Source organism: Colossoma macropomum, unplaced genomic scaffold (genome assembly GCF_904425465.1).
Source record: "Colossoma macropomum unplaced genomic scaffold, Colossoma_macropomum, whole genome shotgun sequence".
Classification (NCBI taxonomy): Eukaryota; Metazoa; Chordata; class Actinopteri; order Characiformes; family Serrasalmidae; genus Colossoma; species Colossoma macropomum.
In genome coordinates, this window is record NW_023494795.1 from 20467213 (window position 1) to 20585668 (window position 118456).

The 118456-nt window shown below is 39.0% G+C and overlaps 6 protein-coding genes across 11 annotated transcripts; 4 read left to right on the forward strand and 2 right to left on the reverse strand.

The window, feature by feature from the left end:
- Positions 1-13925: 13925 nt before the first annotated feature.
- Positions 13926-16473, forward strand: LOC118815582 (galectin-5). Its single transcript, XM_036581805.1, has 4 exons — positions 13926-14287; positions 15163-15251; positions 15373-15544; positions 15793-16473. Exons 1-4 carry the CDS (start codon positions 13970-13972, stop codon positions 15949-15951), a joined length of 738 nt encoding a protein of 245 aa, XP_036437698.1. The 5' UTR covers positions 13926-13969; the 3' UTR covers positions 15952-16473.
- Positions 16474-16581: 108 nt separating this feature from the next.
- Positions 16582-44736, reverse strand: LOC118815573 (mitogen-activated protein kinase-binding protein 1-like). Its single transcript, XM_036581786.1, has 29 exons — positions 44586-44736; positions 41293-41384; positions 40387-40449; positions 39857-39914; positions 37207-37377; positions 35938-36075; positions 34920-35102; positions 33556-33716; positions 32785-32974; positions 31985-32122; positions 31593-31777; positions 31357-31448; positions 30312-30437; positions 29510-29580; positions 28614-28735; positions 28434-28509; positions 28240-28351; positions 28063-28126; positions 27873-27983; positions 27043-27209; positions 26921-26961; positions 26469-26696; positions 23499-23733; positions 22416-22559; positions 22251-22314; positions 21122-21411; positions 18901-19743; positions 18624-18712; positions 16582-17382 (listed from the first exon to the last, which is right to left on the reverse strand). Exons 1-29 carry the CDS (start codon positions 44688-44690, stop codon positions 17164-17166), a joined length of 4578 nt encoding a protein of 1525 aa, XP_036437679.1. The 5' UTR covers positions 44691-44736; the 3' UTR covers positions 16582-17163.
- Positions 44737-45892: 1156 nt separating this feature from the next.
- magl (MAX dimerization protein MGA-like) lies at positions 45893-68996 on the reverse strand. 4 transcript variants are annotated; one of them, XM_036581785.1, is made up of 27 exons: positions 68853-68996; positions 63520-64542; positions 62739-63366; positions 62521-62620; positions 59836-59943; positions 59571-59705; positions 59318-59425; positions 58619-59187; positions 58269-58506; positions 57950-58122; positions 57652-57795; positions 57008-57056; positions 56303-56665; positions 55961-56145; positions 55534-55858; positions 54794-55099; positions 52496-54573; positions 52253-52359; positions 51941-51989; positions 51595-51777; positions 51228-51339; positions 49580-49810; positions 49066-49296; positions 48581-48670; positions 48280-48372; positions 47231-47314; positions 45893-47071 (listed from the first exon to the last, which is right to left on the reverse strand). In XM_036581785.1, the coding sequence occupies exons 2-27, from the start codon at positions 64506-64508 to the stop codon at positions 46533-46535; spliced, it is 8217 nt and encodes a 2738-aa protein (XP_036437678.1). In that variant the 5' UTR covers positions 64509-64542; positions 68853-68996; the 3' UTR covers positions 45893-46532. The 4 variants fall into 4 exon arrangements, with proteins under 4 accessions (XP_036437678.1, XP_036437677.1, XP_036437675.1 ...); XM_036581784.1 differs by having other exon boundaries at positions 48581-48667; positions 56294-56665; XM_036581782.1 differs by having other exon boundaries at positions 45895-47071; positions 56294-56665.
- Positions 68997-72564: 3568 nt separating this feature from the next.
- On the forward strand, positions 72565-73461 carry LOC118816107. The gene has a single exon (XM_036582616.1). The coding sequence runs from the start codon at positions 72565-72567 to the stop codon at positions 73459-73461; it is 897 nt and encodes a 298-aa protein (XP_036438509.1).
- Positions 73462-76125: 2664 nt separating this feature from the next.
- On the forward strand, positions 76126-104723 carry LOC118815574 (bromo adjacent homology domain-containing 1 protein). Of its 3 annotated transcripts, none has more exons than XM_036581788.1 (7): positions 76126-76699; positions 93146-94870; positions 96517-96872; positions 96950-97109; positions 98463-98542; positions 99313-99404; positions 100211-104723. In XM_036581788.1, exons 2-7 carry the CDS (start codon positions 93166-93168, stop codon positions 100395-100397), a joined length of 2580 nt encoding a protein of 859 aa, XP_036437681.1. In that variant the 5' UTR covers positions 76126-76699; positions 93146-93165; the 3' UTR covers positions 100398-104723. The 3 variants fall into 3 exon arrangements, with proteins under 3 accessions (XP_036437681.1, XP_036437683.1, XP_036437680.1); XM_036581790.1 differs by lacking the exon at positions 76126-76699 and adding an exon at positions 76716-77108; XM_036581787.1 differs by lacking the exon at positions 76126-76699 and adding an exon at positions 87550-87678.
- A 5883-nt stretch (positions 104724-110606) lies between these two features.
- LOC118816108 (echinoderm microtubule-associated protein-like 1) lies at positions 110607-116771 on the forward strand. Its single transcript, XM_036582617.1, has 6 exons — positions 110607-110748; positions 113108-113290; positions 114649-114781; positions 114936-115028; positions 116220-116246; positions 116600-116771. The coding sequence occupies exons 1-6, from the start codon at positions 110607-110609 to the stop codon at positions 116769-116771; spliced, it is 750 nt and encodes a 249-aa protein (XP_036438510.1).
- Positions 116772-118456: the final 1685 nt, after the last annotated feature.

The following is a 118456-nucleotide window of genomic DNA, read 5'->3' on the forward strand; positions in this document are numbered from 1 at the left end:
AACATAGGATTAAGAGCAGAAAACAGAGGAGTTGTTTAATTGAAGTTTCCCATGCAATGAATGAACACTCCCACACTTCATTAGCTGCTAAAACGTCCCTAGAAATGTTTCATCGGTTGGCTGTTGACTCTGTAATTTTCAAGCTTGGTGAAACAGCATGTGATTCGTCTAACAGGTCTCAGCTGCTAAGCAGCACTAGAGTCCACTGCTCATCATACTGCCCACTGAAACATCACAGAAAGATCACTTTAACTTAAAAGCTATTTCCAGGTCAAGTTTTGGTTACAAAAAATTCTTTAAATTCTTTAAACAGTCAAAGGAAAATTATCTAATCAGTATTGTTGTCTTAGTGGTATGTAGGTAGATATACCCAAGCAAGCTCTCCCATTGGTTAGGATTTCAGGAGGCCTCACACGTCCAATTAAACATAATTAGGTTAAGTGACCGTGCAATCAAACAATCACGCTTTGATTTACAATGGGTGGGACCGACTTAGTAAGAAAAAACACCATTTTAGGCCACAGGTCACTGACTGTGAGTATGAGCAGTCTCGTCAGGATTCAGTCAGTTTCAGTTGTCAGTTGTAAGAAATGGAAAACAGCTGCAGTTCAATGTCAGGGCTCTTTACTGAAGGAGTCGCTGTACAACTGCTACATACAAGGCTAAATATATGGTAATACAACTGTTACAAGCTTCAAATAAAACTTGTAATGTATTTTACAAGTTTCAAATGTCTGTGATCCATGTGAATCGCTGTTAGCTTAGTGCTAACATACTACTAGAATCCCATTGGGATACTAGCAGAAATTAGCATCATAGTTTTGTTAATTGTCAGAATTTTGACATGTATGGCTGGAAAAAGGTTTAGCTGTGACAGGGACAAGATGCATTCATTTAAATAAGTACAAGCTAGATTTTGTCATTCTTCAGCTTGTTTCTATAAAAGTAACTCTTTAGTTAATAAGTGGAATCATTCCTTATAGGTTCTTTACAGAACCCACTCTGCTTTGATGGTTCTGTCAGCTGTTGGGTTTTGCTCCCAGTGCAGCATACAGGCCACTGTAGGGCTGGATAAGGGAGCAGTGTTCTGGCCAGCAGCTTTTCATGCCTCATTCACGACCAGCAATGAATTTCATGTCGAAAGAGGAGACAGAAATGCTGCAACTGTGAGCCAGTTATTCAATCAAGTCTTTTCACAACAACCCAACACATGACACCAGTTTAGAGCATAATATGCATGAGTTACAAACATCTAGGCCTACCACAGTGGCTCAATGTCACACAGAAACATGAGACCTGCTTATTACTTACTATTATTATTATTGGCAGTAGTACTAGCAGTAGCAGTATTTTTATTGTTACTATTTTTATTAGTGTACCATAGTTGCTCAGATAGTGTGACACAGAAATATCAGACCTGCTGGTTATTGTTGCTGCTCTTGTTGCTGTTCTTATTATTATGTTGTTGTTGTATCATAGTTACTCAAACAGCATCACATTAGACTTGCATATTATTGTTGCTGTTCTTGTTGCTATCGTTCCTACCATTATTGTTGTAGCAGTATCATAGTTACATGAACAGTGCCACATACAAACATTAGATCTGCTATTATTGTTGTGGTTCTTGATGCTATTGTTGTTGTTATTGTTTATTATTATTATTGTTAATATTATTACTACTGTACCAGAGTGGCTCAAACAGTGTCAAACAGAAACAACAGACGTACTTATTGTTGTTGTGCTATTACTCTTGCTGTTGTTTTGAATGATGATGTCATTATCATTCTTATTTCATCATTGCAGCTTCCATGCAATCAGCAAACAAACAAACAAACAAAACAAGAGAGGGTCAGGCGCAAATGGCATATCTAACCATAGGCAAAAATCTAGCCAATTATATAAGTAATGCGATTACTATCCACATAAGTCTACAACCTTATCTTACTAAGAAAGAGCTGAGGCCACAGTGAGCGCTGATTTCCCTTGTTAATGCCTGCAAATCTCGTGCGAGCCTGAGCACAGAAACTTGGGGGAGCTTTTAGCACCTGCAGCAACAACTAGCCACGTTCGAGTCAAACCTGACCGTGTCCGTGCAGCTAGCCAGCGAGATTCAAATGACAGGGCTGGAGACAGCGCTCACCGCCCAGCCGGAGCGCTGGCCTTGTCTGCAAATCTCCGTTTCTTTCCTTCACTGAGGCTGCACTGCTGTAACTGTAGCCTGTCATGATCAAATCGAGTGCGACTGCGGCGCGTGTCGAAAAGCGGAAGCCTTTTTCAACACCAAGGACAGCGGTCCACTCCTGACCATAACACTGACCGTAACACTGAGCCCCAGTCGGCGTGTTTATGAGCTACTCGCCTGCTGGAAAAAGAAGCAGAAGAAAAAGCAGAACGCGCTGACAGCCCCGTTTAAGTGGGTGACTGGGACGAGGTGAACTCGGCTTCCTATTCGCCAGCTTCTTGTGCGAATTTTCCCGTTCCACCTTAAATGCTGCAGCAGTTACATTGTGGCGCCTGAGGCTCCAGAAGGTAACTGCTGCACCATTTAAGGTGGAACAGAAACATTCGAACAAGAAGCTGGCGAATAGGAAGCCGACTTCAGCCTCGTGTGATTGGGCGCGAGCTGAACGGTTACGGCGTTTCAGGGCTTGTTACCGTGCAGCGCGTGCACTAAGCAGCATCTAATCACAGCGCGGGCCCTCTCGCGGGGCTACAGGCTCAGTGTGTCCTACCTGCTCCCTTTGATGGCCGTCCTCACATGTCCCGCTGCCCGCGCGCTGCTGTACGGAGGATGGAGCGTTACGTGCTCGCGTGCGCCATGTTCCACTTCTCCTCTCTCTCTCTCTCTCTCTCTCTCTCTCTCTCTCTCTGTCTCTCTCTCACTCTGTCTTCTGCGCTCCGCTAACGGAGGCTGTAGCGCGCTACACTACATCCGGGCCGTTGCGGTGCGCGAGGGCTTATACGTGCTCCGGGGCGAATAGCAAAAGAGCGCGAGCACCTGATCCGTCGTGCACGCCGGGAGGAGAGCTTTAGGAATGAACGGCGCGCGCTCGCGCCCCCTCCCTGCCTCCTTGCCCCTCACACCGAAGCCGCAAGGAACCGCGAGCTGCAGGCCAGGACGGCCTCGTCCAGCGCGCGCGCGGCAGGTGTGGCCGGTGAGAGCGGTACGCCCACGCCCCTCGCGAGAGAGGAAGGAAGAGGCATGCACACGCTGAGGACCAGGAGGAAAAGGAGGAGGAGGGCGCGCTCATTAGAGGTCACTTATTGGACAGCGGCGTGTACAGTGAAACACTAGAAGCGCCACTAATGGTCAGTCTGTCTGAATCACTGACCAGGATGAAAAAAGCAATCTGTGCGTCAGAGGTGGAGCGTTAAGTGAAGAGCACGTGATTGTGCGGTGATGATGATGATGATGGTGATGATGATGCATGTGCAGTTCTCGCGATGTGAATCTCTTGGTCATGTTGAACGAGTGACGTGGGCGCTTGGAACGGAGCAGTGACGTTATCGTTTGCTATTGATGTTGGTCTATCTATAAATATCGATATAAGCCAAAGGATGCAAGCAGGTGTCAAGAGAGAACTGTCCAGGACATTGGAGGGGCCTAAGCGACATCCTACTTGACCCCTTCATTATATAAAGAAATGCTAAAATAAACACAAGAGAACAATAATTAACAATAATTATATGCAGCCGCATGCAAAAGTTTCAAATTTCATATTTTGTTGATTTTCTAAGTGAAAATAAGTTGAACACATCCTCTACAGAGAACACACTCCTGCACATATGAATGCACAATTACAGTTTATTTGTTAGATGTAACATTTCAAAACAAAACATGAATTGTGGCCTGTGCAAAAGTTACGGCACATTTTATATTTTTGTTTTAAGTCATCAATTATGTCTTCATATCTCCTTACTTGCAGGACCCTCTATGGCTTGGGGGCCCTATAGTGTTTTACTAGCAACATTCTGACAACATAAAGGCAGATCAACAAAAATCTGGACCATGTATGTGCTTTTTCTATGAGGTGAGTAGTTTAATTATTGGTAAACTACCAAATTCAGCTTCTCTATGAAGTAAAACAATCTAGTTACCCTCAGTGCTGTCAGTGTGTAGCAGTTCTCGTCCATTATGTTGATGGAGTGCTTATCAATATAACCACTGAGGGGCACTAGACACAAATCTGTCAAAAGCATCTGCATTGTTTGCCGAGGGTGTGTGTCTGTTTCTGTGTCACACATTAGTGACGCCTGCTTTGACTGATCAGACCAATCCTAGTGAAAGCTATGACCCCTAATTGATTTCATTTCTTTCATCCACTCCATTTAGCATAGATTTAGAGGGGAAAGCAAGAGGCGGATCTTTTAGGCTTCAGATAAATATAACATAGCTTGCATATGTGAGGTGCATTGTAATGTCTTTGAATGGAGGTGAGTAGTAGCAGTGGTGTAACTACTGTGGGGGCCATGGGGACAATTGCACTGGAGCCCATGGTGCAGGTGGGCCATTGTGAAACTTTTATTGGACCCCTCATATAGATACTGGCACAATTGCAAACCTATTCACAGAAAGATCATGTCCCACCAGTTGTTAGCTTCTATCAAAACAACAAGGTTCACATTAGATGCTAGTGGGTGGAGTAGCATGCTTTAAGAGCATATTATTTGACACAGTAGTGAGTAAACAAGCCAATTACAGTAACTCATATATATATATATATATATATATATATATATATATATATATATATATATATATATATATATAATGTTTGTAGGGGAGGTATTTATTGATTTATTGATTTATTTATGGCCCATAATATGCCACTTATGCCACTTAATTGTAGGTAATGGCTACACTGGTTTGGGTGCTCAAGGTGTGCTCAGTGATGAAGGAGGTGAAGGAGGGTTGACTCTAATAGTGCAATCACAAACAGTTAGTAGGTAGTGAAAATTAGGCAGTGCAGAACAGGAAAGAATGCTTATCATTATAAAAATCAAACAGGTCATTAGCAGTTTGGATGAAGGATGTCAGACTCGGCTATTATCTGTTCATATACATTTTCTATGCTTATAAAAGTGCTTTTATTCCCATTTACATAGTAAATCAGTTAAAGGGGTGGAACTGACTCTGTCCCCATGACAACAGCTCCCTGTCTATCCTGATTTCCTCCAAGACTGGGTTAAACCAGTGCACTCTGGGAAGGGCTTCCAGCGTTTGCTATGAAGCAGCACTTTGGACTTTTGCCAGGCATTTTTTCTTCTACAGAGACAGCATGGCTTATCAGCATTGGACTAATGCAGGCGCTTTGTAGTTGGCAACCCTCCCCCCTTCCCACAATCCTCTTGTGTCTGCCTGACAGCATCCCTCCTCATGCTGCCTGGCAACGGGAGCTGATTGGCCGGAAAAGGGATGGGTTTAATACACTGATAGCATTACCAGCACAGCTCTGATACCTCAAGACTACTTTCAGCTCTCAAATGAGCATTTTAATTCAACCCTGTTGCCTTTCACTTGAGACATGAGAGATTGAGAGTATGTTGACTTTGTTTGAGAAATGCTTCTCTTATTTTAATTTTTTCTGCTCATCCTCAGCCAACTGAAAGTCAAGTGACCGCTGGTTCCTGCGCCACTGCTCCGCTGCAACTCTTTATCAGTTCTGGAAATTGTGCACTTGCCTAACACTTACACTTATTGTGCATAAATAAGTTCCTTTCTTGCTCATGTTAACATGTCTATGTTACTAGTCCAGTAGATTTAATTCTCAGACTCTTTATTTGTAATTCTCATAACTCTAATTGTGATGTTGCTATCAGGTGATGACCAGCAGAGGATTAATTCACCCTCTTTCATTTTTCCTTTTTTCTGATTTCTTATCTGTGTTTTTCCTCCTCATATTCTTAGGGAGTTTATGAGATATATTTTTGAAAGATGGGCCTAAATAATAGAGGACCTAAAATCGAGCCTTGGGGTACACCACTAGTGAGGGGCACAGGTCTATCTATCTATCTATCTATTTATCTATCTATCTATCTATCTATCTACAATTATATGCAAAAGTTTGGGCACCCCTAGTCAAATGATGTTTTGATGATGTTATAAGTGAAAATAAGTGCATACTATCTACATAGACGCCACTCCTGCATTTGAATGCACAATTACAGTTTATTTGCTAAATTTAACATATTGGAGAAAAAAGTAAAACATTAAATGTGGCCTATACAAAAGTTATGGCACATTTTATATGTTATGTTTTTTTCCCAATATGTTAAACTGGGCAGTAGAATTAGCAGAAAAGTGCCTTAAGTTGACGTTGTATTAACTTATTTTCACTTAGTCTATCTATCTATCTATCTATCATCTATCTATCTATCTATCTATCTAATTACACTTTGTGTTTCACTTTTATGCTTTATATACTTTTAGTTGTGTACACTGGTCATAAATTGACTTCTTGCGATTTACTGTCAGTGTCTTTATAGCATCTTTAACTGAGGAAAAAGTCTCTCCTGTCCCCTCATATCACTTCAGGGAAACCCTTTTTTGCCTCTTGCAGTCAAATTAAATTATGCAAAAGAGTGGAGTGGTATGCTGTTAAGGTTGATTCAGTGTGTTTGATGTACGGCCAAGCTGTGGCCAGACAATCCATAACACACGTGCCTTTACTGCTGCCAGTGTGGATCAGACAGCAGGTAGTTGGGGTTCAGTTTCTGCTTGGCTCCACGGTGTTGGCCCCTGTTTTCTCCTGATATTACTGCTGCCTGCTGGGAAGGCTACAGGAGACGCAAGGCCTGTCAGTTCGCGTGACGTCAGCTGGCACAGATAAGACCCGAAAATAGCAGCTCCCTTTCTCCTCACAGCTGCATTCAACACAACAAACACCCTCACCTCTATGATTCACTGAGCGAGGACAAACACAGCCCACAATGCCATTTACACTAGCATTTAAAAAGTTCAGGACAATGTTTAATGGCAAGGGAGCCTGAAAAACTACACTACATTTAGCACTTGTATGAGAGAAGACTCAAGTTAAGCCTTATGGCCTACACTTCAATTCTTCACTCTCATTACTACATAACTAGGTTTCTTAGCAGTTACCAAATAATTCAAAGCATTTACTGAACAATAAGCTTCCATTGTAAGGTGTGATCTCTTTTGCTCTTGCAGAGACACAAGGAACTGAAATGTCCAATGCATTTATCCATAATGTTCACATACTTCTGACCTCTTTAATATGTTGGATATAATGTGTTAGATTAGGGCCATAACATGGTCACTTGAATAATAAAGCTGTGGTTAAGTTATATTGTATGTAAATAGAGTCATTCATGCACACATTTGTAAACCTATATTACTGTTTATGTTTCTTGTGGGCATCTTAAAAGTTCTGTGAATTTACTAATGTAACCTGCACAGCTGTTTGCTACTACAGTAACTGCATTTTTCTTCAGGATTAATAAAGTTTTCTTTCTTTCTTTTTCTTATAGTACTGTGCACACGTTACACCTCCCTTCATTTATTGAATTTTAAAGGTAAAATGCTCATTAACTACAAGTTATTTGTTTTTCAGGATATGTTTCATAAGGAAAGACAAAGACAAAGGAAAGTAAGCCAAAAAAAAACAGGACTTTCCAAAACTGGGGTTTAAAACTCTCACCATCAGATAAACTGCACTTAAAGCTTTCTTCTTTGAGAGAGAGGAGAAAATCAAGCTGCACTTTTGCTTCAGATCTGAACAGATCCTTCCACTGAGAGAAGACAACTCAACCCTGTGGGTCTGAGAGGATGTGTAGCTGTCCAGAAGTCATTATTGAGAAAAGGAAATAGACCAAAAAACAAGAAAGCTTGCAAATCAAACAAAGATGCTGCTGGTGTTCTCAGAACAATGGACTGTCCACCCCAGAGTCCAGACCTCAACATCACTAAATGGTCGGTGTAGTGTAGTGGGTAACACCTCTGCCTTCTACGCTGGGTAAGCTTCCTACACTATACCAATAAGAATTCTTGGGCAGGACTCCTAATGCTACCTACCTACTACTAACTGTGTAAAATGATCAAATTGTAAGTCCCCTTTATTTAAAATAGTGGGGCAGGTTCTGTGCATGGCTCATGATGAGTGTTCTGCATATAACATTAGCTTTCATTAGCTACAGGCTACAGTGATGAGCATCAGTGTTGATATTTTATTATTATTATTATTTCATACACCTACACACTGACAAGTGCATGCATGTGCGAGCACACACTTAACAGCATAGTATGTCAGGCCACAGCTGGCACGCTGTTCTCCTGCAGGGTGCCTTTGTATGCTTATGGAGCTGTGATAGATAAGCAATCACCCCCACTCATTCTGCATTGTGCATAGAAAACAACTATTCAGCTGTCTAACAGCTAACTGGTAACTAAGTGATGGCATCCATATGCTCTTCTATCTCTCCCCTCATGACACCAATTGCTTCCAGCTATATGGACAAGCATATGGAGAAAATTCAGTCTATGTAACATACTCTTGTCTATTTTTTAGATAACGGAATGTCATACGGAGTCCGAAACTGCATAAGCAAGTCTAACGAAAAGTTTAACAACTTGCTTCAGTTTGATAAAGCATGTGATGATTGAGGCCTGCAGTTCACAGCTGTAAGCTTAAACTACGTGTTAGCTACATTAACCTCATAAATTCAGTGGAAAACTAAAGAAGTAAACTTTGGACACAAAACATGTCTTGGCTGATAGATTTGGTGTGTGGGGTCAGCTGAGTGAATAAAATTTTGGTTAAACCATTGCTTTAGGAAAAGCAGTCTTTCAAGTAGTCTCATCTACATGGCCTTGCTACTTCCCCTTGAGTGCTCCCCAACAGCACCTTAAGGGCCTTTCCTTTTTTCTATTATTAGTAAAGTTTATTGCACAAGCCCTCACAGTGTGGACTTCAGCATCACATGATGCATTTCACTTTTTAAGCTTACCAAATGTGGCAGACAAAACAGTTTTAAAGCCACAGCAAAAAAAAAAAAACAACTTAAAAATAATATTTCAAAACTGTAACGTTTAATTTGCTACAGTCACACTGGGTGTAAGGTGGCAAATTACTCCATGTGTTATAGATAACAACTCCGCTAGACAGCTAGTTAGAAAGCTAAAGCCTACACAGTTGGCAGTATAGCAATAAGCTGATAGCCAGACAAAGCAAGTATTCACAAAAGTTCATGTTCAAACTTCTCGAAAAAAAAAAAGAATCATCAAAGTCATTGTCCCCTCCACCTCCCTGTGCTGTGAGTGGGCACTTGTGTGATGTGTGACTTGTGTGACGAGTGTGATTCACAGTTTGAAAAGGTATGTTGACCATGGTGGCTACAGTTGGCCACGGTTTAAAATATAAAATTTAAAAGTAAAGGCAGAATCTTTCAGAAATATTTATTTATGCATTCCCATGTTATTCTGTGTTTGATGTTATAAAAAATGTCCCCGTACTTCATCAGATCCAGTTTCTTTAACGTCATAGTTGGAGACTGAATTTGAAGGAGATGCTAAAGTGAAGGGAAGTTGAAGGACAATAAGAGAAGGAAAGAAGAACACTTGTGTTTGTGCTGCCCACTGTTTGTTTGTTTTGTAGCCATGGTCACTATGACTTAGTTTGCTGAATGCTGGACTTACAACTCCTCCAAAATCATGTGATGGTGATGAATTCATTAGAACTCTCTTCAGAAATGATACGCAAACACGCCAGCATGCCACTGGTTTGAACTGGACACTAGATTGTGCTAAAATGACATCTCTAATATTTATAGATGTCATAACCTACAAGCTACATAATTGGCGACAAGGTAAATACAAAATTATGCCAATGTGGCTTGAGCAGATGATCAATGGCCTTAATTATTGTATGAAATGATGAACTTGATTCAATGAATGACCCTGACCTTCAGTATGTTATAGTGTGAGGTTCAGCCTTGCTTAGATTGTGCCCAGCTCTAAACAGTGGATCCAAACAGTGGGCTTTTACAGATGAGCAGTGTTACACAACAGCTCAGTTGAGCCATCCACTATAATTGCATTACTGCACTCCTGACTTGTCAAGTCAGTGTATGTTTTCAAGCAGTTAGTAACAGTCTCATGACTGCTGACAGCAACACACTGTCACACTGATCATGCCATGGTGAGAAAGGAGGATCACAGGCGAAAGGGAAAATAATGTGTATGCGACATTGTAATACTCCATTTGTAATATTCCAATTCCTTTGAAACTGAGAAACTCCATTGTGCCTAAAGTGTTTTTCTAAAACAGCTTACCCATTATCATTTCCATTATATGAAGAAGTGTGAGGACACCTGACGATCACACTCATATAAGCTTATTGGACATCCCATTCCAAAGCTATGGGCATTAATGTGTAGTTGGCCCTCAGCCTCCACTCTTCTAGGAAGGCTTTCCGCAAGATTTTGGAGTGTCTGTGGGAATTTGAGTCCATTCCATCTAAAGAGTGTGAGGTGAGGCACTGATGTTGGATAGGAAGGCCTGGCTCACAATCAATGTTCCAATTCATCCCAAAGGTGTTCACTGAGGTTGAGGTCAGGGCTCTGTGCAGGCCACTGGAGTTCCAACACACCAAAATCTTCAAACTATATCAAGCTGACCTGTTGTTGCTCATGGAAGTCACCAAACTCTTCAAGATGACCAATTCTATTACAAGTGTTTGTCTATTGAGTTTGCATGACTATGTGCTAGATTTATACACCTGTTAGCAATGGGTGTGGCTAAGACACCTGAATTGGCCATATAGTGTGCATGTTGCTTATCATACAAGCTACTTTTCTTCGGTCTGCATAGGGCAACATTTTCCTGCATTATTCAAGTGTTATTCCATATAAAATTACACTGGTTTCTATGGCAACTTGGGATGTGCATCTATGAATGCACTGATAGTTCTTTCAGAAGAAAAGGAAGTCTGTTTGTCCACACAGCTGCATTCCTGCCCCACCCGCTCTAATCCGCAGACAGACGGACACGGACAGCAAATAACTCAGCCTCTGGGTTCTCGCGCGACCGTCACTGAAAATCAATGCAGATAGACCATTCTGTTGATGGTGCTATAAACCAGTATAACCTTAAAGAGGGACCCCACAGATTTTTCATTTCTACATTACTGCTGAGATGGAAACAAAGTCAGTCAGAGAGGTTTGATGTGAAATGGTTCATTGTGGAGAAACAGTAAAAAAACAGACTCTGATTTGTTTACAGTGGTGATAGGAGAAATCAGAGGTCACAATGTTTACAATGCAAATATAACAATTTTATTTACCATCTAAAACCACCAGTGAACCTTCAAGTGTCTTTTGAGCTTTTATATGCAATGTTGATGATGGAACTATTTCAACATCTCCACCAAGAATTAGTTTAAAAAAATATGTTTAAGGCTAAAAGGCTTTTTGGAAAACTATCTTAAAACAATATCTTCATTTTGCATGCTAATGATGACGTTGGCACCATTAGTATATTTGTAAACATTTCATGTACATTCTCAGAAATAAAGGCCCAAAACTGTCACTGCGGTACATCTCAGTACCTTCAGTCAGGGAACATAATTGTACCATAAGGCATAGGAATTATATTTTCTAAGGTGTATTGACTCCACACACCCCATCTCGTCTTCAGGTTTTTTATTTTATTGTTCTGTTTTAAACATTAGGTTGTGAAAAGATGGAAATATGTACTTTTCCACTGTGAAAAAAATGATTTAAGGTACACAAACCTTAAAACCACTGTTTTGTATCTTTGAGGGCACATTTACCTTATTTGGGCTTGATTACTAAAAAATGTACTTGCACAGAATCTTTATTTCTAACAGTGTAATACCTTTCTCTAAAGGAGCTTTTAGATGCAATGACCATTTCAGATGTCTGGTTCTTGTCACTGCCTCTGAAAGCTTTCCTAGAATGGAGCATTTTACAACAAACTACTGTAAACGACTTTGTTTACATCTTAACAATTTAATTGTGCAGAATTTTAGAAAAGCTGGTAGAATTCCCCCTTTAGGCTGGTGCAGTGAGGAGCCCCACATCCACAGTCTGTTATATTCCTCGAACTGACACACAGCCTGTGGGCCAAAAATGTTTAGACAGCCATTCTCTGCACTGCATTTGTATGACCCTTGTGTCAGAATGATGTGTCCAGATCGATGAACAGAGCTGTATTAGATTCTAAAGAACTTATAAAGCAGTGCAATGTTGTGAATAAAGCTCTAATAAATTGAACATTCAGAATATCCTTGAAAACAGATGATAAAATCTTGAAGTTCATTTGACTATAATGATAGTATCATATTTACAGTAGCTCTAACTATAATAACTGTGTATAAAACAACAGAATTAATGACCATAACAAACGATTCTAACCTTTTGAACAGTAGTGTAGATAAAACCATACAGAGCAGAATATTTAACTGTAACATTTATCTGTTCTTAACTGTTTTTTAAATATAGACAACTAAATTATTTTATAAACACAAACTGGACTCACACAAGCACAAACAGACCCCCTATTTAATGAATGTTGTGCTATCTATGGAGTGTTGTTTAGCTGTAATGAGGTGGAATGTGACATTTCTTTACTTGGGTGTGGTTTTCCCAGAAGTTTTGAAAACTAGCAAAGTGGGAGTGGTCAGAAACAAAAAGGGCATATATACGGAGTTGTTTCTTTCAGGTCCTCTCTGAGGTCATCTGCAGTTGTGTATCCCAGTCTGCTTTGCACTTATACAGGTATGGTATTGCTTATTTCATCATAATTTTTCTGTAAACATGTTTGATAATTCTGTCATATTTTACAAATATTTTTTTTAACACTTGCGTCCGCAGAATGTCTATTTTTAATAAAAACTTTTCTTCTGAGTAGAAATAATAAAGTTAGAGACAAAAACTAAGAATTAAGCAGCGCAGTAGCTTGTAGCTTTTCACACTGTACCTTTTTAAAATGTACATAATCTAGATTATATGTGTTCACATGTGAAACAGTGTAGCAGGTCCTACTAAGCCTCACTGAAACAAAATTTCAAGATTTTAAATGATGTCTTAAAGGAGAACCATAAGTGAGTTTACTAGATTTTCAAATACAGTTTTATTTGTTGTAGGCAGGTCTGCACTAGAACTAGTCATATTAACACTACTTCAGCATCAGAGAATTTAATTTGAATAGAAATGAAGAAAACTGGTGAATAAGTGATTGGGACTGAATGTAATTACTACTGATGGGGTTCACAGTAATGAGGAATATTATTTCAACTATGCATTTGTGGTCAATAGAGGGCTTTTGATACTCCCAGAGGAGCATTTTATAATAGTCCATATGAAAATGTCCCCATGAACAATTTTAAATTTCTGATTGTAGAACGCTGGATCGCTTTATGAGATACAAAGCTCATCATAAACCAGACTGTCAAGACCAATAGCTTCTGACTTAAATCAGTTGTGTGAAACATAGAGCCCTCTTGTGGCTACATCAGTAAATGGATTTACCTTCTTTGAGTCATGAAGATAATCATAATATTATTGTGTAAGTGTAATATTCATTTAAATGTGTTCTTTCACATTAATCAAAGGGTATTGGAGTGATATACACATCATTGGATGTATACTATATATGGATAATAAATACACATATTTTCTTCCCATTCAGCATGCTGCTAAAACAGTATAGCCTGTTTTGGTTAAAATTATGTTGTGCATAGAGATGTCAGTATGTAGTTCAAAGCATATTCAAAAATCTTTGGCTACTCCATGTTAAATCCATAAACTAACCCCACTGTGTTCCCTCACCCACAGTTCTCAGACAGAATGAGTTGTCCATCGTCTGGTCAGCAGGGTAACAGTATATGGCCTTGCCAGGGCACTCAGCAACCAGGAGCACCAGCGTGGCCAGGCCAACCCTGCCAACCGTGCTGGCCCTCTCAGCCCAACCAGCCTACCTGGCCTGGAATGCAACCATGTGCACCGAACTGGCCGCCAAACCAACCAGGACCACCAAGCCAGCAGGGCTGGCCTGCTCCTCCAACAACTCAACCTAGCCAACCAAGCCAACCTAGTCAACCCAGCCTACCTGCCCCAGCAACCCAGCCAAGCCAGCCAAGCCAACCAAGCCATCCCATCCAGCCCAGCTGGCCTGCACAGCTCCCTGCCCCAACAGGGTACCTTCCCACCCATCCAGGGTGGCCTGGGCAGCCTGGATGGCCCGGTCAAGGCCCAACTGGAGGCCAGCAGCAGCCATGGCCACCAGTTCCATCTACAGGCCCTGTGGTAAGATAGCAAACCTTAGGTTGGATATATCATCTATTTCCACTAGAACATAGAGCTGCAGTCACCAACCATCTTCCTGGAGATCTACCTTCCTGCAGGGATTACCTCCAAACCATATCTAACGCAGCTCCTTCAGCTATTCAATCAATTATTCTGATGGCAACGAATAAATGGATCAGGGGTTGATCAGGAACTAAAGTCTGCAGGGAGGTAGATCTCCAGGAGCATGGTGGGTGACCTCTGATGTAGAGCATTGCAAAACGTTTTGGTAGTAGGGCTGGGTGGTATGACGATATGATATTATCATGATAAAATACATACAATTTGCTTTTCTGAGCATGTTGTAGATACTGTTAATACTTGACATCAGTGTGAATTAGAAAGTGTAACATTTTCCTTTACATACATTCCATTGGTTAATATTTTTCCCCACCCTCTGACAATCAAAAACCAGATGTTTTAGAGATGGGCAAGTATCATTGTGAGTACATTGAGGGAAAATTATGATAAAACAAAAATTTTGTCATCATCAGTATTTAATAGTATTTAATATGACCATAAACTAATATGGCAACTTTTATTTTAAAGACTTGCAGACCAACTGCACATTTCCTTAAAAAGCAATCCATACAGAGGTCCCATGTGGCATAGTTGTTCTATTGTCAGGAGTTCAGAGTATAACTGGTCCTGTAAAACATGCATGTTTTTATGATGCATGATCTGTTCCAAATCTCAGAAAAACTACACATTATGATGCATATTGCCTACTGTGAAAAATATAATATTATATTTCCGCCATATCACTCACCCTGATCTTCTGGCATACCACTAAAGAGAATCTAACCCCAAACTGTTTCCATTTGTCTTGATTTCAGTCTATGCCCTTCAACATGAATTTCCCCAGAGGCATATATGACAAGCTGATGCTTACAATAAGGGGGCAGGTTAAGCCTGATGCTAAAATGTGAGTAAACATAAGGCCTGAGTCTTAAGGCACAATTAACTTGGAATCAATTTTGCAGTAGCAGTTGGCTCTCCTCAACACCAGAGCATTCATTTGGTCTTTATTTTTGGACACGTACCAGGTTCACAGTGAATTTCCTGCGTGGTAATGACATCGCCTTGCACATCAACCCTCGCTTCAATGAAAGGGGTAAACAGGTTCTTGTCCGCAACCACAAGCTGGGAGAAAAATGGGGGATTGAAGAAAGGAACCTTCTAGGACCATTTCCATTTGTTGCAGGACAACATTTTGAGGTAAGAGACAAAAGTTGGCTTTTCTTCATATTTCAAAATGTTTCAGATATGGTGTCTTGGAAAGACCATTTGACCCTGTATTTGTACAAATCACGGCATTAGCCCAAAAAAAAATAAAAAAACTATCGAGCCTTGAGCTCTTAAGTAACTGACTAATGCAGTATAACTCCAGTTCAATGTTAAGTTGAATGTAGGGATGAGCTCTCCACATAACTACAGGCTTACAAGGCTTTCCTCTTCCTCTATAGATGAAGATCCTCTGCACAATCAATGAATTCAAGGTGGTGGTCAATAACACGCCCCTCTTTGAATTCAAGCACCGCATCAGAGAGGTTAACCAAATCGACCGTATCAACATCCTGCACGACGTCAGTCTAACTTCAGTCAACGTGGACACACTGCCCTGAGCATCAGATACCGCTTGCTTTACCAGCCCCTCTGCATTTGCCTTCTGCACTGGGCTGCAAGACAAGAGTCAGAACTCCACTGTTTCCCCTGTTGTCAATTAATACTGTACAGTTAAACAGTTAACCTCTGAATTTATGTTCCAATACAGCAAATTTTCACTATAGAGTTTTTTTTTTTAAAATCGACAAAACCCTTTGCTACAGATACTCCAACATTCCAGAGCTTATAACCCTAATGCTCTCCCTGTTTCAACTGAACATTGCTCTGGTTGAATTTTTATACACATTCACCTTACAAAATGTGTTTTTCTTCATGTATTTCCACATATAGTGTAAAATATTGTGAGATTTTTTTCTCTCAGGTGAGCTATAATCTATAAAAAGTTATGTAATTTTATAATATACAAAGCACGTATTATCCATGGAAAACGTTTGTGAAGTACTAATCTTACTTAACATGTGAAATGACTACAAGCTGAAGTTCAAATGAGACTTTTCATTTCATTAAAACTGAATTTCTTATGTCTTCATTTTGTTTTATTAATAAGAACATAATACGACCAGCAGTTGAAAACCATGGTACAGAAATCACAAGTAACCAAAACAGACAAACTCAAAAAAACATTCAAGGCCTGACACACTCACAGATTCACTAACTTAATTACATCCTACGGGAAGACACTTTAAAACTTTATTAAATAAAAATACAAATCCAGCTTGTATCTGAAGACATATACATGTACATAATGGACAAAAAAAAACATGCAACAATCTGTATTTTGGGAGAAGTCTCTAATATTGTAAAACACTAAGGGTTGGTTTCCCAGACATGGAATAAGTCTAGTCCTGGATTACATGTAGAATCTCCAATCAGAATGCTTTGCAGTCCAGGACTAGGCTTAAATTTCTGTGTAGCACACCAACCCATTCAGTGGTTCAGGAAAATGGAGGATTAAAAGTGATCAAAGAAAAACATGTGTTTGTTCTTTCTCCTCTAGGCTGTCTGAAAGTCCTTAAGAGAGCAAAGAAAAAACAAATATTAAAACCACAAAAATGAGGGTATATAATGTTCAGATCCACAATCTATGCAGCTCTGTCTGACTTTTTCACTGCCTCTCAGATCCTCTTTCTGGTAGAAGAGCGAGTCTCCAAGTCCAAGCCTAAATATCTTTATGCCTATGCAATCAGTAGTCCTGTCCGGTAGGCGCGAGGTTAGATTTTGTGGTCGAGTCTCTTCTCCACAGACTGTAGCAGAAGCTGAGAGTACTGCTCTAGCAGGGCCAGGGTCCGCTCCCCCCCTTCAGCTGTTGCCACCCCAGGTGCTGGCCTGGGAATGGCCTCAAGCTCAGAGCGCACCAGTAGCAGAGCTTCAGTCAGCACACGCTCCATCTCCTGACGCTCTGTAGATGCCTCTCCACTGCAGGAGCTCACCTGCGACCACACGCACAGACAAACATTAAAGCTAGGTTCCAATCAAAGTTTTTTTGCCAGTCCTGATTAGAATCCTTTAATATTGCGTATCTGACGATCTTGAGTTGTTTCATATTTGTGTACTACAGAAAATAGAGCTGCACGCTACATAGTTCGAGTGCTTTAAATGAGTAAAAACAATCCAATTTAGGAATACTAGGTTTATGCTTATGTCAATTATATTAAAGTGCTACAACTCAGCTCAGTTTTTCATTTAAGTACGTGCATAAAGGGACACATACATTTAGCTTTTTTAGACGTTTTTTTAAATGTCCTTTTTAAAGCATCTTGAACTATGGCATGTACAAAAAAGCTGAGCAGGCCTATTTGACTGAGTCACCCATTACCATGTTCTCCACAACTGGGCAAGTGCATGTGTGGTGTATGCCAAGAGAATGGTAAAGGCCTGAATGCTTTGTTATGCTGGGAGGGCATTATACTGCCATGATATGAGCCCATTTGTCCCTTTAGAGGGAAGGGTCACTGCAAAAAAATACAAAGTTATTCTGACTGATCACACATATCCTATGATGAACCATTCTACACTGATGGGAGTGGTCTTTCCAAGATGACACTACCCCTCTCTACAGGGCATGAGGGGTCACTGATTGGTTTTGATGGGTATGGAAATGAGGTACATTATATACTATGGTCCTAACAGTCACCAGATCTCAAACCTGTTGAACATGTGAGATTTTGGGACAAGGCATTCTCCAGCACCACCATCAATACACAACCAAATATCTTTTGAAAGAATGGAGCTCCATCTTTTCAGTGCAGTTTCAGAGACTTAGTATCTATGCCAAGGAATACTGAAGCTTTTCTGTCAGCTCACAGTGGGCCTACATCCTACTAAGATACTTTTCCCCCCTTTAATTTGTCACCCCTCTCTATTACAATTGCCTTCCGGCTGGTCTTTTTTCCCACTTTAGAAAACAGACAATTAGACTGATTATTAGCTTCAGAAAATATCCCAAACTAAACTAACTAAGGTGTCTATAAGTGACTCAAACGGACAACAGTGGCATAAACATAATGGAATAAAACAGCCTTAACAAAAACTAAAACAGGCCAAGACCGAAAGTACAGTTTGTGCAACAGTCAGTCCTACTCCATTACAAACAGAGATTGAGGGCAGTGACATTTGTGTCATATTTAGAAACACAATGGTATTGAATTCGGTGTAGAGCATAATATCTTACCATTCTATAGAGCTGGGTGGCCTTCTTCATGTTGTTGCACAGATCAGCAGCAGCCTGCCTGCAGGTATCCAAGTTTACTGCAGGCTCTGCTGGAGAAAAGAAAAACAGAAAATCCTTGGCAAATTGGTCACACTGACTGACAGCATGTACCACCGACCTAGAAAAAGCTATTTAAAGATAGATATCTAGATCTGGGTTAAACCAGTTGGAACATTGGTATGGGGTATCACTGCATCCTCTGTGGATTTTAGGTACATATTATAAGCTGAGAACTCACCCGTCAGACAGCAATGGTTCATACATGAATGGACAGAGTGTGGAGAAGTGAAGCAGAGAGGCCAGAGAGCAGCAGAACAGTGATGAAGAGGAAGATGAAAGGGCACAGACGCCAGGACGATAGAGGACGAACGTCGGCGGAGCAAACCTTGATCAGTCTGGCTCTCGGATGACATGGTGAAAGCTTGGACAGCCAGCAGGGGGCGCTCATGTTGTGGGTTGTGGGAGCCAGCCTCAGGGTCCAGACCAGCTTTCAAAGGCACAGAATGAGAGGCAAAGTGATCCACCTGATCTTTTGCAAAGCCAGCTCCCATATGGTGGTGTTCAGTTCCATCAAAAGAGTCTTTTTGAATAGCAGCAGTTTCTGAAACGCCTGTAGGAGTGGATCTGCTGGAATGGTCTGAGACAGGGTTACTGCTCCGTCCAAAAATACGTGCCTTGCTGCTTTTAGGAGGTGGAGTCTGAGAGCCACCATGGGTTTGGTTGCATAGGCCAGGAAGGGAAGCAGAAGGAGATGGCAGAAGAGGTGAAAAAGATGGACTGGTAGGTGAAGTTGAAGGCCCTGACCATGGCAAAGTCTCGCCACTGGGCATGCCTATGTGGAGGCCATCTCCGATGGATGTAGTTCGGCTGACCTTGGCTATGAAACTGGTGGTGGGGTTCATATACGAGCGAGCTTTGAGATGACGGCTGGTGTTAGGACTCTCCCAGGGCTGAGGAGAGGAGGACCCTGTGGAGGATGGGTGATGCAGATGCACTCTGGAATCATTTCTCTCCATGGTGAGCTGAGGCAGGGGCGGCCGAGACTCACGCTTCAAACGGGACGGTGTCATGGACTTGCGATCTTCAAAAGAAAGACGGAAAAGGTTAACAGCTATCTTCAAATGTACATGAGCTAAAAGCACACTAAACTAGAAGAGGAATGTCCATGAGCAAACTAAATTTACTTGACCAAGGTGTGGCTATGAAATCCCAGGTGGTTGTTAAGATGTTGCTATGTTAGCTCAGGTGGTTGTTAAGATGTCGCTAGGCCATTACTATGAAATTCCAGGTGGCTGCTAATGTGTTGCAAAGCTGTTGCTAGAGAATCCCAGGTGGTTGCTCAAGTTTTGCAAGGCCATGTCCAAAATGACTAATTTAGGCTATATTCAATTACAAGCATTACTGCTCAGTCTTAAGTGTGGAAGTGAGCCATAATGGTCATTAGTTTGAACACCCCTTTGCCCTGAAAGGTCCGCATGCATCCCTTTCTCTGAATCAATATTTCAGTGCCAGTAGGCCTGAGTGCTGGAACACACCAACAAGACAAGAAAGAACTAGCAACAACTAAGATCTACTGATGACTGCTATCTGACAACTTAGTTTCCTCTCATCTCCTGTGAAAATGTGCACTTGTACACAATGAAAGACCACAGCTGACAGCCAACGAGCATGAACATGCTAAAAACTGTGTGAAAGGGACAAATGTCTATAGTAGGACTGGGCATGTATGTTGCAGTTTGAGTTTTACAAAAGTAAGAATATATTGTCTGCCTTACAGACATCAAATTTCTGTGTTTAAGCTAAACAGGGCTTGGGACAAGGTGGCTACTTAAAAGTAATGTTTGTACAATAAACAGTGACATTAAATGTGCACTTGGCATGTTCATAATTATATGACAAAGTAAAAAAGCCCATGAAATGACTAACTCATTGATTTTATGCTAGTTACACTTTATTTGGATCTCTTCTGCGTCTGTGTTTATTCATTAAACAATTTCTTGTCGAGAATACGACACGCAAATGCTGCTTTATAAATATTTGGATGTTTGAATAGCAAAAATAGATAAACTGCCTATCCTTAGTGATAAAACACTGCAATTGGTGTCGAAAAATTGAGTTATTCTCTGTGCATGCCCTCTTGTGAGTGCCGTTTACTTGCTTTGCTCTCATGTGTGTCTGTCCTTGTGCGCTGCTTTTCAGCTTTCTAATGGCAGACACCAATTCAACATGCTCAGCAGACGAAAACTGAGAGCGAACTACAGCCAATAGCATGGGGCACACTGTACAAACTACAGCCAACAGTCGGCCACCAACACTCACCATGGCCTAAAGGATTCTGACGGCCGACAGTCAGCTTTGTGTGTCAGGGCCCTAATATGTACGTGTCAAGTGTGTAGCTACATGAACATGGCCTTAATTAAGTGATTTTAGACATAAGCATCAACATTAGTGAAACTTACTCTCTGCTGTTAGATTTTGTGCCGACACAGATTTCAGAAGCACTGCTGATTTCTTGCCCATCGGACTGGCCACCCTGCCAGGATGAGCCTCAGCAGCCTTCCTCCTCTGTGGCTTTGAGCACAGCTGTAGACACGGCTCTAGAGGGTTCGTCGCCGCTTTCTCTTCCAAACCTGTTCCCTGACCCGTCCCCTCATGCAGGGGCCGTACTGTGGACACCAGGGGCTTAACTTCAGCACTGGGACCTCTGTCAATTTTCCTGCTAGTCTTGGAGAGGAATGGGGAGGACTTTCTACCAAAAAAAACAAAAAAAAAACAAACAAACCACACACACACACACACACACACACACACACACACACACCACACAACATGTACAGAATTAGAACTCAACTGATAAATAGATTGGTTGCCCTAAAGTTTTCTTGGCATCTCCGATAGCAGCATCACTGAGATTCAAACTCTCAAGCATTCTCCTATACAATTCAATAAAGTAGAACGAAACAATTAAACAAACCCTTAAACAGACCTTGTGCCACTAGGGAACACAACATGAGCCATTTTTATTTAATACTGACCCCAATACATGCTGAACTGCCATCTTATTGCATATTTTTGTATATATGCCTGTAGATAGTTTTTTGTATATATGCTACTTTTTATATTGTATCACCCTTATTATTATACCCTGTTTTGTGTGACTGCTAAATGCCTGTACTGGCAACAAAAAAAAAACATCATCATGGTCAAAATAACCAAAATGTTAAATGTATACAAGCCCAACATTTAGCATGAAAATAAAAAGCCTAGGAAGAGAACTGATAAACAAAATAAAAATGGGTAGCTCCACACCCCATACTGCATGTACATTATTTGTTAAGTTGAGTTACTGCACTTAACTGGAACTTGAAAATATAAATTTTAAATATATCATAAAATCTATATCAGCCCTATCAGACCTTTTAACCCTTTAAAAATCTGTATCAGTCACACAATTTTCATAATGGTTGAGAATATTTTAGAGTAGCCTAGAATCACACACATAGGCAAAGTAATCAGGTGTTTAAAGTTTGCATAAGTAAATAAAAGACCTTTTTATTATCATCATAACATTAAGTTACTATATTATACCTGCTTGTGGAGCCTTGGGCGAGAAAGCGTGCTGAAATGCTGCCTTGGGGTCTGGGGTTGTTCCCTGTTTGAGAGCACAATTCAGCAAAACAGATCAATATTAAAAATACAAAGAATTTACTGCTGCATCATAAAACCCAACATGTAGACTGAAAGGGTCGCTACCCATGTTCACAGCGTCAGCGAGCGTCTCAAAGTGCTCCCTGAGGAAGCTCTCTCGTACAGGGCTCTCTCGCTTGTGGAACTTTCGTCTGGTCTCCTCCTCCTGAGTATAATGCTCTTCATCAGTACTGACAGTATCTGGGTCATCTGAGATCAATGCAGAGAGAAAGACATTTGATAGAGAGATACAGAGAGAAACCAAAAGCTGGACTGGTGCACCAAACACACTTTGAGGAGGTGAAATATGATGGAATCTTAAAGGATCAGTAATGTGGATCAAACAAATTCTTTCCATCAGATTTTAAGTACTGTGCAAAAAAGCCATGAGGCTGCCAAAACATTTGTTTTAAACCACTTATTTCAGCAGTAAGCATGCTTCTACCAGTAAAACCACTACATAACATTATAATACACACAAAAACAAATACAGTAAAAACATTATTTTGTTCTTTTAAAAAGCTATTAAAATGTCATGGTGAGAAAAAAAAAAAAACTTCTAGAAGAACATGGGTTTGGTTCCCGACTTCTCTGTGCACTAAGAAATCATTTAGATTCCATCAGCAGCGCGCTTAATTTGATTTAATGAAGAATTGTTTAGATAAACCAGGCGTTGAATGGTAACTAAATACTAACTGTGTTGAGAAGAGGTCTGGAAATTGTTAAGCCCACATACTGATAGACATAAAATCTGCATAATGCATTTATTCTAAAGTTACTGTTCTTTGTTAAACAAATGCTTATTGCAGATAAATGGATTTATATATTTATTCTGTTTTTTGTGAAAGTAAACATCCACAGAGAGTTTGTAGTTCTGTATTTTAGCATACCATTGTCAACATATAGCCACTCTTTTCTGTTTTTATTCTGTTTGCGTCATTTGAAAATGCAAACCGCCCTTTACACTACAGTCCACTTAATGATGAATGGGCCAACAGAAATGGACCAGAAAGGATTTTTTTTCCTTCTCCTACATAGTTAACACTATGAAAAGTCATGTAACGACTTCAGTGTGTTCAAGCCACAGGTTTAAATTCACATATTTTCCTGTCACTACTACATGTGTTTTATTTACAGTGTGGATCTGACCTGCATGGTCCTGCTCTGGGCTGGATCCTCCACTGCCATAGCCCATGGAGCTGCCGCTGTCTGGGCTGTGGCTGTCCGGGCACTGGGCCTCCTCACCCTGCACCTGGTAGGCTCCAGGCAGGCTGTCCATGCTGGGGCACTGCTCCGGGTACAGCACCACACCCTCGGATTCAGGAGATGAGGCAGGAGCCAGCCAGGCAGAATGAGGACGAGCACGTCGTTTCTTACCCCGCTGCTGCTGCTGGATTAATGTGAAAGTGAATGACAAGACACTAGCACAGAAACAGTCTTTAGGAGTTGCTGCAGGAAGTTTCTTTGCCTCAGTCACCAGAGAACTCATAAGTGCACTACAGTGACTGCTGCATACTGGTGCTTTCAAAGTGCACTATTGTGAGTTTTGCACATTTACAGTCATTATTATGCTATACTTCTACATCTCTTATGTCATTATTAGTAATGTCTTCTAATGTCTTCTGTAACAAACAGGGACGTGGAAAGGTGTTTGAAAAGTGGTGCTGATATTTTAAGAAAAATATGTGCGCCAGTGCGCCAAAAAAATACTTTTTTTTTAATTTATTTGAATTGTCTGGATAATTTACATGGATTAAAATGAGTCAATGTGCTATAATGTGGCGAGAAACGACAGCTCTACATACATAACTGACACAGCAACCACTGATGCACATCCTACATGTTTTGACTCTGGACACTGAAACCAACTTGTGTTTTAGTAATGTTGTCAAAGCAGCTGACAGCTGGTGAGGAAAATGAGTGGCTTTCCTGTAAACTGCACCTTCAACTTAAACCGTCTTGTTCTTGTTCAAATTCCCCACCTTTTTTTTTCCCCCCACCTTAAATTGTGCAGCAGTTACATTCTGATGCCTTGGCCAACTGAGGCATTCACAAACCATTTAAGGTGGAACTTATTATCAAAAATATTACAAGTTGTTGATAAACATCAATTTTAAATACTCTTTGGCCATTTCTGCTGTATTTTTAGCTATTTTCATTATTTTATGTAGTGATATTAACTTCTCCCTACAACAGTCAGAGTTACTGAATATCATTACAACCATGTTTTCATTTAATAATAAAAATGGATGTAGTTTATATTCATTTGACTTTAGGTGATCATTCTGAATAAGTTTTAGAAAAAAGAAACATAGAATAAGAAAATATTTGACTAAGACTATAATAATAGTAATAATAATAATAATAATAATAATAATAATAATAATGTTTTAGGCTATATATTATTTAATGTTACATTTTACAAGGTAAATTATAAATATCATGTAGGAGTGTGTATATATATAATTCATAATATTGAACATACAATTAACTACAAACAATTTTTGTTTATTGCTTTAAAACTTAAATCTGGTCTCAGTTGTATCTCGATCTCAGCAACTCCTGGTCTTGACTCGGACCCTAAGCAACCCAGTCTCTGTCTTGACTCGGACACGGCTGTAGCAGTCTTTACTACAATATAACCACACACAGGTCTTTGCTATGCTCAAGTTATTTTTAAGTTCTGTACTTTTATTATTTTATTCATTTAAGCAGTTGCAGTTAAATAGTCTGTAAAAACATTTCTGAAATCTGGGAATGCTGTAGGCCCCTCAGCACACCCATGTCGAGTCCCTGTTGGCAAGCACTACTGCCTTTTAATTTACTGTTTACCATGTTGTCTACACACACACACACACACACACAGCGCTGTTCTGAATGCAAATAAACCCGAAGTTCTCACTAATAAATGATTCAGTATATATTAAAAAAAAAAAAAGGTACTCTGTAAATGTACTTGCTCTGTACATTTTGATAGACTGTGTGTGCATCTATGCTGTATTAAACAGGTCATTAAAGAAATAAAGTGAACAGGTTTCATGCTTCAAAAGCAGTAACTATAGATGTCACAATTGGAAACTACTGGCCCATACGGATTTACTATTTTTCTATAAAAACAAACTACTAACTTAGTTATTTTAATTGAAGCACAGTGTGATATTTCAGGATAGGTTATTCCTTAGTTATGGATGCAAATTTCAGAAAATTCTCTTAATCAATAATTGTCCATCACTGGCTGGCAATTGTAATTAACAAGCTTAAAAATTAAAACACACAACACCATCAAAATATCAATTATTAAACAGAAACCTCCAGATCTAAAAGCTGTCTGGCCAAGCTTTGTCCATAGCCTTTGCCCATATATGCACACTTATGAGTGCACATATCAACTTAATTCAGTATTAATGCACTGAGGTACCAAAAGTGCTCCTTTTAGGGACCATGAAACGTAGCATTACAGGTCAGTAGTGACGCAAGATCCATATTAAATACACCATACTGAAAGTTCTATATTCTGAAGGCCTAAAGTTATATCTACTATTAATTTCTAGCCAGAGTTAAAATGAACCTAAATGCCATGACCAGGGCTAGCTCTGGCTCACTGTACATCAATAGCTCTCAAAAGCTGTGCTTAATGTTTCAGTAGGCCATTTTGAATGTGTACAACTCAAAAGCGTTCCTCAACTTGAATAATAAACCTGCCTTTTTCAAATACTAACTGTTGTTTATTGGAAATGAAATACAATGAAATGAACTTTTTTTAGCACTGGTCAAACAATTGTTTATTTGTTAGTCAACAGTTAATTGGTTATTCACTTATATCCATAATCAGATTCATTCTTTGTTGTCCCTCTAAAATCTGATCCAGCATTTTCTACTAATAGCAAACCTGGCAGTGATACCTGGCATACACCCCTTATGTTATTATGTTTTTTTTTTTTACTGACTTTCTTACATAAACTATTAGCAGGTTAATGCTCAGTAACTACACCTTAAAGAAAAGGAAGACAAATGTCTTCAAAAACAATCCAAATTTGTTTACAGCCCAGCTTGGTACACTGGACGTACTCTTAAATCTAGCAGTGCAATGTAGCGCAAACATTAGTGTAGTGCACTCACTGTGTCCTCCTGTAGGCTGGTGGTGCTGCCGCCGGCCGGCTGGCTGCAGAGCTGACTGGTGGAGCTGCTTTTCGGGGAGCCGGGTCTGGAGAAGGAATCAAGCTGCCGTAGCTCTAGCATAGACTTCACCATCAGCTCCAGAGAGCCCATCCTGCAGGACCACCGCCTCCGCGGCCGTGGTGCCTCGGGCAAAGAGGGCTCAGGCGCACAGGAACCTGTAGATGACTCCTGGAATTGGATTACAACAAACAGCAGCAAGAAAGGTCAAATGAAATGTTAACTGATATGTTGTAATTGAGCACACGTTCAGTCCTGATCGTGTTTTACAAGCATAAATGAATTTACACCAAGTCTGCTCTTAGTTCTAGTTAAGAGCAGATAAACAAAAACATTCAGCTGGAGATTTCAAAAACTGACGTTTCACACAAGTATAAATGCAAAATGTTTCTGACCTTAACAGAGGAGTCCCAATCATTCCCCTCATCAGAAGCACCTGAAAACATAGTAAATCATCACTAATGCTTTTAATCCCAATTTAGGTCTTTGTTATATCTGAAGACAGCAAGCATGTTACCTTGATCCTCTTCTAATGACATATGATGGTTGATTTCATGATCATCTGAAGACTGGTTGTCATCAAATCTTTCATCTTCATCGTCTTCCTCATCTTCCTCACTTCCAGAGGAGCAGGTCAGTATAGACGGGGCACTGTGCATCTCCAGACTGCTTGCAGAAGTGCTTCTGAGGAAAGAACACCAAATTCATGAGCCACAACATTGTTATTTAGGCTATTAACCCTTGTAAAACTGGAGTTATGTCCAGTAATAATTAAAACAGTTATTTTATATTGTTTCTTCACTCATATCTCTTGAAAATAGAGAAACAGTACTGCAAGCGTGGACTCTTTCACTCAATACTGCATACATGTTTGTAGGTAAAAGAATATTTTTTGCAAATTTCCATTTGATGCAGCATTACTGCTGTGAGTACATTTAATATGAGCTGATAATTGTATATTTACATTTTGGATTTTAATTTTATATGGTGATATTTTTGCTGAAATCGATAAAACTGTGGGTTGTCAACATCAGCCTAAATTACAGGCCTACAAATACATGGTATATGGTATGTATGGATGGTATAAAATTGAAGTTGAATGCAAATGCAATTATCATGCTTATCATTATCTTGACAGCCTACAGCTGCATAATTGCAGGTGGGATCCACGTCAATGTCAGAGTGCGCTCATTCCTCACCATGTGGTGTGTAATAATAGTAACAGTTTTGTGCAGAACTACAGTAATAACCTGACAGTAATAATTTCAGTAATAATTTTTAATTCCTCTAAAGGTTAATCCATAAATGATAAAGCAATATAACACTCCAAGAACGTTTTTGATGTACCTGTACACAGAGTTTGTAAAGGCTGGGTCACTCTGACAGTGTTTGAGCTGTTCCAAACGCTCCCTCATGTTAATGGTCAGTTCGGGTGCAAGACGCCACACAAAGATACAACTGCAACATACATAGCAAGTGAGGCTGGGACACACATGAAGCAGCAGATCAATTAAATACACTAAAGAACAAAACCTACCTGTCTCCTGAGACTGAGATCAGATGCCTGCAGTCACTGGTAAACTTAATACCTGTGATGATTTCTACAAAGAGACATCGGGGAAAACACATTACTCATACTCATTTCCTTTCAACATACTGACCTAGAATGATAACAGCCTAAGCAACACCAGCACAATATAAGTGAAGTCTTTACCTGAATGCCCGAACATGGCAGCCAGACACTCTCCAGTCTGGAAGTCAAACAGGCTGAGGTTCTTATCCGAGCAGCTGGTGGCCACATACAGACCGGATGGGTCCATTTGGACCTGTACAAAAAGATCCATCCGGTAAAATCTACAGATATACACCCAGTATGAAGTTTAATTTGACTACTAAAGCTCAGCCTACCCTAAGAAGACTGCCATCTTCAGCCTGAGAGCCTTTAAAAGATTTTTTTTGTTTCCCACTGCTTATGTTGAACACTCTGTCAGAGGAGAGAAATCACAATGTTTAGAAGTTATTAATACATTATTAACAGAAAGAAGAGGTTTTATATGAAGGGTATATAAATTAAGCATGCATACATACCTGACGCTGCGGTCTTGACAGCCTACAGCCGCGTACTTGCAAGTGGGATCCACATCCATATCATAAAGAGTGCTCTTTCTCACCACATGGTGGGTGCGTTTAAATTTGACCCCTCGGAAAGTCTTGATATTTGGAGAACAGGTGATCAACAATCTCCATTCACAATTACAGAAGACAACAGAAGAGAAACTGCGTTCCTGCTCTGTGTTTCAATAGAAAAACCCACCTTGCACTTCCACTCAGTAACCACTTTGAGGTCTACCTACCTAAGAGGGCCACTATGTAGATGTACAATCACAGACTGTAGTCCACCTGTTTACAGGCATTGTTTGCCAGCCACCATCTTCCCCTTTAACCTCTGGTCAGTTTCTGACCACAGGACCAGTGTTGGTCAGATTAGTGCGGTGGACCTTTTTCAACACAGCAGTGACGCTGGTATGGTTTTGGTTTGTGGCACTTGTATGAGTACACACATCAGTGTCTGTTTATCTTGAGTGGTCCACCACCCAAACATATCCAAGAGCAATTATGTGATCACAACTGTCCACTGATGAAAGGCTAAAAAGATCACTAATGCAAATTGTGCATTCCAGCAGATGGACTGTTGTCTTTAACTGTACACCAGCAAGAGCGACCTAAAAGGTCAGGGTTTCTAATAAAGTGGGCAGTGAATATCCTTCATCTGACATTCTTTTACACTCCTTAAACAGCCCTTACTTATGATTAGTGTTGATATGTAACAAATGGGAATCACTTCCACTCAAGGTTTCGACCTGAAAGACATCTGAATCTGTAACTGAAGGCCTGTCGATACTAGCAAGGAGTAACTGATCACCCAACAGTCCCCAGAACAGCCAGATGGTCTTCAGAATGCAAATAAAGCAGAGCTAACTCACCCTGTGGGCAGTGCGGAAGTACAAACTCTTATCAGCTCCGCAGCTGATCATCCTCACCTTCCCCTCATTGGCTGTAGGGTTCAGTCACCATGCAGAGCAGAGAGAGGGCACAAACAGCTCGTTAGTAGATCATGAGCACTAATGTTTCAGAAGAATTCCAAACCACAGGAAGATCTACTTAAGTATAAATAATGCACCCTAATCTCACAACGTCTAAGAGAGCACAAAAAGGAAAAATATAGCAGTAGGTTTAGGAGTTAGCCTAATAAAAATGTGCTGGTATAAACTGCACATTTACACATGTATTGACAAGCACCGATTATATACAAGATAACACAATATTCAACAGGCATGATATTGTTATCGTGAACTGATACATACTCAATGTAATGCTGGCACCATTGTAGTCAGACGTTGCAGTTTCACAAGATTTTTTTTTTTTAGATACGCAGAGCAGCTCTGGTTTTACAATGTCTCTATGTTGTAATATTGTAATTCCATATTTTATTTGATGTTCACACAGCTATTTTAATGTGCCATTGTTCTAAGCAGCTTACGGTAATGGTTGCATTACTGTGAGCTGCTGTTCTTTCATACACAATGCATGAATATACAGCCACCAACATATTACTGCTATGAAAAATGAGTATGTACTACATGTATGTACATCTATCATCTTATACATGCAGGTGTTTTTAATCATAACAATCTAATTATAAAATTGTAAACCGTGATAAAATTTATCTCGATTTAAAAAAAATATCAGAACATGTCTAATCAAATATGAAATAAAATCTCTCACCAGTGAAACGGACAGATGTGATGGAAGAGGAGTGCTCATCCAGGGTCTGCAGAAGCCTGTAATCTTCCTCAACATCCAGCACATGAATCAGCCGATCTCGACCCGCTGTTGCCAGCAGCTTCATTCCTGACAGAACACACAAACGCCTGGTTTGCTAGTCATCCTAACGACACTGCATACAAAATTGTCAAGAAACACTGCACCGTGCTGAGCTCACACAGCTTTATTTTACACAACGTCAGGACATTGTGTCACACGTAGGGTCTATGTGTAATGGGAACTACTTTAAGTAGCTTCAACTCAAATTAAATTCTGTTTTTTTTCAACATTTCTGCATAATTCAATTGTTGAGATGCATAAAGTTATTCAGAGTGTTCTGATGTGAAATGGTTTGCTGTGGAGAGACTTCACCACTTCACCTGGTTGTGGTGATAACCTAAGTTAATAATGTCTACAAGACAAATTTAGCCATTTTGTTTTTATTAAACCTACACATATTTCATGAACTGTAATATGCAAAACTGATGAAAGTACAATTGTGGTAAACAGGGAAAAAAAAAAAGCTAATTTTTTGGGGGGGGACCATTTTGCCTGATAACACTAGGTATGTACCCCTCTGCCATTCTTTGGATTTGGGGGGAAAATGTTTTAGGCCCAAACCTTCTCAAAACAATCATAAAAATGTCTCACATTCATAACCATTGGTACGTATTAACTTTCCATGAGCTTTCCACGCCGTAGGCATCTGGTTCCTATCACCACCACTGTAAACAATTCTGACTAAGTTTCTCTAAAATTGAGGATTTTAACTAAACTATTAAATTACGCAATCATTTTGAAAAACCAATGTAATTCCCATTTAACTTTCATAACCAAAAAGAAATGGTTTGGCTTTTTAGTCAAAGAGATAAACATGTACCTTCTGAAAAGCACTTCTTCAAAATCCTGTAGGTTAGTCCTGTTTTGGCCTGACTTTTTCCTACAAAGCTACACAACCTACAGAATTGTCCTAAATGTACCAAAGCAGAAGCAGACATGCACTCACCCGTCTCAGGTTTTGAGTACTCCAGGCACAGGATCTCTGAGTCGTGGGCCTCTACTTTAAGAATCTCCTCCATATTGCTGAGATCATGAACTCTTCAAGACACAAAATTTGAGCTTTAATGAGAATGTGACAGAAGAAGACTAAACAATGATCAAATAAAACTCAATTCAATGAGCAACAATGACTCCCTATAAAGATTTGTTTTACAATGTCCAGAAAGTTGATGTATGCACTACCTCAGTGTGCCGGTCCGGTCTCCAGAGGCCAGGTGTTTGCCATCCGGACTCACACAGATGGTTTTGATGCCTGTCCGACTCTCTGCAGTCTGACCCTCGGACTTCTCTGCACCATTAGTTGAAGTTCCCTCTGTATCCAGCAAGGCTGCTGTATTGTTGTCTATATAAATGACCTTCTGAAGATCCTATAAAGTGATTGAGAATTGAACATGAGAATTTTCATTAATTGATCCAGTCCCGACTTTCCACAAGACCACTAAAAAAAAAGGGCACATGGCTCCAAAAAATCATTGGCTCAGAGCTACAGCACCATCTTCTGGACAGACTCAGCTTTAAATGAACACATTCTGGAACGAGTACAACAGGCATCACTAACCAAACAGTAGACTCACACTGCTGAGAACATTGCCGTTGGTTGGGATGTGTGCCTCTGTGCTCCACATGCGAACCGTGTTGTCTGCAGAGCAGCTGAAGAATAATCCTGAAGAATCAAGCCCAGTTGGTGGTCCGTCTTTAGATTTAGGGTATATCTGGAGAATAGTGTTGACATATTTCACATATTATACAAATACAAGATGACAACCTATGCTCCAGTATAGAAACACAAAATCACAATCGATGCTCTACTAGCTACCAGACTGCAAAGTAATGTGGGTAGGTGAAGGGTAACAGTTCAAAAAGCCAGAGCTAAACCTTCTCTGAAGCACACCTGCCAAAACATGTGATAACCTAGCTTTTCAGATTGATGTTAAACAAGTATGTTTTTTTTTTCCTCTGTTTGCTTAATATGTTAAATATTAAGCTGTTTAGAAGCACTACACTGGCATATACCTCATTCAGTTTATCCCCTTCTTATGATGTCAACACCCGCCTGCACTCAAACCTTTCAGGTGTGTAAACGCTTCAGCCAAAATAATTTCAATATGTGGTTTTAAAGTTTGTGAAAAACCTACTTTTCACACTAAGGAAAACACTTTGATGAACATGAAGCTGAGGGCTGCAAATATACCCAAGCTTTAGTGCACAACTAAATAAGTTACAAATGATCTATTAGGAAACGGAAAAGTAACATTTAAAATTAAACATTCCTTAAAAAATAAATATATCCAAAAAGAGGTGTTTCCAAAATGTTGACAGGCAGTGCACCTAGTCATCCTCTGCTTTTAGCTTTCTGTTTAGATTTAGTATTTACCTGCAAGTCCCACACACATGCAGAGTGGTAGAGGGCAGAGTGCATCTTGCCCACTCTCTGCAAGTCTCGCACATCCCACACATACAGGCTGTGATCATTATACACGCAAGACAGCCAGAGGTTAACAGGGTCATACGTCACTGCCACAGAGTCTGGGTAGTGCTCATCTGGCTTGTTGGAGAAAAGGTGACTGAAAAATAAAGAAGAATAGAGAGACTTCACTGGGACTTAATTGGAATACTTGAAACAAGTAAAAGAACTGTGTAGTCACATATAGCCTACTGGATAAACTGTAGATTAAGGCTGCAGTGAAAACCCAGTTCAGAGGCACTGACCTGAAAAAGTGATGGTTACACAACCACATTTAGTATTAACAGCTCAACTGAATACAGATCCTAAACACAGTCTGGGGTTTGAATTATAAAACAAAGGCTTTAAAAGAACAGCTTAACAAAGATGCTGGCATTAAGACACCTTCCTCATTCAATCTCTCATAAATCCACTTAGCAAAGAGAGCCAAACGACCTCTAAACTTTGTTCTGTGAACATCAAAACAAAGGAAAAGCAATATGTTTTCTACAAGAAAATAAAGGTTGCTGGAGAAATAGTTTAAAGAGTGATTTCTCCCCCCACAACAGCACAAAAAACAAAAAAAACAAAAGCGTAATGATTGTTTTTGTTATGCATGTTCAGAGAGCGGAGAAAACAGTGTAAATTTCAACAATATCAATCTACTGTAAGTTTGTAAGATCAGGCTCTAGATGGACCCACCTGGCCTGAGTGACTGCAGCCACATCTGTGCCCAGGTGATGTGGACGTGGCAGGGTGCAGATGAAGTGCAGGTCAGCAGGGCTAAAGACCCGTACTGTCCCGTCAGCACACGCACAGAATATCAGGTCCTCAGTCACAGACAGGGCACGTGCTGTACTCGTCTACAGGGGTCCCAGATTCAAAGGAGAAGGGAAAAAAAAATAAAATAAATAATAATAATAATAATAATAATAATAATAATAATAATAATAATAATAATTATATAACAATAAGCAAAGAAAATGTTAAAAGAAAATGGCCTGGATATCCTCAAAAACATAACCTCACCAACAGGGCAGATTTTCTAAAAGTAACAATTATCAATGGTCCACTGACATGATGTGCCGTTGTGACTGCGGCCCAATAAGTGAGAAATTCAAGAAAATAAATAATTACTTATAGAAACATGTTCTTAAGTTCCATGCAGAGTGCACCTGGAAATGAGTTTGATACTGTAAAAATCCCTGTTTAGAATTCATATCCTGGTGATTTGGGAACTGTACGATTTTGAACTTGGTGAGCACAACCTCTTAGCTACATGCAGTGAATCAAAATTGTGACCTTTCTGCAACGGCGCGTATACTCACTGTCCTTTTTATCAGCTCCACTTATCGTGTAAGAGCACTTTGTAGTTTTACAACTACAGACTGTAGTCCATCTGTTTCTCTGTATACTTTGTTAGCCCCCTTAACCCTGTTCTTCAATGGTCAAGAACCCCATAGGACCACTACAGAGCAGGTATAATGTGGGTGGTGGATCATTCTCAGCACTGCAGTGACACCGACATAGTCGTGGTGTGTTAGTGTGTGCTGCACTGGTATGAGTGGATCAGACACAGCAGTGCTCACTGTCCACTCTATTAGACTCTATACATATACATACACATGCACACGCGCACACACACACACGCACACGCACATAGAGTGGTTTCGGTTTTGACCTCATTTAGCACTAAAGAAGGAAAGGAGCTTAAGGAGCTTGTCACCTGGACACCACATTGCTAAACATTTTGTCTAACCCTAATCTCACTGCGGTCTCTATATATGCATAGCAGAATCAGCACAGTAACTGTGCCAAGTAGAACGAAGAGCGGTTGTCACAGGTACACAGCGTGAGAACTCCAGACAAGCAGACCCAACAATCCTGGCCAACCTGACTGTGTTAAGCTGATACTGAATGTAGAAGCAATGGAATCTGAATTAGGCCACTACTCACATCAGTGTTACCTCTCCTGGTAGAAAAGGCTGAACTAAGCTACATACATTACACATGCCGAGTTATTTATCTCGAGTGGAAACAGAAATGGTTCACTGGCATGCACTCACCCGTAAGTCTACCCATTTATCCAGCATCCTCTTCTCATTGAACTCACAGAGCAGCCCGGAAGAAGTAATGCAGAAGGTGCTCTCAGACTTCTCGCCTTGGCCACAAGCTACATCACAGAAGAAGTTGTTTCGTAGTTCTCCCAAGAGGCCAGAACGGCCGAGCAAAGGAACAGGGGCTGAAAGCTGTTGTGAAGTTGAAAGGTTGAAAAAAGTTGGCAAAAAGCATGATACATCAAGGCAAGACACTGTATTCATTTACATTAAGCAGATATTCTTTTTGGTCATCTTCTCATACTATAGCATAATCACCTTTGAAAGCACTGCAGCTGGGCAGATATTTCTCGAGAATCACCCTGAAAACTGTTTTGTACCATAAAAGCACCATAAAGTAACTTTGAGTGTTACTTTTCACCCGTGTTTTTAAGAATTACTCTCTTGGTGCCTGTAATAAAGCACCATATAACCAATACTTAGCAAGATCTAGCTAGGCTAAGGTGCAGCTACCAAACAGGGTTTTAGTCTTAACACAGTGTTACAACCAAGCCTTACAAAGTAAACAATGAGAGCAGTTCAGATACAAATTTAAAACATTTTTTGGATGTTTTTATGCACTGAATCTTTAGAATCAGACTCTAGACGGCATGTAAACAAAATATTTAGGTGAAAATAAGTTAACACATCCTCTACAGAGAACACACTTCTGCACATTTTAAAGCATTCTGTGCAGAAGCTATGGTGAATTTTATATTTTAAATTGTTTCAACATGTTAAACTCAACTAATAAATGGAAATTGTGCATTAAAATTTCCAGAAAATGCCATATTTAAGCATGTTCCCCTGCAGACAAAGTGGTAATATAATTTATGTGAAAATAAGTTTTATTATATATAAAAAATTATGCACAGAGTGGTTTACATCCAATTACACAAAACATTCACACTATAATATTTCAGACCAAAACAGCTGGTACAGTTGTAATCCAAACAAATGCAGACATAGTTCCTCAGTAAAAGTGCACCTTGTTAGAGTTGCAGGGTTCCAGATACCAGAACCTGACATGTCTGTTTCCAGCTGTCACAAAGTAGGAGCTGTCTTCAGAAAAAGACACCGCCGTCACTTTACTGGACACTTTGTTAGCAGCCACCAACGTGTTTTTCTGTGAGAGCAATGCAAAAAAGAGCCTTTCACTCATCTTTATTAAATTCATCATCATCATCATCATCATCTCTGCGGCTCCCCATTGATTAGCAGATGTTGATGGAATACTCAAGGGTTTTTCCAACCTCCATCTGCCACATCTGAATCACACCTTCATTTATTATGAATAATAACTTTGATGCACATCCCTCTGCTGAACTGAAAAACCACTGACTTGAAACTTGCTTTCAAGTCATCTGTGCTCAATCAGGCAAAAGCCTGTGAAAACCTGAAGTATTATCACAACTTCATCCTTCTGGAAAACTACTGTCATCTTGAAAGAACAAATATACAGATTAACAGCTAAATTTACAAATCCCTGTAATTAGCAAATTCATGAAAGTGTCCTACAAAAATCTGCATTCTGAATAAACGTTAATATGCATAATTCAGCAACTGTCCCAGTGTCTTATTATACAAGCATTTCAAGTCAACAATTTTCCATTCATTATAGGAAACAGGGAAGCCTACAGGTGAGACAGATAGATGTCAGTTTAAAATAAAGGCTGGATTTCCTTGTGAGGGGAATGAGACCAATTTTTACAAAACAAATTCTGCACAATTCAATCACTGGGATGTAATCAAAGTCACTCAGAGTGGTCTGATGTGAAACGATTAATTTAGAGAAACCTACAAACTCAGATTTCTTTACAGTGGTGGTGATAGGAACGAGGAACATCTACAACATACACATTTTATTTACTATCCAAAATGAACAGTGAGCCTACATGTGTTGTAAGACTTGGTATGTAATGTTGATGATGGTACAATAGTGGGAAAATAAAAATTATCATAATAATACATACAATAAATACTTTCTCTGGGCACTAATTTACCTTATAGCCCATTCACCATAAACTGATTTTAAAAAGTATGTTTTAGATCAAAACTCTACCATCACTGTGAACAATTCTGACTTGGCAAGTTTTTTCTAGAGCATTTCACACCACACCACTCAGAATGATTCACATCCTACCCATTTAATCATGAAGAAACTTTGGGGAAAATAAATAAATAAATAAATAAAAATAAATAAATAATCAGTGGAATTTCCCTTTAAGAGTAAGCAGCTAGTCATTATTCAGTTTACCTTCCAGGCCCACACATTGACGCTCATGTCGTGCTGGTAGCCCACACTGACAATGTATTTGCTGTTGGGGGAGAAGGCCACACAAGCCACACCATACTTGTGCTCCTGCAGTTCTGCCACCTGGGACCCCTGAGCCACATCCCACACCCGCACTGCAGGCAAGTGACCACTCTGAGAAGAAAGGGAAACAGACGCATACACTATTTACTGCAAGAAAAAAGCATCTCAAAAATACTCACATTTAATAAGAGGCTAATATTGCTCATTCCTGCTGCTTTTGAATGAGCTTTTTGAAATTATTAACTAGTCTAGCAGACATGCTACATCCACAAGCCGTTTTAGAATGTTTCATAAGCAGCTATTAAGTAAATGACTTGAGTGAATGCTTGAGCAAGAAGCTCAGTGTGGATTATAAACAACATTAGTCAGGCTTGGCAAAAACAAGATTACTTGCTTAGAATTAACGGGGAACTTAATAAGCTATTAGTTAAGTTATGTAGTATCTGTAGTGCAGCACTGCATACCACAGCCTCACTGATTTGACAGAATTCACAAATAAGTATTGGTTTTGTATTTTCACTGATCAGAGTTCTTCCACTAAATGCCCACCGCAAAGAACTTGTAGGTTTACAAAACACACTTCCACCTTCAAGATACATCACCAGAAGAGGTTTTCCTGGCTTTAACGCAGGGAATCCCACTCTAGAGACTACTGTAGCCCTGTAGTAAGAGACGAGCAGGCATGTTTACAACAGACTTAGCAACTCCGGACGTTGATTAAGCTTGGAATCGTACTAAAATGCAGTGCCAATGGTGAATTTCAATTAGTGAATTGGCCCTAAAAGTGCCTAATCATATTGTCAGTTTTAGGGCACCTGATTGTTTAAAAGTTTCAACCACCATTTGAAAGTTTGGAATGACTGTTTCCAGAACAGTACAATAACTACAATAACAATACAGACTGGCTGCAGATACATTTATAAAATTATCTTAATATAGTGCTGATACTCTGATATTCTACGTTTTAAAACTTCATACTTTAAAAAAAAATCCTAGGAATTATTATTTTTTTTATTATTTTACCAAACGAAAACATGAAGTATGCTGATATGCTATGACTTCATGCTTTTAAAATAATTCATAGGAATCTGTAAAAATGAAGATGTGTCCAGAATGATGAACAGAATTGTGGATGATTCTATAATGACAGTGAAAGGTGTAGGAGGTATAATAAAATTAACATCTAGAAAGCTCTCATATAATCTGATGGTACGTTGAGACAGATAACTTCTTGTTGGTCCCCAACAACTTGAAATACTGAATAATATTAAATACTGAAATACTGAAGATTTAAGAGCACTTCCTAACTAATCATATGATCAATTTATTCCAAACGTTTTAACAATAACGTATGTGAAGAAATAAGTTCTAAACATTGCATAAGGCTGACACTGACACTGACACTGACACACACAAATATACATACATACACCGATCAGGCATAACATTATGACCACCTCCTTGGTTCTACGCTCATTGTCCATTTTATCAGCTCCACTTACTATATAGGTGCACTTTGTAGTTCTACAATTACAGACTGCAGTCTATCTGTTTCTCTGCATACAGCTTTGTTAGCCCCTCTTTTACCCTGTTCTTCAGTGGTCAGGACCCCCATGAACCCTCACAGAGCAGGTACTATTTGGGTGGTGGAGCATTCTCAGCACTGCATTTACACTTTTTTTGTTTACTGAGAAACAGCTACATTTACATATGAAAGGTATTATACAAGTTTTATTAGTAGAGTCTGCAGGGCTTTATGTTAATTTTATTTCTTCTTCATTTTCTTTTTAATGTGAAAGAACTTCACACGCACACAGACATCATGAGAACAGCGTCCCTTTCAATACCATAACAGTGGTCAAAGTCAATACCACGTTCTACAGCACAAAACAAGATTAGGCTGTTGATAAGATTATCCACCAGCCTAAAGTATTCAGGTTCCTCTGTCTGAAGTAGTCTCATCATCTCTGCTATCTACCCTGATACGATCACTCACACAGAGACATGCTTTAGCTGGGGTCGCAAAGCATGAATGGAAGGAATTAATCATAAAATGCTGGAGTAAACGTGAGGAGTGAGGATAAAACGCTAACGCTAAAGCAAGTCAAGCACATCCCCATGCGTCAGCTCCAGAGTAAACTCTCTGGGACTCTGTCTCTTGCTGCCATGGCAACCCCAGCATGCAGAGCAACGACTCTAGAGGAAGTCTTTAATCGGCTGGTAATAGATGGAGAGGATTAGTCTAATGTGCTTCAGAGATCAGCGTGCAGACATGGCTCTCATAGGCTGAACCGTTCTCTACAACCCTAACCCAAAAACCCAAACGGCGCTATGGCCTGCCAGGCGGAGCCGAGAGTGGACGCTTTGGAACCGTGTCATTACATACCGTATTTGGAGCATTAGCAACGTACAGTGTTTTAAACATGCATGAAGGCCAGAATATCTAGCGTTTTATCAAGTGCCAGAAAAATAATATCATTATCATGAGCTTATCTCACAAAATCTTAACATTTGCCAAATTTCATGCATGGTCACAACATTACAGTGATTAGACGCTGCTACTGATTCAACTGTGAAGATGATATGTTACCTCTCCTGTGACAAGATATTTGCCATCTGAAGAAAAGGCTAAAGTAGTGATAGTTTTCCTGTAGAAAGAGAGAACAGTCAGATATGTGACATCTTGAGAACGTGTAAAACCGACTGCAACTTTTGTTCATAATTCTTAACAGCTTTAGAAGAAACAACAATAAAGACAGAAGAAGCAGAACCAGCAGAAGGAAAAGCAAAACAGCAGCAGCAACAAAGACAATAGAAGAAGAAAAAGAAGAAAGAAGAAGACAGAAGGAGAATGAAGACAAGGAGGAAAGTGAAGGACAATGAAGAACGAAAAAAGAATGAAGGGAGAAATAAGAAACAAGAATTAAAAAGAACAAACAGAGACAAGAGATGAATGAATAAAAAAGATACAAGAAAAAAAAAGAAATTAACAGAAAATGAAAGAAGAAAGAATGAAGGAAGAAAGAAAAAAAAACATAAGTAAGAAGAAACTAAAAGTTGCTTTTTTTTTTTACAAAACCCATAAACAGAAAACATCACAATGATAATGAAGCTCATCACCTGGACGTGTTAATTATGTGTTGCTGTCTGTTCTTCTTGGGGTTCAGTAGCACAACCACACACCTGAAACGACCACACAACACAGCACACAGAGTTAGGGCGGCTGCAGCTCCAGGTGCTTGCATAACAGGCTTGACACTGAACTGAACACAGAACATGCTCAAAATCCCTCAAAGATTTTCATGGCAAAGAAAACCATGGTCACTTGGTAACATGCAAAAATATTGCAATATCTCAAAGACCCAGAACCTGCATACTTCTGGAGGATATAGAGCAGACACTGACCACAGCAGATGAGCCTGTTGTGTGGTGCTTGTACATTTTGTCTGGCTAAAAGTTAATTCTAACACTATCATAAATACACTGGTTTTCAAAACACTACTGTAAGTACTAACACCAGGGGAAAAAAACAACCGCTTAAAGGAATTCTGTAATTATTCTTAATGACCTGCTTACACCTCACAAGACTGAGACTGATTTGAAAACAGCTTACACAGCACTAGTTAGGAAACGACTGAGCCTATGCTGAGATTCTTGCACACAGTTCATTTAGCAGGGATGAGATTAAGGGCTGCACTGTTGTGTCAATACAGCACAAAACATTCTAAGACAGCAAAGCTTTTCAGTTCTAAACCGTACCATTTCCTTCAGTGTTCTCATTAGGGCTGCAACAAAACAACTGCAGCAAGCCTTCTCAGTAAGGCTAAACCCTAAACCCTTACTGAGAAGGCTTGCTGTAGTTGTTTTGTTGTAAATGCTCACAAAATAGCAGGTCACCTTCTGAAATATACTGAAAAATAGCATCACCCTAAATGTTCTCATGAAGGCCAACTTGAAATTAGGTTCAGACTGTGATCACATCACACTGGGTTCCTCTTGTTAGTTGCTTACATGAACGTTACTCACCCAGCTGGATAGGCAACTGTACCCGAGCAAGGGTCACACGTCAATCCGCTACCTCCTGAAGTTGTGATACCAAGTACTCTCTCTAGAGTCACCTGTAACACCAGAGACTTTAAGACAATGTTTTAGAACATAAACAATGAAGGAAAGAAAAACATACATACTTTGTTAACACTCCAGAAAGCCACAAGAAATATCATTTTTTTTAGTATTTATTGTGTCCACTTTACTTTTACTACAGCATCCATTCTTATCAGGTGACTTGCTTTCAAAGAAATCTGTACAGATATTTTTCTACACCTCCAAAGTTCAGTCTTAGAAGTTGGTTGCTTTTTTCCTCATTCTCACAATCCAAGTAATCCCAAACACATTCAATTATGTTGAGGTCTGGACTCTAAGGTGGTCAGTCCAGTGTTCTGAGAAGACCAGCAGCTTCTGGCTTTAATTTGCAAACTTTCTTCCTTTTTGTCCATTTCTTTTTCTCATTAACAGCTTCCTGACAGACTTCTATCCTTTCAAACCCAGAATGTTGAGTTGTCATCTCACAGTGGAAGGATGAACAGAAACACTTGTGTATTTAGATCTGAAGTAACAGTGGAGTTTGATTGTCATGTCTTGCATGATTGTTAGTAGCCCCTTTTCTGTATATCTTTTAATCATTTGGAACTCCAGTGTTGGAGATGCCTTACTTTTCATTGACTTTCCTTTCCTTATGCAAGTGGCTTATCTTACATCTAATCTCCTCAGAAATATCTCGTGAAAATGAATAACTATTTCTTAACAGTCGTTTGACTAGAAATTTAATAAATGAAAGGTGGTCTCTCACATTTGCATAGTGCTGTACTTTGGAATATAAAAGACACTATAAGACACCTGAAAATCATAATTTCAGTCATTAACGTTCATCAATCACACCTAATTCATTGATACCTCGACTGTGGTTCTTTATACATGCAGTGATCAACTTACTCAGATACTGAGTGACCATGCAGTCGAAGTTAAAAAAAGGATTTAGCAATTATAGCTAATTTGACAAGCTACATGGGCAGACACTAAGGCAAAACACCACTTTTGTCCTACATATAGGACCTTTAATATTTACCTGAATTGTATTAAATCTTACAAAAACAAGCGACAAAATATAGAAATAAGGTCATGCTTGAGATGTCTTAATGACATTGTTTTCCTTTTTGTATTTTGATCGAGGTACAGAGAACTCTAAACTAAAAATCTTCATTACTCTCGAAGGAACAAATACAAAGTCAACACTGAGAGGCCTTAACTCACTGAGGGACAGCTGAGTTTATCATCAGTCAGGAATCAATGACGCTGATTGACTCTTCTGCGAGTGTTTTGCAAAAACATGTTACCTAATACTTTAATTTTAGATTTTAAATTGTGTAAAATTACATCAAATGCACTGTTGGACTATTTTTTAAAGTCACTGACATGGGTGACTTTAACATGGGTATATTTTAAGTCTGGTTACTTTCATCACTCAGTCTTAGATCTGCCAAAACATGTTCTTTACCTAACAATTGTTTGTTAACAGTGAGATTCAAAATTCTTATATGAAGTAAGAAATGTGCCCTTATCTGTGAAGACACCTTTCACGCTTCAAGAAATGTTAACCAGCCTAGCAAAATCCAACACTGAGTCACTATAAAGTTGACAAAATTGACAAAACATCAAAATTAAAAAAGTACTTGGGGGCTAAAAAGATGATCAAGGTATCTTTACTGTCCAGGTAAATTTTAGCTTCGCCCAGCGTAAACACAATGCAATAGCTTTTTTTCTTTTTTGTACTTTTTAAAAGTCTGGAAACAAAACAGAGGATATGGAGTCAATGCGATTTAAAAATATACATAAATAAAATAGAATACATCTTAATTACATTCGCTTACTAAAGGTACTGTAGACAGACTCTTAAGGATACCACCTCAATGACAGCAGTTGTGCTCTGAACAGTTTCTTCTAGGAGTGGATGTGCTTTCCTTGATTTTTCCTAATCTGTAGCTCATAGTCTCACTAAATATGCTGGCAGAGCTAACATAGCATGTGGATCCATATGGCTACCAGGTCAGGCAAAATCAAGAAAAGTTTATAGTAAAGGAAGTTTTATTAAACCACTGAGACAGAGCCCTGGCTGAGCATTTAGGAAACAACAGCATTGAAAAACACATCTTATACTACACTATACTATACAATACACCCTTAAATGGTTCTTTAAGGGTTATATATAGTACCTGGACAACTCAGAGACATTTGAGTGTTATTTGCTTGTTCAAATGGTCCTTCTCTTTAACAAAAAGCAAGCTGTCCTGTAAAGAAGTTTTTTAACATTGTTCAAGTAAAGAGAATACTACACTCTACTACACTAAAGAATGTATTCCTAATGTTGGTCTACTATTCTGACATTCTGTTTGGTGAGCTTATATGTGGTTTTAGAGAAAAGACTCTTAGCAACCATTCTGTCTAGACACCTACAGCTTCCCAGAGGAAAGAAATATTCTAAATGAGATCTCCTCTTAATCTCATCTACTTCTCCTTGACACGGTTAAGTCCTGTTTGAAATCAGAGTGAGACTTGAGTCATTCTCTGCTGTGAAATTTGGCTCCTGAAAAAATAACCTTCTTTTCTCACCTTGATCAAAGTACTGTGACTCATATGGATTATATGTTATGGATTAAATGTTTTGGATTATAAAGTATTAACTCTTTCGTGTCTGACTTTTCTCCCCCCAGGCTCGGTTGAATACGTCCAGAAGAGTGTAAGATCTCACCGTTCTCTCTACTCTAGACAACAGAACTCTTTCAGCCCTCTCTCAGCATAGAAAGAGAACTCCTGCTTTCTTCATTTATCACCAGAACTTCTTACAATGAAATGCTGAAGATGTTAATCCCCTCATTTCTCTTAAGAGGGAGAGGTTAGGAGAAAGAATTCAGAAATAAGTGATCCTCCATTAATACAATATAAGCTTTATTTCTTTGAGACAATCTTAAGAAAGACATTTTTCTCTAGGTTTAGTGAGAACAGACTAGAGTCTCTCCGCAGAAAACAATGTGAGAATGGCTCTGGTTTGATGCTCACAATTACAGTCACAGATCTACTGCTGAGGAAAGTTTCCTGCTGTTTGAAGGCCATCCTGAAACCTACACATGCATATCCATCAGCTTTCAAAAGTTTAATTTTCACTTGCTTACATTTCTTATACACAATGCCCCACTTATCAAACCCACCAGTGACCATGAATAAAGATCTGTTAGGTGAACAGGAACGTTGGACAGGAACTCTACCTTGTTACACAGGTTTTCTTTGACGGCACGCTTGTTCCTCTTGAGCTGGACGGACGGCGAGCGAAGCAGATTTTTAATTCTACTTTTGATGGTCAAGCCCTCCATGGTCACCAATCACAGCACGAAAAGGACGTTTTTAAACGAACCCTCTGTATGCGCAGCCGAGCTCATATGACTCGTACAATCCAGCATTAAAGTTTCCAGCGTCAAACTAAAGCATTAACATTCCGAACCAATGCTTTGCCAGTTACACGAATTCTCTACAATAATTAATGTTTCTAAGGGAGTTCAGGATGAGAAAAGCCCATGGCTGGAAAAGTTGCAGCCTCTACTTCCATCAGCTGATTTGCATTGATCCGCTGTGCTCTTTCTACGTGTGTTCTAGCGCCTACCGAAGGAAGGGGGCGGGGCGAGGCTCAATCTGATTGGATCAAACTTTACTGACGTTTAACGTTCATTAGTCTAGACTAGACACGCGCCAACTTCCTGATTAGCACAATTTCACTTTTTGCATTGAGGACAATTAGTCTGATGATCTTCCTTCCACTCTACACAATATGTCCAAAAGCATCCAGAACATAACCTCACCAATGCTTTTGTGGCTGACTGCAATCAAATCCTCACAGCAATGTTCAAACATCTGCCCCCTATCCAACAAATAAGGGGCAAAAACCCTCTCAATACCCCACATTTCACTAGAAATGCTGGATAACCAAGTGCCTACAAACTTATAGCGTACAAAGAGCAGCACTGTTGTAAAATTCGTAAATTTACACATTTACAGCCACTTTCAAAACAACTCCCACTATTATTCTGACTGCAGCCAGTTTTGAGTCTTTATTTGTGCTCATGGCCATAACATTCATGTGCATTTCCCAGAATGGACTAATCGACACAAAGCTATTATCAAGGTCATCTGAATGGACACAATGTAAGCAGTTTAATTTGGGACAGACTGCTCCTCACAACTCACAGGCTTCATTCACATACACAGCTGGCCTTCACATTTTCATGTACAATGCAGTCAGATGAACCATGCAGTCTTTCATTCAGCTTTAACAGTCCATTTCTTGATCAACTCCACTGAGTTCAGGAGAACAATTTCATCATTTCAGGTTGCATGCATTTTCTCAAACACAGGGAAGTCTACTTAACATCCACGCATTCTATTACTGAAATAAAATGCTGCCCAACAACTCCTGTTATGTTATTTAAAAAATAATAATAATAAACTGAAAAAGTTGATCTACTTAATGAACAACAAACCAGGTATCACAGAATAATGTTCATTCTTTGAAAAAACTGGCATGTTTTTTATGAAATTGTTAATTTTCCACATTTATTTTCCTTTGCATGCTTTATTGAAGACAGCAATTGTTTTTTCAAAGTCATGAGACATGACTTCTGAAGATGGTTTCATTTATCCTGACAAAGGTTAAGTATATTAGAAAATCAACACAATAAACATGATTGAAAAATCTATATACACAGTGTGAAGTTGGACTAATCTACTCCCTGAAATCCCTATTAGCAAATACAAATCTATGAACAATGCATCACATAATAAAGAACATACAAAACTAAGCTGCTTATTAATAACATTAACCCAATATGGGATTCATGGAACTATTACCACATGATAACACATTCATACATTAATTTAATGTTTTGTTCAAATACTGTTTGTATTCTTGAAGAAATCCTCAGCTCAGGCACAGGTAAACATTCGCAGCGTCCTCCAGACGGGACAAAATAAACAGTACATTACTGATGGACTAGGTACAGCCATCAAATGAGAGGTATAGATCCTTTTATCCTTATCTTTGGATTTGTGAGCAGGTACAAATACAGGATTTTGAGAACAGTTTATTTCAATCCCTCTTTAGCCTCAGAAATGCATCAAAAAGTACATCAGGCATATATTTACGAACAAGGATGAGTTGCAGCTTAGGAAAGTTCATATGCCACTGTACTTCTTCTAAGTAACCCTCTACCTTTTTTTCTTTGGGGTACTCCTTGTTGACATTCTGTTGGCAGCAGGAGATCTGTTCCTAAGCATCTGGGCCCTAGGGCATCAGGGTTAGATAAGGCATCTTCTATGATCACATCACGTTTTGCCCTCTTTTTCCTCAATTTCACCAAACCTGCAGCGAGCGGTTTGTCTTTTTCTGACTCAGTCACAGTAATATTTTGGATGCAGTTCTCAATGACTGGTGGGGATGAACTTGGGATCTCCTCGTTTGATTCCTCAGACCCTAAAGATTTCTCAGTTTCTTTGCAGATCTTTAAGGAGTCACCCATTTCCGTTCCTGCCTCTTCATTTTGCACATCTAAGGTAACATCCATTGAGTGTACTGCAGCCTTTGAGGCTTGAGGGGAACTTGGTAGAGGAGTCTTTTCAAGACCTGTAAGCTGAAGCTTTTCAACAGTATCAGCCATTCCAAAGGACTGTAATACAATCTTCGGCAAAGTGAATGGTCCCGTTGCTGCAAAGACCAACATTTCAGAAGGCATATTAATATGCTATGTTCACATCATCGCATTATACTTGAATGATCAAAACTATGATGCTTGTCAAAAATGGTTTGAGTGCTTATGAGTGCCTCTTTTATTGAGTATTACTATTAGAACTTTAGATGTGTTACCTGTTTGACTGAGTGCAGTTTTTGAGCTTGGTACTGATGGAAGGACTAATGCTCTCTGATTAAGTTGTGGCACTGTATTCAGCCCTGCAAAAACAGAAAGCGTACAAGTCAGTCTAAGATTAGCCATGTTTCAAAGTGCAGACACATTTCCACCACAAAGTAGTTTAAACAAGAAACAATCTATAATGCTCTTGATAAGATTTTCTCACAGATTCTGAGTAGGCTAGCTTATTAGCTACTTTCCAGATTAACAGAATTCTACTAATTAAAAAAAAATGATGCATATTTTAATAGCTAAAACGTCAACATAGTAATTCAGAGGGATTTCATGTAAAATGCTCCATTCTAGAGAAACGCACAGAGTCAGAATTGTTCACAGTGGTGGGTGAGAGGAACCAGCTGTCCAAAGAGTTTACTGCTACTAAAAGCTCCCTCACAGAAGAGATTACATAAAATGGCTTCAAATACGGTGCCTAATGCCTGAGACATTGTTTATGATGGGTCTGAAATAAAGTTTTTGGGCTAAAATGTATTTTTAAAAGTCCAGTCACGGTGAAGGGTGCTGAAAGGCAAAATAGCCCCCAAAGAAAACTTTTACCCCAGTAGATTTACCATTATCAGTTTTACCTATTGGACCTCAGAATACACATGTAGGTTAACTGGTGGTTTTGAATAGCAAATAAAATGGCTATATTTGAGTTATAGACATCATAACCCCTGGTTCCTATCACCACCACAGTAAAGAAACCTGACTCAGCAAGATTCACATTCATATCAAAACACTTATGTATCTATGATTATTTATGTATCAACAATTGATTTATGCAGAAATTTTGAAAAGTCAGCCCCTTTAAGGCTGCTGATCTGTTAAAAAACATGAAAGTGGTTTGATCACACTAGTCTACCTTTCCCCATATTGATCATAGGATAATCATTATAATAGAAAACACCCAAAAGAATATTAGCTCTACTGGAATGACCTAATAAAGCAAAAGTAAGGCAATTTTACACATCTCAGAAATTCCTGAACAAACACTAAGTGCACGTACCTGATGGCTGGAGGTCTGCTGAGAGATTTCTATTGTTCGGTACTGGAGGTAGACTAGTGGGGTTCTGTGCCACAAGCTTCAAGATTATGTTCTCTAAAGCAGCAATTTTGCAAAGAAAAATGTATCAACCAAAATTGCTTTATTAGCAATACATAATGAATAATGAACAGATAAAAGTTTACATATGTAACTGACAGCTCAGTCAATTACTAAAATTATAATTGCAGCACTACAGTTAATTTACCAGAGGAAAAAAAACTGACTTGTACAACTAAGTTATACAACTAAGCACTACTAGTACCTGATTTAACTGAGAGCAAGGGTCCGACCACATGGATGCCCAGCGATACAGGATTTGACATGCAAGTGTTTGAACTCTCATCCGCAGCTGCTGTAAAATTCCATAAACCATATATTATAAGCACATTCACATACACTACAGTCTCTTAGATTCCTAGCATCCAATGGGCAGCTCAAAAGCACACACACATACACTATATGCATAGCCTAGACACACTGTTTTTAGGTATGGCCAACTGCAGAAGATGAAGGCCAAGTTCAAAAACTGAATGTGCTTTTATAATCTTATTACAGATCATTAGCCCCATCAGTGTTTCCAGATCAATAACAGTTTGAAGCAGAATGTCTTAAATAACTTGAGCGTTCTATAAGATTTAAGGTTCAGTTATGACTGAGCATAATTCTAAATGCATCTTTATTCAATGACCTTTGCCAGCATCAGAAACCACAAGCTGTAATAAAATGTCTTCTTTATAAAATACCAACCAGTAGTAATGGACGGCTGCTCACAGGATTTCTTGGATCTTTTTCGTACATAATTAACAGATTTCCACAGTCCAAGACGAGGTGGGAGTTGGTTGCCTTCACTGTCTATGCGTCGGGGATTTATTTGGGGAGTCGAATCCTTAGCTGGTATCGGGTTTTGGACATCAAGCCACTTTTCCTGCTCACAGTCTTCCATGACGTCTGTCCTAAAAACTTTTCTTCTCTTCCTTGCTGAATTAGAATAATTCAGTAAGAATCACGTGGCCCCAAGGATCTTTTATATCAGGCTTTTACATCAATATCCCAGCAGCCATATGGCATGACATCAAAAACAGTGGCAACACAAAAGAGTATGAAGTGTAGTTGTTTGAAAGATTATTAGTTGTATCAGAGTTTCTAGATAACAGTTTGAGCAACATTTACAGATAAGTCTTTATTCAAATTCACCTTAGAGCATTATTAGCTATACTGCAATATTTCTTAATCTATACGGTCTCTTTCATACAGTACTAACCTGAGGGAGTTACAGAAGGCTGCACAGAGGATTTCTTAGCTCTTTGACGCAAGTAATTATTAGATTTCCACTGTCCAAGACGAGGTGGGAGCTGATTGCCTTCACCGTCTAGCCGTCGGGCATTTATTTGAGGACTTGTCACTGAAGCTGGCACTGGGTTTTGGATGTCAGGACATTTTTCCTGCTCACACTTCTCTTTGAAATTAATTTTGACCATTTCCTCTGTCTTTCCTGTTGATACGGTAAGAGGTCAGTTAGGTTTCTAAGCCACCCAATTAACTAAGGCATTGTTTTAAGAGAAATTTGATTGTCAGCACTGACACTGCCATCTGTAACTGGCTTCATGTGTTTCAAAGGAACGTATGCATCAGCTCTGGCTAATAGCTATTGTGCAACAGCAGAGAGGCTTGCATGACTGTAAAATGAAGTCTAAACACAGCCCCACTCATGTCTTTGTGTTAATTTGATTATTAAACATCAAAGTTAGCAATGAAATACAGGATACAAAAAAAGGTAACTATTACATTACAGTTACAGAAAAAAGGCAGTAAACAGACGACAGATGCATTATAGAAACAGGGTGATTACTTACTAGGATAACATTAAAACCACTCCTGCACACCAAGTGTGATTTTAAAATTTCCAAATATATAAATACATTATTTTATTTACATTATATTTTTTTGCAGGTGACAAACAGACTCCACATACACCGATCAGGCATAACATTATGAGCACCTCCTTGTTTCTATGCTCATTGTCCATTTTATCAGCTCCACTTACTATATAGGTGCACTTTGTTTCTACACAGTGCTGAGAATGCTCCACCACCCAAATAGTACCTGCTCTGTGAGGGTTCATGGGGGTCCTGACCACTGAAGAACAGGGTAAAAGAGGGCTAACAAAGTATGCAGAGAAACAGATGGACTGCAGTCTGTAATTGTAGAACTACAAAGTGCACCTATATAGTAAGTGGAGCTGATAAAATGGACAATGAGCGTGGAAACAAGGAGGTGCTCATAATGTTATGCCTGATCGGTGTATCTCTGCTGTCTTTGTAGCTAGTATAGCGGCAAACTAAGCTGACTGGACGAGTGTGCAGCAACTTTTAACACATGTCAAAACGTGTAGTTTGTCCTGTGCTTTGTCAGGAATGGTGCTGGAAAGCACCCTACCCGATGACACCCTTCGCTTTTTTATTGAGGAGCAAAGCATAACTTTGTCAACTGAACAAAGTGGCATTCTTACGTCAGTTTTTTGTTGCATGGCACAAACAACAAACAGTAAAATCCAAAAACAGTGTGCATAGTTTTCATTTATGAAACAGTGCAGTGTTTTTGTTTGCCTCATTTAAAGATGTCTTGTTGAAATGCATTTTAGATGATCTTTATTTAATTATGACTTTCAAACAAGTAGCCAAAAAAATAATAGACAGTAATCAGGTTATATTAATATAGTAATCCTTTGGATTAGGTTTAACCAGATTACATGTAATCAAATAACAGTTAATCAATAATCTAAAATACATTTTTAAAGTAACCCTCTCCATCCTTTCAGTTTCCCAGGAGCTGAAAGGCTTACCCCGGAAATAGTGGCAACACAGCAAAAAATACTGACTTCACAAGGAAGAAAATGCTACGTATCTTACCAGATAGCTGTGCTATTGTATTGATATAGGCAGACTGTCGCTGAAGTAATGCCTTTTTCCTCTCCTCCAAAGTTCGGTTCCGGTCCTCCAGAGCACGAATCATGAGCCGGGCCTGCAAAAAGCCATTTTTTTTTTATCTTTTCTCATCTTAAACCCATCACCCACGATATAACTTTTCATGTTCTCAATGCAGGGAGGTAAAAAGCAAAAATAAATAAATAAAAATTAATAATCAGAAGGGTTTAGAGAATAACAGCATACTATGCCAAATGTATACAAAACTGATAACTGCACAGTATATTACTAGTAATAAAATATGCCTTACATTATTATTATGATAAAACAAGAATACAGACACATTACCAACCTGGATGAGGATATCATGTTTGCACATCTTCATTTGCTCCTCAACATTCAGTGCTGTTTTCAGTGAAGCAAAGGACTGTCGCATTTCACCTCGGCGCATGCGTTCCTTCTCAGTATGAGTTAGACGCTTTGCTAGCTCATTTCCTGGCTCCATTTTGTCAAAAGCGTCTGTTCTATGATTAAGCTGTGGAAAAATTGTTACATTTGTTGTAACATTTTCTACAATGCCTGCTATCCAGGAAACGTTACACATCTAAAGACTGGAAATAAGCGAGGATGTAAGGGGACACTTTCACAGTCCATAATGATACAAATGTCATATAGCACTGTTTTATGAGTAACCTTACCTGTTTTCTGAACTTATCTGCTCTCTTTGCTTTCCTTTGTTTTGATTTCCTGTGTGGATATTGTATAGTGACAATTTAGAGAAAAAAATAATTATAAAGCACTATAATATTATGAGGGGAAAAAAATAATCATTTGTTTAGTCATATATATTTAGTGTTTTTTTGCCAAAAAAAAATAAAAAAAAATTACCATGCTTGTTTATTTATATATATATATAAATATATATATATACACACACACACACACACACACACACACACACACACACACACATATATACACACACACACACGTTCCGTTTTTTGTCTAACCTGTATTGCCTGACTTCAGCTTTCATCTTGCTGATAATCCTCTTTTCTTGATTTTCTTCAAATGACTCAATGTCGACAGCATCATCTTCCTTACTAGAAGTGCCGACCTAGATTAAAAAAAGAAACTTTTAAACTTCACCTTCTTGTTTCTCTCTTTCCCCCCCAACATGCAGGCCAGGTCAACTTGATGGCAGGCAAGAAAGTTGTCATCATTTTAATTATTCAGCGAATGTGGTAACTTACACTTTCTTCTGTTTCACTGTTACTGGTAGATTCTGAGTCATCACTGGAATCTTCATCATCACTACTGGAGTCCTCCTCCTCATCGTCATCATTATCATCACTTGAACCCTCACTGCTGTCTGAATCAGAATCATTACCTGGATCTCCATCATCACTTAAGTGCACCTGAGTGACATCCTCCTCTTCATCAACACATAGCCCTTGGTCTGCCTTCTGAAACTGGAGCCACTTGTTTTTCAAAAGCTTTTGCTTCTCAGGTACATCTTCCTCCTCTACCTGTTTAGCAGTTCTGGGTATCCCACTATAATTGACTAACTGTTTACCGAATTTAAGGACTGTATTATTTGGAGAAAATGATTTTTGCATAATAGGAAGAAGACACAAACCACTTAGATCAGTGTTCTTTGAGGCTGTGTTTGGCAGATGTTCCACCGGTGGAGCAGATATTGCTGGTGTCTGACCCTCCAATAAAGGGCATGGGACATCACCATCAATGTCTATGTAATTATCATCATCAGCTTCATCATGTTCTACAGCACTAGTGTTGGAGGATGTGGAGAATAATGATTCTGTCTGTTTCTGTCCAGACAATTCCTGATGATGGATAACATTTGAACTATAAGAGTTCAAATTTTGTTTATTGTGGTCAGGGTGGTTGGATACTGTTGCTGTTGGACTCTTATTGGTTGCTTGTTTATTAACTGGTATAATATTATTTGGGCCAGAGTTTCCAGGCACAATGCCTTGTTCTTGAATGTCCAAGTGGTTGGAAAGTGTATGAACCTGTGTTATACTTTCGGTGTCTTCTGTTTTACTGATAATCAAAGAACTGTTTTCTGGGACAAGACCTTGTTCACAGACATTAGGTTGGTTAGCAACAGAGACCTTCTCTGTGGGTTCTTCACAGGGTTCTGTTTGAATGAGAGAACCATTTACTTGAAGCAGAACTTTCTTGTCGTTGCAGCAGGTAGGGGACAATGTTTGTGTTGGTTTATTATTGGGCTCTTTTTTCATTACAATTGAGGAACCATCTTGTTCATGTTTCATTCTGTGGTTGGAGTCATCATGGACTAGTTCTTTGTCTTTTGCAACAAGAGTAGAAATCATGTGTTTTTGTTCAACACTAGAACTAGACTGCGAAGTCTCAGAGACATCCTGGAGAGCTCTTGTGGTCTTAATATTCTTGGCCTTCATGCCCGCTGGGCTTTTAACAGAGGTGTCAGCATTATTATTCAGCTGTTTACTGAAATCTTCTTTCTCCTCCTCATCAGTTGAATCTTCCTCTATCCACAGTACTCGCTCTGCTCCTTTGGGTGGCCAGTCATCCATATCCTCGTGTTCCGATTCACAATCATCCTCACTTTTGAGTACCATCTCAGCTCCTTTAGGTACCCAATCATACTTGCCAGAAGCTGTTTTACTACTGGTTTCTACCAAATCCAAGGTTTTCTCCGTAAGCTTGTCTTCACCAACACCTTCTGAAGTCGGGACACTCTTGCCATGGTTTAAGCCTGCTGCATCTGTTGAGTTAGTGTTTGAGGTTTCTGGAATGAGTTTCTTTATATTGCTTTCTGAGGCCTGGCATCTCTGTTCAGTCCTGGGGGAGCAACTCTCTGACATCACTTTCTCCCTGCATTCATCTTTCTGTGGCAATTCAACAGGAAGAGATGTAGGTGTGGTGGAATCTGCAGGCACAGCTGATACACTAGGGCCTAGTGGAAGTTTTATGAGCGTAAACCCTCCAGGGAGTACCAAAGCAGCAGGGGCAGCAACAAGCTGATCAGGAGGTTTAGCACCCTGCTGTGATCCTACAGCTTTACCTTCAGCACTAGGAGGGCATATCCGGAAGGAGAATGTTCCCGTTTTACCTGAAAAACTAGACTGTAAATTAAAAGCTGGGGTTCCACTGGCAATATTCATGCCACTACTTCCTGAAAGGGAGAAGATTTTAGGTGCAATGATTGGGAAAGGCCTAAGCAATGGTTTTGATTGAGAAATAGCGCTCAAAGGCTTCTGCACAGATGTGGCATCTTTAGGCAGGCATGTGTTAGTAGTTTGAATAACCTGTGGAGTGCTACCTGTGGAGACATTGAAGAGGGAGAAAAAAAGGTATATACGGTTTTACAAACACAGAAATAAAGAGTAAAAGAACTTAGTATCAGCTTCTAAACACTTTGTACATTGATGACTGAATGATATTAATAATTAATGCAATTCAAACACAGGATGGCCCAATAACTTTTTTCTTAATTCTGCACTTGCGTCAGTTATGCTAAATGGAAAAAAAAGCTTGCTGACCTTCACTGTTTAAACAGGGTTGCGGCTGACCAGTAGGCCCTGGGGCAATGGGCACTAGCTGGATTACTTGGCCATTGTACTGACAGAAGAAGTTTGACCCTGACACTCCTGGTAAATGCTGCAGGACCACTTGCTGCCCGGGTGGGAGAGCAGCAGTTGTGGTAGTTTCTGAAGGTGTACCTGCAGAGCTGGAAGGTGGAACTGGCACATTAACCAACTTGGTGCCAGCAGACAAAAGAGGAGTTGTATCAGGTGACTGACCAGTAGAGATTATAGAGACATCTTCCTTCAGAGATGTGCTCTGCTCTAAAAACAAGAGAAGCATGCTGCTGTTAATTCCTCCAGCATGCTCACATACAGTCCTGCACATGTCCTATAGAATTATCAAGCTGAGAACAGGTCACCTGTAACAGCTATGCAAGTGGCATATTTCACATTTCTGGGTAAGCCTACATGGATTACAGTGTCGTCTTAGTGTCCAGCCCTGTAATACAGTAAACCGATTCCACTGACCCTAGCCTAGCAGCGGCAATCAGTTTATTTCCTTCAAAAAGGATCAACAATATTTACAGAACGCTACCAAGTGAGGACACACTTTAAAAGATTTATGACTATCAAAATCTCTGGGAAAAAATGGAGTAAGTGCTGACAAACTTAACAATCCACAGTTTAATAAAACACTACCAGAACTATAAAATTTGATTTTTTTTCAAAGCAGAGGTCAAAATCATTCAACTTACCTACGAGCTTTGAAAGGGCGGTCAAGGGAGTTAGCTTTGATCTTGTCCTTTTGGAAACTGCTTTAGTCTTGGGGGCAATGGCTGGAAGGGGTCTGGAAGACGTTGGGGGGGTTGTCTTTGAAATATTTATCACTTTGGGTACAGTACTGGGCTCAGCAGGGGCTTGGGCAAGACAAGGTTTGGGTACATCAGCTAGGACCTTAGGATGATCTGGAGGTTTAGGCCGTAGTCTGCCAGTGACAAAAGCTGCAAAGCGGTTGGCAGGGTGTAATGCTCCCATCTGGCCTAATAACAATTTTGCTTGATTGTACATTTTGCCATTTACCTGTAATACACACACATAGTGATGTGACTGTTTTGATCTACAGTGACAAAACTAAATCAAGAAGACTTTAACAACAACATGGACTCTTAACTCAGAGTTTACCTTTATTAGCCCATGAGCAGGACCTCCTGGTTTCTTTTTGGCAGCTTTGAGATATCCAGCAGGAAGGGCATGAGTGAGCAAGGGGAAAATCTTTGATGTTTTCTTGCAGGGTGGCTTATTTGGCTTGTCAGTCAATGGGCTGCTCTTTCTCTGGGGAACCATGTGTGCTGATACAACACAATTTCCTGTGTGAGAGATCAATTGCATTGATATTTATTCAAAAACAGACCAGGCTGAACATATGTATGTTATGAAGTCGACTGTATTAAAAAAAAAAAAAAAACCTGTAGTAATATATTTCAACGGATCCTACACTGTTAGCAGCATTGTTACCTTTCTTACTTTTTGTTTCCCTGGCTTTTGAAACTTTAGTTTTCAACATTCTCGTCGCCACCGGTTGTAGGTCACTGGTTGCCTTTCTTTCCTCAGTCCGGGAGACGCACACCTTATATGTGACTGTAGAACACGTCTCTCCTCTTTTGAGTGTGGTGGAGAGAAGCTGAACTTTGTACATGCCAACACAGAAAGGCTCAGAAAAGAGGTTATTGCTCATGCGCCAGAACAGCGAACTCAGCACCAAGTTCCGATGAGGCTCCCAGTTACACTCAGACAGAATTTCCAGCAGTTTGGTGGGCTCTGGAGCATCTGTTTTCACTGCAGAGGGTGCACCTTTTGGACGTTCTCCAGCTCCTGTAGTACTTTTTTCTAAATAGGGATAAATGTAAAGAATTGAAGTCTTAACCTTTTTCCTTTACGTTTACAGCAGTTATTACAGACCAGTACATCTATAAAGCATATCACCCTTGAGTCACACCAGGCACACACGGCATGTTACAGAATTAATTTTGTTAAACCGTGAAGCTACTTCATAAACATTGCATCTCCTCTCTAAAGGGAACAAGAATGGAGTTCTCCTCTGAGCATCATATAATTCAAAACTTTACCCAGGATTATTTGCTTTACCCAAGATTATATATAAATTGCACTTAGTAAGTGTTTGTATAATATATGAAATAATGCAATAACTTCAAGATCATAAATGCCAACCTGCTCTTTTTTGAGAGGTGGGTGGGACACCAGCTTCAAAACAATGATCCTGGAAGAAAGAAAGAACAGCATATCACAAAAGGTACTACAAAACATAAAGGTATAAAAAGTAGGGTAAGTATCAGTCCATTATAACTTTGATTTATTAGTTTGTGTTGCCAGAAACATCTTGTAATCAAATATTACAAAGCACACAGAAACAGCATGGTCACCAGCCAAATAGGACATGCAATGTCCTAAAATATACTTGCTTTATGTGGGACAATCAAACATGAGATGTCAGCATATTCCAAAACATCCACCCCCATAAACACATAGAAATGGAGTTTTAAAATCTCTACCCTGGAGGACCTTTTCAAATAGCTCAGTTTTCATGTGGACGGGAGGCCAAAACACACAAAACACACTAATAAATAAATAAATTAATCAATAAATAAATTAATTAATCAATTAAACTTTTTTCCAAATATATTTGCATATGCATTAACAAGCAAGTCTGTGTGCAAACATCAAGCCATCTAACTGATCAGATTCACTGCCAAGAATTTCAGATTTCCATTATCGATGATGTTGATTAGTTGTTGCAGCCCTAATGGAGCATTACAAAATACATTTGAGTAGTGTCCCCATGTTATGCTACTTACATGTTTCTCAGCATCCTGCATCACTTTTTTGTAGGGTAACATGTGCACCTGAGGAGGTGGATTGCTGTTGTACTCTCTTACACGGGCACATGTCATCTTGCTTTCAAAATACAGGTACACAGGATCTTTGTCCTCTTCCTGCATCTATAACCAAACAGAGCAGGCAACATTGACATATATATATATAGCAATTTAAGCTTTTAGGAAGTGCATGATTGCTGTAGTTGTCAAGCTAACATTCACTACAATTCTACAATTACATAACATAATATACTTCAGCATATCACAAATTATTCACCTGAGGAGTTGGACGTGGAACATAGGTGCGCATACGAGGCACTTTTTTAAAGGAAGGTGCTGGCTCTGGGATAAATAAAGGCTCCGAGTCATTTTCTTCCGTCCTCAACTTCCATAAGGTGGTGACACTTGTAGCAGGTGGTGGTCTATCCCTCTTCTCTGGGTCTGCGATTGCTTTATTGCAGTGCATAGTACAACATGTAAAGCCATGGTTAGGATTTTTAATTATTTAGTAACTTAACACAGACTCGCACTGACTGGACATTTTTAAGGACTTAATGTATCAATTCAAAGCACAGTTCTGTGTCAAGGATACTTACGAAAGGCCATCAGTGCTCTCTTCCTGCCTCGCTGAATGTTAGTCACTTTTGGAGGGTGGATTAGAAGAACTTTGTGCTTGAAACAGTTGCAGTCAAACATGCACTGTTCTCGTCGGCAGTGGGTGGGCCCTCGAATCTTCCTCTGCAGGCTATCACAGATGCAGCCCAACCGACAGAAGTCCTCAGAACATTCATCTTTATGATGGAGTGTGCTGAATTTAGTCCTCTTCACAGATTTCTGGAGATATTATTATTAAAAAAAAAAAACAAACACAACACAAAGGTTCTGCTGACTGCTTGTTAAAAACACTGTAACCCATGTTGTGATAACCAGCAATAATATTCCATACCTGAGAAGTGACCAATGAACTGAGAGCAAAGTTGGCTCTCTCAGTGGTGATGTGTGTACGAACTTTTCCATTAAAGAACGCCTCTTCCTCCAAGTCCCGGAGCATGAAACGCATCTGCATTTTAGCAGGTGTCATGCCATAGCTCCACCGCAGCTGAGGCCTGTTTGGTTGGTTCTTTCTGCCAAGTCTAGGAAGTGGTCCAGTGGAACTGATGGCTTGATCGCTTTGAAATGAATGTGCAAAATTACTGCTTTTTGCTTTATTTTCAAAAGTACTATAGGAGGATCCTTCTGAACAAAACGGCACTGAGTTTTTTGGAGACCTCCCAAGAAGAGGTTTGGACTGGATGTTTGCATGGCTGGAATAAACCTTGTTTAGTGATGTGGATCGGGTCTTAAGTAGACTATCCAGAGTGACCACATAACTGCTGCTCTTAGAAGGCAGCTGGTATGATACAGGGGTTGAAGAGCTCTTGGAAAAGACAGCAACACGATCACTGATCTGCTGGGCCTCATTTTCAAGGTACTCATCCAGCATGTCACTGCAGAATGCAGAATGGTTTCTCAGACCTATTTGGAAACAGAACATTTAAACACGAACCTATTCACTTGCAGCTATTTTTGTGCAACTATTGTAATACTGCATAACAAATGAAGATTGAAATATATCTGTAAGGTTTCAGCAAGGGTAACCACTTACCTTCAGGAGCACTCTGTACTCTATTGGTGCTAAACTTATCTCTCCAGCCTTTTATTTTTGTGAGGTCATTTGTTTTTCCAGTTCGAGACACAAAAGAACCTGCTCCATCTGCACAAAAAACAGCCTGCCGTTTTAACTTTTTTTTTCTAAAATCTAAGCCAACTACAAATTAACACCCTTAAACGAACAGTCATTTATTCAACAATGCACTCAATCTACAATTGTACAGTGAAAACTAGTATTTTTTACTCACCATGGGAAGGTGTGATGACTTCAGGGTTCATTTGATCCAAACTATTATGAACAGGTGGTGGGAAAGGCAAGCGCACACCAAGGTACTGTAAGTCTATAGCTGCTGTTGGATCCAGAAGACTTAGCTTCATACCAACTATTACAAACCCACAAAAACAAATACTTAAACCATCAACCTTCAGAAATAAACAAACATCATTAATTAAGCAAATAACTACATCTACAGAATCAGTTCTCATGTCATCAGGTGGACATTCTCTACATACCTTCCTGTAGAAGTGGGTGAATGACTTGTCTGTGCTTCTGCTGTTTCAGATGAAGCAGTAATGTGCTCTCCAACTTAGTAATTCTCTCCTCCACAGAAAGACTGACATCTAAATCAGTATAACGCAGAACACAGAAAAGGAGGCATCAGAATGGGCACATGTTAGGCCTGTTCACTTTTTTGTGTAACACATTCAAGTGCAGAATTCATAAAGCCACGATATATGCGCTAAATGACAACTGAAAAACCTACATTCACATTTAAACAGGAAACTTACACAATCGTAAGTTACCATAAATGCTACTTGTTAATTCTGATGTCATGTCACCTTAAAAAGTGTAATGAATACTTATGCCTATTGGAATAAACGTTTATAAAAATGTTTATATAGGTTTGTGTCAGTTGTCATGAAAGGTTTATGTAGGCATTATGCAGTCTTGGGAATACCGCCTTTCAGTAGTCAGATTGTTTTTAAGGTGCAAGCAGGCTAAAAATATTCAGCAGCATAAAAAAGTTCAGTACAGACAGTGCCAACATCTGATAAGGAGAGAGACAGACTAGGAAATCTCTTTTCATCATTGTTTTTGTCCCTAACTAATTTTAGCTATCACATAACAGGACTACCTGTGAATAGGTGCTTGTATCCTTGCCATATTCATGTCAGTACATACGTTTGTAAAATAATGAACAATACACACTCATATCATACATGGTATGCGCTGATCGGCCACTTCATTAAGTACACCCCCCTTTTACCACTACTTGCCAACTTTATTAGGTCCACTTTGTAGTTTCTACAATAACAGACTGTAGTCCATCTGTTTCTCTACATACTTCATTAGCTTCCCTTTCTGTTTTCCAATGGTCAGGACCCCCACAGGACCACCACAGAGCAGGTATCATTTGTGGATCATTCTCAGCACTGCAGTGACACTGATATGGTGGTGTGTTAGTGAGTTGTGTTGGTACGAGTGGATTAGACACAGCAGTGCTACTGGAGTTATTAAACACCATAGTGTCACTGCTGGACTGAGAATAGTCCAAAAACCCAAAATATCCAGCCAACAGTGTCCTGTGTCTGCTCATGAAGGATTAGAGGATGACCAACACAAACTGTGCAGCAAGGTGGACCAGCAGGGTAGGGGTGTGTAATAAAGTAGTCAATTAGTGGACACAGTGCTTAAAAACTCCAACAGCGCTGCTGTGTCTGATCCATTTGTACCAACGCAACACACACTAACACACCACCACCACATCAGTGTCACTGTAATTCTGAGGATGATGCACCACCCAAATAATACCTGCTCTGTTGTGGTCCTGACCACTGAAAAACAGGGTAAAAGGGGGGGTAATAAAGCAGGCAGAGAAAAAGATGGACTACAGTCTGTAATTGTAGAACTACAAAGTGCAAGTATATGGTAAATAGAACTGATAAAATGGACAAAGAATGCAGAAACTAGGAGGTGTACCTGATGAAGTGGCCGGTCGGTGTATATGTCCTTTGTTAAGATCTCCACCAGGAATCCTTTTTATGGCAAATGTGGGCAAATTTATTGCACTGTACACCTTTAGTCACTAAGGTCCAACTGTGTAGGAATCTGAGAGTCACTGCATCATATATGCATAGTTTTTAGGCAGACCAGTTCTTCTTATAAAAAGGAGGCCCACTGGTCACACAAAGACAAGAACCTACCGTCCAAAAATTACACTTAAAAGTCTGTGAAACTATATCACTGTATTAAAAAAGGCCAAACTATTATAAAACCATATTTTATTGACTGGGATGACCACTCTGTAAATGATGGGCTGCCCACATCAGTACTGGCTCCACTTTTGAATGAGTCGCACAGCAAAGAGCTGCAAACAGCTGTGCTAACAATCTCACTAGCAGGCAACAGCTCAGGATGCAAAAGAGAAATGCAAACACAAGTGGAGATTTGCTTCTATGTGTTTTGCGTATGTATTCTCTAGGGCTGCAATGACTGTTTATATAATAAATTAATTGAATATTAGTTGTTGGATTAATCAACTAATCTTACTATGGTCCCATTTACCTAGCATTAGCATGAGTATTGTGGGATTTGATCACAAGTAGTCAGTGCTAAGTACAGCACTCAACAAAGCTTTGAAAAATACACTCTTTTATTGTGATTTCGATATTGATCTTTCAGCCCCACTGGAGATGCATTTGACATGGAATTGCCAGGTGCAAAGGGCTACATGTCTTGCTGTCCTCTTATGATCAGATTACTCAGGACAGCTGTTAATATTAAGCGTGAACAGGGTTTATTATGCCTTCTGCAGTTCCTCTCCCTTTGCCTTTGTGGTTTCACCTGTGTGATTTTCTTTACTGACCCCCAACGCTTTCTGTAGCGCATCGTAATATTTTGTCAGAATGACTGCATCCTTCAAATGATCCTTCAATTACAGCACAGAACCTTTAAAACGTTTCTAGAGATATGCTAACAACACATGCCAATATTTTTCATAATCAATACTGTTGATTAACAGTTACGTGTTGCAGTCCTAGTATTCTTTAAAACCACTAAAACAGACGATGTCATCAGACAAGGTTAATGATTAACCTTAAGGTTCATCTAAGGTTAATTAACATTATATGTAAACAACAAAATTAAGAGCACTTGCTTGAAATACTCAAAGGACAAAAGGACATCAGTGTACATACCTTCAACGACATGAGTATCTGACTGACTTTGATTTTCAGACAGCGGAGGCAGTGATGTTTCTACAGGCTTCATGTTCTGAACGTGAATATCCAAGGCTTCCTTTAAAATAAGGAATGAAGACACAATTTATCACTTCAAAGTTTTGCGCCGAAAAAGTACTGGCCAAACAAGTATTAAGCTTCTTGACACTGTTAAAATCACAGTTACACTGCCATACCTTTGCAGCAAAAGACACAAACAGCACTCCTTCTACGTCTTCAAGGTCTGGTTGCAAGGACACATCAGGAGGAGGGATTACTCCCTCTGGAGGGGGTTTTGAATACCTTACATTAGACCACCATTTAGACCTGGCTTTCCTAGCCCTCCGAAAAGGCTTACGCCTAAAATGGGCAGTTGTGTTACGTCTGTTGACTTGGCTAGTTTTAAGCAAACATGGTTTGGGTAAGGCAGAAAGCTTCAGTTTCATTCTCCCCTGAGACTGAGAAACCTGAGCAGATATTGCTGCTTCTGTAGGTAATTTGCCATGTGCATAGCTAAGCTGCGAATTAACTGCATCCTTAGAGACAACATTTGAGCTTGCAGTAGATCCATTAACGGTTCGTGAGGGTTCTTGTATGGATGCAGTTACACTTGGTTCAACATCCAAAGGTGCTAGGTGCTCATCCAGTGCAGGTTTTGTCAAAGATTGCTGGACAACTTCCTTGCCACTGTTGTTCTCATTGGAATTCACATCCTCTTTGCACAAAGCAACACCATTCAGGCAACCTGAGACTGCATTCTTCATTTTTATCAACGTCCCCGCTCTTTCTTTAGGAGGTGATGATCCTGGAGAAAGACTTTTTCTGCTGAAAGGTAAAAAAAACAGTAAAGTTAAAGTCAAAGCTACAGCTAAACTAAAAAAAATCCAATCTGCACACACAATAATTTATATAATTTTTTTTGTTACTTTACCAGGTGTGCTTTATTGACCAAACACTTAAATGCCCAGATTATCATACCTGTGGTCTTTAATGCAGGGTGAGATTGCGTCCTTTAATACACTCTCTTTTCTGTTTTGTTCACTGGAATAACTGGCCAAATTCAGACCAGAATGCTGTGTCTGTGGGCCTCCAGGAGAGCAAAGGCCGAGTTTGTCCTGAAGCAGACGAATGCTCTGGCTGTCTTTACGGAAGGCCATGGCAAAAGGGTTACAGTCTATTTTAAGCTGGGTGATCTGTGGGTTCTGGTAGCTTGTGACTGCATAGAACTCTGTTTTAGGGAAGGTAAACGTCTGAACATTTGGACTGTCAAGTGCAATAGACTCTTTTGAGTCTCGATCTACAGGAACAACATGAAGTCGTGGTTGGTAACGGTGCATTGGGTGCAAAAACACACAGCCATCTTGGTCCGTGGAAATACTGGTTAGCTTCACCTTGTAAAAGGACACTGGGCTCTCCATCCATTGATGACCAAAGGCTGGGGACTCTGGGTGAACACAAACCCTGGCAAGCACATGTGGCTCACCCATTGCAGCAGGTTCCCAAGTCTTTCCATTCCATTTGTGAGTAAAGGCATCTAACGGCCTAATATCCATAACCAGTGCGTACTTCCTCTCTGGATCTAATCCATTCAGTCTGAAGCGGCAGCAGGGAAACATGCGCCTGCCTTGCTTAGTGAGAATCATCTCTGTGCCCAAGCAGTGAAATCGACTCCAAACAGATTCATTTTCCAGAGTCGCTTTAATATTAGTGCTTGTATAATTGCTCTTTGTAGAGCTTTTGGTGGATTTCACAAGAGATAAGGCAACAGGATGGCTTGTCTGCTTGCTTACTGAAAGAGTGTGGTTGTTGCTACAATCATCAACTTCGCCTGGCTTCAGAAAGACAGAAACTGAGGGTGGAGTGGAAGCTGTACAGGCCATTTCGAGGGGTCTCTCTGCGGTGGCATCAACCTCCATGGTGAAAGCAAAATTAGGCATAGGTTGCTCCTGTAGGGCTGTCTGGTTCATTTACCCTGGATGCATTCCTTGTATTCTGAACATCCTATTAAACAGAGGCACAGAAGGCAAACAATATAAATCAGCCAAGGCGCATAAACAAAATTACAGATACTGACAGTTTTACAGTCTATTTAAAGGGGAATTCCACTGATTTTTCTAAATTTCTGTCTAATTAAATGGTTAAGATAGAGTAATTCAGAGTTATCCATTCTAGAGAAACTTCTCAAGTCAGAACTGCCCACAACAGTGATAATGAGAACCAGACATCCTTAGTGTTTAATGCCTCTAAAAGCTACATCACAGAGAAGCAAAATAGTTATGTATACATTGTGAGACATTGTACAGTAGTTTTGAGAAGCTTTTGGTCTAAAACGTACTTTTAAATCCATTACTGGTGGATAGGTATCTGCAGGGTAAGGTATAATAATTTTTTTTCCAAATATTGAAAAAAGTTTTCCCCCAAATTTATTTAACCATTATTTAACATTAAATATAAAAACTCAAAAAACATGTGTAGGTTCACTGGTCATTTAGAAAATAAAATGGCAATATCTGAGTTGTAGACATTGCAGTCCCTGGCTCCTATCACCACCTTTGTACAGAAATCTGAGACAAAATAATTCTCTACACTGCGCCATTTCAAATCAAATCACTTTGACTTTGTCAACAACTAAATTATGGGTGTAGGGGACTATGATCGGTGAGTAAGGATGTCAAGGCAAACCGGCAGGCTAAGCATTTAGCAAAGCTTAACCCTAGCATCCCCCCTCCCAGTAACTGATACAGTAACACTGAAAAAATTGGGCACCCCAGTCAAAATTTTTATTACTGTAAATAGTAAAGTGAGTAGAAGTTAACTGATCTCAAAAAGCAAGAAGTTAGAAATGAAACATTCTTTTCAATAGAACCAAGACAGATGTACTATTCTTTTTGTACAATTTTACAGTGAAAAAAGGAAATGAGCACCATGTAAAAAATTTGGGCACCACAAGAGATTAGAGGTCACATTCATTTTAGGTCTCAGACCTTAAGTTGTTAGGGCTATAGCTTGTTCAGAATCATTAGGAAAGGCCAGGTAAAGCAAATTTCAAAGCTTTATAAATACTCAGACTCCTCAAACCTTGTCCCAACAATCAGCAGCCATGGGCTTCTCTAAGCAGCTGATTTTATCAGTTCATAATGTAATTAAGAATGGGCAGTTAACAGGAATGGTGGGGGTCAAGCTGAGGTCTGGAAGACCAAGAAAACTCTCCAAGAAAACTCTCCAAGAGAACTGCTCGTTGGACTGCTAGAAAGGCATATCAAAACCCCTGTTAGACTGCAAAAGATCTTCAGAAAGATCTGCAGACTCTGACGTGGTGGTGCACTGTTCTATTGTGCAGCAGTTCCACAAATATGACCTTTGTGAAAGAGTCATCAGAAGAAATCCATTCTTACGTCTTCACCACAAAATTAAGCATGATAACTTTCCAAAAGAACATCTAAAAAAGCCTAATAAACTTTGGAAACACGTTCTATGGACTAATGAAGTTAAGACTGTTTTTTGGTCACAATGAGCAAAGGTATGCTTAGAGAAAAAAAGGGTGCAGAATTTCATAAAAACAACACCTCTTCCTACTCCCAGAATGGGAGCAGATCAAAATGTTTTGGGCTTGTGCCACAATCAATGGCACAGGGAACATTTCACTGGTAGAGGGAAGAATGGATTAAATTAAATACCAGCAAATTCTGAAAGCAAACGTAACACCTTCTGCAAAAAGCTGAAGATGAAAAGAGGATGGCTTCTACAACAGGATAATGATCCTAAACACACCTCAAAATCCACTATGGACTACCTCAAGCTGTAGGTTTTGTCATGGCCCTCACAGTCCCCCGACATAAAGATCCTCAAAAATCTGTGGATTAGTCCTTAAGAATCATGCATGCAATATGGCAGAAGAATCTCTCAGAACTAGAAGCCTTTTACAAAGAAGAATGAGTGACAATGCTTCAAACAATCCAAACTAGCTACAAAAAGCATTTACAGGTTGTGATTCTTGCCAAAGGGGGTGCTACTGACCATGCAGGGTGCTCAAACTTTTGCTCTGGGCCTGTTTCCTGTTTTTATGTCAAAACTGTAAAAGATGGAAATAAAACAGTAATCTTGCTTAAAATATTAAAGAAGTGTGTCATCCTTAACTTTGTGCCTTTTGGATATGATGTCATCTTTTACTTGCTCAACTATTCACATTAACAAATTTTGACCAGGGGTGCACAAACTTTTGCATGCCACTTTATACAAGTACTAATAAATAGTAATAAAATATGATGCACATAGATCCAAGAGATCATTCTCAAATCCAGAGGTGCACTAAAACAAACTATGTGAAAGAAACTTACAAATTAGTCCAGTACGACCAATACTGCCAATATGCTGATTTACTAATTAAAACATGTTTAAGATCAATCAACATGTTTTTGGCTCTGCATAGAAATCCTCTGTAAATCTGCAGTCTACTTCAGACACTTAAGATCTAGTAATCTCCACATTCATACTGAAATCAAATAAAATCAAAATCAGTGTCAGGAGATATAAAAACTTAAATATCAAACACATGCGGCAGCACAATTTTCATACAAGTGCTTAGCTTTTTGAATTTACTCGCAGGTTGTTTATTAAAGTCAAGGGTAAATGTTACTCAAATAGTACTGCATCTATGGCAGACAGTATATCTAGACATGTACAAGGTCAGGGAATAGTCATTCCATGAATTAGCAGACGCTTTTATTTTTATTTTACATCAAAACTTATCTGATGGTAACACGCCATACTTTACACATAATCCACAATTACTTTCACAATACACACAATTTCCAGCATAATCTAGTGATAATCCTGACTACTTTTCTCATTTTTTTCATGTGCATTTTGGCCACAACCCCAGCACTTTGAGCACTTTCTTTAATAAGTGGTGAAGCATTATAGGAAGTGTAAAATTTCTTTACCCACTTTCACTTATTTTTAAGTGAAGCTAACATTATGTGTAGCACCTAAACAATAACTACCTTTTTATATGCCTCATTTAGTTCTGAGCAATACTGATAAAAGTGGATATCACAGTATTCCCCAAATATATCATGACATCACACAACGTACAAGTTAATAATGCTAATGAAAGGGTGACACCTGCGACTGTGCTACAAGAAAGTCTTAAAAACCTGTCATAGCGCGTTTGTTTATTCTCTTAAAATGACGCAGAAGTGCTGTAAATATTAACCAGACAGCAAGCACAATTTCAGAAAGAAGAAACATACTCTGTTTATGAATTTGAATATGAATGATTCTGAACTGATCTTTCAAAACAATCTGAAGCACCTAATAATGACGTACATTGTCATAACTGTCAGGTCCTGGATCAAATAGTAAAAGTACAGAACATATAATTAAAAATTAATTATAATTAAAAAAACTAAAAACAAACCAACTGGCAGCAGAAACACTACTATTTCACAGGCATCATACATCATACATATAATGCTTATTACAGAACAAACGTTAAAATATATACTCTAAAGCAATTATCACGGTATGTAGGAAAAACGATCCAGCACTTTAATCAAGTCCTTTACAACTTTCAGCAGACATTTCAACATAAAACAGAACCTTAATGTTAAATAGTGTTATCTAAATACACAGACCAATGTAAAAAGACTTGTTTCAAGCATTATCAGCGCTATAACACAGTAAACGATCACAATAATGACGTACAAATGCAAACACGAAGACGACAAACGCGTAAAACCGTGTTAGCTACAAAACTTAAACGATAATTTCAAATACTCCACTACCGACCACTTCAGACAGACATTAACCTTTAAGTTTTCTTACGTACCACAAAATGTGAACAGATAAAACTTGAAAAACTGCTGAGTTAGCCGAGTTAGCCAGCTGGCTAGCTGTTTTTATGCTTCGCTAACGAAAACAGCAGCTGAAACTCTCACCAAAACGCTCCACTTTAATGCTGAGGGCGGTTAAATTCGTTTACAGTTAGCAGCACTTACACTTTGCTCTCAGTCGCAGCGAAGCGGCTTTGGAAATAACAGCACGGCGTTACCAGGTGAGCCGCACACGGCTAAGGCAACTTCGACGGAGAACACAAACTCTCCAATGGAGGCCTGTGCAGGCGGCGGGTGCGTGGTGGCTGCTGTGGAACAGCCAGGGCGCATGCACACAAACACGCCTGGAAAAGCGGGAGTCTGTCCGTCCCGCGCTTTGAGCGCCCCTCAAATCGCCCGCCAACATGCAAAACTCGCGCCAAACAAAAGTCGATCTAACAAACAACCCAGGCGGAGCAGCAGCTGTTGCCCACTTGCCTTTAATCGTCAGTAAAAGAGATCGGAAGAAACCGCGCTCCTTAAGATTCTCCGTCTCGCGTTCACTTCAGTCTCTCTCGGTCGACCTACAGCGTGCTTCATATCAGCCACAGCTCTCTCTCACACACACACTCCCTCACACATACACACACATCCGTGCTCCGCGAGGGTGTGACGTAAGAGTAACCATGGCGGCACCCAGGACCGCGCAGGCTCCCAGAGGTGGAGAGGTGTTTCTTCATAAATCGATTAATATGTACAGAAAACTCTGAATGAACAGTCCGATCGGACAGTCAACCAGCGTAGACTGTTTATTTTATTGCATTATTCGTGATGAACAGCCCGTCACTGTTGTAAATCAGGGTGGGTTCCACATGTAGATGCTCATATAGTCAACTTCATATTCAACTCTTTGCAGAAAATAGAAAGACCTGTCATATGTGTCATATACAGTCCCTAATCCTAACCTGCATATATGCTTTCCCTACTATAATTTGCTATAAACACATGACTTGTAAATGACATAATGTTGTTAACGGCAAAGGCACAAGTCACTGTCGACTGCAGGATGGTAAAATGAGAAACAGGAATGCTTGTAAGTTACATAATGAGGTATTTTCCCATATTTAATATTAACCCACCTCTTGTGTGCTGAATTATGAAAAACGTAAACAAATTGCAGCTGCTGAGTGACTGTGACACGGAAGTCATGCCCAAGCGCGCTGCAGTGCATGCTGGATGAATGCTAAGCTAGGCTAATCTAAACTTAACTAGATGCTGCAGTTTTACATGACAAGTAGCATTTAAAACATCCCACACTCTAGGAATTGATTAATTTCCAGTAGTAATTCATGTTATATCGTTGACGTTACATGATGGGGGCTAATTCATTAATCATGTTGTCTTGTATGAACCTCAGCTGGACCACATTCATTAGCCTAGCGTGCTAAATACACGAACAGTCCAAGCCAGCTAGTTTATTCAGATGGTAGAAAAACGTCTGTCAGATATTTAAACTGCTTGCTCGTAAGTAATTTCCATTGGTCTTTGGGCCATATAATGCTTATATTTATTGGAAGCAGAAGTTGCATCTGTATATTTTTTTGCAAGGGATCCCCAATAGCCTGTATAAAGCTAAAGTCAGACTAAAGGTCTTGAGTGAAAACAAAAAACGATATCAGCATAACTCTTTCACTCTGTACCCTAAGACGATGAACATTTCATCACACTAGTTAAGGTTAAACTAAACATGGGCGTAACACAACGTCCACTGATAAACAAAAACATCAACAAAAAAAATGAAACTAAACAAGGCTAAAGAGAGGCGCACGGCATTCTGGGAGTCCTCAACATGCTCCTCTCTGCTCTCCCAGTTGGCCCAAAGTCGTAAGTCTGGTGGCAGTGCCACAAAAAAGTAAATAAGTAAGTAAGTAAATAAATAAATAAATATTGGCATACCGCACTTCATGTATCAATTGTAAAAGTTAAAAATTCATCAAAAGAATTATGGGAATATAAAAGTGTAACATTGGAGAAAATAGATCTTAAAACTCTTTTGGACTGCATGGCTGTTGTTATTACTCACCATCAGACACAGCTTTGCCCCCTTTCATAACCTCAGCGTACTTTCATGTGTTCATTTCATTCATGCTCTACTGCAATATATTAGTAGTTGAGAGCTAGCTTGCATTATATAGTCTAGTTTTACCAGTGAATGTAGAGCAAGATAGCAGAAACAGCACACAGCAAGGAGCACGTAGCTTTTCTTCACTGCAGCGTTAACGCTAGATCAGGGGTGTCAAACTCAACAAGTATGGGCCATACAGATTTTTTCATTAATGTTGTGCTGTAACCCAAATTGGCCATTGTTCGTTCAAAATATGCAAAAACTTCAACAGTAAAATATAGACACTTGTAGTAAACCTTGAAATATTCCATGAATACTTGAAAAATTCAAAATTTAAATGCCCACAGGAGCTCAGTCTTTTAACCCTACTTATCTACTTGAGCTAGGCACCTGGTATCATTTCTTTGCTGCAAGTTCATTAAGACTTGAGCTCAATTTCTGAGCTGCTGAGCTGAGGTTATGTGTTTATATTAGTTGAACTGCAGCTGAAATGCAGCTAGTGTGTTTGGTGATATGACAGGTGTAGAATTGCATGGAATTGTGTAGAATTGAGGTGTAACCGCTGCCCCATAGATCATTGTTGGGGTAGGAGAGTCGGAGCACACATTACGTTGCAGTGCATGCTGGGGACTGTAGTGCAGCGCATTGTGAAATGGGCTAATATTAATAGAAAATTAAAACTTTTGCGGGCCGGACAGGATTATGTCATGGGCCTGATCTGGTCCGTGGGCCTTGTGTTTGGCACATGGGCGCTAAATGCTGGAACATTGATGTAAGCATTTGATTGCATTCAACCACAAAAGCATTAGTTAGATCATGTACTGATGTTGGATGATTAGTTCTGGATCACTAACTTGACTCCAACTCATCCCAAAAGTATTGGATGGAGCTCCATTACTCTGGAGAGCACAGTTCCACTGCTCCACAACCCAATCCTGGCGGGTTTAATCACCTGCAGCTGAGGCTCAGCAGTGGGCATGGTGGCCTTAGGCTCATGTGCGGCTGCTCCAGGGAATCTCATTCTATTGACAGTGCTTTTCTATGGGGGTTGTACAAGCTGTGCGTGTGCAATTGAATGCCTGTATCAGCAATGGGTGCACCTTAAAGTAGCTGAATTGATTAATTAGAATGGGTATTTTCAATAAGTTTGGAAATATATCACTGTTGTCGGGAACAAAACATCGTATCTCCAAAGTAGAAACTTTATAGGAGAAGGAAAAAACATACTTTACTTCAAATTTAAGTCAATAGAGCCAGACTTTTTTCCAAGTAATTTTGGTCCATTTATCATGAAATTTACACATAATGTAAAGGGCAACAGGCATTTTCAAATTATGCCAAAAACTGAAAAATGACAAAAATGGAAATACGAGGTTTTATTCGGACACCAGCAATATAGTGTTCCTTCTCAGACGTAGTGACCTTCCACTAAAATGAGAGTACCATTTTAGTGGTATAGGCAACATTTACTTAGTTTGCATTATATTTATTCAAGTTCAAGTCTATTTTCCAAAGCAATACTCAATTTTCTAGCATTTTTTTTAGTTAAGTTGAGTTAGCGCCTTCATCCTGCACAGCTTTTTTTTATTTATTGCTTATTTATACCTTATTCCAGAGGATTCAGAAAGGCAATTCGGTTTCAGTCTATCGACACTGTACAATCCAAACATGACGATTGATATGAACAATGTCCATCACAAGATCTCAGTTAATCTCAGTACACAAGACTGATATATCAATCATCTACTCTGTGCTTAATAAGGAATGCTAAGCCTCATGGAAAAATAAAGACATCAAGTTCCTTGCTTAAGTTAAGATGACAAAGCTCTAAGGCATCAATTACATGGCTCCCAGTCCTCTAGGTTCTACAGCTTTTCCTCAAGCCCCAATTAAACAGTGAGCAGCCAGTAAGGTTTTGAAAGCCTCCTGACATCAGAGATCTTTGATTCATTGAGGCAGAAAGTAGAGGAGGCAGAAGAACTAATTGCACTGCATCACACAGTACATCATAGGGTATGGATTGACAGCAACTACAACCTAGTCATTTTGTGAGGTAAACTGATGGAGCAGTCTGTCTTTGGGCTAATGGTGTTGAGGATCATCATTTCTATCATTGGTGTAGTGGGAAATACAGTCTTGATCATATCAATCCTCCATATGACTCGACTGAAGACATTTGAAGTGTTCTTGCTTGGACTGGCCTTGTCAAACCTTGAGGAGATTATAATTGTGGACATCTATGATGTGATTGTGCTTCGCTCTGCTCACAGCTTCGGTTTTTGGTCCTGCAGTGCACTGAAATTCATGACCATCTTTGGAGAAGTAGCTAGCATCCTTTTCACGGTGCTTATCAGCATTTTTCGCTATCAAAAGCTGCACAACGCTGCCATTCGGGTGATCACACCTATCTTTATGGACAGCATGAAGATAGCCATTGGATTCAGTGTAGGGTGTGTTTTGGTTGCTGTTCTCTCAAGTGTGCCAACTTACATTGTAAACTTTGATACCTTGCCGGACATGAACAACTCCACTACCGAAGACTGCCCAGCAGATTTCTTCCACTGTCCAAAAGGCAACTGTCCCACTTTCAACAATATATACAAGCATCTATTTCTTTTCCTCTATCACCTTTTGCCGCTTGTCATCGTTACAGGGACAAGTTCCCTAATTATCAAGATTTTGACAGTCCAGCAGAAAGTGGCGGAATTACATCATGATTCGGAACCAGCTGCCATCGCTGCCCACCATCATCATGAGAACTCAGTGTTCCATCGAAGCACCGTTGGCATCCTGGCTGCAATGGCAGCCTTCCAGGTATACTGCAGTTTATATCTGATTCTTCACCTGATGTTTAATCCGTATGACTTTCCTGCATGGTCTGAGCTGGAGTTCTTCATTACAACATTCTACACAGCTATCATTCCCTATGTCTATGGTATGGGACATAACTTTTTCACTGTGAAACATTTTATGAGGCATTAGCCCATCCAGTTTTTCAGCTTAAAGAATTATTCCACACATTTTTTTTTAATATTCCTGCATAATTATATAGTAAAGATGTAAACAAAGTCATGGTTTGATGAGAAATGCTCTGTTCTAGAGAAACTTACAAGTCAGAATTGTTCACAGCGGTGGTGATAGGAACCAAATGTCAGAAGCATTGAATGCCTCTAAAAGCTCCCTCACAGAAAGTTTTTACATGAAATAGTTGCAATAATGCTGCCTGATGCCTTAAACATTGTTTATGATTGGAGATAAGCTTTAGGCCTAAAGCATACTTAAAATCCATTTACAGAAGAGAGGTACATGCAGGGTGTTGTAAGGCAAAATATTCTCCAAAAGAAAACTTTTTTTCATATTTACCATAATTTTGCCATCAACATTACATATGACAATTCAAACTTGTGTGGGTTCACTGATGATTTTGTATAGTACATAAAAGGGTCCTCGTTCCTGTCACCTCCACTGTAAAGAAATTTGAGTCAGTAAGTTTCTCTACAATGAACCGTTTCACATCAAAACACTTGGAATGACTTTGTAAACCGAGTTATGCAGAAATGTTTAAACATTGACCTTTAAAGTAAGGACAATTATGCATTTAACATATATCATAATTTGTTAATTGGTTCATGTTTCACATGAAAAAATAAATAACTTGTGAGTTAACTGAAAATTACTGTTATTATACTGTTATTATATTTCAGTGTATTCAAATCACAGTACACTTATGCATAAGTCCTTTAATTTTAATTTTTATAAATAGAAAAGCTAATTTTGTATGATTAATAGGAAATATCTTCAATTTCAGTGCTGCAAAAGAATTAGGTTATTTCAGCAACATTCACTGATGAAATGAGTAAGAAGCATACTTTTGTGAGCTTCCTCAACAAGTACTTATTGTTGTAATACAAAGTAGTTCTGTAAATGAGTTCTTAATTATTAAATTAGCATTTTTGTATTAAGTCCCTCCTTAGCACTTTTATTAATGCATATAGCTCAGAATTTACCACGTAAACCCCCCCACCACCTTTTTAATAATTACTCCACCACTCTACAGATCAGTTCTACTCAAGTGTCTTTATATGTATCAGTGGTGTCAACAGTAAAAGTAAACAGGATGAAATGAATGAGTGTGATTTTGTTATATTCCTTTTTAGGAATATTTGGAACGCAAATATATAAATATAGTCAAGTGAATCAAGTTATAGAAGCCCCAAAAGCTGATGTAACAAGAATGAAGATATACATGTACTTGCTTTTTGCTGTTGCAGTCATGTCCTTGTCTGAACTGTGCAACGCTTGCTGAACACTGTGACTCACTGAATAAATTTCTCTGAATTCAGCTTCTGGCTCTGTGCTTGGCATTTTCTCATCCCAACAGAAGAAAATGGCCCCCATCTCTCACAGCACCAACATTAAGATCTTAAAGACGCTTATTCACCACATACAAAATAACATGAACATTTTCCTACATTCTTAGATTCCTGGATCTTTTATTTATTCTGCTTAACTAAATATTGATATAATGCCCATTGTTTACAGTCGCACATCATGGCAGGGCTGATTTCACATTCCAAATGGTTTATAGCTGATGGGTCGTTTGTTAGCAGAAGATACTTTGCACAAACACTAGCTCTAAACAAGGGTAGGTTTTAGGTTCAGAGTGGTTTGGATACGTTGCCTTATGGGCACCTCTAGCAGGCGAGCTTAAAGATGCACATGCAGCAAAATCTTCAGTGCTGCATTAACCTTTTAAATGCCCAATGCCCACTGATGGGCCCAAAGTTTGTTACACGCTTCTAAAACCTAAAAATAGCTTAACCATTTTGCACTAAAGTCCCTGTAGTTACTGAATAATAAGCCCTAGTATGTAATAAGCCCTGCATTTTAAGAGTAACTGTCCTGTATACACACTGTCGATGTTAATTACACACAACACCACTTTTATTAACCTAGCCAATGTTTATCAAAGCAGTTAAGGCCAGTCTTTCTAAATAACTATGGTATATGTGAGAATGTATCAGTTCCTACACCTTTAAAATGGTTCTTCATGGGTTCTTTAGTAAATCCAGTGGTTACAAATAGAACTATGACATCTCAAGAAAAAATGTTATGTTTAAGGGGTTCTTTTGCATGGTTTATTGGTTCTACTCTATGATGGAAAATCTGTTGTATAGGGTTCTACATAGCACCAAAAATTGTTACAAGTCATAGAACCCATTTTGGTAAGACTATATTTAAAAAACAGCTTTTAAACATTGTCAAAAAAATGTATGGAAATGTCCTGTTTTTCACCTTTCATTCCAAGATGACGCATATTGGCCGGGTTAAGAAGAGTCATCATATGTACAAAAAAATAATTCAGTTTGTCCAAAGGGAAACATTGTGACACCGGTCCTGTGGTCAGACGCTGACCACTGATAAAGAGCTGTAGAGGACAGTAGAACACAATGAAAAGACTGTGCATGGAAGAGAGAGAGAGCAGTAAGTGGAGGTAATAAGGCTATTAAGAACAGGGCGTATAGACATCAATAATTTGTGTTAGTATTTATTTATTTATTTACTCATTTATTTATTTATTTATTTGTGGAATGCAATCGTGTCCCTTTAAGGAACCATTTTTCCCACATGTGATCGGACAGAGTGGGGATGATGCCGTTATGTAAAGTACTGTGTAGAATACAGGGTCTGGTTCCGGTCTCAAACAAAACACGCAAAGTGCACCGTTTGCAGGACAGACAGAGCTCAGAGTTACTCCCGCTGCGAGAGGAGGGCGAGCTGCGGCCTGGCTGCTCCCCTGTAGGTCAGGTAACTTGGGCGAAGGTATGGCTACTTGCCGCCTAACGGTTTGTTCTAGCTAACTCAACGTTGCCGAAGGGCTGTGGATCTCCCCCGATTTCCACCAAGGCGCAAAACGAAGTTACTGCTTCGTTTCAAACGCGAACAACTGAACGGTTGCGAGGATCCTCCAGCGAAGCGCCGAGCATACCGAGAGGCGGCAGTGGATTGTGGAGCTGTTTTGCTGCCTGGCTGAGTGATTGTTTGGTTTGGAGGCGGTTCAGCTCAGCTCAGCTCAGCTCCACGCGGAAGACACCAGAGAGCAGCAGCCGAGCCAACGCATCGTTCACCTCAGTGGGAAGCTGCATGCTAGCTGATTAGCACTGGGCTCACTTTAACCATGCAGTCGCTCAGGATTTGTGGGATTTGAAGGCACTCGCGGGTAAGCGTCACATCGTTAAGGATTTACTTTATGTCCGCTGTGTTGTGGTAGCGAGCAGTTTCTTCAGTTTAAAGTCCTTGTTTTGGACACAAGACAGTTTAAAACCTGTCCTAACTTTACCTGTTTAGAAAGGGGGCACGGAGCGAGTCGCATTGTGGTAATGAATTGATGTTAGCGGTCTGACACCAGTCTTACGGATGGTGGGCGAGTGCTCGGTCATGGATCATGACATGTCATTAGCTCGTTAGCATCTTGTGCGCGTGCGTGTGTGTGTGTGAGCGCGAGACAGAGAGGGAGAGAGTGGATGAATGAATGAATGAGTAAATGTGAGAATGACAAACCGCTGTGTAGTGTGAAAAAAGCAATCCGCGTTTTATCATCTCGAGAGAATCTGTGCAGGAGTGTTTGGGTGAGTTTTCATGCCACATGCTTTGCACACAATCGCGTAGGACATGTGCTGTGCACACGGCACGTCATTAAGACAGGGGGCTCAGGGAGGGGGTTCACTGGAAAATCAAGGAAAACAACCACACGTAGCCAAAGCTTTTCAGAGTTAGGCTGACTGCACCAGAGGTTTGTGTAGTGTGTGGATCTGAGTCGTAAGTAACCTAAACTCCTGCTGTGCTACTGCTGCAGGTGCAAGTTATGTATGCACGGAGGCTAGGAGCTCGGTGGTGACGTCATTACTGGTCAACAGCATGTGGAGGTTTAAAGGGGCGTTGCGACCTAAGATGAGATTTTAATGTGCTCTATTGCGCAGCATTATATCCCTTTTACGTTTTTTTTCCAGTGTTCTTTCACTACAGTACCCAGCATGCATTACGCATATACAGCATACAACTATTGGGAATCCCTGTGGTGTCAATTAACGCTGCCAGCCTACCTATAGGCTATACAACCGTGCTAGGCCCCCAAAAATCCACCCCAAAGCAACTGCATTTTTTCAGCTCTTCCTTCACCCTTTAAGATACATCATCAGAAGAGGACGTGCTAGCCTTTGAACTTGTAAATCTCACTCTAGAGACCACCACAGCATTGATGTTAGAGGCATATAAGCATATTTACCACAGATGCAGCAATGGGTAATGTTTTTATTTTGGTCAGAGTGTGCCTTTAAACAGGCCAAAACATCTACAAAGCAGTCGTCAGCTACACACATTTTTAGGCGTTGACAGATCAAAATGTGAAATTGTTATGTGTATGCATGGCAGAATTTCATTTGGGCAGTTTTAAATAGCCCTATTATATGTTTAAAAGTATATAGCTTAATTAGATATATAGTATTTATAATAATTGTAAATAAAATGTTAAATAAATAAATACATTTTACCCACTTCCTAAAACGAAAACACAAGAGGAGAGGCGTAGAATGTAAACAGTGTGAAAGACTGCATTGACATTTAAACCTGCTAAAAAGCACTCTTTTTGTTTTTAACAAATTAAAGTAGTATTTCACAGGTCATACCCATCCCAAGTGAATCGTGTGCCAGTTCATCATGAATCATGAATAGATAAATGAAGAATATGAAACTCATTGCAAGGAAAATCTCCCTTGACCAAAATATAGTTTTTCACTTCCCTGTTATGAGATATTTAAACATATTTGAAAACTACCTGATTCTGTGGAGACAAGGCTACATTTTACTTTGTTGATGACACATGAGAAGTATTCCGAGAGTCGACTTTTACTGGAAATAAAATGAAGAGCTCTCTTTCTTGTGTGTTTAAATGATTGTTATAAAATTGAGGTATTTGTCGTGAGACCGGATTAGGAATACAAATGTTGCCCTACTGAAGCAACAACTACTGGATACTGATTGATTTCAGGCTAGACAGATATGTACTACTTCATGTTCAGCACTAGATATTTGTCTCTTTCTGCCATTAGCAGAACCAATTGACTTTCAGGGACAACTTCATACAGAACATACAGAAAGTGGATATTAAGTTCTGATGTCGTTTGAATCTTGAAGAAAATAAATATCCAAAATATCACTTCCGGTTGAGGAACGTTGCCCAGTTTGGCTAGTCCTACAAATAGTGTCATTGCTCTTGTCAAAAATGTCAAATTCCTGCAGTGTCCTTCCTACATATGGCACATACAAATGTGGCTGGTTACTTTGATGCAATATCATATACAGAGTAACTAGTTCTCAAAAGTCAGTCACCTCAAAAACATCAGTGACCTGGTAAAAATGAAGTTCTGCATTTTGGCGAGGGGTAAAGCTTATCTTGCTGTGACGCAGCAGGAAGAATTTGCAAATATCTGCGTCTGCCACAAATTAATTTAGCTTCATGTTTTGTCTTGTTGGGATACTGATGACCACTGGTGTAGTTCTCAGTCTAGTAAGGCAGTAGATAAGGTTGCAGTGTGAGTTTTAACCAGTGGACAGCAGTAGATATTCGCCTCTACAGTCATTACGAATTGCTACATACTAACTAGGTCTGCGTGGACATAAAAGTTGTGGTTTGTTAAAGGTATTGGATATGGTGATGTTGATATTAGAAGTCATAAATTCTGTTTTTCTTACAGGATATGCAGCAAGTATAGACTTATTTGCTTTGTAAACCTCCCCTAAATCAAATAGCAGATGTTTTTGTGCATTGTAAGGCTGTTAGAAAACAGTCAGCATTCCCAGAATAGCCTTTCTGTATAGGCTACAAAGACTAATAAATGATTTTTTCCCCTATATTTCCTATATAGACCTACAAAAAAAATACATATGCATATTTTTGTTTTATGTATGGGCATACAAAAATGAAAAAAATATATTGATTAATTAGAAAGCTGTTTATGGTGATGCAGTTTTGTTGTGACAGTAGCTATCACTGCACTCTCTCTTCAAGCAACTCTGGAATTGAATATAATAGTCACATTTAGAGCGTTTGAGCTGTGCACATGTGTGTGTGTTTTATATGCTTTGTCATGTTGGATCTAATGCCATGTTCCTGCCAATTTAACTACATCGCTGTTGCTGTGCCCGTGGCACAATTTCATCCATGCTGTTATCGCAGTCCTTAATAACATGTTTATCACAATAACGATAAAAATAAAGTTTCATGTAGCGCTGATAATAACCATTGAAATTATGAATGTGTACTTTCGTTGTCAATACCAATAATATTAATATTTTAGCTCAATACTTGCCCAATACTACCACCAAGAATTACACTATATATGTCCAAATGTTTATAGATACCTGCTTATCCAATGTTTCTTTTGAAGTCTAGGGTATTAGTAAGGAATTTGTCCCTATTTGCCACAGCCTACTCTTCTGGGAAGGCTTTACACTAGATGTTGGAACATTGCTGTGAAGATTTGATTGTATTCAGCCTCAAGAGCATTAGTGAGGTCAGGTACTGAAGTTGGATGATTAGTTTTGGATAACAATTGACAATCCAGCTCATCCCAAAGTTATTGGATCGAGCTCTGTCACTCCTGGAGAGCATGCAGTTCCACTGCTCCACAGCTCAATGCCAGGGAGATTTATACCCCTCTGACCAACACTTGTGTTTTGAGGGGTGCTAATTACACAATTAGGGGTACAAATTAGGGGGACACTTATATGGTGGACTTAGACTCATGTACAGCTGCTCCAGAGGGTCCCATTTTATTGGTAGCGCTTTTCTGTGACTTTCCAACTCAAAGCCAGTTTAGTGGGTTACTAAGTGAGGGACGTGATCATAATGCATTTTATTTTTAGTCAACTTTATTTATTTATTTTTTTTGACTGCTCACCAAGCAAAAGTTTGACTTTTCACTTGCCCATTATGTTGTTTAGCACATTTCAACGTAAAGAGGGTCGTTAAGCAAGGGTCTAAAGTTCATAATGACAGTCCTGTAAGATCACATGTTGTTCAATGTTTTTCGACATGTAACTCCACAATTGCAGTAGCATGTAGCCTACAGTACACAAAGCCATTGACTTTTTCTCTACATAAAAGACTCTTCTTTTATTGCTGATGATAATTTTTAACACAACCTTGGCTAAAATTATTTGGCCACACCCACCTTGTTTTGGGGACAATAACTTGCTTTATGTTTTGTTTCCCAGCTCACTTTTCTGTCTATAGATAATGTAATGTGATATATTACAAGTAGCAGTGAAAGATTGAGTGGCTGGGCATAACCAGATGGCATTAATGTACTATTCTTGTGTTTTCTCTGCAGTGAATGCAGGTGTTTGAGTCTGTTAATCCCACTTTGTGCATTTTCTGTCTCGTTAAATTAACTCTGTAATTTATTTCATAATGAATTTTGTTTTTAGTCATTGAAAATGTGGTGATAAAGATTTCTGGCCAGAAGTCATTATTCTGAGAAATCTTTTTCACATTGTAGTAGTGATGTTATTGTGTCATTGCTGATAATGCCTGTTAGATATGGTTGTAATGATAAATGGATGTACTAAAAAAAGCAGGCTTAGGTCAGTGGTTTACCCTCATCGTAAGTGACCTAAAAGCATTTATGTCACGAAAATAATGAGTTTAGTTTGCTAACATGTTCACCAAATAAGTGTGAACATGCTCAAACATGTTCTGGGGTGCGTGAGCTGCTATTATGCTTAGTTTCACCATTAATTTACTTTGATGTTAATTGAGTTAAAACCCTGGAAACTTTATTAAGTAAATATATTCAAACTGCATCATAGTGTAATGGATTAACTGAGTGGTCCAGCCAGTATCATAATAATTATGCAGCTAGAACAGAAGTGTTCTAGAGCAAAGTGGACATTACAGACTCAGCTGTAGATGGTTGGTTGGGTCTGTCTCACTGGACAGGCATACACAGCAACCTCCAGTGTGTTAAAGATATTATTTTAATGATCTGCAATGGACAGATGGACCAAGAAGCTCTAGTTTCAGGCAGGTACATTCCTCTGAGCTGAACAATTTCAGCAGGTCAAATTTAAAAAAATCTTCAAAAGAGATAGTGACCAAACAGGGCATTTCAAAAAGTCCTTAGCATCTGTAAGAATAGAATGGAACTAGTTATGATTTAGGGCAGAGGTGACTACATTCATGTCCCAGACTAGAAGAATAGACTTCTTCTTTTTTTAGAGGTGCAGAAGTATAAAAATATAGTAAACCTGCTGAAGCTCCATCACAGATGACTGAGCAAGAGGTTCATCTTTCTCACAAAAGACTTTCAGAGAAATAGTCCTGAGCGTCATTATTGATGATTTAGAGTATCGTAAGGAAAAGCGAAAGCTCTGTGCTGAAGGCTGATCTTGTACCGCTGCGTAGATCACTTTTACATTGGATACATACTAATTAATTTCATTATTAACACACTGTGAACCAGGGCTCTTAGCAGAACTGAGAAGAATTAAGGTAATCTGTTTCTTTGATATATTTAAGTTCATAAAATCAAAAGGCAGACATTTGTAGGACTTACAGGGGTTATTTACACATATGTATTTTAATTGCTTAATCCTTGCAGTGTTAAAGAAGAGGACACAAATATTTCAAATAGATGACACTGAAAATATTTATTCTTATCACTTGTTGTAAGTAAGTCAAAGATATTAATATATAATCTATTACATAATATATTACATCAGTGGCTCAAATATGTTGCCTCAGAAGACAGATGTCATAATTGAACAAAACTGCTGGCTCAAAACATTTAAACAAAATTAACTTATGTGCTTCACTGCAAATCCTGAAGACAGTTCTATATGAACATGGAAATGAGGACAGTAATTATTAGGCTACTCCATAAGCAATGAAAATTTAGCTTCAAAATGATCTGAATCACCCATTTAGGGGGAGTTTATTAGGTTTGCACACTTGTGCCAGTCTAGTTAGAAGAGGCTGGCCTCAACTGATTATCTACTAGGGGTGCGGGAAAAACTCGATTCTTAGATGCATCGCAATGCGGACGTGAACGATTCTGAATCGATTCACAAATGTCAAAAATCAATTTTCTAAATATTTAATTTATAACGTAATGTTGACAGAACGCAAAAGGCGGAACTGGAAGTGCGGAAGTGCAGCGCCCGGACAGGCTGTGGCGGCACATAACAAAAACACAACTGGGTGAGCGAGAAATCCGACCAGCTCCCTCTGCATTAAAGCCAGGTCAGGTCAGGAGTCACAACACAAATGATAAGAAGAGACATTTTGCCTTTCAACAAAGTCAAACCACCTTGGGAGCCACAACATTTAATGTCCAGTATGTGTTAATGTCGTAGTATGGGCTAAAAATATAAACGAGAGCGCAGATTTACTTTGCTCTGCTTTAAGCTTTAGCTATAGCCGCTTTCCTCCCATCTCCGCCAGAAAACTTTTCTTCAAAACTAGAAGAGTTTCTTGTAGAATGTCTCAGCATCCGGCTGTTTTACGAGGCTGAAGTCGCTTCTCATTCACCAGCTTCTCGCTCTAATTTTCCCGTTTCACCTTAAATTCTGCCTTAGGCGCTGAATGTAACTGCTGCACCATTTAAGGTGGAATGGGAAAATTCGAAAGAGAAGCGAGTTCATTTTCGCAACTTTTTTTAACTCTCGTTGCAGATTTAACCAGCCGCGCTGCTTATAAATGCGAATAAGTCCTCCAAATGTTCGTCTTAATCTCTGTTTTTTCGTTCGCTACTGGCGAGGCCAGACCTCGGGGCTATGTGACCTGCTGTCTGCTGTCTGTTCTCAGTCGTTGAGAACCAGGACTTTTGTGCTATGCTGCACACTTTGGAGCCAAGATTCAGCGTCCACTCTCGAAAATACCCCCCCACTCTCTACAACAAGACCAAAACCAAAGTTATAAGATCACTAAAGAAAATGGGAAGGATGGCTGTAACGTGCTGTGTGGACACCCATTACCACTGGATCTTATTTCAGGGTAACAGCGCATTTTATCGCAGATGAGTGGCAGCAGTGTCTCTGAATGAGAGCCTTCTAGTCCATTTGGTTTATTAATAAAAGATATTTTAGATATTTAAAGCAAAGTATTTGTAAAGATCCATAATGCATTTACATTATGGATCATTACAAATACTTTGCTTTAAAACTACCAAGTCCTCAGACAGTAGGAAGATAGAAATCCTGTACAGAGAAAAAATATGCATTGAGATGCATCAATAATCGTTTTATAATCGCATCGCAGCCCTCTGAATCGTAATCGAATCGAATCGTGAGGTGCCTAAAGATTCCCACCCCTATTATCTACCTTTTTTACATCAATACAGGCTGAGCTGGTAAATTTAATGACAAATCACCATCATAGTTACTTGTAAAATGCATCTAAACCTTACATGTAGCATGAAGAGAACATGTTGTAACCTAAGCTTTATGTGAAACCAATGGAAAGAAAAAAAAACAGAAACCAAAAAAACCCTACGAGTGCTGGGAGGCCACACCTTGTCTACTAAATCAAACACCAGTTTCCTGAACTTAAAAAGTACACTGTAAAACCTAATGAGTTCAGTGAACTTAAATGGTTTAAGGAAACCGATTGCTTTAAACCATTTAAGTGTAAGTAACTCAAATCTGATGAGTTAGGCAAACTCAAATGGTTTAAGGAAATTAAACCTTTTGCCTTAAATTGCCTTAAACAATTTAAGTTCAGGTTACTCAAATCATTTGACCATAAGTGATCCCCTGACCTAGGTATGAACAACACATTTGTTTATTGTTGTCTAAACCTAAGTGAATTGAGTGAATCACTCCTTTGATCTTAAAATGATTGAGTATTTTGGACTTATATAATAATGGTAGTAACTCAATACAATTAAGTAATTCTAACTTATATTTACTGCCTTTACACAACTCTCGCCACTCAAGTTCAGCTAACTCAGTTTCTTCCATTAAAAGCTAAACTAGGCTTTAATTTTAACAAATTTATACTGAATGGCAGAACATTTTTGACAAGAATGCCTTAAACAGTACAATACTGCTCTGGACAATCTCGCCCAATGCTGACAATACAGCCAAAAATGCAGAATTGAACTGAAGTGTTCATAACCACCCTCACCAGGTGGGGTTATGGCAGCTCAGCATACTCAACACTGATCTACAGTCAATACTGACTGAGATTAGATGAGCTCCCAAAAATTAAGAAAATAAGTAAGTGCACAAGGGAAGGTGGGCTGGGGAGAATGGCTACACAGAGATGGTAGGTTAAACAAGGTGGAAAGACACACCCAATATGCATACCACCAAGAGCCAATAGGAATGACGCAAGTTTTACTCAAGGTTGCATTGACCAAGCTCTTATCAAGTAAAGCTGAGAAGTCTTAACAAACTAAACTAAACTGCAAGAGGTTGATTCAATTCAAAGATCCCATTTGAGTGTCCATAGTTGTCAAAAGTTACATGAAAAGCATGAGATGTCCAAATGATTCGAATGTAAACCCCACCCTGTCTGTACCCACCTGTAAAGTCGACTTAAATAAATATAGTGAACATAAAACAATTGAATAAAGTTACCTTAACTCAAAATATGCTAACAAATAATTTTACCCAAAATGACTGAGTTACTATCTCAACAGTTCATTTTTGAGTAGGTTTAAATTCGTCTGATTAAGTTACAACTTTCTGTGGTATTTATGTTGTGTTAACTTAGGCAAAATACTCTTCAGTCTGTAGGACTTATGCACACTAATTGATCTCTTTACCTAAGTAACTAAGGATTATACAAGAAATAGTATGTGTTACTAGATTTGCATTAGTAAGTGTAACAGATGAGTAAACCTAAAAAGATTAAGTTACTGCAGTTGTTACATTTTACAGTGTAAGAACTTGTTGAACATATTTTATATTTCTGTATGTGTAACTGTTAGATATATCTTAGGTTTTCTTCGCTCAGTGAATGTCAACTTTGAGGTTTACAGTGGTGCATTGTGAGACAGTGTTCAGCTGCCCTTATTAGAAGCCCAAAATAAGCCCAAATAAGAGTGTGAAAATGTAGATGTTTAAATGAGCATCTGTTGTAATTTGTGTGAACATCTAGCGAGTTGTATTTATGCATTTTGCACTGTGCTGTATTTTCAGTATGCATATGCCATTGTAAATGTACTCTGACTTTTTGCATACACTTCTTGGATGTTAAGAGATAATAATCCAGAACTGTGTAGGGGCACATCAGGTAATAATGATCATGAGACATGCACGTCAGGCAACAGGCAATTCAGTTTCTCCCTAAAATGCATTAAGCATGTTTAATTATTATATTTCCTATTTGTAGTGACAGTGCGTCCTTTTGCTCATTTAGAAAGAAAAATGAGCATCAAACTGAAACTGTAACAAAACTGTTTAGCTCAAGCGGTGGAGCTAACTTTGCCCAGATGTCCCATATAATAATACTTCAACTAATACTTCAACACAAACTTTTCAGTTGTATGCAAATGTTTGGCCAAATTACATATTTTGTTGATTTTTGAAGTGAAAAGAAGTAAGTGCAACCTCGATTCCACCAGCAAATTCTAGAAGTATATGTGTCATAGTCAGTCAACAGGACAGTGATCCCAAACTGCTTTAAGAAATAAAGCTGCCTTTGGAATGACTCTCTCGGTCCCCGGACTTGAACTTTGTTTGGACATCTGTGTATAGATACTGTACATGCAAGACATCAGAAGAATATTACAGAACTAGAAGTGTTCTGCAAGAAAGAGTGGATGACAATTTCTAATACAAGAACAGAAAGATTACAAGAATAGACTGACTTAGGGTGTCCAAATTTTTGAACTAGCCACAAGTTCTCTTTTTTTTAAAGTCAAATATAAAGGAACTGTGCATCACCATTTGCAGATTTTTTTTATATTTTGCTGCAGAGGTTACGTTTACCTCTTTCGACTTAAAAAAAATCAACCAAATATATAATTTGACTTGGGGTGCCCAAACTATTCCATACAACTGTATATGGTATTTCCCCCATATACATGTATAAATTGTTATATTTAAACAATTTGTCGAAAGCTGTAAAATTAAGAATTTTTTTATGATAAACAGATGATTTCATAATAACTATATCATCAAGATATCATATATTGTGTATCATGAAGAATGAACTCAAAATTAATATCTAAATTGCTGTTCATAATAGCTGTTTGGTTTACATTTTGTTATACATTTCAAACCGGGATGAATCTATGTAGAAATTTTGGGTCAGTGCTGATATCTGAGATTTTTCATGTACATATATGCTGATACTGATACATAAACATTTTGTTATCACCTACTTTCTGCCCTTCAAGAGTGCAGTAAATAAATTATTGAAGTATTGGCCAAATCCAAACATTTGTCTGATTTTTTAGCAGTTATATGGCAAAGCTGATATCATTGCAATACCATTGTGCATCCCTAATTTCCATGGTTTAAAAATGATATTCTCAAATCTAAACATTAGTCTGATCATACATTGTAAAGAGATGCAGCTTAATAACACTTTATAACCCTTAACAGGCTGTTTAGGGTTCTTTTTCAAAGACACCATTTTTTTCTCAGGTGTGGTCAGAAACAGTGGGTTCTTAGGACAGATCTGGGGCTGAATTCATGAAAGTATTGTAAGAAAGAAAATCTTAAATGTGTTTCTTTTTTAAGCTTCATTCTTAAGAAGAAAGTTAGGAAAAAATTTGTATTATTCAAAAACTTCTTAAGAATTCTCTTATTTTAAGTTTTTTTTTTTCCCTAAAATTGCTTGTTAAAACATTCTTATGAACTTCTTAGTGTTTGTCTTAATAACCTTCGCAAGTCTTTGTTCTTAGGAAAGCTTTCCTGACTCTGAAGTTATAAAGGCTGGCGTTCATTATTTACAAATAGCCACCGCTTGGAAACAACAACTGGCCCTCTGCTGATTGGTCAGCGGCGGTGTCGAGCTCCGCGCCGGCGCCTCGCGATTGGCGGAGATGAAGTTGTGAGCAAATCGGCGAAGCAGGAAGAGGAGAGCGCCCCCCCCCCACACACACTGAGCTCAGCGCGAGCGGAGTCTCTGCCATTTAACTAATAAATCCAGCTCTTTCGACGGCCGCCTGGATTGTGTTTCTCATTGTGAGTATGGCTGGGCTGTGTGTTTTTCTAAAAGGCGATGTAAAACAGTGCTCGCTGTTTTTGGTGCCAGCTGAAGGCGCGACCCTCTCCAGGACGAATTCGTTTTCTCTTCTGGCAGAATCCTGTGCTGTGAGTGAGGGCGGATTTAGCTGCATCGTGGGCTGGCTGGATGTAGTTGCAGAGCGCGAGAGGGCGAAACGCCACTCGGTTTGAGGTGTGTATGTGTGTCGGGCTGTGGCCGCGGCCGAAGTGCTGTTTTTCCTGCAGCAGCAGCCTCTCTCTGCACCGACCACATCGCAGGCTGTTATTTCTCTGATGTAGGCTGACGTCAAGCCAACTGTGTCAGCCCGAGGTGTCGAGGCACAGCACAGCGCAGTAGCGCGACTGAAACGCAGCCTCCCCCGCCTCCCAGTCAGGAAAACTTAGTTTTAACGCTTAAGCGTACAGCCGCTCGATGCTCGTAGTGGTCCCGTAGAAAGTATGTATGATATCCAGCCCTCGTCACGCGCTGCGTGCCCCCCGCTCCGCTTTGTTGCTCGGCTCTAAACTTCCTGAGGGTCCCGTTTTCTCGTCGGAGTCTTTGTAGGATGCGGCCAGCTCTGTAGCGGACGAGCGGAGCCCCCCATGGCCGCTGCTTGGGTCAGGTGCAGCTGGACTGGAAGCTGAGCCACAGCGCCTGGAGACACGGCGCCATATAGTAGCTAACAGCTATCAGCAAACAGGAGAGGAAAGGCTCATATCAAATACCAGCATACGGTTCCGTGAGATGAGGCACATTAGTTATCATGTAATGTGCAGCTTATAATGAGTGAATAAATGTGTAATTAGTGCATTCATAATCTTCTTAAGGGATGAAAGATGTTTTATAAAGAAGTAGGAGTCTTCAAGTGGCAGTGCATGGAGGTGTTGTGGCTCACTGTAGCTTGTTCATCAGTACATGATGTTCTGCTGTGTCTTCCCTCCAATTAACTGTCTGACTGATTGACTGATTTCTGTATAAATAAGTCAGTGAGATGTAAACAAGCTCCTTCAGGGCAGTTTGATGTCAGTGTGCGCCTTTCTGGAGAAACTTACCGACTCTGATTTCTTCACAGTGGTGTTCATTGGAACCAGGTGTTGCAGTGTCTACAACTTAGATAAAAGCATTCAGTTTGCTGTTCAAAATGACCCGTGTGCCTACACATGTCTTCTGAGTTCTATATGTCATCGATGGTTGTAAAGCAGTTGAAAATCTGTTTTCCTTGGGTACTGTTTTTCCCTACAATGCCTTTCTCTGCCATGCATGTATTTAAAATGTGCTTTAGCTGGATACATAAACGCTTCAGATGTCTGGTTCCTGTCGCCACAGCTGTGAACTTAGCTGACTTGATAAGTTTGTCTTGAGGGGAGTATGTCAATTCAAACCTCTATGAATGACTCTGTTTACATCATAACAATAAAGTAAGCAATACTTTCCATTTGGAAATTCCCCTTTAAATATGCTGTAACTGATGACTTTTGCCATCTTTATCATATTCAACTTAAAGCCTTAAACTTTGTTGTATTTTTTAACACGTTCATAGCATTTCATGAAAGGTCCTTGAACACTGTGGCTCAGATAAAGTGTACCGTGGAAGAGTCTGAGAGGCCAGTGTTTTTTGAAAGACTTGTTTGTTGAGCTCAGTCTCATATAATGTTTAGGCACTTTTAAGGGAAATCTGTCTTGCTGCTTAAATGACATTATGCCATTACAATTTTTATATGCAGTATTCTTTAAAGCTGAAATGCAGCATTGCATCCAGAGAGAGCTGTTGTGACTGTTAACCCCTTAAAATCACAGGCTTATTACATACTAAGGCTTATTATTCAGTAACTACAGGGACTTTAGTGCAAACTGGTTAAGCTATTCTCGGGTTATAGGAGTGTGTAATAAAACCTTGGGCCTGTTTAGGGGTTAAACCTTAACAAACATAAACCCAAATGCTTGAGCTACATAACAATATGACTGTTTATTAGTGACACAGTGACAGAGCAGATTTTCTTTACAGGGTTTGGCAGCCATACAAACTATAAATGAACATTGTATAGAGTTTGATCTATAACTTCCATATTCAAAGAGTTTGACAAAGACACGTCATCTTTGTTCCTGTGTCACTAAAGACAAACATTAGAGTATTTCTTTTTTTAAAGATTTATATATTTCAGTTGTAATAGATTGTGCTGTGTACTCTTCTAGATATCGCTGATTGTGCTGTTTTATGTATCTGAAAGAGATTTAACTAAACCTGTGTTTATTAAGTTATTTACTCTTGTAATTACTCAAGCAGTTGAGTGTTTCATGGTGAGTTAGTATACAAATAGTCAGCTAGAGAGGAAAATGGTAGATCTGTTAAAATTAGACTGATAGAATATACAGGAAAATGTGACTGGAGGGCAGGACTGAACTCTCTTTAAAGAGCAATGCACAGTTGCCACTGTAGGTCCACTAACACTGTATGGAAGCTTGATCATGATGTCATTGATCGTTAGTACAGTGGTTTTTACAGGCATGGAATGTTAGTCAGTGACATTTAATACAGGTGTATGCAAAAGTTTGAACACCTCTGGTCAATGACTTTTTTTGGAACAAATGTAAATATTAGTGCAAAGTTTCAATCTATTTACTGAGTTTAACATACAGAAAAAAAGATTTTGCACAGGCCGCTTTTTAGGTTTTAATTTTTTCCACTATGTTAAAGTAAATAAACAGTAATTGTGTATTATTTGTGGATTAGACGTCCGTTCTCTGTAGAGAATATGTTAACTTCATTAACATTTCAGTTAAAAAATCAACAGAACCTGGATTTTGAGCAGGGGTGCCCAAACTGTTGCATACTACTTTATTTCAAGCATGTACTGGCTTTAAATGACTTTATTGATTGAAAATTGATATAACCACCACTGAATAAGTTATTTTGAGGAAAACGAAAACACTAAGGACTCAAAGGTTTGCAGAGTCTGTACTATATTTGTAACAGTCAATACAACTCTTGCATGAAGCTGAGAGGGTTCATAAGTCATACGAAATGCTATGAATAGAGCTGGATGATCTGCAAAGAAAGTTAGCTTCCATCCAAACATACAGTTGGAAGAGAAAAGCAGCTGTAAATTTGGAGATATTTGGCATTTATCCTGCAGTTCGCATTCATGAAAAGCAGAAACATGTGTTACTGGATATCCCATTAGTTAAGCATGGCAGTACTTTCACTAGTATAAAAGCTGACCAGTCTGCAGGCATGTATTAATGTAACATAATTCAAACATACATGACTCAAAGGGCCAGATTTACTGAATGTTTGCAGTGGCACTAATGCATGTTGTGCTCGAAAAAGCACTCACAGCTGATTTAGCAATATCTGCTCAGAAGCCTTTTTGTGTGTGCACACGAGGTCACCACGGACCTGCAGGTGTTAGCATGCTAGACTTAATGAATATGCATTTTAGGGCGTGGCATTGTTGAGGTGTAAAGATAGGGGAGGAGACTATCCACAACACTGAGCAACCCAGAAAAAGTAGGTGCAATTACTTAAAAAAGAGCCACTGCACTGAAGGAACGAGAGAAGACATGATATGAAAAGCATGCTTCTCTTTTTATCTCTTCACTTCTAAAAAGTGTATAATTATATGCACTTCTATTATATAATTGTTTTCTTGCTTGTTTGCTTGTCAGTTTTCTTGTATTGTTTCTTTCACTTTCACTTTGGACTGAGCATCATGTTTACATATAAAAAAAAGTATGAACATGGAAAAAATTGTTTAGTTTTTGGAATATTCAAATATATAAATAAATGAAAGATAAAAACATTCCCATGTATATTTAATGACAAATATTTAAAGCGTTCATATCATGGAAAATCTTAATTGTCCAAACTACTTGAAATGAAAGCTTTTAAAATTTAAAAATGAAAGTGTATAAATATAAGAATGTACAAGTATTGTTAAAGTTTCAAATAATACTGTACTGTCCCTAGTCCATACAGTAAATATGTATCAACTGAGCTGCAAAACAGCCCATATTAAGGTAGTTGTTCTTGTGATGTAACAAACATAAACACATTTACATATATCTGCCTATTTAGTCTACAGCAGTTTAGCCCCACCTACTCGTGTTGAATTTATGAGGAGTGTTTTAGCCCAGACTGCTTTTCAATTGAGGCACAATACAAGCAAGCCAATCATAACGTAGATCATTTACATATATAGTCTTAAAGGCACAATAACAAAACAGGCAGTATAGTTCTCAGAGATAAAGAGAGGTTGGAAAAAGATGTTGTTTTTGATACATAAAACTATACAAACATCATTAGTGGGCCTCTGGGTAAACATAGAATACAAGAAAATTGTAGGATTTGGGCTCTTTAGTTGTCTTCATTTTCTTCATAGTGATGTCCCAAACTGCTCCTCTTTTAGAAAAAGAGACTCGATTCCTCCGTCCAGGTCTTTTAGAGAGAATTTCTCCTTTCTGTCTGTTTTCGTCTGTCTTTAGCTGGTCAAAGTGCAGTCTGAGTGAATCTTTGTTTCACTGTCTCTACAATTCAAATTAGCCAGTTTGCAGGTGACGTCTTTTAAATGGCAGCTCATAATAAGTCAGGTGTAAATTAGAGCTCTCTGAATTTTAGCATGTGCTGCATGTTTTGCGCACTCCTTAGTAAATCGGGCCTCGGGTGTCAGTGGAGGTAGGCCTGTGATCATGAAATTTTAGCTGATGATAATTGTTGTATAAATAATTGCATTTAGTGATTTGGTTATTTTATGCAACTAATAAAGTACAAGTGTAGCAGCTAAATTGGATTATTCTGTTGGATTAGATCTCTTGCTTTACTAGCTAGTTACTTTGCAGCTAACAAGAGATGAAGCATCTACAGTTATATTGCTTACATTTTTCCTTGAAACTGAAAATTTGAGCGAAGAACACTTGCTCTACAAGCATACAATGCTAAAATTAGCATTAGTTATACTACAAGCACAAAGCTACAAGTTAGAACTCTTAAGTTAGTAAAAAAAAGTTACGTATATTTAAGAAAGAAGTGATTTCTTTTACATTTATTTGACTAAACCATCTAATAAAAACGGCTCACGTTATGCTTGTTGCGATATGATGACTGTGAAATCTAATGAGTGGAAAATAATTGCAGTCAGATAAAATAATTGTGTTTATTTTAAATAATTGTGATCAGGTGACTGTGTAATAATTGTGACAGGCCTAAGGTAATAGTAAGAAGTAGTTAGTCAAAAGAGCCAATCCCTTTCCAGGATGGTGATCAAGTGTGTATTACTAAATAAACAGAATAGTCTCTTATATGTGAAGAGTAAGATGTCATGACAGAAAACCCAGCAGTTCCATGTGTTCTCTGTATCAGGTCAGCAGTAAGCCTGAGTAGCTTGTGAGACTTGATTTACTTTTAAATGACATTTCTTAAATGCATTTAATGTCTTTGTCCCTTTTTAGATTTTCTCGGAAAGCATGTGATGACCCAAGCTAGGAAAAAGGGTTCCCTCAGCCAGTGCCGTGGCGAGGGCCATGACTATTTAGATGGCTGGTCCCATGGTAAGACCATGGGAAGAGCTTGGCCTGAGCGTTGTTTGAAAGATGGCAAGGCTGTCAAATCTGGGGCCAAGAGAGACAAGCAAAAAGGACAGCAGCGCATGGAGAGATGGATCCATGATGGGTTTAAGAGCAGAGCCAGGCTGGAGAATTTTCTGAACAAGGACAGGACCAAGACGGATGCGGTTAAAAAAGGCAAGGCAAAAGTATCCAAGAAGTTGAGGGAAGAGCGGAACAGGAAGCTCTACCCACTACGAGGGAGGGGTGGCACACCAGAGACTGAGGCCTTGAGCTGCCATGTCCTACTCACCCGCCTGGAGGAGGATGCTTTGGAACAGGGAAATGACTTGAGTGATGAGGATCCAGACATAATTCGAAGAAGAAATTTGCAAAAGAAGAGCATCAAACGTAACAAAAAGCTAGAAAAAGCCAAGGAATCATTGTGTACACCATCTCAAATTAAATCAGAACCAACGATCATTAAAACCCCAGTTCAGGAGCCTCGTAAGCGTCGGCTCGCCTCTCTCAATGCTGAAGCAGTCAACAGCCTCCTGCTGGAAAAAACAGATGCACCACAAGGCAGCAAGCTCACTAAGAAACAGCAGCAAGAGGTCCCACCTGTTGCTATTGCAGCAGACGATACAAAGATTTACTCCCTTTCAAAAAGGTCTGCACAAGCCCGTAAGACTGAATCGTGCCAAAGCCACAAGCAGGCCAAGAAAAGCAAGTCAGAGGAGAAAGATGACAATGAACTGAGTCTGTACGCTCCCACTCCTAGACGCCTTGCTGGACTAAATGCTGCTGCCCTGCTGAAGCTCACAAGCTCCTCTACAGGAAACAAGCAGCGAGTGAAGGCAGACAGTAAGGATGTTTGCGTGACAGGGAAGCAGACTATACGGTCTAAAAGCAGGGTGCGACAGCCTAAGAAGCAAGGCATTCAGCAGGCTTCACCACGAGGTGGCTGTGCGGTGTGCAAAAGTAGGGGAACTTTGGAGTCCAAACTGAAGTGGGAAGGGGCAACTAACCATCACCGCCTAACAAAACCAGGGTACCAGTCTCGCAGTATGATGGGATATCCCCTTAAGGTGGTGAAAGAAGAGCAGGTGGAGACCGATCTTAGTCCTTCTTACTTCTGCTGTCCTCCCGAGGGCTCAGTGGAATACTGCCACAGGTTGGCACTGTTCCTGGGGCAGAAGGCCTATAGCGAGACAGACGAGCACCCTGTGACCTCAGTGAAACGTGAATGCCTGGTTCCTCCGTCGTCACTGGCACACCCAGCCCTCACCCTCAGTGCCCACCCATGCCTGTGTGCAGACCCCTGCTACTCTGGTTACTACGTTCACATCGCTCACCCTGGGCCTCCTTCTTCTAGCCTAAGTACGCAGCCTCTGCCTTGTGCACACAGCTCCCTGTGTGCCCGCAGGGTCCACGGGTCCAAACTGCTGTCCTCTTCCGTCTCCCATGCCTCAGGAATCCCACACCCTACCTTCTGCAATTCGGTGGGGTCACCCTGCTACAGCGAGGGCTGCAGGGTCGGCAGCTACGCCTTCAGTGCTATGCAGCCAGTCACCAGCAGGGCGTGCACTTATGCCACAGGCTGCTCCAACTGCAGCCATCAAATCAAAACAGGTAAGAGATGAAAACAGAGCTGAAAAACGCAGATCTCCTTCATACCTCATACATATTTTTACTCGGCTAACCACTTCGTTTCAAGTTAAATGGTCATTAAGTACAAATTATTAATTTTTTTACATCAGGAAAAAAAAGCAAAAAACATATTTAAGAAAGAATTGCACTGAATCTCTTCAACTAAATATAATTTTTCCAGTATTTATTGTGTCCACTCTGCCTTTATTACGTCTTCCATTCATCTAGGATTACTTGATTTCACCTTTTCAAAGAAATCTACAGGGATATTTTTCCACAAGAAGTTCAGTCTTAGAAGTTGGTTCCACTTTCTGCTTCTTAAAATCCAAGTAATCCCAAATACAAATTAAGACTCATCAGTCCTTAAAACATTACTCCACATCTCAGGTGTCCAGTTTCGTTGTTGTAGTGCAGGTTTTTCTTTGACCTTTTCTTAATAATGGCTTCTTGACAGCTACATGTCCTTTCAGACTCATAACGTTGTGTTGTCTTCTCACAGTGGTAGGATGGACAGAAACACCTGTGAATTTTTTCAGATCTGAAGCAGGAGTGGAGCTTGATTTTCTCCTCTCTCTCAAAGATGAAAGCTTTACTGTTTATCTGATGGTGACAGTTTTGGTGGTCTACCGGGTCTTGCACGGTTCTTAGGGCTCCCATCGTCAAATTAAATATGGAAAGATTTGACATTATACACACTTTTGGAGGATTTTGTTAAATTTTTCTGTAAATATGTGTTTCCTGTTTTTTTTTTCTTGACACTGAAAATATAATGACTTGTACGTAATGGCTGTTTTAACTGGAAAATAAATAAATGAAAGGGTAGTCTCTGATGTTTGTGCAGTACTGTTTTTGCATGACTCATTGTAGTTGAGTCATTGTGTAAAAATATGATGTACCTACATACAATACAAACAATGTTTACATATATGCTGAAAATGATCAGTGTCACTAGTGCTGTGTACATGCACTCTGCCAAACAGACTCCAGGTACAGCCATTTTGGGGTTTTTGTCATTTTGTGAGGAATCCCTGTAAAAAGTGCACTTCAGTGGCACCTTACAATTGCGGCCAGATCCTTTTCTTACTGTGGGCTTACTTATAGTTGCACTACATATGATGTGTTTTCAAAATTGAAAGAAGTAGCATTACTGAATTATCTCACTGCTGCAAGTAACCCTGTAAAGCCTGAAACAGTAATTTAAAAGTTAGAGGTGTCAGCTTGGATTTCTTGATAGTTTTTGGACCACACCACGTCTTTGCATGTTAATGTCATATGTACAGACTCATAAAGAAAGCCAGCCTTGATGTTTAGTTCTCAAATGCAAAATCATCATTACATTGATGAAGATCTGATGACAATAGTAGATAATTAACTTACATCCTTAGAAGACATGTCATTCATCAAGTTGTGAGTTCTCTTTGGATACCCTTTCAAAGCACTCACAGTCATCAGATTTGTCTGCTCAGGGAAGGTGTTCAAAATGGTACAAAATGTTCTTCTGCACATTGTGTGCAATTACACTTTTCCACCAGAGAGGTCTACAAATGCCCAAATCTTACATAGTGCAGCTTTAAAGACAAGGCACTGCTTGTTCTTCACACTAAATGCTGTATTTATCATTTCTGCAGAAGGCTACTCTTCACCTCAAGGGGATCACAAGTCCTCACTGCTTGTGCCACCGGCATTGCCCCTTTCTGGCTGCCCGTTGCCCAGAGTAAGCCCATCCTCCACAGTTCTACCACGTCTTCTGTCCACCCTCTCAGACAACAGACAGACAGAGGTCAGGCTTCAAGGGCCTAAAGAATGCCCTCAAAGCACCAAACCATCCAATGGCTCCATTGCTAGAGGGCGCTCAAAACTGTCTCCGAAACAGCCAGTGCCCAGCCCAGTAAGTGCCAAACAGCAGAAAAAGGTGAATCGCCACCGAGCGACAAACGGCTGGCGCCCTTATGGAGAACCTACAGAGAGAGAAGTCTTTATCGCGGTGAGCTTCTTTTTTCTACTGGTTAGCATGGCATGCTGTACAAGAGCCTTTTCTATGTGAGTGTGTTTTTTTTGCAGGGAGACGATGAGACTGCCCTACGTCAGTGTTATGAAGGAGTAGAGCGAGATGGAGAAGTGATTCGGGTCAGAGACACTGTGCTGTTGCGCTCTGGACCAAGAAAGAAATCCTTACCATATGTGGCCAAGATATCAGCTTTGTGGGATGACCCCAAGACAGGTGAGAGTTGTAAATATGGTCAAAAGTGCACTAAAAAAGCAGATGTATTTACATGATTCAGATGTGTACATTGGTTCCACATCAACCTCAATTAAGTTAATTAAGTACTTACACATAGTAATTATGTTGATGTAACATTTATTCAATGTACACACTTGAATCAAGCAAACTGTTATGTTAAATTTATTTTTAAATATATTTTTTTTATAATTAATTATTTTTCCTATACTTGTGCCGCACTGTATGCAGTTAAACAGGACTAATTATGTTCACTTTGTAGTCAAACATGCAGTTGCAAGTGTTGTAAGTACTGACAATATTCACAATATGCTCAGAAAAACCTACTGTGACATATTGTGACTTAATTTGTCTCGATAACAAAAGTGTCGTATTGCCCAGCCCGAGGTACTTCTAGCTTTGCTCCTTGATATTTCGTAGAGGAAATGAAAAATGAAACTCTCTGTTAAATATTCCCCGTGTGCCCTAAAGGAAGGCTGCTTTAAAAGTGCTGTCCAAGTACAACTTAAGGAATATTAGTAAAAGATTGTTGATCAGTTTTGTATATGTATTAGTATTACATTTATTGACCCATTTAAAGTCCTTAAAGAACTACAGTAATTCAGTGTTTCATTTGTTTGCTGATAAGGAGGACAGTAGGGTATTTTACCAGATATATCTCTGCTATATAATTGCTGTTTTTGTCTGGTTCCCTCTGTGGTTATATGGTGCCATTGTTTTCAGCTGTTGTTCAGTTGCTGTATCTGTGGTTAGTCAGTGCTTCTGCTGCTGGTGTTGTCTTGTTTTTGAGGCTAGTTGGAGATTGCCCTGCTTGACATTTGCTTCTCTTAAACACAGTATGACAGACTGTAATACGTGGCCTAGTGCAAGTTGGTATTTTGTGTAAGCCGCTTAATGATCATGTATACCTTCTTTGCTGTCGTTATTTGTTCACATGCTCACACAAGTTGTCCTTTTTGGTCACTAAAAGTTTCATTATGTCAGTAAGAAACTGGTTATGCTGTGTTATGCATGCATAGAATTTTGGCCCATGATGAAAGAGTGCCGAGTCAAATACATAGTCATACCACTAGTGGGAACCAGATGCAAATTAGCGTGTTGGAAAGCCGTCTTGGTTATTTTTGTTAACTTCAGTGTCATGTTCACATGCCTTTGTATCACTGTTTTTATTTCAGAAGGTTGTCTTTGTATTCACTCAAAGCATTAATATTTTAGGAACTTATTCCTCACTTTGTTGCCAGTCCTGCAGTTCCAGATTTTATGTTAATCTCATAAATAATATCTCATAAAGCATTTTCAGTGGCTGCGTCTGACCTTTTCATTTTCCTCTCTCAGGAGAGCTGATGATGAGTCTGTTCTGGTACTATCGACCTGAACACACGCAGGGAGGCAGGGATCCCAGCATGCACTGTGAGGTGAGACATTCCCTCATACCAAACAGCCTTGATGAGCAGCTCTCAAATACTTCACAATAAATGCATCTTGGTCTTCAAGGAATGGTTAGATGAAAAAACAATTTAGACAGTTTTCCTCTCACCACAGGTGTGGTCGATCAGCCGAGACATGTTTTGGGATTCAAATTTTGCTTCTTTATTTTGGTGTTGGAGCTACAAGGCTAACGTTCCTAACAAAAACCTAGGAGTCTATAGGAGTCGATATACATCTCTCAATCCACTCAAACCACGTCTAGGTCTTCATTAAGGTTATTAACAGGTGTTGTCTAAGATGGGAAGAAAAGGTTTGGGGATGTGTTTACAGAAAAGATTTAGGTGACTGTCGATTTCCACTGTTGAACAACGTTAGCCTCGTAGCTCCAGTGCTAAGTGAAATTTGAACACCGAAAATTTCTTGGCTGAAGATGACAGGCAAGGTTTTTTGATTGTACGATAGCCACCTTATTCTCAACTTTCCCTTCCACAGTTCATGAAGAAATTGAATGATAATCAGGTTCTTTTAAATGTTGAACTTGGAATAAAATTTGTTTGTTGCCCTACCTGGTCTTTCCCAGCTAACAGTCAATCACCAATTCAGCAGTAACCACAGGTCAACAGTTTTGCTAAAGGTTGAGCTAAATGCACAAAAAAATGTAAAACATTCTGAAAGAGCATGATTATATCCTGACCACAGTTTGATTTTTGCCTCTCCAATTAAGCATTGTTGTTTTGTTTTTTCTGTACTTTTTCAGAATGAAATATTTGCCTCTCGGCATCAAGATGAAAACAGTGTGGCCTGTATTGAAGACAGATGCTATGTTTTGCCGTTAGCACAGTACTGTAGGTAAGATATTGTTCTGAATTGGGTGAATGTGGTACCTGTATCTCACAGAACCTACTAGTGTCTGCTGCAGGATTGTGAATCAGTTCTAGAGGTGCTGTTCACTGTGAAATGATTAATTTTGATGGACAAATAGTTAACTTATCAGTAAAATGTATCTAAGGTTTTGAGTACTCAGATTCTGCCCTAAAAAGGTCTTCTCCAGCACTTTAAAGGTGGTTTTTAACCAGTGCACCGTGACTGGAACAGCAAACTTGAGAGAATTTGTCAGTCAACATTTCTCTGTTTCATTGCAATTGATAATGTTTTCAGTGACCGTCAGATCAGTATAAACATGCATTGTCACTTGTTAATGATAAGATAAAGTAAATGTCTGCAAGCTGTTCGAATGAGGGCAAACTTTCTGTGACTTTTAACTTACTTATGATAAAAGCCTAACTGCTGGCTATGTTTAAATACTTAACGTTAAACAGTGACATTATTTCCATCAGTATATAGTTGAACATTCGTGATAAAAGACATTTTGAAATTTAGCACTATTTAGCTCCATCCTACGTTACATGGTGGTAGTCTAGGGGGACGGTTTCTTCTGTATAATGGCAGAGGAGGGGCATCACCACAGGATTACATTTAAAAGTTTTTAGGTATTTTGAATGAATTCTTTTCACCAGACATTGTGTCTTGCAGAGTGTTGACCCTGTCAAATACTAATATTTACTAGAATTTAAAATTCTGGTATTTGCTAGCATTAACCCTGTTCCAGAGATAATTGTATGTGGGTATTTAGCAGTCTATTGTCTGTGTTTTAGATTTTGTGCCTTGGTAAAGCGCCGATCAGAGGGTGTACCTGACAGCACCCCAGTGGTGCCACACCCCTCCGACAGTGCCATCCCTTCTCACCGACTTGTGCCCGATGATGTTGACCCTGAGCTGGTTTACCTGTGTCGCCATGTCTACGACTTTCGTTATGGCCGCATACTGAAGAACCCGCAGTAAAGGTGCAGGCTTGCGCCTCACACATGGTGGAAAGCCTCCATACTAAGAGGATCCCTGTGAAACCTACTGGCCTGTTTTGTTCTAATCATTATAATTTATTTTTGGGAAGAGAGGTTTTAAATTGCTTTAAAAGAAAACTGAGGTCAGGAGCGTAGTCAACCACTAAAGGAACATCCCCCATAATCATGAAAAAGTGGCAGTATCTAGGGTGAGCGCTATAGAAAAGCAAGAATAACAGCTTTGCATCTTAATTTGATTTTGTTTTTCTTTAATCTTGGATAGAAGGTGAATTTTTTTGTCTATCTCTTCAGTGATTTGTCTTGTACACTGGACTATGACACTGGCAAAGGGAGATGAAGATTCTGAACATAATCAAAAAATCCTTTTATTCAAAGTGTGACTTAAAGGGGGACAAATCTAGGCTCATCTCGGAGAATGTAAAGCTTCAATTTGGTGGAGTCTAGATTTGAATATTTTTTGTTGTTGGGAAGAACAAGAGGAAGTGGACAAATCATACTCTTGCTTGTGGAGGATCTTCTGTTCCTCATTTTCTTCTGTAAGAGAGTGGAGATCTACTATTCTCCCATTTAATGTAGTGGTGAAGGAAGTAGAGCCACAATGAAATATCAGTCAATGGAGTTGTCCACCCTGTTCATTCTTCTCCGTGTCTTGCCTTATTACTTGCAGGTAGCTCTGTAGGCAGCTAGTTTGACCCAGTCCTCTAAGAACGCCACTTCTGTAATAAAATAAACCAAAGGTCAGCACAGTGTTAATCACCATTCTCACTAGTTAAAAGCCCCAGTTTCTGCAGTATCTGCCTGTGCTCTCTAATGCCATAGATTGGAAAAAGTGATTCACATTTGTTGTTGTTTTGTTTTTTTTAGAAGTTTTATAATATATTGAATTGAGGCACTCAAGACATATAACAAATATATTTTAAATATTTATTTGACAAAATCCTGCCTGTGCCCATTTTCCCTCGCTTCTAGAAACCCTAGTGAAATTGCACTAATCCATTCTTTTGCTTTATTGTTTTTCCTTTATTAATCTCTCTTGCTCTGCTGCTCTTCTTACTTTACATATTAGCCTATGGCTCTGATTCTATCAACACTGTTTAATCAGGAAGGGAACATGCAAGAATAGTGTCTTAAAGCACTCGTATTATGTAGAGCAGAATAAAAGTAGACGAATAACAAATCTCAACATAAGATGACCATGCAGAAGGCTTTGTTGTGCAAGTAGTCTTTAGACTCTGAAAGTGTCTACACAAAGCATGGAAAATGTATGGCTAAACTGTTGTCTCAAAATTTGTAACATTTCTGTGATGCTCCGTGGCTACTGCTCTTTGTTTAATGCTACATCTGTTGTAAACATGCCTACTTTCCTCCTACAGAGGTGCCACAGTAGTCTTGAGTGAGATTTTTCAGTTCAAGGATTAGAAAAGTCCCTTCTGGGGATGCATGTTGAAGGTGGGAGGAATTTTTGAAAAACTACAAGAGCTGGTACAGGCTGTTGGAAATTTTTGGAATTTGGAAATTTTTTGTTGTTGTTAGTTGGCTACATGACAGCAACATATTCATGGCTAATTTTGGGCCAGAATGCCCTTTTAAGTACATTTACTTTGTAATGCTCCAGTCTTTCCTCAACTTTCAGTTAGTAATGAGATTCGAAAAGATATAAACTAAGTCATTTAACTGTCCAGCCTCATGTTGTGGCATCACATGCCAGACCAAGAGTTTTAATGGCTGGTAAAAACCTTTATCTAAAGCACTCACACAAAGGACAAATAGTCCTTAGTACAGTCCTAGTCATATGGAGGATCTGCAATACATGATAAGCTCATTTTTCAAGTCTATGCATTTAAATCCTCTATGGCTCTCTTATGTTCCAGATTTGCTGGTTATTTTATTATTGTTTGGCTTGAGCTAACGGGCAGCCAAATTGACACCCTTCAAACAGCCTCCTTTATCAGCTAAAGTAAATGCATATTGATCCTTGCATTCTAATGAATATATAAATATCACAAATTGTGTTGATTGAATCAGAGCCTGTGCTCTGAGATAAAAGCCTAATGAGTTTTTCTAACAATCCTCCAAGCACTGAATGAAAGAATAATAATCAGCTCTCCTTTAGTAAATATTGCACCTTCTGTATGTGTGTACCCAGCATTCATAGCAAAGCTCCCGGCTATTTGAAATCATTTTCCATGCCTGAAATCTAAATAAGATCAGGAATGCTCTAGAATAGGCTTTCTGTTTTCTTAAACCACTAACTGTAAACCATATCCATGCTTATATATTAATTATTCAGATGTTGAAATGATGTACAGTGGTACTAGAATTTCCTCGTAAAGGTAGTTTAGATGGCTTTCCAACAGTACTATATATAGTATATATAAGTGTATGTTTTTTAATGTATGCAGAAAACCCAGAACTCGTTTCATTCCATTGCATCATTGGCATAGATGTTGCTGCAATTATACCTTGATCAGCAGGTCTTCTAAAAAAAGATTCTATTAATAATATTGTGGTTTAAATGAAAAGTTTTTGATCCCATATTTGTAAACAAAAGTGTTTCTCTGTTTTTCAATTTGTCCTGGAAACATGAGATATTTTATTAAGTCTATTTCTAAAGGTAGAATATGCAATATATTTTTGGGACTATTTTTGAGGATTCTATTTAAATCAAAGTCCTTATATTGTTTTAACTAATTACAAATTGTTTTGATGTGGATCATAAATTGAAAATAATAGTAACCAAATAGACATGAGCTGAAACACAGACAGTGTTTAATTTTATAATTTTATTAGTTTAGAATCCAAAGGTGGAGTACATGAGAGCCATCAATGGGGAAAAAAGAGTGATATGTACATAGATTAATTATTGAAGAATCGCCAGACCATCTTTCAAATGAGATAAAATGTTGCACAATATGTTTTTAGTACTTATGAGACATGTAACTATATTTAAAGAAGTTATTTAACATTTGAGTATACAAACTATATAGATGATCTATCTATATTTCAAATAACAAGTCATCTTAGTCGAAAAGTGTTTTCAAGTGCTGTTGCAATATTTGTGGTCAACGAGCGCCATAGATTTTTTTTTTTAATTGTTGAGGATTGATTTGCTTTTTATTTAAGTTATGAAGTCTTCAGTTAAATAACTTAAAGTTACAGTTGTATTTATGGAGACTTGGAGTTGGCATCAAGGGGTAAAGACCAAAGCACACTCTTCTACTGGTGCCCCTTTTGTGTGTATATTGCATATATGTGGGGCAGCCTCAGCAACTCGGAACTGTACAGTCCTGCTGCTGTCATTGCAGAGCGACTTCTGTCACCAGACCTTAGTCAGATAGAGGTACTTGAATTATCAGTTGCTGTGAATCAGTTTCATAGTATCATAAATGTACATTTACATGTGGCCTTTTCCCATTCACTGTAAGTCGTTTTGGTTTGGTTTGCAGGAAACAAGCCAAATATCACTTAATTGATCTAGTACATGGTAGGACAGCTATGTAAACTGTATTCTGAGTACATATTTGACCAAGAACAGCAGGTGATGACAAACCGAGTCTGCTGTCTTTAATTTCTATATTTCTAAAAGTTGTTTTATACGATATTGGTTGATCGCTACAGAGTCGTCTCTGAGGCTTCTTGAACACTGTATTACCAGCATGTGCTTGGAAGACCTTCAGAGCTAAATGGCTCCTCATGGAAAGCCCACGCGTCCATTTCCGGAGGGTGGTTAACTGACCCGGTTATGAGGGGAGCTTGATCTAAGTCTTTGGCAAATATCATATATCTAATCTTTAGACAGATTTTTCATGAAGAATCAAGTTTATTGGGAGCCAAAGTGGCTGGTTACATGTTGAATGGCTGTATAAACACTTAAGGACATGGAATCCCTCTGTATCATGGAGCTTGACCGCTTCTCTGCGGTGAAGAATTGTAGCTGTGGTTCTGTATGTTTCAGAATTCCTTTTTAAACCGTAACCACAATGACCAAAATCAAGAGATGTTTTGGGTTTTTGTTTTTGTTTTTTTGGATTTCCCTATCTTGACCAATACTAAGAATTCCATTTCTTTGCTCTCTGTGTTATTAGGTTAGTGCTTATTGCTAACATATATTTTGATAGAGTGGGAGAATGAATAAAAAGTTATTTTTGAATGGGGATGGGGGGGGGTATGTTTTTGTTTCTGTCGCTTTGTCATGCACTCTGTTTTTTTTTTTGTTTTTTTGTTTGTTTTGTTTTAATGACAACAAGAATCCCTGCTGATTATTGTTCAATTGAAAGAGTATTTATAAAACATTCTTTTGTTAAAACCAGTCTGAAGTGTTTTTATTGCCTCTTTTCTGCTCTACAGTGTACAAGTAGATAAATAGTGTTTCTTTCTTTTCTTGTTACTTATGAAGTTATGGGCAAATTAGATCACATTCATGTGTTCCACAGACACCATAAAACATGAGATCTAGTCATTTTTAAGAAGGATGCACTGCAGTATGCACCAGCTTTAACCAGCAGATGTCAGCAGTTGATCTAGACTGGAGTCTAGGCCCATATCATAGAAAACAGGGTTGTGGTGAGGAAATATAAAGTTTTTTTTTTTGTTTTTTTTTTGTTAGCATGAATGGCAAATTGTATGGTCTGTTACATTAGCTTTGGCAGACAACTTCTAATATAAAATAGTTTTTTAATGAAATGAAAGTCTAATTACAAATATATAACAAGCTGTACAGTAAAGACGTTCAGAAAATATTGAATAAGAAAAGATTTTATTTATTTCACTTTTCTGTGTAAATCAAGAGACACCCAGATTAGATTTCCTGCACTTTTCTCTGCTCTTTGGCTAACACTTTCATCAAAATAGGTTTGTCTCACTGGAGAAAAATAATAATTGTAGGTTATTTGGTCGGCATTGTGGTAAAGACATCTAAATATTCATTTAACAATATAACATTTTGATGAGCATTTATACAGTGTAGCTATAATAAAAAAGTTGTATTAATTTGTAATTCAGTACCTTTTATTGTGCATTTAAGACAGAACTTTTTTAAACGCAAAATATGCTTCATAAATTGCATGATCTGATTACACTTAGCAACCATTTTGTGTGTGAAAATGTGTTATGACATTTTTACTAACTATTTATGCTAAAAATGTAAACATACATCCAAAAAATCTACTGCTGGAACCACTTTCTTTTATTCTGTCATTCTAAAGGATGAAGGTTGAGAGGTTGCAAAATGGTCATGTAAAAATGATTTATGACTGTTTTTAGTACATTAAATCACAGCGATGTTCTTAGTGATCTAAGTGAAGATGTAGATGTAGGCATTGGGCCCTTTAAATGCTTGTCAGGAATTCTACAAATTAATTGGACGTAATAATACTCAGATTTGTTCTCCAGATCCTTATTGTTTTCTTTGTTTTGGTTGTGCCCTTTTTTGTGGGTGATGGGAATTTTTGGCCATGTGTATATTCACGTTTATTTGTGCATCTGTTGCAAACGTTGAGTAAAACACTTTGGACATACAGAATGTAGTCTTGATAAGTGATATACTGTGCCTTTGGAGTACTCTCTATATGTGAGCACTGATCTCAATCAGTGGTTGTGTTTCGTACATATGGCTGATGCATTGTCACTTTATTGGTTAGTGTGTGCTCCTTAGTGTGGGCAGGATTCTCCTTGTGAGCTGTATCTTCTTTTTGCTCAGTCTGAAAGCTGCAGTAGATGTTTGTCTCGTGCTCCAGCAAAGCCTGTTGTCCTTGTCTGTGTCTCTTACTCCTATAGGTGGATTCAGCTTTGGGCTCTCTGATCCTCTTTGAAGTTATTAGTAGTGTGGAGCTGTGGCCAGACAGCAGTGTTGAATGTCTCATGGTGGGAGGCTCTTAGCAGGGAAGTGTGTCAAGATGTACAGATGGGATAGAATTACTTAAAACAGTATTTATCAGAAAAGCATATGAATGTACTGAAAGTCAAAATTGTTTACCATTTAAAACAGATCAATGTATTCAGGTGAAGTCCAAAGCATATTAACTAGGGGAGGGAATCACTGCAGACCCTCCAGTATGGTTATATCAAAATACTTGAGCCAGAGAATGATACTGTTGACGTATTTAAAAATTTCTGATGTTTTGCAATATTTGAAATATTGCAATGTATCACAATTTATTACATATACATACATACACACATTATTCCTCCAAAAGAAAACTTTATCTAATAAAGTTAACACATTAACACCGTGTTCATCTCAGAATGTGCTTTATCTTTACATATTCCTTTATAAAGAGGAATGAAGTGTTAAAAGTCTCATCCAGCGACTTTTATTGGTGTATTATAGTAGTGTATCTGATTCCTGTCCCAATGCTTGGAGTTATCCACTACACAGTCTGACTCTTCATAATAATGCCTGACAGAAGCCTTGGTCTCACCAGAAAGGAACAGCACCATCTTGTGGATAAATGTAGAAATGCAGTTTATGAGTTTAACAATGTGTTTAAAAGGCCATACCTCACTTTTTTTCCTGAGGTCAACTTATGACACTTGTGTGTGTTTATGTACCAAAAACAGTCATAATTCCTTTCTGTGTGAGCATTTACCAACCTCTTCATCCCTTAGAACTAAACGGGCTTTTTTGTCACTGTGCCTTTAAGACGTATACGTGTAAATGATCTCTGTTCTGATTGGCTTCTTTGTATTATGCCCTTTCAAGTTAAAACAATCCTTATAACTTTAGCATAGTTGGGAAACATCAATTAAGAAATATCAATGCTTAGATGTTATATTAATACAGCTTTGTTTTATTTGTGGACTGTATGGGAGTGAGTAGCATGTCTTGAAAATTTAACAGTGTTTACATACTACATCTAAAGTTTTTGTTTAAAAAAGCAAATAAAATTAGGTTTTCTATGGCTTCTTAATACACGTTAAAATGTTTCTAATTAAATAATAAAATATCGATATTTGGGCCTATTTTTAAAATCAAATTATTGCAATATTCTACTGTATTTTTTCTCCTACCCCTAATATCTGAATCATTTTCTATCCACACTGAAACGAGTCACTATTCAGTTCGGGCTGTTTTCAGAAGCTGGATAAGAGTGATGATAGTCACGCAGCTGAGCTGAACACCTCAGGTTAATAATTATCTCAAGAACTGTGATCACAGTGTCTCAGAGCACGTGGAGCTTTGTCTAGGGTGTGATGACAAGACATGGAGGCACTAAGAAAGAGATGAATTGCTTCAAATGTGTACTTCATTTCCACATGAATAAAATATATTAACATCTTACTGTGATTGCTAAAAATAGGTGTACATAACCTGAAAGACAAAACTGTGTTTCTGTTAATATATTTCATTCATGTGGAAATGATGTACACATTTGAATTAAATTAACTCGATGCATCACTTCTTTCCAGTGTAGATGGAGATGGTGTGGAACATCTGTTTTATGCACCAATCCATACGAGTGCAAAATAAACAGAATGAGAGCTTACTGGGGATACCATTACTTCATCATGCTCTCATCTATCCTGCCCCCATGCTGTCTGGCCCAGAGGCAATTAACTTCCAGGGCTTACTGAGGTTTTAATGAATTCTCCTAAGCAGGTTTGCCACCTAATCATCCTTTGGTGTGCATAAGCAGAATGTTATTACAGGGTGTTACTGAGCAATTTTGGGTTACAGATACAGTTTAGAGCAGCATCAGAAATAATCAGGGCCAAAGGGTAAAAAGTGACTGTTCAACAAATTTTTCCCTGTAAAACACAAGCAAAGTGTTATGAATGTAATAAATCAACATTAATTAACTTTGAAATGTAATAATTCAATGAATCAGTGTCACTTATAAAACCAACACAACACAAAGCCAACTATTTGCTTCCATCCACAGTCTCTTTGCCTTGAAGTTGATCTGATAACACTCAATCTGTGCATGAACTTAAAGATTGCATTTTGACAGTACTTTGAGGTCTGTGCATGTTACATGCATACACTGTTAAATTCAACATCTGAGTTAAAATAACATTTTGTGTATTTCCCAATTTGTATATACTCAACCACTAAAATGGTCATATTAAAAGGTCTCAGCAAAACCGTAGGCCAAAACTGCAACAGCAAAATAGGCATTGAATACTTATTCAAAAAGAATTCTGAAAAAAAAAAATATATTAGGTATTTTTAAAAAAAAATATTTCGCAGGCCGAATAGGACCATGTCACGGGCCTGACTCGGCCCACGGGCCTTGTGTTTGACGCACAGGGTATATACAATAGTATGCAAAAGTTTGAATACAACCCGGTCAAATTACATGTTCTGTTGATTTTCTAAGAACACAAGAACACAATTCTAAGAGCACCATTTCTATTTATTTGCTAAAATAAAATTAAATATAAAATGTGCCATAACTTTTATACAGGCCACAATTTATGTTCATTTTTCCCCAATAGGTTAAATTCAACAACCAGCAATAATTGTGCATTATAATGTGCAGACGTGTTCTCCACAGAGGATGTGTTACATTAGAAAATCATTAAAACACAGAATTTGGCCAGAGAATATGACCCTAACCCAGATGTTTACACAAGAATGAAAAAGACTCATTTCAGTCAATGAGAACAAAGATTAGCTCTTAAAAATTCATTTCTTACTCTGGTTTGAGCAGATTGAGAAGACATTCCGCCAGTTTCAATACTGTTTTTTTCCTGCCCTTCACAATCCCCGACACCATCTTAAGAGCCATTCCATTACTTTGTTAGCATTTGAGAAGTTTAATAGATGAGCCCTCAGAGGAATGACGGATAAAGTGAACACAGGTGTCCAGCAGAACTTGCCCAGAAATGATTGGAACCTGACGCATTTCTCTTTTCAAACCCAAAATGTCAGACAGAGCTGTTTGTATAGTATTTCAAATCAATAACATCCGAGATGCTGGGCTGGTTGCAAACCACTCTGTGTTGTACATGACTGATACAGCTTTGTCACTTTACTCTGCTAGATGGCTTGTTAGCATGCTAAAGGTTACATGGCTAACAACAGTAAAAACAAGTGTGATACACCAGAGTTTTGAACCTTAGCTAATATCCAAACAAAGCAATTATTCACACGTTTTATTTATAGTATGTTCAAACTTGGGCGGCACGGTGGCGCAGTGGGTAGCGCTGTCGCCTCACAGCAAGAATGGCCTGGGTTCGATTCCCGGCTGGGTGACCAGGGTCGTTTCTGTGTGGAGTTTGCATGTTCTCCCCGTGTCTGCGTGGGTTTCCTCCGGGTACTCCGGTTTCCTCCCACAGTCCAAAAACATGCAGTCAGGTCAATTGGACGTGCTAAATTGCCCCTAGGTGTGAGTGTGTGTGTGGATGTATATGTCTGTTTGTCTGCCCTGCGATGGACTGGCGACCTGTCCAGGGTGTATCCTGCCTTCCGCCCAATGACAGCTGGGATAGGCTCCAGCACCCCACCGCGACCCAGAAGGATAAGCGGTTTAGATGATGGATGGATGTTCAAACTTCTCAAAAATGTTTTGCATTACAAAGTTTGCATGGCTATCTGATTAGCACACTGAGGCTAACCTAACCGAGGACAAGTGTGTACTGATTGAATAATCTGCTCCTCACTGTCTCCTCCCTGTGTATTGTGAGTAGCCACTTGTGTAATGTAGAGTCAAAGCTGGCAAGGACATGTTAAAAAATATTGAAACGGGATCCCGTTTTAAGATTCCCTTGTTTTAATGTATGAAGAATATATTAGATGGATTTAGAATTATCTCAGAATAACTTTGACCTACTCTTGCTCTGATGCAATACTTTTGTGCTTAGTTGAAATGTGTTTGTTCACATAAGGCCTTTGCCAGTGCGTAGATTAAACCTTTGTTGATGAGCAAACTCACTGACCAAACTATGTACTCTTTAGTATACACGTCTCTGTCAGCACCCAGCACATGCATGTATACCCCTCACCTCCACCCTTGGCTGAGGACTTGAGATGGCTTACCAGAGCCAGTAATCTGGGAGTAATGACATCACCCATCTCAAGATGTGTGTATGGGTCTATGTGTCCCTGAGGATTAAGAAGGTCACAGAAGAGAAGAAGAGTGTGCACTTGTGTGGCCCACTAGACTGTCCTGCACTTACATACACACACAGGAAATCCTTACACTCTCTCACACACACACAGCAGACGTTCTCTCACATGGAGGAAGGCATGGCAGTGGCAGTAGCAGATGCTCACATGGAGGAGCTGGTGGAGCGCTCTGGATCCATGGCTGTTGAGGCGGAAGGTGCAGGGCTGAGAGAGCCGTACCATGGTGATGCCCTTCTAGCACCTGAAGCAGACTTCATAGTAGGTCAGTGTCTTCCATTCTTTCAATGACTAAGCTTGATTTAAGTGTGTAAAAGCAGCTTTCAAAATTAGACTGAAATGACTGTTCACTACATCGAGTGGTTTAGGTTATAGCTGGTAATGAGAAACAGTAACTTTTGCTTAAACCTTTTGGGTCTCAAACTGCCCCCACACACCCCATGTTTTTGCTTAATTTTATCTCCCACTATGTATGGATAGAGCAAAAATATGGACCATCTGAAGGGCCCCATGCACTGGTTTTAGAATCGCTGTCTTAAAGCCAAATTTTACACTGAGAGAGTCCTTTAAGACAAAACAGTCCTGCAGAATTTCTAAGAATTCTAAAAGAGAAGCTCATTCTTATGATTTTTGGCAAATTTAATTAAGAGAAAAACAGCCTGGTCAATGATTTATAACTGCATGTAATCAAATCTATAGAACTGTTAGCATATATAACTACAAAATCCAAAAACAAAATATAAAAATCCTCTATTATTAAAGTTATACTAAAATTGGAATCCCCAAGGTAGTAATTATTTGCTTATTTATTTATTTGATTAAGCTCCACAAGGTGTTGTGCAAGCAAAAGCTTATCTGCCTGGATAAAAAAACTGGACACTGTTTCACAAGATAAATACAAATAAAACAAAATAAATAGAAAAAAAAAAAATTAAGCTTCTAAATTTCTGGTAAAATAATATGTTATGGTATTACCACCATGTTTTACTACACTCATTTTTATTACTAACTGTACCACAATACTTTGCCATCAGATAATCCTTAAGTTTAAGTTTGAAATCTTTTTATTGTATACCTCAGCAGTTTCAGACAGGCGAGAATTCCAACTTATTGTGTTGCACATAGTTGTATGATACTTTTAAGTTTGTCCTTAGGTATCATAAAAGTGTGGCTGTTACATGACTGGTCGGACATCGGTGTATTTTCTTACACTGTGTCGACTGCTGGTGAAGTTAAATGTATAATGTATAAATGAGTTCAGTCACTTGGAAAAATCTTGCTGTTTCCTTTTATTGCTTTGGCATCTGATGACAAATGTAACATAACTTGATCACCGTTTGGTCCAGCACATTTGCTTCACTGCTGTTCTGTCACCTTTTTTTGGTCTGCGAAAGTTACATAAGTGAAGTGAACAGACAACAGTCAACAGAGTCAAGACTATATTTTTGCTCCAACAGGATGAGTCTTGCTAATTCTCTTTTACCACCCTGGGATTAAGCGCTATTTTAATCCCAATCTCCATATGGGTCCTCTCGAGGTAGCTGAGGCCTGCTGTTGGATTTGCTGTTGGAGAAAGAGATGAAGGAAACAGCAGACTCGAATAATCATCTAATCTCTGTAGAACTACATTTTGTTATGTTAGATAACTGAAACTACTACTATCAGGCCCTAGAATGCTCTGCACTGCCAGATTATCAGACAGTCTATTTGTATGTTAAATCTGTTTCAGTGAGAGTGATAACTAGTGAGTTGAAATTCTCTCTCCAGGTCGGGCTACTTTTTCATTAGCACATATTCAGCTTTATTAATAAAGGTTGTGCTTGTAGAAGTAAACATGGATCTAACATTTTTTCCTTCAGTACCGTAATGTGTTTTATTTTAATTTTAACTAGATAATATAATGGAAGGCCTGAGGCAGGGTGTAGGGAGTTAATACAACTTAAAACTTAATAAGTTTTACACAGACGTTTGGGCATCCCTGGTAAAATTAATTGTTATATTGATTTTCTAAGTGAAAATAAATGAACACATCCTCCACAGAAAGCAGACTTCTGCATATTTTACTGCACAATAACTGTTTATTTGGGGAATTTAACAGCTTGGGAAAGGTTATAGCACATTTTATATACTATGTTTTATTTTGTTTTATTTATTTTCCAATATGTCAAACATCTCAAATACATAGAAATTATGCAATAAAATTTTAAGTAAATGTAATTTTTAAATGTGTTCTCTGTAGAGGATGTGTTAATTTATGTTTAGTTAGAAAATCAACAAAATGTGTAGTTTTACTGGCGGTATTCAAACCTTTGCATGTCACTATATGTTCCGTAACTAAAGGTCTTGAGAAGGTACCCCTGAGGGGACCACCACAGTGACAGCATTTGTAATCTGAAAAGAACAGCTATTTCTGAAATTGTAGGGCCTTTTAATTCCTTAATGTGTATTACAAGTTTACCACATTTGCATGAAACATTGATATTAATTCTTGTCTACACCTTTTTTGTTCTTTTGTTTTTTATTCCTCTCTATTGACCCTCTCTTCTCAACATGCTCAGAGAGATTGTTAGGTTTTCAGTCTGGAAGTGTTCATCATAAGCATCATTTTCCTCTGTGCATGACAGATGACCATGTCTCAGCACACAGCAGTATGGAGGTGGCTGACCGGCTTACATACCTGGAGCAGCGCATCCAGATGCAGGAGGACGAGATCCAGCTGCTGAAGATGGCACTGGCAGATGTGCTCAAGAGACTCAACATCTCAGAGGAACAAACTGCTGCACTGACTAAGAGAGGGCCTGCTAAAGGTACCGCATATACACACAGTAACGCTGCCTCACAACACATTTCACTAACTACGTCCCCTTTGGCTGGAAGCTGAGTTCACAGATAAGACAGATCAGTGTTGCATAAAATTTGACTAAATATTCATATATACAAAACCATGTATGTCAAAACATTTTTCCATTTACACTGAAAGGACAGATGAAAATAAGCCAAATTACAGGTGGTCATAGGCCCAGTGAATGTGGTTAAAATCCATAAAATCAGCATAACTCAACATGACACAACTGAGTTCCTTCCTGACTGTGGTGGACCAATTACACCTCATTTAGTAAGCATAGAAAGAGTTAGTGTCCTTTATAAAAATCAGCAAAACCAGTACTTAATGTAACTGCGCACCAGATGACACAGCATCCAGAAACTCTTAACCCTTGAATTTAATTAAGGTGCACAAACTGCCGCCTACCAGCTTACAGCACTACCATTCATTATCTCTATTACTGCTTTAACTTAAACTCAGTCTGACCACTAAAAGCCAAGAAAAATGCCACAGAACCTGTTCTGATTGGTCTAAAGTGATGACATTTTGTTTTGTTATACACTCAAATTTCATGTACTGTCAAATTTCTAATTGGAAATAGGTAAACATTCCCTACAGAGAACAAAACTAAACATGGCATTTTAAGCTTTTTTCATTCCCAATTTCAAATTATTTAGTGAGTTTAACTTATTAGGAAAAAATAAAACATAAAGTACTAAATTCAGCAAATAAACAGTCATTTTCTTGATAAATAAGTATGTATTTTCTATAGAGAATGGGTACTTATCAACAAAATCTTGTCCAAGGACCCCCAAACTGTTGCATATGACAGTATATCTAATTAGCACCAGTAGTAACAGTGCTCAATCTTCATGCTCTTATATTATTTCGTTAAAAATCAGTAGTCCCATGTGCCCTTTGTATTTTATCAATGTGAAACAATTGTGGCCAGGAAAGTTCAGAAAACTCAAGGACCATAGGAAATAAAAAAAATCGGATATGGACGTTAATTAATTAACTGACCTTCTCCTATGAAATACCACTTTGGAGATGAAATGTTTTGTTATGACCGTGACAGTATACTGTGTTGAGATAAAGATCATCTGGCTTTATATCAGGGGTCCTCAGTTCTGGTCCTAGAGGGCCAGACTGCAGCAGTTTGGTGACTTACCTGCTCAAACACACCTGATTCAACTCATCTGTTAGTCACCAGGTTTAATGAGTGTGTTTGAGCAGGAAAATCACCAAACTGTCCTGGATATTGTCCCTCTAGGTATTTAAGAACTTTATATTATTAAACCATGAGCTCTGATCTGGTACTGCATTCTTTTTCTCCAGCAGCCAGGCCTGTCTCTCTGGCCCTGCCCTCCAAATCAGCCAGCAATACAGCTTCACCACTGAAGAAGAGCTCCAGCTCCACACTGCCCTCTACTGCATCCTCAAGAAACTACAGCCCATCACCAGGCAGCAAAAGGTGCAACTTATTAGTAATGAACTTTGACATGTTCTGTCTTTTTCCCACAGCCCCTTTTACAGTTTTCACTGAGTTGATGTATTTCAAATGAGTGCATCTTTCATACAGTTTTATTAACTGAGTGGGATGATTTGTTCTTCTTTCTTATCAGAAGTCCAGCAGGCAGTGTGAAAGACAGTCCGAGTGGTCCAAGCAGGCGCACTCCTGTACCTACCACAACAACCATCTGTAGGAAACAGCAAGACAGGTCAGGCTGCTCACAAAAGCTGAAGACGTCGTTGATGATCGCATTCAGTCGATTACCTTAGAAAATGATATCAAACGTTTTCCCAGGGGTGTAGCTAGAACTTTTAGAATGGGGAGGCCAGGCAAGAGCCAGATACTTTATTGGGGTGGCACACTGACTCGAAGCTGACCTATAAATTGATATGCTGGTTTTTCTCTGTACATAAAGATATCTGTCCATTATTTCTATATGAACAAAAAGGTATATTAATACTATTACCAAAAGAAAACTGAAAGACAACACTTGATTTATTTTAGTAATTCATTAAGAAATGGTGTATTTGAATCAAGTACATTAAAACCATTACTTTTTTCAGTGCCTAACATTGAGAAAACATCATATAGACATATGCCATAGAAGTTATTACATTAGTATAATGCTAGACAGACAGCAGTGTATAAGGTAACAAACAATACTTGCATGTATTCACCTGTACAAAGTGATTAGTTAGCATGATAAATGATAATAGCTGACTAATTTTTGATAGTCAGCTCAATTTATGTATATGTATTGGATCCAGTGCACATTCACTTGCCTGTTTGCTGAGCAAATTACCAAATATTACACATTACAACGTCATCAGACTCATATAACTGGTTGATAACTACCTGTTAGCAGATTTTCGCCATAAAGGATAATTGATGCTTTATTGATGATGGCTGACTGATTGGTCACCCTTCCCTCAATGCATTAGTAAAAGAACAGAAAACACAGCAATTCAAAAGAACCATAATAAAGCCATTGGGCAGATGCTGACACAGTTTCCAGTTGGGCTTTATTGTTGTTCTTTTCCAAGCACAGAGAAATTGTTGCCCATGATAATTAATATTATACTACATATGCAGTACATAAGGCTTAGGTTGAAAAACACTGAATTATTCCTTTAATTTCGTACTGAAAATACATGAATACTGAACATCATGTTGGCATTATTTGTTTACGTTCAACAAGCAGCAAGCCAAAGGAGGCCAGTGGCAGTGTTATAGGTAAGAGAACATAAGGCTAGTAATGTTCTAGTAATGTTTGTTTCCTCTCCTTTAGCTGGAACATTGTGTAATACTGTTTACAGACAGAGTTGGCCGTATAGAATTAACTGTTCTTGCTAATACTAATGTTTATGCTATAAAATGCTGTCATCTTTTTTGTTTTTAGGAACACGACGTGTGACACACTGCAAAGGTAGGCGTTATGCCACCTTGTGATTTATTTATCTATTAGGCTATTGAGTTATTCGTTTAATATTGTTATTAATTAAATATTCTGCAATATAAACAATCATCATAAAAAAAAAATCTTATAAGTCTTTTTTGTTTCTTTGTTTTGTATCCATCCCTATTGACCCCATCTTCTAATCCGACTCCTTCATCCTTGCTCCTCACCTCTCCACCCCTCCCGGCCTGCACCCCATCATCATGCTCCCCCTTCACTTAGTGACTATGCAGATTTATCTGAGCCCCCTACCAAAAAGGACTGGGTCTACTAAAACAGCAGTGGCCACAGCTATGCAGCCCAGTGCGTATCCCACCTGCCAGTGGACCACCTCTGGATAAAGCAGCCCCAGAGAAGACCAAAGCAGGAGCTGGAAAAAGCTCTGCTGTCCCCCAGCAGAAGAGCCCATGTCAAAGCCCCTTCTCCCCCACTAACACCCCCACCTACAAGAGCCCAATCAAATCACCCAATCAGTACTTTCAGATCTGTTACTGAAGGCTGTTAGTGCATACACTAGAGCAGTGGTCACCATCCCCCCCATCTACCGTCATGCAGGTTTCACCTTCAAACCAAACCTAACACACCCCATTCAGCTAATTAATGATCTCCAGGAGATCTCCAGAAGCAGGGTGGGTGAGCACTGCACTAGTGAAGGCAACTCTTAACCTTTGGTAAGATAAGTTGTAAAATAGTTGTTTGCTGATTGTTTATGAATTATGTATATTTGTTATTCAGTTTTTGTTGGAAGAAAAACAATAGAGAATTTTGTTGGAAGTATTTTAATTTATACATAGGTTAGTTTTTAGACTGTAAGCGCTTGGGCGTCCTTGTTCACCCATATTTCTTTTCTTTGACACACCTCATCAACTGTTTTCTCTTTGCTTTCTCACTTCTAAGCTTGTATTTTATGAGGGTGCTTTAATTTGATGCCACTTCTATGCTGTCGGCATGTCTCAAAAAAAAATACTTTTCCATGAATTGCTTTTTAAGGCTCTGTTTCTATTTTACGTTGCTGTGTGGACATTTCATGATGAATTGATTTATAGAAATGGCACAAAATTAATTACTTAAAAATCTTGTTGCATTAACTTACATTAAACACATTAATTTCAGTTTTTACATTCCCTTGTAAAGAGATATATGGTTTATTTAGGATAGTGAAGTATTGTTTTTTCATGCTCAGATCTTTGTACATATCAGGTTCACATCATGCACATAATGCATTCCCCACATTAAGGAGGACATAAAGTATAATCACTTGCTCCAGATTTTACACAAACAGTCTGTTCAAGTAGGTTATTCAGAACTTACTGCAAGACATATGACACACTTCACACCATACAACAAAAATATTAGTCATTACTTTATGACTATCATTCAAATTTGCAAATGTTTTCTCAGTATTTTGGTGACATGATGGGATAAATGTGGCTCAGAGGATGTTATGAGTCTGTTCTACTTGTGGCTGTCATCTGCTGGCCTCATTATGCTTCTAAATGGGCCTACAGTTAGCTATTGTGGACACAGAGATGTTCCTACATGTAGACCTGCACAAGGGTTTATTTAGCCTAACAAGCAAAACACAATGTGGGCTATGAACCAAATTCAATCATTTCCAGCATTACAAAGGACCAAAATCCTGATTAAAATCTTTATCTGCTTCTTCTGAAAGAGATTATCCTCACATTTATCTTGCTAGCAATACCTTTTCCTCTGTAAATTCCAGTATAGTGTGGCAATACTTTAATGTCTCAAGCTCCAAGGTTTTGTATGTGGGCCCACACCTCAGCTCGCTCTGCTAACTACATAAACTTTACAGTGGTTACAGATTCATTTATAATTTCTACTAAATAATAACTCTTAATAAGTCTTAATTAACTGAATAACAAGCAGTAGTGGACGTTGAGGAAATTTTACAAAGAGGCTGATGCATAAATGAAGTGAACAAACACGTAATTTAACCTAATTCGGAGTGTATTCTAGCCATGCATATCAATATATAACAATGTTTAATGCATAAACTTTTCATTTCACTTCAGAAGCAGCTATTTTTTCATCAAATTACCGTTGCTATAATCTGTAATCTCCCCTATGGTATTTACAATGTTAGTACCAAGTTTTGCTTTGTATAGTTTTGTACGTTGCTCTTGGTTTACACTGTCATTTTACTTGCTCTAATG

Coding starts and splice junctions, on each gene's coding strand:
- LOC118815582 (XM_036581805.1), top strand. CDS start 13,970: ATGCAACCATGTGCACCGAACTGGCCGCCAAACCAACCAGGACCACCA. Junction 14,288..15,162: donor TTCCATCTACAGGCCCTGTG/GTAAGATAGCAA, acceptor TCTTGATTTCAG/TCTATGCCCTTCAACATGAA. Junction 15,252..15,372: donor GTTAAGCCTGATGCTAAAAT/GTGAGTAAACAT, acceptor GACACGTACCAG/GTTCACAGTGAATTTCCTGC.
- LOC118815573 (XM_036581786.1), bottom strand. CDS start 44,690: ATGGAGGGCTTGACCATCAAAAGTAGAATTAAAAATCTGCTTCGCTCG. Junction 36,076..37,206: donor TCAATGTGTGGGCCTGGAAG/GTAAACTGAATA, acceptor TTGCTCTCACAG/AAAAACACGTTGGTGGCTGC. Junction 31,778..31,984: donor ACGGCAATGTTCTCAGCAGT/GTGAGTCTACTG, acceptor ATCACTTTATAG/GATCTTCAGAAGGTCATTTA.
- magl (XM_036581782.1), bottom strand. CDS start 64,508: ATGAACCAGACAGCCCTACAGGAGCAACCTATGCCTAATTTTGCTTTC. Junction 59,944..62,520: donor AGATACTCATGTCGTTGAAG/GTATGTACACTG, acceptor ATACTGATTTAG/ATGTCAGTCTTTCTGTGGAG. Junction 58,123..58,268: donor GAGAGCACTGATGGCCTTTC/GTAAGTATCCTT, acceptor ACTGCAATAAAG/CAATCGCAGACCCAGAGAAG.
- LOC118816107 (XM_036582616.1), top strand. CDS start 72,565: ATGGTGTTGAGGATCATCATTTCTATCATTGGTGTAGTGGGAAATACA.
- LOC118815574 (XM_036581788.1), top strand. CDS start 93,166: ATGACCCAAGCTAGGAAAAAGGGTTCCCTCAGCCAGTGCCGTGGCGAG. Junction 96,873..96,949: donor AGAGAGAAGTCTTTATCGCG/GTGAGCTTCTTT, acceptor TTTTTTTTGCAG/GGAGACGATGAGACTGCCCT. Junction 97,110..98,462: donor GTGGGATGACCCCAAGACAG/GTGAGAGTTGTA, acceptor TTCCTCTCTCAG/GAGAGCTGATGATGAGTCTG.
- LOC118816108 (XM_036582617.1), top strand. CDS start 110,607: ATGGCAGTGGCAGTAGCAGATGCTCACATGGAGGAGCTGGTGGAGCGC. Junction 110,749..113,107: donor TGAAGCAGACTTCATAGTAG/GTCAGTGTCTTC, acceptor TGTGCATGACAG/ATGACCATGTCTCAGCACAC. Junction 115,029..116,219: donor TGTAGGAAACAGCAAGACAG/GTCAGGCTGCTC, acceptor TTTTGTTTTTAG/GAACACGACGTGTGACACAC.